General features: G+C 41.3%; 3 protein-coding genes and 2 long non-coding RNA genes across 6 annotated transcripts; 3 read left to right on the top strand and 2 right to left on the bottom strand.

Annotated features, from left to right (window-relative positions):
* The first annotated feature begins 19,389 nt into the window (after positions 1-19,389).
* Positions 19,390-20,379, top strand: MAS1 (MAS1 proto-oncogene, G protein-coupled receptor). Its single transcript, XM_053974442.1, has one exon. It carries the CDS (start codon positions 19,390-19,392, stop codon positions 20,377-20,379), a length of 990 nt encoding a protein of 329 aa, XP_053830417.1.
* Positions 20,380-29,827: 9,448 nt separating this feature from the next.
* LOC128805021 (uncharacterized) lies at positions 29,828-32,607 on the bottom strand. The gene is made up of 2 exons (XR_008436245.1): positions 32,108-32,607; positions 29,828-31,042 (listed from the first exon to the last, which is right to left on the bottom strand). It is a non-coding gene; the product is annotated as an uncharacterized LOC128805021 (long non-coding RNA).
* Positions 32,608-32,738: 131 nt separating this feature from the next.
* On the top strand, positions 32,739-87,999 carry IGF2R (insulin like growth factor 2 receptor). 2 transcript variants are annotated; one of them, XM_053972579.1, is made up of 48 exons: positions 32,739-32,844; positions 40,474-40,607; positions 46,000-46,124; positions 47,789-47,887; positions 48,288-48,426; positions 49,422-49,542; positions 50,650-50,767; positions 52,187-52,349; positions 52,501-52,681; positions 53,414-53,517; positions 53,900-54,064; positions 54,750-54,890; positions 55,251-55,403; positions 56,292-56,423; positions 56,814-56,961; positions 58,318-58,495; positions 59,065-59,180; positions 59,575-59,737; positions 61,256-61,435; positions 62,465-62,566; positions 63,415-63,516; positions 64,190-64,364; positions 65,649-65,816; positions 66,374-66,517; positions 67,774-67,952; positions 68,304-68,391; positions 69,790-69,996; positions 70,370-70,500; positions 71,178-71,275; positions 72,078-72,214; positions 72,793-72,983; positions 73,542-73,668; positions 74,040-74,162; positions 75,150-75,412; positions 76,131-76,343; positions 77,261-77,410; positions 78,430-78,591; positions 79,075-79,276; positions 79,674-79,820; positions 79,954-80,188; positions 80,491-80,627; positions 81,151-81,265; positions 82,638-82,784; positions 83,215-83,399; positions 83,811-83,997; positions 85,038-85,202; positions 85,813-85,882; positions 86,313-87,999. In XM_053972579.1, exons 1-48 carry the CDS (start codon positions 32,741-32,743, stop codon positions 86,706-86,708), a joined length of 7,410 nt encoding a protein of 2,469 aa, XP_053828554.1. In that variant the 5' UTR covers positions 32,739-32,740; the 3' UTR covers positions 86,709-87,999. The 2 variants fall into 2 exon arrangements, with proteins under 2 accessions (XP_053828554.1, XP_053828555.1); XM_053972580.1 differs by having other exon boundaries at positions 48,288-48,417.
* LOC128804638 (uncharacterized) lies at positions 85,105-94,590 on the bottom strand. Its single transcript, XR_008436128.1, has 3 exons — positions 94,513-94,590; positions 90,928-91,043; positions 85,105-85,184 (listed from the first exon to the last, which is right to left on the bottom strand). It is a non-coding gene; the product is annotated as an uncharacterized LOC128804638 (long non-coding RNA).
* Positions 90,348-100,861, top strand: LOC128804637 (solute carrier family 22 member 2-like). Its single transcript, XM_053972581.1, has 11 exons — positions 90,348-90,836; positions 93,015-93,118; positions 94,102-94,256; positions 96,344-96,512; positions 97,552-97,666; positions 97,771-97,877; positions 97,994-98,208; positions 98,481-98,589; positions 98,967-99,079; positions 100,128-100,227; positions 100,721-100,861. The coding sequence occupies exons 1-11, from the start codon at positions 90,426-90,428 to the stop codon at positions 100,785-100,787; spliced, it is 1,665 nt and encodes a 554-aa protein (XP_053828556.1). The 5' UTR covers positions 90,348-90,425; the 3' UTR covers positions 100,788-100,861.
* The last annotated feature ends 1,649 nt before the right edge of the window (positions 100,862-102,510 follow it).

Genomic DNA, 102,510 nt, shown 5'->3' on the forward strand with positions numbered 1-102,510 from the left:
GAGATAACATCTCTACTCCAATGAGAAGGCATAGAAAATCTAAATATTCCTTTGTTCTTGCTGCTGCTCATGACTTCAGTGGTAATAGGCCAGATTCCCGCTGGCACTGGAGGACAGGAAAGTAGGATTTACCTCTCTGAAAAGATACATTTTCCATATAGAAGAAATTTTTTTATAGTTCTATGTTTTCAAATGGCATGAACCAACAGTTCTTCACAGTATGTTTTCATTCGAGAGACATCATAGCAGAAAACCTTGGAATAGTGAGGTTGCAGATGTCTTGCTGGATGAATGAAGTGCAACAGCCTGGTGCCAAGTGCCAGCAGTGCTCAGCCCCTTGGTGGGAGGTTCCTTCATAAGCCAGAATGGTTTTGGCTGTACTGCAGCACCACAGCTGGGCCAGAGCATTGTGTGCTCATGAAGAGACTGACAGTTTCCATATGCCTTCGAGATGGGAAAACCCTACTGTGCAACTGCTCTGTTAACATATTTTTGTGGTGTTCTTTTATATGTAGCAGCAAATCTGACATTTATTTTCTGGTTTTTATCTCCCTTTTTCCCGTGGCTTTTCCCAACAGCCCCCTCCACTGGTTGCTGTAGTCCCAGCATTGGAGAATCCCCCCAAGGAAGGCTGAGTTAAAGGGCAGTGCATGAAATGTGTATTTCTTCCAACAACCCTTATGCTTGAGGAGGAGGGAGTGATTGTACCCAGTCTGACACAAGGGACCCTTGGAAGGGGAATGTTGCCTCAGCCCAGTGCCATCTGAAAGGCTTCTCTGAAAAGGCCATACAGACCAGCGGTTCTAGGAGAGCCCAGACCTCTGATCCCTTTGTCTGCTGGAGGTGTGGCATGGCTGATACCTGTGCTGGCTGTCCTGCAGAGCTGTCACCACACATCCGCAGGAGCACCGGTGGAGAGTGACCCACACGAGTGTCAGTGCTGTGTTACAAGAGCTGTGGCTGAGCAGTGGGGAGGGAAGCAGGACCTGTGCCCCCAGAGACAGGTGGAGCTCGTGGCACAGAAGATGGCCAAGGATTGCTTTGGTGCATGGACTGGAAGAAGAATGTATGTAGGCAGAAGCCGTGAAAAGATTTTTTCCAGAGGCCCCTGAGGAGCTGTGAGTTTGTTGCAAGGCAGGAGGCCTTGGAGAAGAGTTGTAGTAGTTAGGATGCATGGAAGATGAGGGAGAATTTATGCCCAGTGTCTCACCTCATGCTTTCTCTTGCTGCAGAAACTACCTTGTTCAAGCTTGTGGTTTTAACTAGTTTTAACAAAACCAGTGCTTAAGTGTTATGGGAGTGCCTTTGGGCTTCCCTTCTGGGAAGGATCGTGGCACAGTCGCATCTCTGAGGGGTACCTGGGCTGGGGTTGCTCCCTTTTTATTACAGACACAGTATGCAGGAGCACTCTCACCTGACATTCAGACCTCTGCCCTGCACCTTGGGCAGGTGAATGAGACTCATCCTCAGAGAAAGTGGATTCAAATGCCATCAGCATCCTAACAAGCAGATGAGTAGTTGAATCCTCTTGGACTTTCTCCCCAGCCAAATGAGCATATAAACAGACAGGTGTTTCACCAAAGTTAAGATGAAGATGGGACTCCTGCACCCCTTTCTCCCCATGCAAGACAGCTAAAGACCCCCTCCAGACACAGGAGTGATTGGCACTCATCCTCCTGTTTGTGGAGATGGCTGTGTTAATCCATTGACCTTCCATGGCCAAGCTTTAAAAGAAAATGGCAACAGCAAGTGTGTTGGCAAAGAGCCTCATGTCAGTGATGTAAGTTAGGCTGGCTTTTAAAATATCTGTGGGATGGAAATCTGTGAAAGGTAATAGCCACTACGCAGGGGAGACACATGGTGCCCTGGCAGAAACAGATCCAGTTAAAAAGGAAAATAAAAAAAGAGTGCTATTTAAAACTTAAAGACAGCTTATTGAACATCACCCAGGTGCACAAAAATTAAGGAAATCCTAAAGTACTTCTAAGTTTGGACCTGGTCCACCCACAAACACTCCTGGAGTTTACCTGGCTTTATAACTAGTGGAAGAGTAATCTGCAATCCTCATTTTGAATTTTGACGTAATACAAACTATTTTACTGGCCCCATAAAACTTGGCACTACTATTTGCACAAATCTGTAACATGTTCTGACATTGCTTGAAAAGATGCTGCTAGAAATTCCTGCTTTGCCTCCAGCTTTTGGTTTACAAAGGTACAGCTGTCTTAATTTCTCACCATTTAACGAGATGCTTGCTTACAAGTGCAGCCAGCCTAACCAAAACAGGCAGTCATTCGCTCACTCTGGAACTCATCTGTCCTGTGCATGAAACATGTATGACTGACTTTGCCATTCCTACATAAACGTGAGGATTTGCAAACCCACAGGCTCCCACAGCTGCCTGCAGTGCTCAAAATTTGCCCCCTCCCCTGGGATGCAGGACAGAAGCAGCTTGATGTAATTGTTCCACAGGGCCACTGGGTCATGGGAAGCAGTGCCACAGGAGACATGCTGGGCTCCTGGGCCTCCCTTCGGGTCCCACAGCCTCCAGAAGCTGGGTAGTCCCCAGGGGATGGACTGGGTCTGGCTGCTCAGTGAGGGGTGTCTGGGGGCTCTCTGCAGCCAGAGGCACCCCTGTAAGGGGGGATGCTCTTGCTCCATGGCTTGCATTGATAAATGTCCTAAATGTACCATAACACAAGAGTACTGCACGGTGATGGGGGAACAGAACTGCAACCAGAGCTCTTCCCAATTCCACAGGCACCTGTCACTATCTTTAGACTCCCAAGTACTTGTACAGTCTGGCTGGCACCTCTGATTCTACATCTGCTCCCTATTGAACTTACCCTCCTTAATTGCATGCCTCCAGTGGTGTAACTGCTGAAGGAAACACCCAGAGGAACAAATAGTGCCTGTCAGTGGCTGCTGGCTCATGGTGGGTTCAAATCGAGCAGGAGGCAGGGCTATGGCTTCACAAAGCACTGCCCCATCCCCTTGCTGCAGGCAGTTCCCGAGGAAGATGTGCTTGCCTGTCAGCTATTTCTATGAGTATTTGTACTAGAGCAGTGGCCATGAGCTCCTGGCACACATACCAGGATCAGCAGCCTCACTGCTGCTAGGGCAAGAGGACTCTGACCCTGAGACTGCTCAGTTGGTCAGAGTATGGTACTGATAACACAGAGGCTGTGGGCTCAGTCCCTGTATGGGATATTTGTTTGAGAGTGGAACTCAATAATCCTTGTGGGTCCCTTCCAACTCAGAATATTCTGTGAATCTGTCAGCCCTGGTCCCCCCCTTCTTCCAGTTTTTGGCTCCCACCATATCCCTGGAGCAGCAAGCACAGGAGAGAGATGGGCTTTGCTCTTTAGCAAGGAAGAAGGACTGGGAGAAAAAGTCGGATTTGAAGAGAATGGGCAGGAATAGGTGACTAGGTGCTGGAGGTGATGTGAAAGGCTTTGCTAATGATGATCTTCAGGGGGAGAACAGTCTTTGGACAGGAGATTTTGGCACTTCAGCTGCGTATGAGTTTCTCCTGCTGAAGGTTACCACTTCTCTCAGGGTTTTTCCAAGAAATCCCAAATTCATTGACAAATGGAGTTTTCAACCCCAAAAACTGGGACTATTTTTGAAAACAAGAAAAAGTAAAGTTTACATTTTTCCCCCCTCAAAAACATCTTTCCTTTGCCAATGGCAAAATGCTTGGCTTTGTCACATTGCAAATCTGACAGCACCACCTGCCACTGGTATCACCTCTATTGTAAAATGCAGGCGAATCCAGTGGGAAGAAATGATGACGTCCAACATCAGTTCAGAAGGCTGAATGATTTCTTTATTATAACTATGCTAAAATACATTAATATACAATATAAAGGAAGATACTAAAACTACATACCTACTTTCTCTAACTACCATATCTAACTACCAACAACTTGTGACCCTGTTCTCGAGAGTCCAGACACTGGTGGATCCGATTGGCCATCAGGCTCAAACAATTCTCACCAGAATCCAGTCAAGCAATCACCCCAGGTAAACAATTCTCCAAACACATTCCACATAGGAAAAACAAGGAGCAGAAATAGAAATTATTTTCTCTTTCTTTCTCTCTGTGCACCTTTATGAAAAATCCTGAGAGAGAGAGAAATGTGCTGCCACACACCTCCCCCTCAAATCCACTTGTGCTGAAGACTGTGACTCTTCTTGGGTAATACCATGTGCAATTTTCTGTCTTTGTAGTCTTCAAAAATCTGAAAAACTCATCCACCTGCAGAGTGCATCCCTTCAAGAGGGTGTAACTAAACCTCTGGGTTTCCAACCCATCCTGGCTCTGTTTCTGTTCTCACTTTGCTCCCCATGTCCCATGCATTAAGGCTTTCTGCAGGGCTCTCTAAATGGCTTCTCCACTTCTCATCTTCTTTCATGCCCTGACACAGAAGGAGGCCAGGGGTTTTGCACAGCTGGTGGTAATGCTGAATGAAGCAGAAATGTACACGTGCCTGAGTGGCAGCAATGCAGCAAGCCTCTGTTTCACAGTGGTTGTGAGTCTGACAGCACAGCAAAGATTAGAAATGTCATGGCACTGACCACTTCGGGGAGGTCAAGCCTCATTTGGAGGCCACTTTTAAACAACAATGAACAAGATCAAACTGGAGAGAACTATGAGTGGGTTAAAAATGAGGTAATTAATGACTAAAGATACTGATTGCATTGTTGCTCCCAGAGCCTTTAGCAAACAGTTTGAGAGACCTTCATTTCCTGAAATCCTCCATCCCACTGAAACCAAAGTATTGAAAGATGCTTCTCCTCTTTTGATAAAGACCCAGGATATATAACCATGTTGGCAAATACCTGAATTATTATTAGTACTTAATGTGGAAACCAATCTGATAAAATCTTAACTACCATCAAAGAAAAAAATCAACATCTGGATAAAGTCTTGTTTATGTAACTGAACAATTTGTAAATTTTAGAGAACACAAAGTCATTGATCAGTAATCTGTGTCTCTCTGTGTTTAAATGGTAATTAATGCACTGTGTTAATAAATAAATATATAAAATAATGTAAAGATAACTCACGATAACATTCAATCTTTTGCCTTTTGCTATCTAGAGCAGTTTGCTCATATTTATATAGACTTGGAAAAGTACAAAGTACCAAGCACCTTTTACCCTATTTATGGTAATAGCAGCTGATAATGTTCAAAATTTGGTGGGAATAGGTGCTATATTTTCCACGAGTCATGAACTTTGTTGTAATTTGCCTCCAAAGACCCAGCTGGGGTGCAGCACTGATCTCTCCAGCTCCAGTGGGTTGATTTCAATCTGTTCTCTATAACCATCAGAAAAGGGGAGAGCTTGGTTCTGTCCTGGTATTGTTCTTCCTGAGGCTGTGTCTCAAGGCAAGGAGACTTGGCCTCAATGCCTCTGTTGTGAGGAAGGGCTGAGTACTCAGCTCTGTCACTGTGACCTTCTCCATTGTGTCCTGGGTTATCTCCTGTCAACAAAGGCGAACACCTTATCAGTCTGCTTTTAGAGACCTAGCAGTGAATGTGCAAGGGCATTTTTAGAGAATATAAGTAAGAATAAAACGCTACCATTGCTCTTTAAAATGAGACTATAAAAAAATGAAGTTTGGGATGAAATCTTTATTTTGGTGCATTTGATTGCTGAGTTTTGAATGAAATGGCAGAAACCCTTTAGGCTGTTAAAATACTTATTTATGTACTCTGTTTATTAAAAAAGATACAGAAAAAAATGACAACTAGGTGGCATTGACTTAAAACAATAACCCAACTAGTATTATAATTCAAATTATTTCTCTTCTCTCATAAGCAAAGTGGCTCAGAGGCCTTTGCTAAGACTCTCTTGCATCATGCTTACAGCGCCCACACCTCCCATCCCATGTCCTCCTTGCTGGGGCTGAATGTGAGCCTTGTGGTGGCCTCATGTGTTTTTTGTTTCCTGTGAAGGAGGAACTGTGAGCATAAGGGTGTATTCTTGCTATTACAGTTGCTTGAGGCTGCTCTGGTCTCCAGGGACTCGCAGGAGACAGCCATATTCTCTCTCACACAACTCTTGCTTGCAAGACCTGTAAAGTGAAGCAAATGGGGTGCTGAAGGCTCCACTGGTCATACAGGAATGGAAAGTCTCAGACATACTCATGAACTAGATTAAAGCCAAATAAGCAGACTTTATTAGTACTACTCCTGCACAAAAAGCGCTTGAATCCAGAATTCCCAAGGGCAGAAGAGATGCAAAGCAGAATATGCTGACTTTTTTTTTTTTTGCACTACACCGAAGTAAGATCATTAATGTGCTCAAGAAGGAATGCAGGACTAGAAGGGAGCTCTTTGCAAAGCTAAATTTCTTGTTATTGCAATTAAGAAAAAACAAAAAAATTCCCATCTTTAGGCTGATAATATTCTTTCCTGAAAGTATTCAGGATTTTCAGCCTCTTCTTATTCCAGGCTGTCCAGAAGCCATAATCCTCTGCCACCAGATCAGTTTCCAGCCCAGTTTCACTGTCATGCTAGAGGTGATACACTCTTGTCAGCCAGGCCAAGTCACTCTGACACTTCTAGATAATGTCCAACAGAAGTAATCATATAATTTCCTAACTGGAGGAAAAGAACGTGCTTCACAGGCAGTTTTCCTTACTTTTTTGGAGCAAAAACTGTAAGTCAACATTCAAACAAGTGTCAGGCTGGGTCCTGCTCTCAGTCAAGCCAAGGGATGAGCTTTGCTGGACGTTTCAGTGGGAGCTGCTGTGGTAATTAAAATGTTTAAGATATGTGTTAGACATAATTATTTTTATCTCGAAAAACGCCAGCATGCTACTTTTTGCAGATAATGGGTACTTGTGCATGTGAAGAATTGCAGACATTCAGTGGCAGCCACTGTTCTCATGGTGAGGGGACTCCCAGCTAGTTCAGCTCGTGGCTTCTTTGACAAGTGTGTTAGTGGTGTTCCAGGTCTGTAGATGAGCCATGAGGGAGGAAAGTGAAAGATAAAGCTGAGGGGGGGTCACCACACGCACTTGGACAAGCTCTGCGGCTGATATTGTAACTGGAGGGACAGCATAATGCCTCCCATAAGGTAACATTTCTTCAATGCTCAGTGTATTTAGAGAGTTAAGGTGACAGAGAAAGTTTTCTTTTCTGCCTAAATTAGAAAGAGAAGAAACTTCTGAGATTCCATGTTTTGTGTGTATGTCTGCGTCCTGGAAGGCCTCTACCAAATAAAGACTCTACATAAACAATTGGGCAAAAATAAATTTTCTCCCTGAGGTAGAAGGAGCACATTGTAAAAAGGGGTGAAGGCAGCCCCCTGGAGCCAGCAAGTGAGTTTGAAAGGAGCATGTAGACAGAGAACTTTAATTGCTGGTGGTATGACAGGAGAAGGGTCTGAAGCAGGTTATATTATGCTGAGTAGAAATGCAGAAAGGATGTGGCAGGGAAATACTGAAGATGCCTGCACTCTCCACACTCTCCATATTGGTTTTACTCATGCTGTCATGGCTCTGTCTGCACTGAAGTTAAGGAAAAATCCCATGTCTCTTTGCCTTGGAGTTTTTTTTTTCTTTTGCATCGTTCTTCTTTCCATTTTACCAGTCTCTCAAGTCTTGTCTGGCACTTTATGTGTTCAAAACAAGAAAGTGAGCATCTCAAGGGAGAGCTGCTGAAGTGATGAGAGAAAGGACAGACCAGGAAACAAAAAACCAAAAACCAACAAAAAGCCATAAAGAAGGAAGAGGGAAATAGAAATACCAAAGCTGTGGACATTGGAGTAATATGTGGACAAAGGAGGCAGAAGAGTCATTTCAGTACTGCTTATTTTGTTCCTTCTGCTTAGTCCAGTTCAACACAGGGCTCAAAGTTTGCAGCCAGTGCAATGGCAGAAATATTATTTTATGGTCTGTTTTCAAATCAGCTGTCAAACAGTTGATTCAGAAGCCCAGGCCTTTGCCTAGCCCCAGGAGGACATCTCTGGCTTCTACAGCCATCAGATTGTGCAGCTATCCAAGAGGAGAAAAGACCAGGGCAGATGCCCAAAAAAGAATTGCTTCCCCTTCTTTCCCCAGAAGTGTTTCCAAATCCTCATCTGAGCTTGGCTTTGATACATGGGAAGGAAATGACCCTAGAAGAGAGGGGCCACCTGTGCCTCTTCCAGAGAATTCTGACTCTTAAGCAATACTTTCTATGGAAAAAAGGCTTTGAAGTGCACAAACATATAATTTGCCTCGTGGTGCTACAACAGCCATGTCTGAGAGCAATACCAGGGGGTGATGTGCCTGTGATATAATGGTGTATTTGAGATGTGTGAGGAACAAGTGAGAATATGAGTATTGCCAGTTACAGATTGTGCCAGTTACTGCAGTGGGGAAGTGCTCTTGGCTGTGAATAGGGCAGAGACTGTATCTCCTCTTGCATTAACATAAAGCCTGTTCTTGGAAGCCAGAAGGGATAATTAGGCTTAATCAATCACGTTTCCCATCAGGGAAGTCTGTTTCACCACTGACACAAGGAGATGAATGCTTGAAAAGCCTGGCCTTGTTTAGCCTAGCACAATGTTCCTTCAGGAATCACACACCTACAGTTTAATGATCATCCCAAGAAAGATTTACATTTGCAATTATGGAACAAGCAGCACCACCTCTCAGCTGTTTCTTCCCAGCTGATGAAAATGTGAAGACTGAAAGAATTTAAGCCTTGTTTGAATAAAGTGCCTGAACACAAACTAGAATTTTGGTGGATCTAAGACATGTTCTCATGCCATCCTGACTTGAGCTTGCCCTTCAGAAGACTTTGTGGTTTATATACTATACAAAGCCTTTGTATTCAGAGCCTGCACCCTGATCCCATCCTCTAGATAGCCACTTGCTTAAGTAGCTGAGAGGACGCAAGAAAACCTTGTAAAACTAGTTAGCTGGGATCAGGCAGCATCTGGGTCTCATTCCCTGGTTTTGGGCTCACATATTCTGTAGTGTATTTTAACTCTGCCAAAACAGAATTAGTAGATAGCTGAGACTATTACAGGTGATAGGAACAAAAAAATGCCCCATGTTTACAGATTCTGGCCAGCAGCTACTCATATGGCCTCCTCTGTCCCAGCAGAGTCATCAAACCAACAGCCATGGTGCAAGAGACACGGACTCCAGTGACTCATCTGCCACGGGAGGGATGAGCCCCACTGCCGTGCCATCCTGATGTGGTGCTGCGTGAGGCTTCAGGAGTCTGTCACTGGAGTTACCTTCCAGCTCTGAATGCTGGCACTCCATCTCTGTGCAGTGTCAAAAGACAGCTCTGATTTTGGTCTTCAGCCATCACAACGTCTCCAAAACTTTCCAGTGAAAAAAAGAGATAGAGATTATCAGGCTGTTTTACAAATCTCTTATCTACTTTTTTCCTCTGACTCTTACGGCTTCTACACAACCAACTGAATTCTAGTCTTTTGCTGATTCTTCCTTCTCCCATCTCTGTCCCTCAAAAAAAAATACCCCAGTGCCAGAAACCAAGCCTTTCTTCACCTGGGAGAGTACTAAGTTTAATTTTGGCAAGATATGTGTATGACTATTATGCATATTATGTGCTACACAGTCATCTGGGTGATTGGTACACTTGGCCTGATGAGGAAGAGCTGTATAGCTCTGTGACTGACACCTATCTCCTTCCATTGACCATAGTTGGAGGAGGACTAGGAAATAGCTTTGCTGAGAATATGTCTCAGATTACAGTCTGATCTCTTTGTACCACAGTAGAACAATCCACATAACAATATAGTTGCAGAAAACTTATTAAGTGTATTTAAGTGTGCCATGAGTCATGCTTGTAAACTCTGCTCATCCACCTCCCTGAAAATGTGTATTCGTCAGTGGGAATGTGGGTGCATGTAAACCACAATAAGACATTAAAAGATTAAGCCAGGATCAGAGAGAGGGAAAAAAAACAGATATTGAGAAACAGGATAGATGATACAGAGCCACCAGCCTTCAGTTTTTTGCATGTAGGTGCCTTGTGAGCAGTGAAAGTGCAGTGAAAGGGCTACATCCCGTGGGACTCTGTTGGCCTGGGGGCTGTTGGTAACTTGAACATTTCTACACTGCACAGCTGCCTCAGGCCCACTCCATCCCACCGTGGGTGCACAAGCAGACACAACTGCTCACCTGGGACATGCTCTGGAGACCTACCTGCATCTGCCTCCACTGCGATCAGCAACACTTATTGCATGGCCAAGAGCCACACAGAGATGCTGGTGTGCTGCTCACAGGGCAAGGAAAATCACGGGTCCTTGTCATCAAAAGATAAAGGCAAAGTATGACCAGGAATAAAAAATGTAGTCCTGGGAGATGTGTTCAGTGGGAAATAGAGGCAGCAGTAGTCCCTGGAACACCCAAATTCAAGGAAAATGTTTTCTATTAAATAAAGACTGAAACTTCAATTGACTCTGAATATGTTGTAATTGTTGGAAGTCCCTGTTAAGGAGAGGGAGAAAGCAGTGGTGTCTTTAACCCCTCCATCTCAGAGGAAAAAGGAAACTTATGTTTTGATGCAGGAAGAAGTGGAATGCCTAAAAAATATAGTTTTTTAGAACATAGAACATTTCAGGTTCTTTATCTCCAGCTGCAATTCAGTTTGTTGTTGTCCACACAGCTTATTTAGTGTTATCTCAACTCTGCAGGGCAAATACTTTGTTACCAAATCAAACTATGAATAAAAGAGGACAAGTCAATGCTGTTTCTGAAAGCAAACTGATGACATGGCCAATATAGGTGTTTATGCTGGAACTTTGGCAAGATGTACCACTACATCACTGTAGGAGACAGAAATCCTGAACTTGAAGTCCTCAAGAGCAGCCTTTTTTCATTTGCAGGGCCTGAATTATTACCTGGTTTAATGACATGATTTCCATGTGATGACTACCACAGCTTATCATCTTGTCCCATTTCTGTTGAAGGTATAAAGGAGAAAGTTGAAAAAGGTAGAAAAAATATAAATAAAAAGCCAAGACCTCTTGTTTTTTTCTGTAATATAATCAAACAAATTCCTTATTGTTTTTGTGAGGTTGAAGCAGTAGGTAAATTCTTTGTATTTTTAGTATTTATATTACTATATTAGATAAGTGTCTCACAGATTTGAAGTTTGCCTCCCAGTGCCCCCATGCTACTCCCATTTTGCAGAAGAGGAATTTTGATGATGTTGAAGCAGTCTGAAACAGAGTAATCCCATGCCTCATGATTTCTACCCTCAGAGTCATTGTCCTGTACTCTTGCTACACTTTAACAATTTTATTTTTCAGAAAATATAATGGCCTTTTTTATATTTTAGGACTCTAAATCCACTCCGTATATATATGTACACTTGATAGAAGAGACAGTTCAGTGTTTTCATTCAGTGACCTTCTGACTTCATGCAGTAAACCCACTGCATGAGCTTGTTTTGCACTTGTGTTCAAGATGCATCACCTTGAAAAATAAAAATTATCTCTGAGTCTATGTTTTGTCTTTGGAAAGAGACAAGTATTAGAAGCAATTTAGAATTAATAGAATAATTTTACTCAAAAGAAAATGTTTAGCTATTTGAGTCTTCATTTAAAAATTCAGCATTTGGGAAAAATCCTAAAGCAGGAGGAAATATTTTCCTTCTGCAATGATATTTTGATGCACTGTGCTCTGGTTCTCTATTAGTCATGCTCCCAGCTGGAGACCAAAAGAAAAGAGGATTGTAATACAAAGTCATATTCCATGGTGCACTGTGGGAGGTTCTGTTCAAAAAGGAGAAATGAGACATGAGAAAACTGGGCTACAGTTTCCCTGCAGAACCATGCACCCATCACAACACTGAAATTTTGATTTTTAAAGTATTGAATGATTTCACGGACCTTTAGACCACTTTTACAGTTCTGATGGAAATTCCCAGCAACACATAGTAATACACACCTCATTCAGGCATGTCATTATAAAGCTCTTGTTGTTTACTGCTTATTATCTAACTACAGTCATACACAGTAGTTCCATTTTCAGCATGTCATTAGATGACTTGCAAAGATGTTGCCCTGAGGAGTCACAGACCTATCCTGGCTGATTCCAAAGAGTGTCCAGAAAGGGCTGTTAACAATTTCTGTGTAATCTACATAATATTTTTTTTTTTTTAACTCTTGGTGCCTCCATACACCAGTTATCATCCTTTTAAACAATTTTCCAGTACAAGGAATGCTCAGCAGTATAGCTATTTCTCTTGTGCGGAGGACAGGGAGATAGGTGAGCCACCAGACTTCAGGTGAAAAATCCTGAGTGTTCAGAGAACAGACCAAAAGGGACACAGGTTTCACAGTACCATGCATCATGCATCTTACTTAGCCATTTATTCCTGCAGTACAGAGGGCAAATAAAGAATAATGGCTAATTTCTGTGATAGGTTGGAAATGCATGCAACTGACAAATATGTGATACAGATTAAAAGTAAACAGGGCTAAAAGACAAAAGACATATTAGTAGAATCAAGAGTAAAGATTATTTCAGGATAATCTTTCTTACTAGGGCAGGCACCTGACAGATGTAACTTAGTCTGACAAGAAACACTGTTTCAAGAAGAATTTGGACACATGTTGCTGGGAACATCCAGAAACAACACAGGTTGAAAGAGGGAGCATCATGGTATCAGACCCTTCTTTCATTAACTTTATCAGTAATACAAAATGTCTTACTCTATATGCACTACTGGCTAATTGGCATTCAGAGCTTTCCTTCCAGCATTTTATCATGGGAAGCTCTGACTCATCTCTATCATACCTCAGTCACATTTTCTAAAGTGTAACTTCTGCTTGGCACGACTAAAGCTAAAGTGGTTTAAACTGCCTATACTAATCATATATGCCAGGTTATTACTGCCATTCTTACCCTATTGTCTCCCCAGTGGTTTCCTGCATTGTTTTACATATACAAATTGAAAATGTAGAGAGAAAACAGTGTTTCCTGTATTGTTACACTGCATAGCAGTGGTGGCCCTAATGCTTGGCTGCTGTTGGGGCTGCCAGCAGACAGGTGCATTGTATCTTCTCTTTTGATGTGTGATGACCCTGGGTTTGGTGCAAGTATTTGTGCCATCAGTGACTAGACCAAGAGGGAAATAAGACTGAGAATAATTTTAGCAAGGGTAGATTTCCACTGGGGACAGACTCCACTGTCTTCAAGGTAAGAACAACCACCTGCTATTCATGTTATGGCTGAAGGTCGGTCTGCAGACTGTTGGGGAGCCTCTGAAACCCAAGGACATAGGGGATAAAGATGAGCATTAGGAAACCTTGTTATTTTGTATTAAGTTTTCCCCAGCTCACAGCAACACTAAGAGCTCCTCACTTGCTGATGATATTCTCAGTGATTTGGGAAACTCCCTGCAATTTACTCTGGCTGCTTTCTCACCAGCTGTGACATGACACAGAGGTATGAGCTCAGATCCAGAACACCACGTGTGCTGCCATGCAGGTGGGTAAACACAGACATCTGCTATTGTGTGAATAGGTCTGTACAGCTTCTATAACCAAATTGGCCGATTTAATTTCTGGTTGTGGGGAGTGGAGCCAGCTGTGTCCCCCCACACTTCAGCAGACACGCCGGTGAGCAGCAGACGCCCTGACCCGAGGCTGCTGCTGGCATCACCCCTGGGTGCTGAGCCCTGGCTTGCCACTCAGAGCCGTGCAGGTCAGAAAAAAGAAGGTGCAGCTCAAGTCAGGAGCAGGAACATCTCCAAATTGTCCCTTGCTCATGAGACAGTCAGCCCATAAAGTTAACATGTAAACAAGTCCTCTAACCTTCCACCAGCCTGGGCAACACCACCAGAGTAATGCGCCAGACACCTCACTTTGTTTCCAGAGATCTGCACACCAGCCTGGGGCTCACCTGGCCCTACCTTTTTTTCTGCTTTTAATTACCCTTTTCCCATCAGCATTTTCTGAGCAGAATCTAAAATTCACAAATCATTCAAAAATATCTCTGACAAAGAATAGAAAAGTAATCTGAAAACAGCCTTGCCAAACTATTTCAGGAACCTGTATGGTCCCAACACCAACTATAAACCACATCGTCTCTCACTATGTGCTTTATTCTTTCTTCAGGTAAGGTTCTTCCCTGTTTCCCACAGTACACATGGCTTTCAGGCCCTAAATCCACTTTCATAAGCATAATGTGGTGGGTCTTAACCACCCACAAAATAATAGGATTAATTCACCTCTACCAACTTTAGCTGTCAAAATTTCTCAGTAGGATTACAGGATTAAGCAGGAATCCTTGATTTAGAGCCTGCTATCCCATACTGTTCTCACGAAAACACAATCCTATGATTGCCACTAATAGGATTTTACAATTGGCCTTACAGCAACTGAGCAGCCACCAAGGAGTCTTCAGCCTTACACCAATTCTGGACTTAGTTGTCTTTGTCTTATGTTTTCTAGAATTTTAACTCCTACCATAACCTTACTTTTAGCTATTAACAGATCACCCATGTTGGCTTCAAAACTTGCTGGTAACATATATTTTCACCTTGTTTTGCAGAAAGCAGCACTAAAGCCAGCTTTCACACCTGTTGCCTATAAAACACAATCCATCAATTACCACCCTCTAAGGAACTGGTATATGCTAGGATCATGGCTGGTACGAGTAGGATAAAAGATGTCCAGCAAGTTCTGTGGTGAATTTTAGGTTAGGGCAACCTTAATTCTTAAGTTTACCCCACACCTAACTCCTACTTTAATGACACTCTCACATCACCTACTGAGGAGTATCCATAAGTCATCATGATTCTTCCAGTCTCTGTGAGACTTAAGGGGTCTTAAAATTCTTAGGATCCATGCATTTTGTAGAGTCACAGAATGGTTTGTGTGGGAACCGACCTTAAAGATCATCCAGTTCCAATCTCCCTGCCAGGGGGAGGGACACCTTCCAGTAGATCAGGTTGCTCAGAGCCCCAGCCAACCTGGTCTGGAACACTTCCAGGCATGGGACATCCACAGCTTCTCTGGGAAACCCATTCCAGTGCCTCACCACCCTCACAGTAAGGAATGTTTTCCTAATATCTGATCTAAACCCACTGTCTTTCAGTTCAAAGCCATTTCCCTTTGTCCTATCATTACATGCCCTTGTAGAGTGCTCCTCTCCAGCTTGCTTCTCAGTGTGTCCCATAGTCCTCTGTTTGCACCCTAAAGCCTCCTGTTTAGTTTTTGGCCCTCTTACAACCCCTCTTTTTCAGTGTGCCCCCTCTGTTAGTGGTTTGCACCCAGATCTTCAGTCCACAGTCTGAAACATAAGCCTAACTCCTAACCTTTGTTAGAGCTGAATAATTAAGGAATTAATTTCAGCTGGAAAGTGGTAATCGTTGAATGACCATCAGGAAAAACTGCATTTCCTGAAAGTGCTACCAAAGCTCACCCCTGAGGGATTTGGTTATGGCTCACAATAAAGTGGGAGACCTGACTCCTGGGTACACAGAGGCTTTTTTATACACTGGCACCAGTACCAACCACATAAACCCCTCTAATCTGGTTTATAAATCCTAGGTTGTTGGGCTGTGTTTAATGAATGAATTGGAAGTTCTTTACAAGTTGTCTTCTGCTTCCAGGAATTGGAGAGGGGAGAACATGAAATTATTCAAAGACTCTAAGAAAAATGATAAAAGGTAACACTACTAGCTTCCTGCATACAGGATACTTGCAAATGTTAGTCAATTCAGTTTACATGTACTGCAAAGCTGCTGTGTCCCACCAAGTTAGCGTCAGAGAGAAAGATTTTAGGATAAATTATCATTCATGTGGCATCTTGCTGTACATTCAGTTTAGATCAAAATTAAAAGAGTTTCCACATTGCCCATCATGTCTTTACTGTCAGTACTAATTTCTAGTCCCAAGATGAGTTCAAGTTCTACATTGTGCTATTGTAGCCCCCTTATTCACATCTGAATACTTAAACTGATTCAGAAATAGCTGCTCCAACTCTTGGCAGCATCTGATATAAAGACTGCTATTCAGTAAGACTTCCTCTTACTCCCAAAATCACCAAGGATAAGGTGTGTTTGTGACCCATTCCCCTCAAGACCAGGTTTCACTCCGGTGCCCTGGCCGTGTAGATGGTGACTGATGGTGCTACAAGGATCAGTCATGCACGAGGTGCTGTGTGCCTCAGGGAGGTCTCACAAACCGACTGCCTCTCGGAGACTGGGAAGGCAGGGCATTTCCAACTTTGGATTGCAGTGGGCTGCAAACACATGTACCTGGTCAATCTTGACATGTTAACATATTCCTGTAATGACTCCCTCATTACTTGTATGCGTATTTCCTTTTTGGGGAAAGGAGCAGGTTTTTTTCCTTTTTCAGAGGTAGCTTGAAATTTTTGGTCCCATAGGTGTTGAATGTAAGGTAGATTACAATTTAAGCCAACAAAACCCAGTTAGAAGTTGTTTTATTTCACTCTGTTCCTTTCCTAACGTTTTTCTGACCCTCCCTTTGGGGTCATTTATTTCTCACATTCGTTAGTTGCTCTTCCTGTTTGGGGATTTGGTAGTTTTAGTGAAACATTTAAAGGAGAAGACCAAGCAAACTCTCTCCTTATTTGGCTAAGAATGTTTGTTCTGCTAATATCTGGATATAAAAACAACCTAATACTTGGGGCAAAATCAGGGAGCATCCTCAGGAGACTTTCCAAGCTCCTAGTTTTGTTCAAACTTTTCAGGGGAGACTGTTTAAATCTCTTGAAAGGTTTTTTGTGTTTGGCTGTGTTTTTTTTGGTTTTTTTTTTTTTTTTTTTTTTATTTTTATTTTTGTTTTGTTTTGTTTTGTTTTGGTTTGGTTTGGTTTGGTTTGGTTTGGTTTATTTTGTAGAATAATCTCAAGATATAGATTTTACCTAGAGGAATGGATGTATGAAATTAACACAATGATGAGCTATTTCTTTGCTCTGTGATCTTTTCTTTCCTTTTCTTTCCACACCTATCTTTTTTCTATTTCTTTCTCTTTCATTCTCTCTTTGTCCTTCTCACTTTCTTGTTTTCTCATACCAAAAAATATGAACCAAATTTGCACACTGACTTTTATTTTTTTAGATAGCATGTGGTGGCACAGTTCTAAACTGAGATTTTTTTTTCTTTGGACTTAATATCCCCAAATAGATTTTCTACTCCCTTCATGTTTGTTTGTTTTAACTAGGTCTCTTGGTATTGTAGCAGCTCAGGACAACTTTCCATATACTGCCCTTCAGTTCCCACAAGAGTTAAATCCCAGGCTTTCAGCTAGATGAGTTGCCAGCTACTGAGTGATGCCATTTGAAGCTCAGCCTCAGATGATGAGCCTGGGACCTTTTATTTGGCATGCCTCAGACTTTTGGAGCAATGGGAGGACTGCACACTTCTTTTTGAGTCATGGTCAGAGTCACTATTTGCTCCCCCTCTTACCGAAGGCAAATGGTTGGAGAAGGTAAACTTCAGCTTCTTCAAGAACGTTCTTCAACAGCCTCAGGGAAATCTGAACAAACCATGGATGTATCTGGAAGAAGAGGATTCTTTCCATCCTCATCTCTGAATGCTGCCATGAGGGAATGACCTTAGTAAGTCGAGAATTTTTTCCTCTTTGTTTTACTCTCCAGAGAGAAAACTCCTTTCCTATAGTGATACAAATCAAGAACTTGCTTGACTATTTTCATACTCTGTCGCTTTTTCATACTTGAGTCTTTTAATTCTCTTTTTCCTTTCCTATTTGTTTTAACTCTTGAAGAAGATAGCTTCTCCTCTCCTTTTTTTCTGTGAACCTTTCCTGTACTTCCAGCAGCACCTTCCTGCACTTCCCGCTTGAGCACCTTTCCTCTGCCGTTTTTGCAGAGCAGTGCTTTTGGGAGGCTTGCCACGCATTCTGGTCACTGCATTTACTTGTTGCATTCACTCTCCCCTGCCACATCTCCAGCTATGTTGTTTGTTGCCTTCAACTGTCTCAGGTGGTGGCATGGTCAGCATACAGGTGGGATCATCATTAATGTTTTTGCACAGGTTTAAATGCCAGCAAGGCCTGAAGCTTCCCAGGCTGTTTACAGAATGTTCATTCTTAGACTGTGATATCCTGTCTTAAAGAGCTGTTTTGAAACCAGGAAAAGTAAGGCTCATGAGAGAAAAAAATATGACTGGGGTCAATGGCTCTCTTTAAATAATCATTGAAGAAGTTGCCCCAGTAAAATTTCTTTACCTTGCATTTGATGCTCTTAACTACAGTTACTTAACAGTACAGGTAAATTTCATGTTAATGAACAAGGTAACTTATATGGATGAACCATGTCAGCTAGGTAAGCTTATTGTCAACAGTTAGTCCCTGTTAACATCAATAAATCCAAAAGTGTCCTGAATGTGACTGTGTATCATCACAGGGCAGCTGGGAAGTTAACAGGGAATGGGGTGTGAAATATTTGTATGAAAATCAGCAGAAGCCAATGCTACCAACTCTCTGTTTTGAGATAAAAGGAGACTTACAAAAGGAGACGTTACCCCATAACTCAGCAAAACAACAGTTAAAACCATTATAACAATGGCAGGGGATCTGAACAGATTGTGGTGATGATGATGATGATGAACACAATGTGATGAACAACATCTCCTCGTGATGGGTTAGATTTATTATGCTTGCAAGATATCTGCAGTCATGTTAAGTGTTTAGAGTGTGTGAACATGTTTAAATTATGTTATGCTGTGATAAATGGCACTTAAAGCAGGTAAGAAATTGCTCTCTCAAAACAGTGCCATTTTGCCTTCCCTCCACCTCTGTACTTGGAGGAAATACAATGCTGAATAACTACAAATTATTTTTACTTAATTAAATCCCTTTCTGGAAAACTGATGTTGGTATCAATGTTTTTTTTTTAAACCAAAAAAACCTATGAGCAAAGTTCACTTGAAATACATAAGTTTAACTTAAAATTAATGCCATTAACTTCAAGAGGAACTGAAGAGACCTCTCTGGGAACAATCTAGTGCTCTAACAAGAGCTACCAATGCCTTTTGTCACGACTATATAATGAAACTGTGCAATGTGATGGGGACATTGCTTGTCCAAGAGCTCTTTAAGAGAATCTCTTTAGCTGTGGTTTAGCACTAACAGGCTGAGCCCCTCGGAGAAGGCGGGTCAGGATTTCTGCTAGCATGATGGGCTTAGTGATCTTTAACATTGCCAAGAGCAGTTCTAACTGGGTTTTAGGTAGCATCAGTATATCAAATTTGGTTCCTTTTTCCAAGGCCTTCATATAAGAGCAGAAATTGAGGGTCCACAAAACAGAAGGAAAAGGGGGAGGGGAGGAGCACACAATGCTCACAGTATATTTTTATACATATTTACAGAAGGAAGAGCTGTGCTATCCAAACTTGAGCTTTCCCCATGGATGAGTCAAACATAACGTTTCATCCCAGCGAAGGCACAGAGAACATCTCAATGCACAGAAACATTTCTACACAGGAAAGGGTCTGGGAGATATTGACCCCACTTTGGGTAATTATGATCATCTCCTTCCTGGGTTTTTGTGAAAATGGAATTGTCCTCTGGTGCCTCTGCTTCCAGATCAAAAGAAACCCATTCACTGCGTACATCACACACTTGTCCATTGCTGATATCTCCTTACTGCTTTGTACGTTTATTCTGTCAATTGAGTACATTGCTGGCTTTGGATTTGCATATGGTTTTTACTATTATGTAACCACCACACTATCTATTGTCTTCCTTCTTGGCTATAATACTGGTCTCTATCTCCTGACAGCCATCAGTATTGAGAGGTGTCTGTCTATTGTTTACCCCATCTGGTACCGATGCCACCGGTCACAGCACCAATCGGCAGTTGTGTGTGCGATTCTGTGGACTCTGTCTTTTTTCATGACAGTAGCCGAATATTTAGCATGCAAAGATGATTCAACCAAGGAACAATTTGACGACGGCAACCATTGCCAAGCACTGCTCATCTTCACATGGATCCTGACTTTCATGATCTTCATTCCTCTAATGATTCTGTCCAGCCTGATCTTGGTTATCAGGATTCACCGTAACTCCCTGAGACCTCATTCGTCAAAGCTCTACATCATCATTGTGGTCACAGTCATTGTCTTCCTCATCTTTGCCATGCCTATGAGGCTGTTGTATCTTCTGAATTACCACCACTGGTCATCTTTGCTCAGCCAGCAGAACCACGTCACCATTGTTCTCTCCACCGTTAACAGTAGCATCAACCCCCTGGTTTACTTCTTTGTAGGAAGCAGCAAGAAGAACAGGTTCAAGGAGAGCCTCAAAGTGGTTCTTAGCAGAGCTCTCACTGATGGCTTGCGGCCAAGAAGCCAGGAAGTTGGCATGAGTTTGGATATAGCTGAAACAATTTTCTAAAGCTTAGGAGGGAAACTCTAGGGGCAAATAATTGGATGTGGAACGTTTAATAAACCACTGCAAAACTAAAAGTATTTTTCATAGAATGTAAAAAGCGGAGGTGAAATGGTATTGTTATCTTTGGTGGTTGAGCAGTGGAAAAACATGGACTAGAATAAAGATAACTTTTATTTGGTTTTTTTTTTTTTTTAATTTGTATTTTCTTAATTATTCAAACACATGCTACATCCTGATGTGACTATACCAATCAAAGAAACCACAGTGAAAAACAGATATGCCAACAGAGAATATAAAAAAAGGACACAGAAATATGTTATAAATAGTGTGACATTTATAAAAGCACCGAGCACCCATAAATGCTATTGAAGTCATCAGGGCCTGTGTGCGTTCACATTTTTAAAAGTCAAACCCACTAAACGCAGGATTCACATTACATACTGGGATTTAATTTCAACTGTTTCCAGCTCGCTTAAGTGCGCAAAAGAGCTGCTCCCTGGGGGAAACAGAGGAAGAAATCCACGTGTGACAGTAAGTCCCCATACATAGCCAAGCACATACGGTGTAACTTCAATCTAAGCAAGACATTTAAGTATATGTTAAATGGCCTAATTAATCTGTTGTTAAACTTCAGAATTTGTTTTCAAAGTATGTGTTGCATAATTTCCACTGACACCGAGATGTCTCTGAGTCCTTGGATAATTCGGTACTTGACACATAGGAGTATCTGGCAACACAGTGATGTTGCCAACTCACAGAGGGCTTTTGCCTTAATTATGAAGGGTGGGGCGGGCTTATCCCCAAAAATGTCAGCATTCCTGTATGTTTAGATATTCAAGGAGTCTATGAGAAAGTCAGTCCCAATATTTGCTGTCCCAGCCACATATGTAGTATTTATCTCTTTGGAGAATGTATATTCTCTGTGTGGCTTCTCTGTTTTATAACAACCAGCTTTGGAAAAACAGAAAAAAGAAAGGTGCCTCACACAATGAATGACTGGAGCCACACACCAGCCACACTGTTCCAGCTGCCTGCCTCCATCTGTTGTACGCCAGGGTACTGGGGCTGGTATTTTGTGGAGTTTAATTCCCAGGGTCACTTGCCCAACTATAGCCAAGCTGCAGAGTGCAGAGGACAACAGGAAAGAAATGATGGGGCCAGATGAGCTTTACCACACAGAACATGGGAGATCTTGTGAGACAGAGCACTGTGGCACTTTCAAAGAGACACACATTTGCTTCTGGCCCCCATGGAGCTCCAAATTCAGCAGGAACTGAGACCTCCCCTCACAAGCAAAAGCAGCATCTTCAGCTTCCCGCCAAGTTTCCATTGGCACACTTAATAGCTAACTGGGGAAAGAAAAATACAACCCACCCCTCCTTTGTTGAAAGATTGCCAGTCCTGGAACAAGGAAGATTGTAGGTTTAGACAGAGGATTGGATGGGAATTCATGTAGAAAAAAGATCTCAGAAAGGTAAATGTTCTTTCTACACCTTCCTCCTTACATTAAAGCATTGCATTGTGCCATTGTAGAAGACTTGGGAGAAGGAAGAGGTTACTCCTACATCTTCCTGAGTCCCTCACTCTATCAAAACCTTTATCTGTGACAGCCCCTCCCCCTGTCCCAGTTTCTGTCTTTGAAACTCCAGTCCCAGGCTTGTCACCTCTACTGGTTCAGGCAGTAGATGAGTGGCATCTGCTTCTCTCTTAGGGCAGAGATCTACTGTGCTGCTGGAATGACACATCAGCTGACCTGCACCCCATTGTCGATGGGGAGTGCAGGAGAGGGTGTCTGTGGACACCTTGTGAGGGAGGGCCGGGGGAAAAGTCAGTGTGATATCCACGTACAAGTGTCGTGTGTGTGCACGCAGCTGCTGAGGGCTGGGGGACTGTCGGGAAATTTGTCAACACTGATGAATGCCATAAACTTAACTACTAGGGAAGATCTAGCCCTGACTTAAAAACCCCCAGACTTTCCTTTAAAGCTGTTCCTTACCCTTACCTCAAAACCCTTTACAATAATCACACAGAGAACCAGAGAGAGGGGCAGCATTGCAGGAAGCATCTTCAACACGTGCTTCTGCTATAACCACACATGTAACCCACTTCTCTGAGTGATTCAGGTGAGGCAAGGCATATGATTTACAGTGCTTAAACATATCCAGATTATTACAACAGGCTTGGGTTAAGGATCACTATGCAGGCAGCCAGGGCAGTAGATCTGAAGAGGCAATAATATGCAGCAGGGCAATCAGAATGCTTGTGAGCTGAATAGGTGCTCTAGGACTTTTTGCTTCTTACTGCTTTTCACCTGGCCATGCCTCCAAATGTTTCAGATTTTGGACAACAATCCATAGATCAGTTCACAGAGCAACAAAAATTAACACTCAGCATGAGATGAACATCCAGGACAAAGAAGAATTAACATCTAACAGTTGAAAAATTATTAATATTTTCCAGTGGATAGATAAAAATAACTTAGGGATGTTCTTTCTTCCTTATCATAGCACCTGGTGACTGTTCTCTGTGCAGACAGGCTGCAGTACAAGGGGAACTAATAAGCACATGATTCCATGATTAAAAAAAAACCAAACAAACCCCAAGACAGGGAAAATGTGACAATGTTGCACAACAAGGATGTGATTCTCCACCAGCTTGCATTTTTAAAAATTATTTGCAACTGTGGGAGAGACTGGAATACCACTGTGCAGATCAGATGGTTTAGGCACTCTTTAGTGGCCCAGATCAGGAAAGGTTGTCTTGTGGGCCAGGTACTAGCTATGGAGTTTTAGAGATGAGAGTTCTATTTTCATGCAATATTGGCATCTAATTTTTCTGTACCACTCTTTCCTACCGATAAAATGAGTTGTATTATTTTGCCTCCAGTGTTGTGCTTTCACATTTGTACTACAGGCACTTCAGAACAGCAACTATCTCTTGGTTATCTCTTGTAATGTCTGGGGCAATAAGGATGTAATTTTGCTGTGCTGCGAAGCAACGAATTATTCAGGAAAGTAATGTCCAGCATAGATCTTGCTTTGTTAAACCTCTCTTTACCAGGCTTCTGATCAACTTGATACTAATGAATATTGTGGGATGTAAAAGTGTGACTAGAAATACAAGGAGAGAAGTCACTTCCGTAGACACAGAAGAGTTATTGCTCTTGTAGCTACTCACTGGGTGAAGAGGATGATATGGGGCAGGCTGCTGTTTCAGGCCCAAAATGATGTGATGAGTTTATGCAGCAACTTTCCTCTATAACTCACAGACTTTGTGAACAGTCCTTGTGGCAACAAGGATAGAGAGGTGAGGAACATGATATTGCCCAGTTTACTTCTAGCCTGGAGCATACCCTGGGAAATCCTCTAAGGGAAGCTGAAATGCTTCTCAGTTGTACTGGTTGCTGCAAACAACAAACCCCCCTTTCCCAGCATGAGAACAATCCACAAGTCCACAGCATTCCCTGGTAAAATTCCTCAGGTCACTTTGTGGAGTGAGAGTAAGAGGGACAGTTCCTTTGCAGGGTCCTCCAAAAATCCTAGATAGATTGTCTGGCTCTGCATGCACCTCAGAGAGACTCCTTCTCAAGTCCTCCCGCTGTGCCAGTCTCAGGGAGAGCATGATCCACACACTGGGTTTTATGAACAGACTTTGCAGTGATGGCACTGGCCAGCAGAAGATACTTTCAGATGGCACCAAGTCAAGGGAAAGCAGAAAGTCAGAGTGAGCTGGTGTGTAGCTCACACCATACAATGCTGCCTGCCATTTGTGTACCTTCTCTTCCCAACTTCTCTTCCCAACTCCATGCAGAAATAATTCATTAAAATCCACTGCACAGGGTTTCTGGCAATCCATCCAACTGGAAAGCCAGTTTGCTTTCTATTTGGTTGCCCAGGCACTTGTGTGATGTCCACATGGAATTACTTTCTTTTCCAGTTGACTCATACAAGCCTAAAAGATGAAGCATCAGGATCCACATTCAAACAAAAGTATTATCGGCGCAAAACTTTGAATTCAAAGAAGAGGTACTGAGATAGCCTGCATGATTCTAATACTTCTTCCTTGCATATAACATTCCATTTTTAATTATATGATTGCAACCTATTTTTTTCTCCAAACTGGACTCTTGCCTCATTAAATACACAAGACTAGACCTGCTGCTGGTTTAGTTAAGTATTTCTAGAGTCCTTGCTTCAGTTTCAGAAATATGAAGGGTAGGAAAGGGGAGGGAGTGGCTGTGGCTGTATCCATCTGGCCCCAAATCCTGTCTCCAGCAGTGTTCACAAGCAGATGCCTACAGAGGAGAAGGAACAGAGCAAACACGTATCATGCTTCTTTCTCATCCTCTCCAAGCCTTCAACAGTTATCAGCTCAGAAACACTGTGGTCTAGAAATCTTTACACTTGGTAACTTTCAGTGGATTTCTCTTCAACAAAAACATCTGACCTCCATGGAAGCCGTACAAATTTTCTATGTCTTCAACACCTCCACAGAAGTATTTCATGGTTATTCTGAAGGATTGTCTTCAGGAATAGGAGAATGAAATTCTTACCTTGGATTCCATCATTCTAAGACCACTAAGCAAGATGCAATACAAAGCAACTAGTTTTTTTTTTCTTTTAGAGCACACTTTTTTTTTCCCCTCTGGATACAAAGCATCTCTGGAATTGGAGTAACTTTTAATTATTTATTTCTCCTGTTAAGAATTTGCTTTATAAAAAATACGGCTCTTGAAAATTGGACATTGTAACAAATAGATAGCAATTTTAATGATACAAGTTAACAGATATTTGAGGTAAAGAATAAATTAAAATATTTATAGAATCAGTATTTTTAGGTATAGTCTACAAAGAGATGTGAAACTTAACAGTTATGTACAGGAGATGGAGTGAACACCTTGGTACCACTGTTCTATCTTAGAACAAAAACCCCATTTGCTTAAATGCATTAGAGGAGGGTTTGGTCTATCTGGATTCATTTTTTAACTCAAAGAGTGACATCTGTGTTTCAGATATAATTTTTTTATATTATTTATAGGAAAAAAGTTCTCTTTGTTACAAGTCAAGTATTTCCAATGAACACATATGCTAAGCTCAATGACTATACTCAATTAGATGCTACAGCAAAATGTAATTATTTTGTGAAAATAAATATATACAACCAATAATTTTTGTTTGACTAATTTTGATTTTTTTTTTCTTTCCCTGGGCTTGGCCTGGAATGGACCTGCCCTTAGCCAGGGGACAGGCTGAGCCTGTCAGACCAGTGTCTGAACAGTAAACAACATCTCTATTGCTAGCCTCGGCCTGGCTGAGGTCCTCTGTAAATATAGCTCTGCTCAATAATTATATTCTTCATATTATCACCTCTCTTCTGGTTCATTTATCTGTTAGCATATATAGCATTTCAGTACGACACTGACCTCTGTTTCTTAGCAGGATTCAGTGTGGAGAAACTTTTCTCTGTACTTTTCTGTGTCTGGATTTGATGTCACCTCCTAAAGCATCATCCAGCCACTGCATGTGCCAGCCTGTGGGTTCTCCCTTGTTTAGTCCCTGTGGCAGGAGACTTCAAGCCTACAGCACAGCTATTTTAACTCCCTGGGCAGACACAATGAGATACATGCCATGCATCTCTCAGCTTGCTATTCATCCTGAGTTTCCTGCTGTGTACTCCACTTATACTTCCCTCCAGTTTCAGCATTCACATAAGGCTTGTAAAATTCTGCAGATATTTGATCCCTCCTACCCTGTCTATTCAGAGTCACTGCAGCCATCACGCTCTTCTCTTGGCCGTACTCATGACATCATGTCCCTCCTGTAGCACTGGGATAACAAAACACACTGTCCAAAGGACTCAACAAGCTTTTAGCATCACTGCTCATCATCAAACAGTCTCAGTCTCCTCATTATTGCTTTGTGTGGAGCAGCAAGAAAGAAAAGACACAGAAAATCCCTCCAACTAGTTTTATTGAAGGCTTCAAAGACAAGTCATTCTTAGCTCATGAGAAAGCTCCAACACCTGTTTCAGAGAGCAGGCTCTGAGACTGGAGCACACATTAGAACACTGAGAAGGAAAAGTTAAGGCAAATAATAATCAGAGAAAACTATTTTCTCTCTTGTGTGGGACAAACCTTCTATCCTATTTTGGATGAGAACACACATGGCATTTCCTAATATTACTTTATTTCAGCTCCTAAGGCAATAGCTGACTGATAATATCAGTATTTATTGCTAGAAATTTTTCCACTACAATGTTTATTCAATTCAGTAAGGGTGACCTGAAAGATTTTCTTCCCCACTGCAACATCTATCATATCTTTAAATGTCATGTCAGTACACGAAAAAATGCCAGAAAATTCTTTAAGACAGTTGTCATTCCATGTCTATCTGATGCATACTTCTTAGCACATTCACTATCATATTTGTACACTTTCTGTTCATTTTACTCTGGCTCTGACTGAAAAAAAGAAAAGGAAAATCTGGATTACTGCACTTCAGATGGTAATATCACAGATTCAAAACTGTGCAGTATGGAGATCTCCTTCTTGTCTTGTGATCCACATGTGCAACCGGTTTTTATGATCTACTGTGAATCTCTAATTGAACCATTTATTCAATACTGTAATGGTTTACCTGGGCCTTCATGTGTATACTGACACTTATTTTTCTCTACCCTATCTCCTTCAGCAATTTGTGAATATAAAACATCTAGGGCAACATGGTATCTATTAAAAAAAAAGGATTGTTACTTTTCTTCTAAGTAAGTTAATATGTACACTTCTTTCTTCTACTTTGGATATCTTAAAATGCTTTACAGACAAATGTAATGGAAATAAAATGCATGCCTAGAAGAAGTTTAATACTGGCCTAAACCTATTTATGAATGTGGCTATAAAAGCAGATACATATGCATGGACAGAATATATAAATGAATCATCAGAATATATCAACAAATTCTAGCAAGGGAATCTAGAAGAATCACCTGAATAAAGTATACCACATATTTTAGTCCTCCACAAATATCACATTATGCAAGAAATTTCTTGTTCAGTTCTTTTCCCCTGAGGCGACTAGGAAGAAAGAAAATGTAGGTTGAGCCTTGATGCTTTAAACAAAACCAGTTTGGTAATTTCTCTGTTGTGTGTGAAGTTTGTAAATTTTTAAGTGTGATGTTGAAAATAGCATTTTGATTTTGGTGCCATTTGTCTACATAGGAAAAAAGAATTTCTTTTTCTTTGTAATTTCCCATTACAAAGAACCAGGAAAAATACAGCAAACCAGAAATTTATCAGCTACCTTGTAACAATCAAGAAGGAACAGATGACAACATGTTTCCTTACATAATACTACTGAATTAGGTGAAATAACTACTGAACTAGAAAAAGAAAAGTTGCCTATTGTCTTACAATAAAAATACAACATGACGAAGTAGTAAGACTTCCAGATGATTCATTTTTTCACTTCAGCTCCGCACGAGATATCTGCAGGTTTTTGCCATGGTAAAAAAGTGGTCTTTACATATCCTGTACCAGCTTGCACTTCTTCCAGCCAAGGATCCACAGCTGTTTCCAGCTTTAGGCATCGCTCTAGGTTAGTGCTGTGGTTCAGACCCAGCTGGCAACCAAGACCCATGAGCCACTTACTCTCTCTTTCAGGTGAGAACTGGAAGGGTAAAAGTGAGAAAACTTGTAGGCTGAGATAAAGACAATTTAATAGGGAAAGAAGAAGCCATGCCACAAGTAAAGTGAACACGGCATTCATTCACTGCTGCCCATAGGCAGAGAGGTGTTCAGTCATCCCCAGGAAGGTTGGACTGCATCATGTGCAACAGTGAGTTGGGAAGACAAACACTGTCACCTCAAACATCCCCCCCTTCCTCCTTCTTCCCCCAGCTCTACCTGCGAGCATGATGCTGTGTGGTGTGGGATATCCCTGTGGTCAGTTGGGGTTGGTTGTCCCAGCTGTGTCCCCTCCCAACAGCCGGTGTACCCCAGCCCTCTTGGTGGTGGTGTCGGAGGGGGGAGGGATGAGAGAGGCAGAAAAGACCTTGATGCTGGTTATTGCTGCTCAGCAATAACCAAAACATCTCTATATTATCAACACTAAGCTTCTAAGCCACAGCACAAAACAGCGCCCTTTTCAGTGCAAACACCGAATACAGCACGTAAGGACTTTCCCAACAAGACAAAGATTTCACATAAAGTCAAAGTGTTCAGACAAAGCTGACATTCTTTTACAGTATCATTGAACAGTACCATCTAGATTAGGAAATGTCATTAATTATCTCCCTAACTGCATTGGGAAGCCTAAACCTAAGTCTGCAAAACAAGGTCATCAGGGACTGTTTTCCTCAATTGTTATAAAGCAGGATAACTCATCACAACAAATCAGAAGGTAGCTCTTATCAAGAGCTTGCCTTTAAAAATGCTAAGGAGAGTAGATGTAGAACAGAAAGAAGTAGAAAGCATTAGAAACAAGCAGCAAAAAGAATAAGGAACATTCAGAAGTAATGGCAATGGGAGTCATATTAGGAAGACTGAAGTGCAGAATAGCAAGCAAGAGAACAGGAAAGAAAAGGAAACTAACCTGTGAGTGGCACATCTGTGCTTTCTGAAAAACTGCACAGCTCCACAAAAGAGCCTTATGAAGTTTCCATGAAGTATAAAAGTAATTACTTCAACATAAGCTTACAGACAGATAGAAAGAAACTGTCCAGACCTCACAGGATAAGGAATTTCCCACAATCAAAAGTAAAAACAGCTCTGGATGCAGAAAAAATTTTTGTTCCAATTACTGAAAAAAAAAATAGAGATCAGATGTGAGTGTTAAAGGGAACTGAGAGAGTAGCAGTAAAAGTGAGCTGCCTCTCAGCCAGCCTGACCTGCACACCTGATGGTGGCCACATGAAGCAAGAGTGTGAGCCAGAAGAACAAAAATTGATGCGATATTTGACACCTAGCAAGATGAAAAGAAGAATCCTGGAGGAGACCTGTGTACCATCAGTTATTCATGACACTGTGCCTACTGAAAACCACCCATAACATGGAAATTGCAGCACAGCTTTCAGGTGTACTGGGATTTACTCCACATAACTAGCAGCCATTGTGCTGAACTTCTCCTGAGGGAAAGGAAAAGGTAAGATTAAGACAATGACATAATTTCAGAATATTTTAACACTCTGCCATGGTACATGGTTAGCTGAGATGCCAGTATGATTAAGCATGGGAGGTAAATACTTTATAAATCATACTCAGAATGGCATATTCTTATGGGCTATTTGCAAAACATAGTTTAGGCTATAAAAATGACTAACATAGCTCCTGACAATTTCTATTGCATGTAGCTAGCTTTAAGCATGGCAGAAAGTCCATGAATCTTGATGGAACTGCTGCATCCACCAGATTATGAAGGCTAAGGAAAATATGTAGTAAATGGAAACAGTCACATGATTGGAACTTGTAAACTTTTACTTCATTTTATTTTAAAGGCATTTGCACTTACATTGTGTATTTCAGTATTTCTGCAGCACCCTTGCTGTGTTGCAACATTGGTTTATTGTTAGGTTTATGCTTATGTATTAGCACAGCAGATGAAAGAAGAATTTCTGGTTTGTTCCTTTTCCTTTCTAACTGGTATTTTTCTTCCAGGTATTTCAATTTCTTTCCTTCTTGCTAGAAAGCTGTTCACATACTTTCCTCTGTATGCAAAGAAACTGCTCTGAAGTCTTGTGCAAATATAAAGGCCTAAGCATTCACAGCAGTACCAAAAGTGAAGAATGCCACTCTAAACGTCTTCATTCTTTTGTCAGTAAACAACTTTGAGTTAGCTCTTACCAGATAACTGGAATTAACTGTTTCTGCACTGCCAGGCCCTGACACTGCAATAATTATTGTATTCCTAATGTTACCAAGGTGAGCTGTCACATTGTCTTCAGTGGAGTCACTCAGGGACTTAAATCTACACAAAGAAAATTTCAGGGATAAAGCTCTATTTGCAGAAACCTGGGTAGCTAATAAGGTCAGCAGCTACAGAATGTCTGCCTGCTCTGCTGTCTGCAGTGAATTTCCTGGCTGATTCATTTTTAATTGAAGTTGGTAAGCAGAGATTGGATTTCCACCAAGTCTTTTCTACCTGCACTGCTCTGTGTCAAGCAAGTGATGCCAGTCCTGCTAGCAAAGCAGCGAAGTTTAAGAAACATAACCACAGAAATAACAGATCAAGTATTCTTTTTGTCGACTGCTTTTGTTTTTTTGAGCCTTTGATTTGGTGTTATCAAGCTTCTCTTTAAACTATACAGGCTGGAGTCTTAAAGGCAGACAACAGAGATTCTTGGGTAATCAGATTTGGAACTTTCAGGAATCCACTGAAGGTTAAAACAAAAGACAAAGAATTGACAATAATCCATTATATTGTAGTAGAAAACTGTAGAGGACAATAGCATCTCCTGAGTCCCTTTTATGAATTCTTTTTCTGCAGTTCCTCTGCCCCTTCTGGAGCTGGTGGTGCTGTTTGTGCAGATATGCAGCGAGCCTAGTAAGTCAGGTGACAGGTTCATCTGCAAATGTGCATGAAACAACCAGAATAGTATGCCAGCTTTCAGCCAGAGCAGCATCTTCAGCCAGCTGACTGCCCTGCTGCAGAGCTAACACTACCAGAAAGGTGGGCTGTATCTGAGAGAAAAGAGAGGAAAAGGAGATCAGGGCAGCCTGGAATCACGCTGAACTGCCTGAGAGGCAGATCTGCAGTGCTGTCTCATTCTCATGGATGCTAGGGAATGGGGCAAGAAAAACTATTTCAGTTTTAGGCCTTTTTCTGGGTTTTTTTGCGCAAATGGCTTTTGGAAAGTATTCATAATTAGAGAACGGGATTTCTTCACATAAGACAACTGTCTGTTTAATGAGTGTAACTTTTAATTTTCTTTCTCTCTCCCACCCTTATGCCTCTTACCACTCTCAAAGGCGCTTTTCATCTTAACTGCACTTTCATAAAAATTTACTGCTAATTAATTCCCTTTTCAATCTTTATGCTGCAGTAAAAATTTGCTAAATCTTGGAAATAATTATGTAAGCTCCAGGCTAGATCACTTTTTTCTGTAGGCCAGGAGGTAGGCAGTGGAGGTAGGACAGTGTGTGTTTCACTTCCTGCTGTCAAGGCTGCTGCCTTGTGCAAGCCTCCCCTCCTGCCCTCTGTTTGAATTGAGCGTAATTTCTACACCACACCAGCCTCCCTGCTGCAGTAATGATTTTTGCAGCCAGACAACTAAGCACTGTCATTGCCTCCTCAGCCTTCATCCCTAATGGGTTTCATTTCCTGATCTCTCACAAGATTTCACTGTACATTTTGAATAACTTATTTAAAACCCCACTTAATGTTTTCCAAACAGCATTTCTTTGATTCAACCACCAAGCCACAGAATCAGAGAATGGTTCAAGTCAGAAGGGACCGCAGTGGGTCATCTGGTCCAACCTCCCCGCTCAGGTAGGGTCGTCCCAGAGCCCGTGGCACAGGATTGTGTCCACATCATTCCAGTGACGGAATCTCCAGTGAGGGAGACCCCACACTCTCCCTGGGCACCCTGCTGCAGTGCGTGGTTACCCGCACAGAAAAGTTCTTCCTCGTGTTCAGATGGAACTTCCTGTGCATCAGCTCCTGCCCGTTGCCTCTTGGCCTATTGCTGGGCACCACCAAGGAGAGCCCGGAGGCATCCTCTTGGCGCTCCCCCTTAAGACACTTATAGACATTGACGAGGTCTCTTCTCCAGGCCCAGCTCCCTCAACCTGTCCTTGTTAAGACTTGCTCCCGTCCCTTAATTGTTGCCCTCCGTAGGACACGCTCCGGGACATTCCAACCCAGGGGCAGTGCGCCCCACGGGCCGAGCCCCCGCGCACCTCAGCCGGCCGGACAGCAGCCACGGGCGCAGCGCCGGGGACAGGGGTGCCGGTGTGGCGGTGTCCCTGTGTCCCTGTGTCCCGGTGTGGCGGTGTCCCTGTGTCCCGGTGTGGAGGTGTCCCTGTGTCCCTGTGTCCCGGTGTGGCAGTGTCCCTGTGTCCCGGTGTCCCGGTGTAGCGGTGTCCCTGTGTCCCGGTGTGGCGGTGTCCCTGTATCCCTGTGTCCCTGTGTGGCGGTGTCCCTGTGTCCCGGTGTGGCAGTGTCCCTGTGTCCCGGTGTAGCGGTGTCCCTGTGTCCCGGTGTGGCGGTGTCCCTGTGTCCCTGTGTCCCGGTGTCACCGCACGGGCCGCGGGGCGCGCATCACGTGAGCGCTGTGCCCGCGCATGGCGGCGGTCACGTGACCGGGGCGGGGGCGCGCGGCGGTCACATGACGCGGCGGCGGCGCCGCCTGACGTCCCGGGGCAGCCCGGCCCATGGCGCCCATGGCCTCGCTGCTGCTCGGCGCCCTCCTGGCGCTGCTCCCGCCCGCCGGGGCGGCCGCCGCGGCGCTCCCCGACTCCTACCAGGACCTGTGCAGGTGGGCGGCCGCTGGGACGCGATGGGGCGGCCGGAGAAGGCGGTGCGGGGAGTGGGGGGTGTATCTCGGTGCTCGTGCCGCTCCCGCTCCCCGCGGGAGCGCGGCACCGGGACTCGGCAGCGCGGGCCCGGTCGCCCGGGCTATGGGTCGCTCGTCCCGGGAAGGGTCAGGCCGGGGAGCTCCGGGGGAAGCGACGGCCGTGTTCCCGGGCGCGTGGCCGAGGCTGGTCCATGGCGAAGGCGCAGCAGGGCTGGGAGCCTGGAGGGGCGGCTGAGGGGCCGGTGCCCTGCGAGAGCTCTCTGCGTGGATCTCCGCAGATACAGGAAATCTGCGGGTGAGAGGATGAGTGGGCTTGCGCTATGCAAGGCGCCTGTGGTCGGTTTAGTCTGAAAAACACAAAGTGTTGTTGCTTTGGAAGGGATGTCACTTGAGAGCTGGCCTCTTACTAAGGATATCACCATGTGCCATTCGGTTACTTACGGGTGAATTAAGAAAGTTTTGGGAAACTTAGCACGTGGAGATGTCACCATTATTCATGTCTTGACGTTTTTTTGCTCCCATTTCAGCCGTGAATTTAATATAGCACCAATACCTTGCCAGTCTTAATTTCTTAATTATTTAGATGGAATATGCAGGATACATACAAGGACACATTATTTCAATCAGTGTCACTGCGAAGGCACCGGTGTAGCAGGTGGATGTAGCACTAACGGCAGAGGTTGGATCACTGGAGGCAATGGGCTGTCCACCTTGCAGACTCTGGGATATGATACTATTAAATGATGAAAAAAGGGGGGGGAAAGGTTGGCTTGCAAGAATAATCCATGAGGGTGGCAAAAAGTGGTTTTGTCAGATGACCACCCTGATTGCAGAATTGAGACAGAAATGAGAAACTATCGTGTAGCTTTTGGAAGGAATTTAGCTACTCTGATGAGTGATTTTTGTTGGTGGTGGGTTTTTTGTTTTGGTTTGGTTTTTTTTCTTTTTTTCTTGGCTTTGTTGTGTGTCTGTGACTAGAGGAATATTTGAGAGTGTTATGGAGAGACGTGCAGTCTCATTTTGGATGCAAATTACTTAAGCTGGTTTCATTTTGTTACTGGCAAGTGGAAATAATTTCCATGTAGATAGCACAATCAGCAGGTTTCCTTTTAAGATGGACTGCTTCAAAAACATGTATTTGCTGTTGTGCCATGGTGGGGAAAAAACTGCTTTGAAGGATTTATATCCAGTAATCCTTGAAGGGTAAAAGAAAAAATAAGAACTTGTGCTCTAGTAGGTGGGAAGTCCCCATGGCGTTCAGTGGTGAAGTGTCTTCTTTTTTGGTACAGTTGCGAAAAAACTTTACCAAGTGAGGAATGATGCAGGCAATGCAAACACACTACTGGTGGATTTCTCAGCCAAAAGTTGCAATGTTGTTGTGCAGGACAAGTCCCTGACCTACCTATTTTTTTTTTTTTGGCTTAAAACAAGGTTTTTATTTGTTTTACAGCCATTAAGAAAACAGTGTCCTGGGTTTTGTGTGCTGTAATAGGGCTGGTGAAACTGCAGCAGCTGTTGCGTCTGGTGTGTGAATGTCAGAAGATGGGCAAAGAAGGAAATTGCTGGGGATTAGAAGAGGCACTGGCTCTCCTTTAAGTAAGAGTAGGAAAGCTGTTTTGCAGGGAGGAGGAAAGGTGTCAAAACTGTTTTGCACAAGAACTGTGGCATGAGGCTACTTAAACTTGAGTTGGAGGTTTTCATTGTTTGGTTTGTGTAGCCTTACTGCTGCTATGCTTGGATGGTCTCGGGAAAGAAGAAAAGCTTTCATTCTCTGAAACTTTGTCTAATGGCATGGTTTCAGTCACTGATTTGGTTATGCTTTCTCCTTTGTTCTTGTGTGCTCCGACAGCTGACTGTGGCTGTCATGTGACTTGCAGTTGGAATTCTTTTTTTATCTTCTATGTAGAGGTTTCTCCAGGATTGCTGCAGTATGAGTACCTGGAAAAGAGTACAGGGAACTGGGTGGATACAGGAAGTTACTGGCTGGTTTGGTCTCTTCCAGATTTTCTTCTTCCCCTTATATCTTTCATGTTACGATGCAGGAAAAATTCTGGAATTAGAGTTAATTTTGTGACATGTTATTTAAGTCCATCTACTTCAAAAGAAATCTTGACAGTTTGAGTTCACCTTCTACATAACACTGCAAAAGTTGGAGTGTAATTTTCCTTTCTTTCTAAAAAAAAATCCAGAATATGTTTTGAGTGTGATGGTAGAACAACAAATACAAACTGCCTCCTCTGTGGGCTGTTTTGCCTGAAAATCTATACTGGATGAGAGGTGATTTAATGACTAGTGATGTTTTTGCCCCCTTGCAAGGATAGGACCTGGTGCATAACTTCAATGATTTTTAGACTTATGGATGTAAGTGAATCTCAAACTTCTGTACAACACAGGATTGCTATTACACAGACTTCCAATTATAGGGTTGTAAGTAAATTCTATTTTATGTTAAATGTGTAGTTTTTAATAACACAACTCCTACAGCTGACTGTACCTAAACTTCTATTCATTCAAAAGACTGAATTTTCAGCCTTTGTTGTGAAACCACAACTGTGCTCATCTGTGCTGCTTGAAACCCCAAGCTTGGCCTTGGTGAAGAAGCACATGCTGAGTACAGAGAGATGACCTTTGGGTGCATTCATTCAGCTCTATTAAGTGCTTTGACATATTTAAGTGGGAGATGTCATAAATAAGATATTACTGGACTTAAATACTGATGTGATTGGTTGTGTTATGTGTCTGGAAGCTGTCATTGTAATGTCTGAATGTGATTACTCAGCACATGAGCCACCTCCTATAGTCTTAGGTACTTAAACTTCAGATTTCTAGCCCTTTTCTTAAGCATTCTGTGAAATGGTGTAATAGATGTGGTTTAGAGTGCAGCATGAAAGATCAAATGTCTCCTGGATGCAAAAAGCAGAAGAGCTTGTTGTGTAGCTGAAAGGCTGTCATGCATGATGCACGCGCAGGAAAACTTGCCTGAAGATACACAGTGTGCGTGGTAGCTGGAAAAGGGGATGGGTGAGCTAGAGCAGAATTCTGCATGGGTATGGATGCATTAAAAAGCTCTTGAGGCGTAGTGATGTCTGTACTTTGTGCCATTCAAGCTCTCATTTTCTGTAAGGAGAGCTTGCTTTGACGTAGAGATTTCTTTACTGTACACATTTGTGTGAAAAGAGTAGTTGCATCTAATAGTGATTTCTATGGCAAATGAGCTGCAAGCTTCAAATTAACTGTGGCTATTCTGGAAATTGTTCCTGATCTTGCCTGCCTGAGACTGTGCTTGTTGAAACTGCTGGTAAAGAGCTTTGGATACTCGTTTAATCTCTGCAGTGTTGTGATAGCTGAGAAGCATCTGGGCACAAAATCGTGCGGATGCATAATCACATGTGGATGTGCTTTCCAGCTCTGTGGTCGTAGGTTGCCTTGTCTCTCTGCCAGGTCATCTGTGTAACACCCCCTCAGTAAAATGAGCTATTTCAGTGTGTTCCCCTGAGAGGACACACATGATTCTTTGCGACTGTGCTTTATAGCTGTTTGGAGCAGGGTGCACTGTTCTTCCCAGCAGTCATCCCTTGGGTAGCAGTTTGAGAACCAAAACCCTTGAACTATTGTTGGAGATTGGTGGCAGTAGTCTCTCTGGTGCTCTGCTGATTTGAAGTGGTTCCCTAGTGCACAGGCCTCAAAGTGGCTCTGGCGCTGGGATGCACCTTGCTGTGACAGGAGTTAGCCTTAGCCTTCTGCACCTTGCTTAACTTCAGTGCCTCAGCTTCTCATCACAAAGTAAACTAGGCTTGCTTTTCCCTTTCTCATGTTATTTTTTTCATATTGCTTCTTTGATGTGTTAAAAAAAGCAGAGTTCTGATTTGATGTTGCAGCTTGCTGAGAACTAGATTAATTTTTTTTTTTTTTCATGTAATTGTTTCAATGTCTCAAGAACAATGCTAGGTAGCTGAAAAGGCTGACCTTCAGGCAGGGTTATCCCAAAAAACTCATTTCGACTTTGCTTGCACAACTGCTTTAGACAGTGGTCTGAGCTGGCCCTGCCTCCTTCTGTGCCTCCTACTGCTGGTGCATGGCCAGAAACCACTGTGAGCCAGACGGGGAACTGGCCAGGCTCAGTACCCCCTCCACGCACATGCACATGCACCTGTTGTTTTTGCTGAGTTAATTTTGAGAGAGTACAGTCCCTGGGCCCAGCTTGTGTCAGGTGCTTGGGCCAGCAACACTGGCGGGAGACAGGAGAGCCTGCCCTGGGGGGATTAACGTGGGTGTATGTTTCATCCCTTAATTGTGGGCTAGTTCGCAGTTGGGTTTATTAGAAAACAAGCGTCATGTTGTGGTTTCAGCAAAAAGAACTGTTTGACAGTTTTATTCAGGGCAGACAGCATGTTTGAGCCCTGACCTTGAACTGCTCCAGAAATGGCTGTTTGAATGTTTTAATCTGTCAGATGGCATCTGTACTGAACCCCCTGGATCTGAGGATGCATCACACCCCACCCCACAATCATCACTGTTGCTTTTTAAAGGTGCTGATATAACAGCTCCCTAAACTAGCTCAACTGCATTGAAGCAGGATACCTTAAGCCCTTCAAACAAGATAACTTCGTCTGGCCCTGGCAAAGGAATGATTGCATCAGGCATCACCACTGGTGGAGGTGAATGCTGAGGAGGCTGGAGGAAGCCAGTCCATGTGACTCACATGGTCAGGATGGGCAGTGTGGTTGCCAACAGATTGTTTCCATTATGGATTGCAGTACAGAGGTCAGCTTGTATCTTACTGGATAGTAGAGCACATGCAACTTGAAACTATTCCCAGGTACTGATTTAATGCCTGGAGTCTTACTTGTGTGAGAAATAATTCTTGCTTTTACTGTGGAAGTACTTTGCATCTCTCTGAGAACAGCTGCTTAGGCTACATCTGGGCTGCTGTTGCTTGCATTGAATAAATCCCACCTTGCTCCTCCCACACATTAGAAAAAAATAGAAGTCTCTGTAACATCCATGAAAGTAATACTACTCTGAAACTGCACTAGATTTTCACTTCTATGTGCCCCTGAAGTTGTGGTTTGGAACATGATTGAACATTGGAATTCATATTTCTTTTGTGCAGACTGTTTTGAAGGAATCCTCAACCTTCCCTGTCATGGGGCCTGTTACAGGGCAGAGGGAAGGTCTGGTTTCAGTGGCTGCTTTGCTTCTGTTCTGTAAGCTGCACATCTTGTTTCTGTTTTGCTTCTGGCCTGTGGGTGAACTGACTTGAAGATGTCGATTTCCTATATTTCATAACATGGAACTGGGAAAGCAAAACCTTAATCTCTGTGTGATAATTCTGTTGTGTGAAGGACTTAAATTCTTGTTCCATTCACAAATAGATTTTAACTTGCAAGGTCTCTATAAAAACCAACAACACACTGAAGAGCGCCCCCGTTTGATCAAAAATGTTGTGCCTTAGTATTGTTACCTTTTTGTCATCTTCCAAAACCAGTCAAAGAAAAGAGTATTGGAGCCCTTCAGAAGTTTTCAGCAGAAATGCTAACTTTCTGGGGCTTCATTGTGAAGAAATTTGGTTTGGACTGAAATGCATTTTCTCCTGGATGTAAAACCAGCTTTGGTTTTAATCTCTTGCTGTTTTCAGAGCCTTTGAAGATAGTCAGGTTCTTCTAACTTCTTTTTTTGTGTGTTGAGAAGCTTTATTCTGTTGCTGAACTTCGGTTATTCTGCACCATAGCTGAATTCTCATCATCTTCCTGCATCGATATTGCCTTTATCCACTTCAGAAATGCAACAGACTAGCTGAGAGAACGAATCAATATGATTGTAAAAGGTCAGGTCTGCCTGCTTATGAGGAAAGAATAATGGCAAGTGTTTGTCTAGGATTGAGACACAGTCCTTGAATATATACTTTTATTGATGTTTTGGGTATGACTCAATACCTGGCAAGTTATTTTTGACCCTTATATTAGGATATAAAGCCTCGAATATAATATTATGCTAATGTATAAAGATTTTCTTTGTTTTTTTAGTTCACAGAGAATGCTCTTGTATTTGTCCCTAACTTGTTCCAGCCATCAGCAGACTGAATTGAACACGGCTGTTGTAGTACAGGGAATCCAAGAGCCCCATAGTCAGTAATTAAAATGGAAAAGTGTGTGCTATCTACTGCTTTCTCTTGGTTAGTTATGGGATGCACTGGGTTTGAGAGGAATTCTCAGAGGATTTAAAATTTAAAATAAAGTAACTGAACTGTTGTTGCCCCTTTCTCATCCAAGGACTGGAATTCAGAGCTGAACAGGAATGGTTTCTCCTCCTGGGGGGACCTGGTGTACGATAATGCTGAGTGGTGCAACACATATGACCTAGAGATTAAGGCAAACAAACCTGATGGGTGAAGCTTCTTATCAACTGAGATTTGTACATTAAGACAAATGCATCTGTGGGTCAGATAAGTGCACTAAATAACAGGAATGCCTAATAAGTCACTGTGGTGTCCTCAGTTTTCTGATGTGTTGATGAGTGTGCATTAATCCTACTGAAGCTTCCACTTGGAATAGAAAGGCAGCTGGGGAATCTGTTATGTTGGAAAAAACAAGTGTCCAGGAGATGCAGGATGCTGCCAGTGCCAGAAGAGGGATAGCTGAGCCAAGGTGACAGCAAATCTTTATTGAGTTGTGCTTTTTTAACAGAGAGTGACCAAAGAGCCCTGATAGTAAGCCAGGCTGTCTAAAGAGCTCCTGGCTCTAAACTAGATGACCTGGGCCTGCCTCAAAACTGAGCAGTGCTGTGTCATGCAACTGACCACATTTCACTGCAGTCATACTGCCTGCTGTGAGGGGAAGGAATCCTTGCTCTGCTTCTGAACTGTGCTGCATTTGGTTTTTTCCTGCTGTTACTCAGATTTATTCCCAGTTGTATTTAACCTGAGCTTTCTGCTCCTTTCCCAGTTTTTAGATAGCTGTTTTTCTGATAGGCCTGTAGCTAGGTAGTGTGATCTTTCACTGAGTGTCTTGAGGATAGCTCTGCTTGTTTTCCAGCTGTTGACATACATCTAATGCCTAAAGGTGCAGCTGTGCCCTCCTAAGCACTGTTAGCATCTTTTGGTCTGAATACTGTAAGACTCTCAGCCCTAATTTTGACCCTGAAGCTGGGGGACTCTACTGCTCTATTCCACTTAGACGTAGCACTTCTACCATTGTTGTTGGGCAGAACACTAAGGTGCAGTAGTGTCCAGCCTGCCAAAGTCACCTGAGAAATTTATCAGGCTGTCAAGGCTAACATATCAGAGGTGATGATCCTTAGTCAGGGTGGCCTTCACAGAGATTTGAAGGGATGGGATGGGGAAAGAATGGGTAATTGGGTGTTCAAGACAAGGAGAAATGGACTTGATGTTACATTCCACAAGTGGTTTAATCTGTTCTGCTCTTAGTCTCAACAAAATAGCAATTATTTCTGGCATTTACAGATATAGAACACGAATAGGAATTTAAGTTAGTGGTGCTCTTAGCCTTTAACTTGGTTATTTCAGGGACTGAAATAGGACACAATTCAGACAACTTGAATACCAACTGACAGGCATTTTTGTCTTTTCAGTTACACTTGGGAAGCAATTGATGCAGACAAAGAAGTGCTTTATAAAATAAATTTCTGTTCTGGTGTTGAAGAGTGTGGAAGGACAAGTGCAGTCTGTGCATATGACATCAAGAAGAATACCCATCTGTCTGTAGGTAAGTAAACAAGTGTCTTGTAGGTAGTTCAGAGGCATGTTAATGGATGTTCTTACAACTATTGCAAAGTTTGATGTGTTAGGAAAGATTTCCCTCCATTGCCCTCTCCCCTCCCCCCCCCCCCCGAACTGTGTAAAACTTCGTTTTGTTGCTGATTTACTAGGGAGATTTGGTAAAACATAATCTGATTGTAGATAATGACTTTATGGGACAGTGAAATGTATCTTATGCTCTAGTTAACTGTAGTCTAGTGTGAAAGTATGCAAGGCTACCTCCGGTACAGTAAGTGCATCTACCTGTGGCAGGTATGGACTGTGCACAACTTTGTAAATACTGAACACAGGATAGAGATTGAGTTACAGCTCTAAACTATACTCAGCCTAGCCTGATGTAATGTCAGGTCTTTGTTCAGAGGCAGGTTATGCTTTGTAATGCAGTCTTGAGAGTATTGCCAAGTGTCTGGGGTGTCATCTCCAAGTTGTTCCACACAGAAAGGAAGCTAATTACATGCAGTTCTCTGGTTGTGGTTACACTTGTGAAATCTGGTGTCAGCTTCAGTAGTTCACAGATGTCCTTGGTATTCTGAGGAGAGGCGGACTTATGTGTGCTGATCTAAATATGAAACCGGCATATTCCTATACATGTACACGTGATTTCATCAGTCAGAAGCACCTTGTGCTCTGAACAGTGTTTTTTCATGAGTTCATGTGATTTATTTTCATGGATGTTTGTAATTTTCAAGGTTGCTTTTGTGTTTTGGCTGAGACAATAATACCTGAGTACTGTTCAAGAGGCTTTCTCATGGTTTACTGTAACTTCTAAAAGAATAAAATAATAGCATTCTGAGGAGCAGTATATCTTCAGACTACTTCGTAGTATCTGCAGATCTGAAGTCTGATTTAACATGCTTGCCAATCTTGCCAGCCGTTGGCAGACAGCTCTTAAAAGAAGCTATGATTCTTCATTGAATTGCTTGAGTTTGAACTGCCAGAATGTGGTGAGGAGGAAAGTGTTTCTCATCTGTATGCCAATGCACCAGCAGCTAGTCAGCTTCCATTCTCCCCTCACCTCTCTATTAACGGTAGAGATACTTTGGTTTCAGTCTATGGTTGATGAGTGCTTTTCAAACAAACTGTTAATGTTGGGACCCAGGCTTACAGAATCACTGAGTGCATGAATAAAGGTATATTCTGGCTCCAGAGTTCTCTGGGAGGACTGGTTAGGTTGCTTTTGTATTCAAACTCCAACTGCATGTAGTGTAGCATATTCTCTGAGGGGTATGGCATGTTAGAGCACTTGATGCTGTTATTCTTGTTGTACATTTTAGGAATGAAACACATTTTTATTTCCTGCTGATGGGGGTCTCAGCTCATAAGCTGTTGAGGCTTCAGTTGCCTGTGGATTAGAAAAGAAAGTAGCATCTGAGCATCTCTTTTAACATGCTGCTTTGGGTGAGACTGGAATGTGGCAGGTGGAGTGAGACTGAGGAAGTCTGTTCTCCACAGGGAAGTGTGAGAACTAGAGGCTTGTGTAGGTTTTGTTCTATACTTCTTGTGGAGAGTGGAAGGGCGAACAGAGCTGGGTGATGACTGAGCAGTATCAAATATTCCTCCGTATGCAAACCTTGAGTTCATGAGTGCCTCTGTACTTCTGAATGGAAGAGCATTTAGCAACAGATATACTGTGGTCTTGCTGAGGCAGTTTGAAATGACTTTCAGAGGTTAAGCCATGAATCTTGTTCAAGTGGGATATGTTTTTAACTACCCTGCAATAAAGTGCAAAAACAAGGTGAGCAGTTAACATTGTCATTGAATTTTTTCTATTGGTCAAATTGTCCAAGTTTTGTTCTTGCTCCTGCCTCTAAATGCCTTGAAGCTTCATCACCATCACACTGAGTTTAGATCATGCTAATGGGTTATCAAACTTGTGTGTTAAAAAAACAAAAAAAACCCCAAAAAACAACAACAACAACAAAAAAAAACCCACCCCACTCCTAGTGAGAAAAGAGGAATCTCTCTGATCCAGGTCTAGGCAGGTGTAGACTCCTGGATACCTAAACCAGCTAAACCACATACTTGTCTTCAGGCAATCCAGATGACATGAGGTTACCTGTATGCCAAAGCTGTGGGCCGATGAAGGACATTTATTTGGGGGAAGAAGGGCAGTTTGTCAACTGATAAATTTTGCTAAGCAGTAAGCTTTCTTCAAATCTGGGCTTAATCGGTTCTCTTCTTCATTCTTTAAGAAAAAAAATTCAATGCAAACAATTTTTTTGTTTTTTAAATATTAGCTGTGCAGGGGATGACAGCTGTAGGACTGTTTGTTGCTCCCAGCTTTGAGGGGTGTTAAGGCCATATGCTCTATGGCAGTAATCAGCTTGTATCCCAGGCAAGCCTTGTGGCTAATCTTAACTGTGTGTCAGTGATGTACCAGGGTTTGCATGGAGACCCCAAAGGCCTCTCCTCTGCACTTTTATTGATTAATCCTAGAAGTTTTCAAGGGTAGGCAAATACTTAGTTCATGAACATCAGTGGGGACGGAAATGACATGGTAGTTATTTAACTTTTCAGCTTACCATGATACCTAGTGACTCATGTGCCATGTACTTGGACTGTTCCTAGAAAATGGAGATATGACTTTGTGTCTGTTAACCTGATGGTGGAATGTACACTTTGCCCAGCTGCTGTAGGATGAGTGGACATGAAATGAGAGCTGCCATCTAAATGCCACTTTCTTCTGGACAATTTACTAGAGATCTTCCATGATTGCCTTTTTCCTATTAAGTAGCTAAACAGATGGAGTCAATGAACAGAAGATGTTGTGGACAGTGCTTTTGGTACTGATTTAGCACAACTGTGTAATATGAAGTATTTGGTGCTAATTTTTGTGAACAGTACTAGCTGATTTGTAGCGTGTTGGTTTGTGGAAGCAACATATCTCTGAAGTCATGAAGAAACATGAGTGATGATTGTAGAGGGAGCTTGATGGTGCAGTGAAAGTGATTGCAGCTGTGGAAGGAAGCTGATCATGTGAGGGACTGATTTTCCTTGCCCTGTGAGAAAGGGTGTGATGAGACATGTGCCACTGAAGAGACTTACTAAAACTTTTAGCAAGTTCCCAAACTAATTTTAAGCATGCAAGGGGGAAGAGAGTATACTTGTTGGCCTGTAGTCAACAAGATATACTGGCTGAACTTGTTTTTTCTTGAATATTACTTTTACTGAGAAAACTGGAATCAGCTCAGAAGTGCCTTTAACACAATGTACTGTGTTTTTAGCACAGAGAGAAGCTAGTGCTTACAGAGCACAAAGTCCTCAGATGGTGCTGCCATAAGTTCCCTCCTAAATGGGGGCTTGTAGCTGTATACATTTATAACTGGAGAGGTTTTAAATCATGTGCATATTGTTACTATAATACATTTCTTGCCTAGAAAGTTGTGTTGGCTTCCTTCTGCTAATCTGTGGAAGAAAAGAGGACACCTTGACAGTATCTTCTAAGCAATCGTGTGATAAGTTACACTCTTGCTGTCAAAGCAGTATGGAGCTCTTAGGTTTAAGACAGCTGCATGGCACTTTGGCTAGCATCAGAGCTGGAAGCTGTAGAACCTGAAGATGGCCTTTTGATAACACAGGAAATAAAAAAGGCATAAACCACATGTATAATCTTCCTGCTCAGTTGTTTGACTTCTGTTCTCTAGGCTGTATTACATGGGTGCAGTGCCTTAAGTGAGGAGGTAACAGGTTGGGCAAAGTTCCTACAAGTGTATTTTTTATAAAAACATTTGGCCTAGGTGCAAAGCTTCTATCTGCAGTGCTTACAGATTTGACTTGCTTTCTCCCTAGTGTAGACATAAACTAAAATGGAAGAGGGGAAGCTGATCCACGCTCACATTTTACAGCATTTTCTGTAGTTCAAACCAAACTCATTGCAGAATTAAAATCTACTTCTCAAAACAAAACAAAAAAACCCAAAAAACAAACCCAAAACCAAACAAAAAAAACCACAAAAAAACCCCAAAAAACAAACAAAAAAAACCCCAAACTAGGCTGAAGTTAGCATAGAAGGTCTTAAAGCGGTTGGTGTTTAATATTAACCAAAATGGGCTTGAGCAGGAACATTTCAGTGACCTGAGCTGGTGCTCATCATGATTGAAATGTGCCCCACCTTTCCCCTTCACGTCAAGTTCTGCGGAGGAGAACAGTGTGCAGTGACAAAGCACTGCCCCTACTCCTCATGCAGCATGTGAGCTGTGCTAAAGGGGATGGAGGATGTGGGGGATTTGCACTGAGGCAGTGGATCTGTGCTGGGTTTGTCTGCAGAGAGTGCCAGGGCACAGGCACCAGTGTGTTCTTCATTAAGTAGATTAAAGATTAAGTGGAGCCAGCAATGTGCACCTGCAGCCTGGAATGCCAGCTGTATCGAAAGCAATGTGGCCAGCACGTCGAGGGAGGTGATTCTGCCCCTCCTTTCCCTCTGGTGAGACTGCACCTGGACTACTGCATTCAGTTTTGGGGTCCTCAGCACAGGAAGGACATGGACCTGTTGGAGCAGGTCCAGAGGAGGGTAACAAAAATGCTCACAGGGCTGGAGTACCTCTCCTATGAAGACAGAGTGAGAGAGTTGAGGTTGGTTAGCTTGGGGAAGAGAAGACTCCAGAGAAACCTTATTGCAGCATTCCAGTGCTTATAGGAGGCTTATAAGAAAAATGAGGTCTTAGTAGGGCCTGCAGTTACAGGACAAGAGGTAATAATTTTAAACCAAAGGAGGGTAGATTCAGACTAGATAGAAGGATTAAAATTCTTTATGATGATGGTGGTGAGGCAGTGGAACAAGTTGTCCAGAGAGGTTGCAGATGCCTCATCCTGAAAGTGTTCAAGGTCAGGCTGAACAGGGCTCTGAGCAGCTGATCAAGTTGAAGATGTCCCTGCTTATTGCAGAGGTCCTTTCTAAGCAAAAACCACTCTATGATAGACTCTCATTTTGTGCTGATGCTATTATTATAAATGGTATAAAGGCTGAGAAACTGATAAATAGAAACTTGTAGGAGGAAGGAGTGAATTGCGATTGAAACTAGTTGGTAACAGCTTTCCTTGTTCCTAAGGAGTTGACTGGATTGTAGTAGCACCTGCTGTTGTACTTTTATTTTAAAAAGTGTTTGCTAAAAACATTTAAGAAAGTACAAGAGTGATTAGGGAGTCAAATACTATCTTAACTTGGATCTGATCTTCCAAATCAGAAAATCCACAAAGATCTTCAGTTGTACTGTCTTCAAGTGAACTGGTATGTCTTGTGCTGCTCAGTGGTTGAAACTACATCCTGTCTGTTGAGCTTCTATGAAGGTGTTGTATTATAACACCCATTTTCCCCCCACTTTCTCATTTTTAAACCCTAGGTGATTTAGCCTTGCAAAAAGTTTCTGAAAGTCTTCTGGAGCTCAACACTACACGTAACTGCTTGCAGCAAGGCAGCGAACACCAAATTCAAAGCAATATTAACTTCCTCTGTGGGAAAACACTGGTAAGTCTAAATAATGTGCTGTTATCTTCAGTGGAAATGACACGTAGTTCTGACTTGCTTTTTAAAGAGACTTGCTGTACTTCTGGATGTACTGATTACTGAGCTTCACAGCTTAAAGAAGAGCCAGTTACATTTTACTGTTAAGTTAAAGCGATGATTTATTATGGCTTTCAAAATTCAGTCCTGGTAGAATATTGTTGCAGGTCTGCAGCTTAGCTCTGGTTATAGGCTCTTCTTTGTCTTTAATGTTTTTACATGGTTGGCACTGTAGTATTTTATTAGCTTAATATGGAGGAATGAGTCAACCGTGTGCAGGGTACCATAACAGCGAGAGCTGTTGTTTAATTGTTGGCTGTGCTTTAGCTATGAATCTGGCAGGACTGTTTAATAGAATAGTATTGAAGAAAACGACTGACCTCTGTCATGGGGCAGCCTAGTTGACAGCAGTAAGCCTTAGGCTTGGTCTGTGCATTGTTGAACTAACAGTGCTTATACAGCCAGCTGGGCTTCTGAAGAGCTAGTTGTTTGGGAGAATGTGTTTCAAGTGTTATTGGAGATCCCCGAAAAGTTTCTAGGGGCCTGTGTGCATGCAGTTCACTTCAAAGTGCTTTTGGAGTTACACCTTCCACACACTTAACAGATACAGGAACTCACTATGGACTGTGATCGGTTCACGTACTTGTGTATCCAGGAGAAGTATTTATTGGTGCTGCTCTTGGCACTGACAATGCTATTGCACACCCCTCTTGGAAATGCAGCCAATTCAAACAAAGTGCCAGTGCAGCAGAGACTTAAATGTTTCTTGTTCTGTTTCAGCAGATGACTCTTTAAACTAAATTAAAAATTATTGCTCAACTTCAACTGTAACACCAGATCATGCTGATCTTCAGGCTTCTTCTGGTTAGCTCAGTTCTAATACCTGTTCATCTCGTGACATAGTAAAAAGATTTTGTAACAGTGTCTGGAACAACTTGTTTTGTCCCCTTTTATGGCAGGGTTAAATGAGAGAGGAAATCAGTTTAAGTGTGCTAAACTGCTTCTAGCTGAGGTGGTAGAGGGCAAAGTGAAAAATTGTGTTTTCACTGAGAGACATTCAGTTGAACATCCAGTCCTGAACCATGGTAGAACCCCCATCTTGAAATATATACAAATGTGTATAACATGAGCCTAAAAAAATAGGCAGTTCAGGTCATAAATATTCTTTCTGTGTAGCAGAAGAGGCTGCTAATCAGTTGTTTCTGTAGGATAAAAGGGAACTGATAAACCATGCATTGCTTCACTGTGTTAACCTATTTATATGCATTTCTATTGGTGTCGTCCTTTCTAGTAAGCACATATCACTGGTGCTTCTGTCATTATCAGTTGGCATAGTGAGCACTTCTAAAAGATGGAATACAGTTACTGCATATTAGGACTGGATATGTTGATTATTGGTGCATATGCAGACTATGGATTTGGCATCCTGCATCTTCCTGAGTTGCCCAACAAAGCTGTTATATAACAATCTTGCTGTTAACAAGTGCCATTAAGAAACTGTATGTCCTTGTTCTTTGATGTGCTGTATCCTGTTTTTCTTAATCTCTTGAATAAATTTCATAATGTTTCCAGATGTAAAATAAAATCAGTCTGTTTTTCAAAGCATTGTTTTTTCTTACTTAAAATAGGGTACCCCTGAATTTGTAACAGCAACAGAGTGTGTGCACTATTTTGAATGGAGGACCTTTGTGGCTTGCAAGAAAGACTTGTTTAAACCTGTGAAAGAGGTAATCTATGTACTATCCATGCAGAAGTTACTCTTCACGTACATGACAATTTACTCTAATTACCTGCCCCCCTCCCCAAATTAATCTGAACAACCTCCAGAAACCTATGTTTTTCACAGGTGTGTAAAGCATAAATGTTGGAAGTTGGTGGAGCTGAGAATTTTAAAGAACTCTTGAACCTTTTCTGTGCATTGGGTGGTTGTTTATAGTAAAACTCTTCCAAAAGCTGGACAAATGAGTCTAACTTTGGATGCCTCGTTTTAATCAGCATGTCCAGCTTTGAGCTTCCAGAAGTAAAAAAAGTTTACCACATACTAACTGGGCTTCATATATGCCTGTTCATCACTTCCCCCTACTTGTGTAGTATGGTTTGCACGTAATTTTTTTGTTGTTGTTCTAGGTCCCTTGCTATGTGTTTGATGAAGATCTCAAGAAACATGACTTGAATCCTCTCATCCAAGTTTCAGGACACTACTTGGTGGATGATTCTGATGATGACTCCTTGTTCATAAATGTCTGCAGGGATATAGGTTTGAATGGTTGTTTATGTCATTTGTCAGTGTGTAAATTTCTTGTAATGTGGTTCTTCTCTATTAAAGTTGTCCGATGTCCAAAGATCAGTATTTCAAGACTTAGATGATTATTTCGAACTCCCTACTCTCCAAGTATTGAGGTGTTCAGAGATATGCCCCTTCTGGATGTGCAAGTACTGTTAATACAGTTTAAGCCACTTTTTCTAAGTGGGAGAGGGCAGCTTGTCTTGTATCTGTGTTTGCTGCCAAGTAGGACCAATATTGTTCACAGGGCTTCATGTGCTCCAAGTTTATTCCTTTGGACTCCAGGTTGTCGCCCAGTTCCTGATGAATGTCCTGAGGTGTATCTAAGCACTGTTTAGATGCTTGCCTAAGTACTGGTGCATAGCTAGCACTTCCCTGTCAGTTGAGAGCTATTTGTATAAGGAATTAAACCAGAAAAAAACCACATATTTGAAACTTGCTGAAAAGGTTAGTTTAGCTGTATACTCCCACTGCGATTTTTACTTAGCAGTTAAATATGTGTTTTGTGCCCCTGTTAAGGGTTTAATGCTTCTAGTTTTAGTGAGAGGTCTATTCTTTTAAACATCTCACCAGTATGAAACTTTTTGCTGACAGCTTTGAATTAGATGGCTAATAAGAAACAAAGAAGGGGATAAAACCTTCCATGTAAGTAAGAGTTACCCCTGACTTGGTTGTGGGGGAAAGAAAGAAATACTTGTCACACTTTTGGAAGTTTTCAAAGCCCTGTGTATCCAGCAGCAGTACTAGCAACTAGGTGCAGATATTTTGTCAGGAAGGATGAATTTGCTGTCCCCAACCAGGGCAGCATGAATTACCACAAGCACTGCAGGTTTTGTCTTGTCAGTTTTACATTCTAATGTAGCCTGTTTTTTAGAACTATTTTTAGAAGAACCCACAGATGAAATGGCAAGATACTTCAGGTAGAGCAGGGCTTAGAAGCTGAGTCCTATAACTGCTTTTCTATGTGCTATAACCAGGAAGTTCAAGTGGAGAGACCATAAGGTGCCCTGCTGGCAGTGCTGCTTGCTTGGTACATGATGGTCTGGCATATGATGTTGGCCGTCCAAAGGAGCAGCTGAAGATTCAAGACAAAGACAGGTATGCAATTTTTGTGGTAATACTTCTGTGAGCACTTCAGTCATCTGGCCTGGAAACAACACTCTTGGTAACAGATCAGTCTCCTAAAACTTCACATTAATACCTCTTCAGTGTTGAAGCATTAGCATAAAACTATTCAAAAATACTGTCAGAGCAGTCTGTAAGGCCATAGCAGATCCTTCGTTTCTCCTTCGTTGTGAGAGACTCCTTTTTACAGAACTGCAGAACTCTTAGAAGCTAGGGGTGGTTAGTGCTCTCAACCCACAAGCAGAAAGGTAAGATTTGGTCCTGTCTGCCTGCTGTCTGAGGGCCCACAGGCTAAATGCATTTAGCTCACTCTACTCTCCAGGAGTACTTTAAAAATTGGGAATAGGACCAGATGTTGCCTTTCTGTGGTGTGGCTAATCTGAAGCCAGAATGTCACTACTCTGGGAGCTGATGTCTTCTGCCTGTTAAACTGCATAGGATAATAATGTATAGCTGGGAAGTTGTGGTGATTGTCCTGTTCTCTCATCCAAGTCATCTTGCTATTTGTCTCTCCCTGTCAGATAATTACTGTGTTTTATTCTCCTTCTCCTGCTTCACCTGATCTAACCCAGTTGCCTTGCTCCTGTCAATTTGCTGATGAGTTAATTTTGCTGTTAATTCTGGGGGCAGAATGGTAAGAGTTTATATGTAGAGAGGTGATAAAATACAGGAATGTGGCAAAACCCGAGTGGGTACTGCTTTCAGAAGTTGCAAGAACATTTGCCACATCTGCTCTCCAGCAGTAGTTTTGAGAACAAAACTGCGATTATCCTGTGTTCCTGTGATTATCAGCTAAATTGTTGCTACAATACAAGTCACAAGGCATTCAGCATAGTCTTACGTAGGGTACCAGAAGATACTGTATTAAGTAATTTTGCTGGGACTATTTTAGTTTTTATTTTAAATTAACTCTTAAGATTAAAGGAATGAGGATCTCCATAGAAGTTGCTTTCAGGAGCAGGGCTACATTGGTATATTCTGTTGGAGTGTCTAGCAAAGATTGAGCATTTCAAGAATATCCTTCTTCTGTAGAGTGTGGTGTCTTAACTGTCTTTTTGGTTTGTTGTTTTCTATTTCTAGGCTTGTATTGAGTTATGAGAGACAATACAAGCATGATGAAGAAAGGCCAGGCTTCTGCCTAGGCCACAATCCAGCAGTGACAATCACTTTTGTTTGCCCATCAAAGAGGGGAGAAGAGGTAACTTCAGTGTTTTAGCTTGTGTTAACTGGTTGGTCTTTAACTTTTGTGTTTTAGTATTTATTTTTATTCAGACCTGAAGAGAGCGTAAGTATTCCTGGCTTGTAGCTTGTGAAGAGGGTGAAATTCTAGATGTACTCTTTTACTGTCTTCTAGAACTTAAGAAGTTATAAGAACCTGAATAAAATTTCCCCAGGAGTATGTTGTCTCTTCTATTGGTGAATTTGGTTGTCCCTTTACAGGTTCAAGGCTTTTCTCTAAGCATAGGATGGATGTAGTGTAGAGTTAATCCTGGGCACATTGGCACAGGGCTTTACTTGCTAATGAGTGCTCTTCCTCATCAGTCAGGCTGGTCATGCTTATTGTTGTTGCTTTTTACTTGGTTTTTTCATTAATCTGTTCTTCCTCAGGGTAGATCTGTAGTGTTCAGCAACAACTCAGTTTATGCAGGTCACTGTTTTAGCCTAACTTGAATGCAATATCACGGTCACTTCAATGTAATGCTGGGTAATTTCAGCAACCTACACTCCTTGAATTGGGCAATTGCTATTGCTCTGTCATTTCATATAGTGATGCTTTTCGTTGCAGGTTAGTGAAGAGGGAACTCTTGTCTGGCTAATTTTTGGTTTAATGCCTAGTCTCTCATCTGACCTAGATAAGTACTGCACTTCACTCTCATTGCTGCAGAAATAAACCCAGCTCTTGTCTACTGTCACTTTGTGCTACCTATGCACTCTTGTAGGATGAGTAATATTACTGATGGTATTTGTGCCTGTAACTTATATCTATGTATCTGCAAATTGTTCCAGTGGATGGCAGAAATACAGATTTATGAAACAATTTGAATTTTTGGTGTTTCACTTTAATGTGAGGAAAACCAAGACTATTGCTTTTCCCAGACATGCAAAAATATGACAGAAAACTCATCTGACAGAAGTGTTGGCTAAAGAGTTCTCAAATATCTATATTTTGATTGGGATCGAGGGAATCAAAGTTGCTAAAACACCAGTGTCTAAAAGTCTGCTTTGCCTTCAGAGAGCATTTTACCTCTATTTCCTGCATTGAAGACTTCTCTGAGGCAAACACAATCCAAGCTTAGGCCATTTGGGCTCACATCTTTGCTTTCTGACACGTTAAGGAAAAGTGCTTTTAAAAGCGGTATTACTTCTGCTGTCCTTCTGCTAATGTCTGATGCTTTACTTCTGCTTAGACTTGTAATAGTTTGCCACATCATTTATAAGACCTATTTTATTTCTTCCCAACACCTATTTCTGAGAGGTCAGAAACAATGTTTGCAAATCTTAAGTAATTTAGAGGTGAAGTAGTTACTGATCTTAGAGGAATGTGATACTGTTGCTTTAAAGATTATATTTCAAGTAATTCTACTTATAATTTAATTTCTCTTCACTTCTGTTTTAGAGTGCAGGTCCCAAACTTACAGCAAAAACAAACTGCCGGTATGAAATTGAGTGGGTTACTGAGTATGCCTGTCACAGGGATTACCTGGAGAGTAAGAACTGTCATCTGACTAATGAGCAACATGATATCTCCATTGATTTAAGTCCACTTAATCAATTTTCAGGTAAGCTCAGTATTTTTCTTTTGATTTTGTGGTTTTTACTAGCCAGTTTTGCTTTTCCTTATTTAGGGACAGAAAAAAAAAAGGTCCTGTATTGATATTTGGAGTTTCATGTCTGTCCTGATGTGTGTTAAAACTTTTTTTTTTTATTCAGAATATGTCACACCGTATTCAGCCAAAGATGACAAAGAGGAGTATTACTATTACTTAAATGTATGTGGGAAAACCACTGCAGGTAACTGCAAGGACAGTACAGGATACATTTCATCTTGCCAAGTAAAACTTTCAAATAACCAGCAAAAAGTGGCAGGAAGATTTGCGAACCAAACCCTAAGGTGTGTAAATGCTCTTTATCTCTCCTAACTGGTTTGATTGGGCTTTGTTTCCTGCTTTGATGCTTACTTACTTATCATGTAAATCAACAATTCATACAAAATGCAAGCATTTTTGGTCACTTTTTTTTGTTAGAAAAACTGTAACAGTATAGCAGGATAGCATTAGCAAACAGAGGAGCCAGTGAGGTTGGCAGAGGCCATTGTCTAGACAGGAAGACTTCCACTGACTTTGTTGTCCCAATTGCAGACTGTGCTGCATTGCCCGTTGTCCTCCTCTTTATATGCTTTACATGTAAAGCAGTATCAGAAGAAGCTGATTCCCAAGCGGCATATAGGGACAATAGTTTGCATGAGACTGTAAAGTAGAGATTAGTTCATGTGGATATGATCTTCCACTTTGTCTGTGACAGGTTTGTTGCAGTTATCTTCCAGGAAGTATGACTTCCTCTTACAGAAACACAATATACTAGTGGGAATAGATATCCCACCATACCTAGGGGAGCTTTAGAGCATTCTTTAATTTCTATAGAAATTAATGGAAAGTGATCAGAAAAATCAGTGGATGCAAGCCTTTGTTGCTGTAGAAATGTCATTTTTGATGTTGAACTAGCATTTGTTTTCCCTTGGAGTGAGACAATTAATAAATGAACAAGAATGTGACTTCTGTTAGGTGAAGAACACTGTGTGATTGTCTGACCCCACGTTTCTATCTAAAACTGACTTCTTACTCAGGTACTCTGATGGGGATCTCACTTTAATTTATCCGAATGGGGATGCATGTAGTTCCGGCTTTCAGAGAATGACTGTCATAAACTTCGAGTGCAATGAAACAGCAGGTGAGTTTAACAAGCTGTGACAGCTCTGCTCAGGGTTTTACTCCCATGCTTGCTAGTAGACCTTATGCTCAAATGAATGCTTGCTTTGAGCCACAACTAATACAAGAAATAAATATTGTTACATTAAGCAGTAATTTCGATGGCTGGCAGGATGTGCTATGTAGTAGTGCTGCTAGTCTAAATTTACACTGATGATTGAGAAGATGGAAGTATAAAAGAGCCTTTTATTCTTAGCCAATGGTAAAAAAACAGGAACACAAGTCCTCTGCAGTGAAGGGACTTCTTGTCTTCCTTGCTCATTGCTAGTCCTCAAGTCTCCTTGCCTTTTTCCCCCTTCCCCCACTAGAAACCTCATATCTGTTCATCTGTTTTTCATGTTAAGGTAATGATGGCAGAGGAACTCCAGTATTCACCGGTGAAGTTGACTGCACCTATTTTTTTACTTGGGATACAAAATACGCATGTGTTAAAGAGAAAAAAGATCTCCTTTGCAGAGTTACTGATAAGAGAAAACACTATGACTTGTCACCTCTTATCCGCAGTTCAGGTATGGCAATAAAAACTAGCTTTCAGTTACTTCTACAGTCCTGAGTTTACATGCCATCTCCAGTGCAATTCTTTAGCTTAACATTAGTCAGCTTTTGTTGTTCTTAGTGAATTTCTGGGATGCTGGTGTTTTCTTCCCTCATTCCACACAGACTGAGCGCCTTAGTAGCCATGTCCATGACTGCCTTAGATGCTTCCATCATAAGTGGTTTTAAGTCACAGAATTACAGTTTGGGTTGGAAGGGACCATTAAAGATCATTTAGCCTGACTCCTCTGTTGTGGGCAGGCACACCTTCCACTAGACCAGTTTGCTCAAAGCCCATCCAGCCTGGCCTTGAACACTTCTAAGGAGGGAGCATCCACCATCTCTCTGGGCAACCTGCGCCAGTCAGGATCCACCATGGCTCAGCAGCTTCCACCCAGTGGCTTGTGCAAAGGGGATACCTTTGGGTGCATCTAAAAATGGCAGGATTTGGCAGCTATGGCTTCAGGGGACAGATGCAGGTGATAATCTCACCTGGTGGGGGAATGGAGCTGAAATCAGGGCTTCTGTGTGCTGGGGGATGCTCTGAAGGAGAGGTCATCACACAAATATGGGGTACCCTATAATAAAAGGCATTTTGGCATGGAGGTGCTGAAACAATTTAGCCAGATGACTTGTCCTTAATGACCCTCTATATTTCAGAGTCAGCCCAGAACTGGGAAGCTGTGGACAGTAGCTTTTCAGAGGTAGGAAGGAAACATTACTACATCAATGTCTGCCATAAGGTGTTGAAGAGAGGAGGAGCTTTCAGCTGTTCAGATGGTGCTGCTATTTGCTCTGTAGGTGAGTCAGGCGTTTTTGTTGGTGGTGTTTCTGGAGGTTTTTTGATTCACTGTATTTTATTAGCCTCTGAAAGCTTGGCACTTCCTGTGCAAATGGGGTTGGTTGTCCTGAATGCCTTCATTTATTCAAGGAAACAGAAGTTAGGAGCATGTTTCTTTTGTGGTTTTAGAGATGCTTGAAGAAAGAATGCACAGCTTTTTCTAACTAAAGAACCATAGCTTTGCAGCATGGTTTGGCAAGGTAAAATCAAACTCCTAATGATGTTTTCTCATTAACTGGACAAATGGAAAGTCTTAGTATCTAACAGAAGCTTCACTTCTTTTCAGAGAAACAAAAGTTCTGTATTTACTGTTTTTACAGATAAGCAAAACAACAGTAAGAATCTTGGAACATTTGTATCTTCTCCAAAGAAGGTTGGAGAAAATATTCAACTTATCTATTCAAATGGAGACAGCTGTCCTTCTAAAGAAAAAGAAAAAATCCAAACGGTCATCACTCTAATATGCAGACCAGGTGAGAAGATCCACACCCTGTTCATTGATCCAGTTAAAAACTGAAGGTCATCTAATAAGTCCAGACATAATTGCTAAATGTTAGCATGTACTTTTGTCTTCTATCTCTTTCTATGCAAAAGCTTGAAGCATCAGGGTTTGTTTACTAGGATGATGGCAATGTAATTGCAGGTATTTAGTTCTGTTTACCTTTTATGCAAGTACTCTTTAAAAACTCTTGAAATAAGATTCTTCCAAACATGATTAAAGTATGCTTAAGTGTTTAAAACTTCACTAATATCTGGAAGCAATGTGAAGCACTTTCTTTCTCTATATTGTCTTGATGGGAAGGAGTAGTTCTGAACTAAGATCAAATACTTTAGCCTTCTTTCCCCGTAAATATGGTTTGTATCTAAACTGCTGGCAGTTTATGAAAGGCAGAAGCATTTGCGGAAGTTGATATTGTTCATGTTGATTATAATAGCCTGCTAGTTAACTATCTCCCAGGAAAATAGAAAACCTGTGTTCCTCTACCTCAGCCTGAGGAACTTGAAACTTCCAAGTATGCTGGCTGTTAAGATCAGATTATTCACTATTTGCTAATACAGCTATTGCTTTGTAGTAAAACATTAGTTTTGTATATCAGAGTAGACATTTTTTCAAATATTATGGTAGCTCTCAGGAGCAGATTGAGCCCTGCACCTTTACTTCTGGGGTAAACTTTTGTTTTGGGGAGGAGGATACAAAGACTTTGTGAAAAATATTTTTGGTTCCATTTTCCAAGAAGAGGTACTTTAACAGTTACCTTGGTCTACTTTTGTGGAGAAATTAGTTTCTCAGGTGGGGAGTCCTAGTTCCTGTTGGCAGCTTGGCTGTCTGTATGCATAACACATTGCTCTTGTGATACCAGGTGATCTAGAAAGTGCTCCGATCTTGATGGCAGAGCGTGAGTGTTCATATACATTTGAGTGGTATACTGCTGCTGCGTGTGTCCTGTCTAAAACTGAAGGAGATGACTGTCAGGTGTCAGATCCTCAGGCAGGTACGTGTTTCTGTTCAGCAAATCAAAAGGTCATTAAGGATAGAACTTATGTCACAACAAGTCCTTATGATACCCAAGAGGAAAGTGAGTTCAACCTAATGCTAAACACCCACAGTTTTAAGTACATACATGTGGAAGATCAGAACAGCATGAGCTTAGTACTCCCGTAGTGAATGTAGGAAAATAGATGTAATGTGTATTTTACTGAATTAGAGCTCTATGTATAAGAAACCATGCTTTTACTTTGTCCACTTTGTTTCTGGAACAGTAATTACATAGAAGGAGACTTATTCAGGGGGAGGTGAACTAGCTATGTGACTGACTGAATCAAAACTTGTGAGAGATATCAGGACAAAATTGAACTAATACTGTTTATTCCTTCCTGATTAGGCTTCTCTTTTGATTTATCACCTCTGGCCAAGGCAAAAAGTTTCTATACAGTTACTACTAAGGAGTACTTGTTTTACATAAGCATCTGTGGCAGTCTGCCTGATGACCGGTGTCACACAAAATCGGCAGCGTGCCAAGTAACGCAAAGGTGAGTAACTAATTCTGTTGTCTGTAAGGGAAGATCTCTTGTTGCATGATGTGTTGTCTGTGTGCAACAATTGAACAATTTGCATGTAAAGTAATTACTGGGCTACCTGTAATAGATTCCGGTAATTAGCATATAATTTGCAGTAATTACACTGCCAGCTGTTTCAAGCCAAATGCACATATGTGTAATCTTGCTTACAGATAATTTCTGAGATGGAATGTGCCCATTGCTCTCCCTTTTGTTATCCATAGGGACTGTAAACTCTAGATTAACTGCTGCAGCTTTATTAAGGCAACCTGTAATCCACAGATTGAGAGTCAGCTCTATTCCAAGAGCTGGCCTAAAGATCTTGGGATGAGCAGGCCTGCCTTAGGTGAAGCCCAGAGCTTGGATGTTGTACCATATGGCCTCAGGTTGTGCCAGTGGAGGTTTAGATTAGATAGTAGGAAAAGTGTCTTCCTGGAAAGGGTTGTCAGGCATTGAAGTAGGCTACCCAAGGAAGTGGTGGAATTGCCATCCTTGGAGGTGTTCAAAAATTGTGTGGATATGGGCTTGAGGACATGGTTCAGTGGTAAAGATTTGGTGGTGGTGCTAAGTTAATGGTTGGACTTGATCTGGGAGGTCTTTTCCAACCTTAACAATTTTATAATCTCCCTTACTAAATGGGCTGTTGCAGGCGTGGTCCCAGTATGTACTGCTACTCTGTCAGCATCGCTGCTTTTGTCTACTACAAACTATGTCTGAGGTAGTATCTGTGCATTTCAGGTTCCAGGTCAGCCTGCTGCCAGAGATGGGGTAGAGTGCAGCTGTACTTGGCTCTGAGGTACTCTCCAGCCAAGGACAGTTCAGTGCAGACCCTAGAAATGTTCTTCAGAGGAAGATGATCAAGCTATATCTGATAGAGTCAATGCTAAGTCAGTGAAGAAGCACTCCTATACCAAAGATACCTAGCCGAGAGCTGTTGTACAGTGCTAGGTCTTTGTTGCCCATATGTAATCGGATGAGACCAGTTTGACCCCAAGATGAGGGTCTCTGCAGTTTGACTTCTGCTTTGGAGAATGAGAACTTGATGGTATTGTCACCCTTTTAGAGAAGGGAGTATTAAAGTTTTTTAGATATCTAAGCAATATGTATCTTCCTTTCCTTTTCAAAGGAGGACATCTGTTCATGTTTTAAGTTTCCTTTTGGCAGCATTCTTTTTATCCCAGCTCACTGAGGTCTAATCAATTTTATTTAATTATTATGTCTAATTATGGTGACTTGTATAAACTTACGTGGTTTCTATTTGTAAGACTTCTCTTAGGGACAATTAATTTTGCATTCTGTTCACTGTCAAAACTCACTTTTTCTTTCTAGTAATGATAAGTCTTGGAGTCTTGGACTGGCCAGTTCCAAACTTTCGTATTATGATGGCTTGATTCAGTTGACCTACAAAAATGGTGCAGCATACAACGATGAGAATAAAACACAGCGCTCTACCCTTATAACTTTCCTCTGTGATCATGATGCTGGAATAGGTCAGCCTGAGTATCAGGTAAGAAGTTCTATATGAAGAAAGGCAGGATCTCCATCCTAAAATACTGACAATAGCTAGTAGGTCAGTACAAGCAGAGTGTTGTGTGTAGAAATAACCAGTATCTACAAAGCAGGCTAAAAGAAATAGTTACTTCTCTTGGTATATTTGATTCTTGTTGCAGCCCTAAAGTTTTACTTGACCAGTGAACAGTAAGCTGTATACCTGGATCCAGATTCTTACCTCACTCTCCTCTAGTCCCTGGGCCATGTAATTATTAGTGCTTTTGATCATCTTGTATTTCTAGCTGGAAAAAAAAAAAACAAACTGGCTGAGAAGTAACAGATGGTAGGACTGTTTACACAGCAGACAGTGGTTTAACAGAACCTGAGCAGGTTTTTTTGGCAAGAGCATTTTTGGTGACACAGGGAATGGCAAGATCTATAACAGGACAGACCAACACAAATCAGTCTGAGAAGATATATACCAAAACCAAGGGGAGATACCAAGCTTGACATATAGAGCAGTAGCTGTGAGTCACAAAGTTCTCTGTGTGGAAAGCCTCTCTTACCTATTCTGCTCATTTATAGAAAGAAGATAACTATACCTACAACTTCAGGTGGTACACTGAACATGCTTGTCCAGAAATTCCACTGGAATGTGTTGTGACAGATCGCAACACCATGGACCAGTATGACTTGTCAAGGTAGGAGACTGACACGTGCACTGTAACTTAGCTATTCTAGTTTGGTATTCTGGCTGATAGTTGTGGTTGAAGTTGGTTTCCTGTGTAGACAGCACCAGAAGCCTCACCTGTTGTGACAGTCTTGACTGTAAGTATGTTGAAATCCCTCTAGTATGTTGGCTTGCCTCCAAGGATGTAAATTGACTTTTTGGGATGGTTTTGCTTATAAAAACATATTAACTTGTCAGCTGTGCTGTGTTCCAGGAGTATTCTTTTTAATTGTAGCACTTAAAAATGAAGGGGAAAAGTTAGTCAGGAGTGACTTAGGGTTTGCTCTGTTTCTTGAGACTGAGAAAGCTAGAGAGAGTCTATGAAGCATGTGTGTTCTTAGAGCAAACTTTCTCTTTCTGATCAGATTAGCAAAATCTGAGAAGAGAGGTGAAAACTGGTATGCCATGGATAATTCAAGACCAAATGAGCGCAAGAAGTACTACGTAAATGTCTGTCGACCCCTGATTGCTGTCCCAGGATGTGACCGGCGAGCGTCTGTCTGTCAGATGGAATATAAGCATCTTTCTGTGAGTACCCTTTCCATCCCAGCTCAGAGCTGGTTTGCCACACGAGTGAGACTGAAACAGACATGAATGAGATTAAGACAGCCATGGGAATTCTGACTCCTTGTGCAAAGGGATATTCTCTGTATGATAATGGTTGCATAACCATAGCAGAATGATAGAGCTCCTGTCCACCTCTTCAAAGATCAAAGCTTTAATTTTTACAAGTGTGCCAGTGTCATGTTTGGCACTCATGATTTTTTGCCCTGTCTTTCAGAGGCAGACAAACTGCATCTCTTCTGTATGAATTGCTGGAGTCTCAGAGACTGCTAGGAATACATGTTTCTTTAGGAACAGGCTGTCCTCCTGGATATTTTGTTGTGCTTCTAACTTGTTTTAGATGGAACTGCGGAAAAATTTGGCTTAAAGACTTTGTTGCACCCTTACCCTCCCTGAGCTTGCTTTGGATCTGAAGAGTAGATTAGGCAGATGTTATGAAGCAAATAAAAACAAAAAAGGCTGATGGTTGTTATGGGCTTCTACTTCTGTGTTGCCCTGAAGTATAACAATTCATTATGGAGGTGATAGCAGCTGACAGGCTGAATTGACCCATTGCCCACTGCCTGATTTCATTGCTGCTCAGAGCTGTAGGGAAAGCTGAACTAGAGGCTCACCAAGCCATCCTAATTGCTTCTATCAAACCGAAGGAGCACCTTCCCCCCTTACTGCTAAAGGGGATGTGTTAGTGACTGAAGCCAGTCATTGCCACTGGGGCACTTGAGAGGTAATTATTACTCATTCCCTGTGCTTGCTTGTTCCCAGTCCTTGTTGTGCAAGCCTGCTTGCTTTACCTGTAGAGACACTTTAGGGCTTCATTACTTCACTGCTTGAGATAGTGGAGTAAAAAGTGAGCAAATTGGGTCAATCTAAAGAGTTGTTAAAAAATTTTAAAAGGGCGGAAGTCTGTGAACAGCTCTTTGGGAGGTATATTCTTCAGTTTGTTGCTGCTATTGACTTAAAGTAGTTTCTTAAAACTAGGAAACACCAGTTATGTTGAACTGACAATAACTTCAGACTTTGGTAGTAGCACCTACTGTCTTTCTAGTGCTCAGTTTCTGTCAGTGATTTTTAGCCTTAGCTAAGCATGGCAGATCCCTAAAGTCAATGCTGAGAACACTTGGAGGCTTCCACATGGTGTTTTAAAGAGCTCTACAATAAATTCTACCAACTGCAGAAGACATAGGCCTCCCTAAATTGCTAAGCTATGTAGCCCGGGAGATGCAGATGGGTGTTCTAAGGTACTACAAGCACCTTATTGTACTAAAAATAAAAACAACAAAAATGAAACCATACGTGGTTGTGGAGGTTGTCTGTTAAATATGTGAAACTTGAATACAGAATGGGAGAGAAATGTAGAGGTATCTCTATACCTTTGTTATCTTCAAAGATCTCAACCTGTGTACAAGAGTACTGTAGTAGGTATCTTCTTTTTGGTTGTATCGATTTTTTAAAAGTTATTGACATGCTTTTCTTTATTTCTAGGCTTCTTATTCTGAAGTCACCTCTATTAGCAATCTTGGTGTTGCCAGCAAAGAACTAGTAATTGAAAGACCTGGACATGTTTCTCTAACCTATGGAAATGGCTCCATGTGCATCAATGCTGATGGAAAGGCTACTACTTATACCACCACCATCCACTTTGTGTGTTCCAGGGGTACTCTTGTAAGGACAAATTATCTTCCAGTTGTTATTTCATCTTAGCAGGTTTCTCATCCTATAACATGAAGCCACATGAAGATGTGTAGTGTATAGCAGATTTGTGACAAGGGAGACTTCTTGAGGGTTTAAAATTGAGAGGTAAAACCAAAACTGATTTAGATGCTAGAGAACCACGTGTCTGAGTATTTTATCATAAACAAGAACTAGATAAAAACTAACAGCCTTGATGAACAATAATATTTTGGACTAGTTTAATTAGCATGAAAAATACACAAGTACTTAAAACTGCAAGCATTGTGGACACTCTTAAGTGGAAAAATATTGTAACGTGTATCCTCAGGCTTAGGTTCTGAATTCTCCATAGATTGTTGGTGCTAGAATTCTTAAATCTATAGAGCTTTTGGGGCTACAACTCCACATACTGAAGTTTAGATTGAGGGGATTATTAGACTTAAGCTTGTGTAGACTTGTTCTTCCTGGTTTTGTGAATCTGCAGGTCTTACTCTCCCCTTACCCACATGATCTTTTGCTCAAGAGGTGTGGTGAAAAATTTGTGATGTGGAGCAGTTACGAACTGCTTTGCTTTTGTCTGAAAACACTGACGTGAAGTGTACATAATTAATATTTCTGCTACCTTGTTACATCACCTAACAGGTTTCTGTTACTTTACTTTAGCCTTTTTTTTCTTTTTAATTATGGGCTATGTATTATACCCAAAAACTTCTCAAAGCTTAGACTGGGACAAGATCTATTCATACATGTCTAGATTAAATATTGACTTTAATCTGAGTATTTGCATGTCAGATTCAGTTCTTGGCTAATGCTGGGTCACATGGTAAATGTTTAACTAGACCAAGTTTTCAGTGATGACCTTCAAAATAAATCGGGGAGAGGGAAGTGGGTGGGAATTGTGTGCCTTTGTAGTGAAGTCTTTTAGAAAAACCTGACAGTTTCTTGTAAGGGGGAATCTCAAACATGACAAAGTCTTAGCTATTACACTTATTCTGGTCTTCCTCTGCAATCTGTTTCCAGAGTAGCAGCCCACGGTTTATAGCTATTCTGGATTGTGTGGCCACTTTCTTATGGGAGACTGAGGCTGCTTGCCCAATCAAGGAAACAAAAGATGATTCTCAGGTGAGAAAGGAGAATGTAAATCGTATTTGTAGTCTCAAGGTACAATGTTTTTTTTTTTTTTCTAGCATTCTTGATTGCTCTGTTTAAATGGCTCTTGAAGAAAACTAGCTAAAGTGAAGTCTTAAGTTGGTCATGATGTAGTCTTGTGATATCTTACTGCTTTATTTTTGAAGTGTTTCTGAAATGTCTAACTTCTGACCAAAATATTCAGGTGCTTTTTCTTGAGAACAGTTTACTTCCTCTCGAATGCTTCATTTAATGTTTCATTCCCTTGCTTTGTTGCTAGTAAAACTGAATTTATATGTATGGATATGTATTGTCCTTGTTTTCTGCAGATCATCAGATGAGACTTTTCTTTTTTCACACTAAACCCTCATATTAGCTCAGTTGCTTGGAGCATGGTGCTAATAACACCAAGGTTGAGGGTTTGATCCCCATATGAGCCATACATTAAACAGTTGGACTCAATGATCCTTGTGGGTCCCTTCCAATGCAAATTATTCTGTGAAATCTGCTCAGTTGCTTCTGCTTTACAGGTCTCAACATAAACACATTAGTGTGAAGACAGCCCTCAGTTAAAATTTCCTTGCTCTTAGCTAATATGATAGACGCCATCTGTTCAATTCCACTTTAATATGTTGGTGTGCATGATGTTAGTGGACAAAAAGAATTGAACAAATGTACAAAAGAATTGAATGAAGTTACTGCCAGAGCTGTTTTCTGGTGTTCTGGTTGCAGGGTAGGAATATGTCTAAATCCCTGCTTTGGTTCTTGAAACAAGTTAGAGGTAAAATATAAATAGAAGAAAAGCAGAAGGAGAAAATAATTTTGTTGTAATTTTTTTCCAGTCCTGCTCTGTGCGAGATCCAAACACTGGCTTTCTGTTCAACCTGCAGCCATTAGCTTCTGAGGAAGGGTATACGGTTACTGGCAATGGGAAAACGTTCTCGGTAAGGATTTTGACTGTACAACATGTTGATTATGAATGCTGTTGTTGCATTTTTTTTTCTTGTATAGTGATCTAGTGCAGCTTTCACTCAGTTCTGTTAGGAAGTATGAGTTAGCAGGAAAGCACTGTGGTTGAATGAAGGAATGAAAGATAACTTCATTCATCTTAGATGGTCTTGAAAGCATTAAACTTTTGATTCTTGGAGAACATAAAGTAGCCACACTTTTGAGGCTGCCTTTTTGAGGTGATTTTCCCCTTATGGACTCTGTTGTGTACTACTAATTTATCTGCCAATTCTGAAGAAATTGACAGGGAAACCATAGAAAGGGATTTAGTCTGTCCATATCAGTGTTTTTAATGTAATCTGCCTGTGTCACTAATCCTAGGCTGTCACAGATAGTACCATACTGGTATCTTTTGGCCAAGAATAAACTTGCTGAACCACATCCTTTACTTCTAGTGGGGAGAATTTGTGGACCCTGTAATCTGAAGGTTGAGGATACTCTTACTGTATTATAGTTGAATTCTAGTCTGTCATTTCTGCAGTGCAAGACAAGTGTGTTGTTTGAAATAGTTCTTTACAAGGGTTTTACTGATGTATAAATGGCTATGTGGACCTTGTTTTTCTGATGCAGTTAATACTATGTACATCTACATATTTTCAAAACTTCTAGCTAAACATTTGTGGACACTTGCCATATTGTGGTAAAATCAATGGCAAAACAGCTGCTGGGTGTGAAAGAGAAAATCTGACACTTCTGAGGCCACTGGAATTGGACAAAACCCTTTATCTATCCAGTGAAGGGTTTCTAACTCTTACTTACAGAGGTCCTCTTCGTGTGGAATCAGGTGAGTTCAGGAAATACACAGTGTATTGTAAAAACTTAGTGTGAGTGGTCTTCATTCTTTCTTTTGTTCATGCACTGAAGTCTATGTGGCTTGGTATTAATTACTTGAACAAGCTGGCTCATATGGAAATTTTAGGAAGAAATGAAGTTACACAGAATGGTAATGGCTCAGTAATACATGTGCATTTCAAAACTCTAGGAAAGTAACTCAATACACTATAGGGTTTTCTCCTTAGCAGATGAAAAATACTGGTCCTTGCATGGAGAAATGGATAGTCGAATTAGGAAAACAAAATTAACTCAGGTTCTTTTTCTTAGTGAAATAACAGCTTTTAGCTCCAGTTTCATGGATAATGCTTTCTAAAGTTGTTTCATATCTGAAAGGTTAGCTTTCAGTAAGCTTATACTCTTCTGTATGGAATTTTTTGAATTAGTGCTCTAATGTTTCATGTGCACCTACTTCATGAATTTAAGTCTCTTTTGCAGGTAAAATGAATGAAAAATGTGTATCTATTTTTTGATATTAGATGCTCTCCAATTATACTGAAACTGAGCTTTGTAGAAAGGAGTATGACATCTTAACAACAAAAGCCCTTGGGAAAACTGGGTTTTGGATTCAGGAACCTCAAATGCTTCGGCATGCTTAATTGCTGGGGTGCTATCTCTTCTCTCTCAGTTGTGACATTTTCGTACATAATATGTAACAGTGATTAAACTCTTATGTATTTTACTTTGAGAGGTTCTACAATTTTTATAACACTATGAAACATTTTGCTGACAAATACTACTCCCTGACATAATTCTGTCACTTCTTGAGGATTAAACAGAACTTGACATATAATGCTTTGATAAGCTCAATATTATTTGTTCTGCAGTCATTACACTGAACATTTTACAAACAGAACCCCCAAACCCAAAACTTTGTGTGATGCAATTTAAAAGCTGCTGTTACCACTGGTGATATTTTAAAAGGTTTCTGTTTCTTCATATATGTCAAAGAACATAGGGAGCAGAGGTCAATGAAGATAATTATGTTCTTGAAATGTGTCAAGGTGTTTTGGTCTCTTCTTAGTAGAGGCAATAGTGACTGCTAGGCAATTTTTCATAGCTCTCTGAAGAAGGCTTGCATATTTACAGCTAAAAACCCATAATCAGTAAGGTAGTGTTATACTTGAAGTAGCTATTAATAAGAAACTCTTAGAAAATTTTGAAGTGAAGTATTAGCTGAAACTTAAATTCAAATGTTCCAAACAGAACCATTAGTAGATAAATGTTTGTTTTATAGGAACATCAGACATGTTCAGAGTGACTTTCATTTGTAATGATTCATATCCTGGAGAGCTTAAGTTTGTGCGTGAGGAGATAAACAGCGTGCTGGACGTCCATGATACTTTTTTTGAGTTTCACACAGCTCTTGCTTGTGCTCCTGCTCCTGTAGATTGTCAGGTTACAGGTAAGTACCTGGAATTTAGATGGGCTCTGTCCCATGTTGGAAGGATTAACTGGACAGCAAACTTCTACTCAGTGGAGGGTTTTAAGAATACCTATAGTGAAGACATAAGACTTAAAGCCTTTGTAGGAGTTGTAGGGTGGGAGAAGAGTTAAGTTGTTTGAAGCAGGCTTACCTTAGAAAAACAGGGGAAGAAGCTAATTTAGAACATTATGGTATACACAAGAAAGCTGATAATTACTTTGAAAAAATGTAATCATTACTGTGACTGATGCTGCTTCAGCCCAGCTCTGAAGGAAATTAGTTAATTTAGTATTGACACCTGTAAAAGTGCACCTGTGAATTGTGGAGAAGTTACATTTGGGAAGTAACTGTCAAGGGAACTATGTTCTGCATTTGGCATGGTGAGGTTTTTGTGGCAACAATACATTCTCTTAATGTATATCTAATGTGATTCTGAAAATTATTTTGAATTGTGTATTCGTCAATGAAACCGGTATCATTCAAATCCAATTCTACTGCAAGTATTGAGTTCTCTCAGCTTACTGCATTTCTTCCAGATGCTGCTGGCAATGAGTATGACTTAAGTGACTTGAGCAAAGAGGGTGAGCCATGGGTTGCTATAGACACTTCAAAGGAAGCAAAAAAGCGAACGTTTTTCCTGAATGTCTGCAAGCCCTTGCCCTACGTGACTGGATGTCCTGGTAAGCCAAGTGGCAAGCGCTTAACTTGTGTTTTGTGATGCAAGACCTTATAGTCAGGATGATGTCCCTGGGTATTTTAGTAAGATTTATTGACTCCTGTCTGTTTAATCACAGAAATATCACAGACCTGTGTGACATATATCAGGAGTTTTAATAAACAGACTTTTGCAGATCAAGAGCAGTCTTAATGCTTATCAGGACTCTTTCATTGAGTTGTATATTAATGCATTTGGGAAAATTGTATTGAGGGCAGTATTTGCCAGGATCTGTGAGTTTATTTTTTTTTTTAAAGATAGGATATAAAGTTTAACCCCAGCTAGCAATCAGCCCCATTCAGCTACTTGCTCACTTCCCTACCAGCAGGATTGGGGTGAAAATCAGAAGGGTGAAGGTGAGAACTTATGGTTTCAGGTAAAGACAATTTAATGGGCAAAGCATAAGCTGGGCATACAAGCAAAGCAAAACAAGGCATTAATTCTCTGCTTCCCATGGGCAGGCAGGTGTTCAGCCATCTCCAGGAGGGCAGGGCTGCATCACATGTAACAGTGACTTGGGTATACAAACACCATCATTCCATATGTCCCTCCTTCCTCCTTCTTCTCCCCACTTTATGTACTGAGCATGATGTCATATGGTCTGGAATATCCTTTTGGTCAGTTTGGGTCACCTGCCCCCTGCTCTGTCTCCTCCCAGCCTCCTGTGCACCCCCAACTTCCCTTGCCATGTGATAATAGGAGAAGCAGAAAAGGCCTTGGCTCTGTGTAAGCCCTGCTCAGCAATAGCAAAAAATCTCTGTATTATCAACCCTGTGTTCAGCACCAATCCAAAACATGTCCCCATACTCACCACTGTGAAGAAAATTAACTCTACCCAGCTCAAACTAGTACAGAAAGTCAAATGTTGCTGAAGCCTTCTGACTGAATGAAGCCAGAATGAGCAGCTAATGCCATGTCTTACTCCATTTCTAGCCAGTTTAATGTATTTAACTGTACTGTAGTCTTCTACAAGTCTGTGGAATCAGATAAATTAGTGCAGTTAGAAAGATTTGAGTATGCAGGAGTAACTTGTTATATTCCTCAAAGGCTTTAAGTACATAATGTTTCTAACTGTGTTGATGAATATGTGTGTGTTGTGTTCTGCTTCAGGAGTTTGAGACAGTTTACTTCAAAGCTCTCTTAAAGCTACCCTGTTATGTTATTTTACAATCAATTTAACTCTAGTTGTCAAAGAACTAAAACCCAGTTCTCTTCCTGTAGGTGGTGCCATAGGATCTTGTGTGAAATACACTGATAAAAGCAAGAACCTTGGAGTCATTCAGATAAACCCCCAGGCTGCTACTGATGGGTCGTTAAGCATTATCTACTTGAATGGTGACACATGCAAAGATAATCAGCGTTATTCTACACGTATAATCTTCCAGTGTGATCAAACAACGGTAATTTTCTATTCTACTTGCTATTAATGAGGATTTTAGTGCTTGTACCAAAACAGACTGTGTTTGCTTCTCTTAAAATGGAGAGACTGGTTCTACAAAGTAAAATACTTTTTTCTTGTCTCTTCTTGAAAAAGCTGTCTGTTTTACTGAACCTGTAGAACACAATTGTGAACTATCATAGAATCCTGTGAGCCACCAAAAGAAGCTCTTTGCTGAACATGAATATTGAAATTTGATAGTGGAGACTTTAAACTGTGCAACTGCAGTAAAAAAAAAAAAGCGCCGTGTGTATGTTTTGAGACTTGCAGTGTAATTATTAGTAAGCCTCCTTCATATGGCTCTTTTCTGTAGGGATCACCAGTGTTGGAGCAAGAGAATGACTGTGAGTTTGTCTTTGTTTGGAGGACTTTGGCAGCATGTCCTGTTCACAAAGCAGAAGGTAAGTAGTTATTTGAGATTTAAAGTATCAGTCAAACTGTACAAGTTATAAATACTTGAATGAAACTATGTTGGTTTCTTGCCCTGCGAATCTTTATGTAAAAAGTATTGTGGAGGAATGTCTATTCTGAGCTTTAAGCTAACAACAAACCCTATTTAATGTTAAAAGTACAAGTTAGGATGACAGACAAATGTACTTGCCTATCTAGGGAAAGAGGCTGTACTACAATACTTTATCAAAACAGCATTATTACTCTCTTGTTAAATCACAGACAGACTTGCTAGTAAATATTAAAGCATTAGGTATCATGAAAACGGAGTTGATTCGCCTGGCAAGTAATTCCCTGTCCCTCACTAAAGACTGGAAGAAAGACTAAACTTGACCCTAGTTAGACAATGGGGGAGAGGCTAGTGGGGGAGTCTCAGTTTGTATTTGACTCCAGGATGTGCAACAAGAAATCACAAGTTCTTGTTCTGGTACTTGATTGTCTCCTAGATGGAAGATTGAGTGTGTAGGCATCTTCTCTGCCTTTGTAGGTTTTGTTTTGCAGCTTGTAGATAATTCTTTATAAAATATCTGGACCTCCTATAAAGGATCTATCACAATGGTCCTAGACATTATTGAAACTGCTGATGATCTGACATGGCATGAGGAATATTCACAAACTGCTCCTCTGTAGCACATAGTCACTGTGCAGGACACTGGTGACTAAATTGTGGTTTTGAAGGAGTAAAACTGATATCTTTAGCTGGGCACCAACATGTATGATTGAGAAGAGCATAATGTTCAAGTGATACAATCTGATGATTTTTTAAAAAGCTTCAGAATATTGAGCAAAGGGTCACTTTAAAACTGAGGACTTGATCAACAGCAAAGTCACTGACATATATCAGCTAATGAGACTCATGAAACTAGAATTTTCCTAAACCTACTTTTATATGCATCTCTGTAGATTTGTAAGCTGGAGTAAGTATTTCCTATGACTGATTATTTTCTTAACTCAGCAAACTTCAGAGGTGTTAAAAGAAGATACAAGACAGACATCTAGGACACCTTTTGCTTTGATCTTGTGACCTTGTTGTTCTTTCCAGATAATTAAGCAAGTTCTGGACTTAGTATCTCTGATTTTGTACTTAACCTTCAGCACAGCTGAAGGAAGAACTTGAGACCACTCTGAGGCAGTTTTTGAACTACAGTGTGACTTTTTTATCTTGCTTTAGTGTCAGTTATAAAAGAAATGTGCCATTTATAGTAAGATGGTTCTTCAGTGTCACTGCCTTAAAGAAACTACTCAGTTTTGTGGCCTTATTTGTCCAGTAAGCCGTAATTGTCCCCAGTGTATTTGGCAAGGCTAATAGATCTTAAGTTGTATTTTAAATTGTTAATTTCTCTTTAAAGGAAAAGATTGCCAGGTGACAGATCCAAGGTATGGTCACATTTTTAACCTGAAACCACTTTCCAAAAAAGACATCAAAGTGAGTACAGATGAGTATGACTACTACTTCAGAGTTTGTGGAGAAATAACAGAACCTTGCAGTATAGAGGGTCACAGTGTTGCATCGTGTCAAGTAAAGAAGATGGACCACACTTTCAAAAAAGTAGCAGGTACTGTACTTACCTAAACAAATTTATGGAACGGGAAGATTAACCAGGGTGTAATAGGAGAAGGGTTCTTGCTAATCTAGTACGTCTAATGAGATAAAACACCTCACTGCTTTTGCTCAATGTGCAGATAAAATGTCAAACCTGTAGTTACCTTGACACTCAATTATGAATGAGCTCAGCCTTACTGTGCTGGAGTAGTAGTCCCTCAATAACTGGATTGCAAGTTTTAGAGGAAGGTTGAGGTCTGTCTATCTGTTCTTTAATTGTGCATTTTATTGCTGTTTATTAATACCTCTGAAATTGTGCATTTCAGAGGTATTACTGCAGCTGTGTTTATTGTAGCTGTTGACTTTTTTCAACTCTTTACTTCTAGGCTTACGTACAGACAAACTGACTTTCAGAAATGGTCTAATAATGATTAATTACACCAGTGGAGAAAAATGTCATAAAATATATGAACGATCAACTGCTATATTATTCTATTGTGACAAGACTACATCTGAGGTTAGTTTCAAAACATGCTTCCTGTACATACTGTCTTCCAGAGTTGCCCTCTTTTTTAAAGTATGGAAGGTTAGGGTGAAGAACATGTACATGCCTAATCATTTACTGATTAGACAAGCGATTCAAAGGTCCTGTGAGGGGACAAAAAAATGAAGAATGTTTTGAATCTCCTGTTTATGGAAGGTACCTTTATCATTGCCCAGGAAGATCAGTGCATCTTGTTCCTTTAAGGGACGTCTGTCATTACCAAAGCTTTTGGAGAAGTTGGGAAGGGATATTCTTCCATAAATAACAGCTGTTTCTTTGTAAGAAATAAAACGTAGAAGGTTGAATGTGCAGGAAAACAGGCATTACATGGCCAGACTAAAATAAGCTGGTTACTTGCTTTTAGTATCTGTCTGACTTGTGCTTCCCTTGCTATTCTTAAACAATGGTGTCTAGAATTACTTTTCTTATTTCATTGGGGAGGCAGCAATTCCTAATGGCTGCCCTTTTATCAGAAGTGTGCATGTGGATAAACTCAGGTTTGGGAGAAGCCATGCTTAGCTGGTCAGAGGCATAGTGTGGCTCTAAGATAATGTGTGTTCTTGGATCTTCCTGAAGCATGACTGAGACATTTCATTGTTTCAATGTGTCTCAATGAGAAAGCAAATTAATTTTGTATTGTGTTCTTTCAGCCTGTATTTTTGAAGGAAACTCCAGACTGCACCTACATGTTTGAATGGCATACTCAGTATGCTTGCCCACCTGTTAAATCTACTGAGTGCTCCTACAAGTAAGTTGTTTCCACAAAATTAAAATGGAGCTGTATGTAGAGAGAGACAAATACAGCCTTCTTGCAATGCAGTGCAACACTGCCCCTTTAACTATTGTCTTTTGACTAGCTAATGTAGCATTCAGTGCCAATGCATAATATTTAAAATAACTTTTGCAATTTGTGCTTCTGAAAACTAATTTAATTGGGAAAAAAAACAACTTTGAGATTCTATTGGGAAATAATAAAAGGGAACTGTTGGGTATGTATTTATTGATGGTTGAATGCTGAGTATGCTAGGTTGTTATTTAACAACAGCTAATTTAAATAAGGTTACAACTGTCTGTTTGGAACTTCAAGTTCCAAACCAAGCAGTGCTTCAGGAAAAATGTCGTTTATATCTGTCACAACCAAGTATTAGCTCATTAAGATTGGATGTGGGGTCAAATGTGGCTAATATTTGGCCCAGAATTTAGACTTCTGGCCTCATTATAGGTCTCTACCCTGAGGTAAAACAGTGGACTGTAACTGTGTGTATGCTTGCCATGCACTGAAAGCCAACATGCTTTTGAATTAAAAGCTGAAATTACTCTTGCGTTGGCTGAGAGCTGTGTGCATGTGGGCAGTTTCTGTGGGGATAGCTGGTGCAGTGATATTATCCCTCTGCTGATTTGAAGTTTCTGGGGGAGCACTGTGTCTGATGCAGACTTCTGTTCCAGAGTAATACTCTGCTTAGAGTTATCAGGTTAAAATTACTTAGTGACTTAAGAATTGCAACTTTAAAGTGCTTAATTATTTTACATGCTTTTAATCTTTTGTACAGGGATGACGAAGGAAATTTCTATGACTTTTCGTCCCTGACGCGACACAGAGAGAACTGGGAGGCCATTGCTATATCTGCTACTACCCAGAAATACTATATTAATGTCTGCAGGCCCTTAGTACCATATAGTGCTACACGTAAGTGCAAAATGCAAATATATTCTTCCTATAGCTAGGGAAGGCAAGTGGTAGGACAGTACTGTTGGTGAAATAAATCACAAAGCAAAGTATGCAGAGACAGTCATGTGATTTTAGCACCAGAGGGAAAGGTAGATGGTGAGCCTGATTTCCATCTGCTTAGTGGGTGAGATTCACTAGCAGCTCTTCTTTTGATAACTTTGGCACTCTAGCTCTTCAGTCCTTATCCAAAGTCTACTATAGCTCTTAAAGATTAAAATAATCAGTTCCGGATTTCCCTATGGCATCTTCTGACTGACTTGATGTTTTGTGCAGTGCAAGGCCAGACTGTAGCCTTCCACTCTGTAGTAGTCTACTTCCCCTGTGGTAGCTGCCACTACTTTCTGCATGATCTTCAGTGAAGTGAAACAGTTGCTGCTACTTGTAATTTTTGGGGAAAATGCATCCCAATGAGTATGGTTTGGACAATGCCTTGGAGATAGATCAGCCATGAGATACCTGAAAGTAGAGTTTCGTTCCCGGAAAGTACACCTTACTAACATTTGGAGTAATAATGCAATTTTTGTTTATCTGTATAGGTTCCTGCCCTTCTGATGCTGCTGCCTCCCTCATTGAGGGTACAAAATGTACCAGTCTTGGGGAAGTGGCTGATGGTCCTCGTTGGGAAAATGTCACTTTTATCCTGAAATATGTTAATGGAGATCAGTGTCCAGATAAAATTCGGAAGAAAACAACAATATTGCGCCTCAAGTGTGATGAAAACAGAATTGTAAGTGGGTTCCTTCTGCTGGGATTTTATGTGTTCATGCAAGCAGAAGGACTTATAAGTACTTGAATTTTAGATGCTGAGCAATTTTTAAGAGATTGTTTTGTAAACTCTATTAGCACAAATTTTGTCATCTGTAATAGCTTCAGATAGTCTGCTTACATGTTGAAGATGAATGTAGTGCAGGTTGGGAAGTGTTTCGAGTAGTAAATAATGCTACTGGCTCTTAACTCTTGCACATCTGTATGCCTTGCCATTAAGTACTCTTCCATTTGAGGTTTGAATTGCCTTTTGGATTTTCTATTGACCTAGGCTACCTTTAGCTCTCCTCTTAGTAATTTTATTTCTCCTCATAATGGTTCTGTATTGTTGTATATTTGAAATAATCACAGTTAAATACTGTGTCCTTGGATTAATTTACTGGACCATCATGATCTGTCAGGTTTTAGAACTGGTGTTTGAACTGAGCTCAGCTACAGGCTGCAGAGATAAACCTGTTGGCATGGCATCTTACACTATCACTCTATAGAGATGTTGCTCTCTCCACTGTTTTGTGTTTAGGAATCAAAGCCAACACTTATAACTGCCATTGAAGATTGTGAATATACCTTCCTATGGTTCACTGCTGCTGCATGTCCTCTTAAAAGCAATGTGCAAAACGACTGTCGGGTAACCAATCCTGCAACAGGTAAAGAGGAGGCCTCAGGCCTTTGTATGTGGAGGAGGCTGCTGGAAGCAGCACTACTGTGTTTGTGTTCTTGAGGGACTTCGTTAGTAAAGGGCAGTATGGTACATCCTCTGGATAATGACTAACAAGCTTACTGATGGTAGAAATCTCTTGTATTGCAATGTCACTTGGAACATAAATAGTTAATAGTTCAGAACTAGTTTTTCCTCTGTTAATGTGAATAAGTAACTGTTTCCCTTTCTAATATAGCAGGCAAATAGGGTCTGGTTAACCTTCCTACTAAATTAAATTACTGAAAGCTTATAATACAAAGAAGTATCTTGATTTTGAATCAGAAGAAGAGATTAAATTGTTCCCTGATCTCTCTGTAGGCCATCTCTTTGATTTGACATCATTAAAGCGAGAGTCTGGCTATACCCTCAGTGATTCACACAACAGAATAATTGAGTTGAATGTCTGTGCTGAAGTTAAAAGTTCATGTGCTAATGGAGCTGGTAAGCAACTTATCCTCTCTGGTACTGTAATCATTGACTATAGGGTAACCAAAAGAAATGCTTATGCTCAAGTTTACTGTAAAATGTGATGTTTTACTGCAAATGCAGAAGGAGTGAAGGGAGCAGCTGGTGGCTGTACTGACTAGGAAAAGAACCTAAAGCTGTTTTAGGAAATGAGGCCATATATTTTACCCAACACCATTCACATGATTTCACTTCAAGTCTCAGTCCCTTTAATTCCTAATGAATGGACATGAGGGCAGGAATGTAGTTTGCTTCTACTGCATGTCTTTAATGCTGTGAAAATGGAGACACTACAGTCTTCCAGCTGGAGTGAACTTTATAGGGATGCATTGCTGCAATACATCTGTACTGGGCTTTGTGTCTGCACTTCAAACACCTTTGCCAATCCTCTTTCTAGCTTTCTGTTCTGGGTACTTCTGAAACATCAGTAGAAGTTAACTTTCTGCTTCCTTAATTGGTTTTATGACTGCTTTATTGCAGGTTGAATTACTAGCTCTTCTGTCAAATTGAATATGAAATAATACTTAAGCATCTTAGATGCTAAAATAGGAATATTTCTTGTCATGAAATTTTTTTCCTGGAGTTAGAAGAAAATATTGGATTTATTTGGTTTTTAAGAGACATCTTAATAAAATTATATATAATCTGACATTTTGTGTTAATTGCTTGGTTTTCAGAGAAGTGATAACAAAACACTGCTCTGTAGCTGCTTAAGCATGTATAGGTGCAGTACATTCAGCTGGTTGATGAAGTAATAAAGGCAATATTTGGTCTTTGTATCAGTGCAGTTCAGCTCAGTTTAATGGCAACTCAGGATGGTGTGGCAAAGCAGTTCTTTCTTAGGAAAATTAAAGTGATGCTAAAATCTTAAGGTTCCTGATGTTTATGTTGTATGGTGCAATTTTTGAGGGCAGTTGCGCCAGACTTGATCTGTTTTCTTAATTTTTCTTTTTTCCACTTTAGCTGTCTGTATCACAGGTGGCCAAAAACCAGTTAATGCTGGAAAACAGAGTAAAACTTTAAGTTATGAAGATCAGGTGTTAAAGCTTGTCTATGAAGATGGAGATCCTTGCCCTGCAGACCCTGCACTGAAGCATAAAAGCTATTTTAGCTTTGTATGCAAGTCTGATGCTGGAGATGAGAGCCGGCCTGTTTTTGTTTCTTTTGACGAGCAGACGTGCACTAGTTACTTCTCTTGGCATACTTCTTTGGCTTGTGAAGAAGAGGTAAGAATTACTTTTGCAGAAAACGCTCATGGGACTTAAAATTTCTGAGGGGGGTTAGATATTATAGCAGGATATTTTAAATTCCTTGAGGGAAAGATTTCTTCTGATCCCTTTTTTCACAGTGACCCAAGCTATTTCAGTGTGATATCATCTAGGTAGCAACAATGATTATTTGTCCTGAAATTTAATGGTAATTTTGTTAGTTGCTTCTTTTCCAATATCTAAAGAAAAATAGATTTCTCAAATTCCTCATAGACTCTTAGTAGGTTTATGCACATTAAGAGTGTGTGAAATTGGTTCTGAGGAGAGGTAGTACTCACGCCATCAACTTGAAATACTCTAACTTTACATTGTTGTAATGTTGTTATAACCAGGCTTATTTGTTGGAGGTGCTGGAGATGAGGAGAGGAAGGCATGGGGCCTGATCTGAAGTCATAGTGACTATGTATTCTGGAGTATGTGTGGTAGAGCCTTGTCTGGGTGTTGTTCTCATAGGGACACCATTCCATAAGAATGCTTAAATGATGAAGGCTTTTCATATGCTGCTTGTAGGTGCTTAGTATCTATAGACAAACAAAAATTATAACAAATGCTGCTTTACTTACATTTGAAACTTTTAAATGTAGCCATGCTTCTGGCCCCAAGAAGGATAAGATGTTTGTCAATTAATCAAAGCAAGTAATAAAAGAAGAAGAGCAATAAATGTGCCTTCTTGTAGGTGAAGTGCTCCGTAATGAATGGCAGTTCCATTATTGACCTGTCTCCTCTGATCCATCGCACTGGGTATTATGAGGCATTTGTGGATGAAGATACTACAGATGTTTCTCCAGATTTCTACATCAACATTTGTGAGCCTCTCAATCCTATCAAAGATGTCAATTGCCCACCTGGAGCAGCTGTTTGCATGGTTCCTGTTAATGCATCACCAATAGTAAGTATTTTGCCAAGAATTACTGAAATGTGCATTTCCTTAATAGTTTAATATAGTATCCCTGCGTAGAGACCTGATTTGAACCAGAGGCTTGACAGTGGATTAAAGAAATGGAATGCAGAATCAAAATCTCCTCTGCAAAGTTCCCATTTATTGCTTTTCCCTATGAAGAAGTATTTTCCTATACTGAACCCCAGTGGTCTTTTTTGGATGTCAGAAGATTAAATACAGTGACAAATCTAAAAATTGCTACAGAGATTTTTTTTTTTTTTTCATGTAGTGGAAAAGAATTTGTGTGCCAAATATGGATACTGGGAAGCAGAATGTCGTAGCCATTCTGTGGCTTAATTAATCTTGTGATAGCCTGTTACAGTTGGAAGCAGTCTGGATGCTAGTATGCTTCAAAATGCACTTAGGTCTTTCATGTAAGAACTTGACAACTACATAAATAGCAAGCCTGTTACAGAGGATTGACTAACTTGTCTGTGTCATTACCTTGAGAGAGCTCAGCTTTTTCTTTTCAGGACTTGTTTGCAAGCCCTAGAAGATAGACATAAAAAGCTGTGATTATTTTCCATAGTCATCTAGGGATCTTATTCCATTCTTAATGCTATTTTTAAGTGATGTGTTGGTAAATTGGCACATTGATGTAAAGAAGATTCTACCTCTAAGAGGCAGAAACTCCTTGGCTTTTGTCAAGCTCAGTGAAAAACTGTTTTGAGTCACTCAACTTGTGTTTTATTAGTATTGAAAGGTAATGGCTGTTCTTTGACTACAGAATGCAAGTTTTCGAAAGTGCAGTAGTTGTGCTTCTATGTAAATCAAATAGATGAATCTGAATTGATCTGAATCTCTGGGCTGATCTGGAATCTAGGTGTGTCCTGTAATTCTATTAATACATATTTTTGCTTGTGTAGGATATTGGTCGTGTTACTGAACCTCCCCAGTTCAATAAGGCAGTAAATGAAGTTTACATCACTTACAACAGCACTACTCCTTGTCAGATAAACAACGGATTGAACTATACTTCTGTTATTGTATTTCACTGCAGCCAAGGAACTAGTCTGGTAAGACATCTATTAAACTTAATGTTGATATTGGAGTGTAATGGAAAGTGGGTAGTAACCAGTGTTAGCTTTGCTTAAAACTGAGTCAAGAATTTGTTTCTGTAATGTATGAACAGACTCTCTTCAAGAAGTATCATTTGTTTTCTTGACTGGCCAAAATTTTACTGAGTGCGTGAACTTTAAGTTTGAGAGTAACAGGTTCTGATGATTTCAAGCGTCAGATTCCACAGAAGTAATGTAGTGATAATTCATTGCTGTCATTAAACTTAATGCTGTATTGCACCTTGTTTAGATCCTAAAGTTTGTACTTGTACCTCCAGCTAACACAAGAACCAGTTTAACTGTACAGGTATTACTGTGAAGTGTTCCCCCTATGCTGTAACCTTTTCTATAATCACACAAAACTTTTAAAATTTGCATTTAGTTACTTATGTTTTTATTTTGTGTCTACACCAGAACACTAAATTGAGTTTGTGTGGTGATGTGAAACTAACACTTCCTGATTTTTTTTTAATGCTTCAAAAAACTGTAGAGAAGCACTTAGATATGTTTGTCAAACTAGAGCATACTGAAGATCATGAAACCATTTTCCATCAACATAGGGCATGAGTTGAAACTTGAGGCAGCTCTGAATATTATGCATACTAATACTTTAGTTTAAAACATGATAAGGTAAACAGTATTCTCTCTAAACCGTAACTCAGTGAAATTTCTTAATGCTCTCTGCCATCAAGAAGCACTTCTCTCATTCTTCTGCTGCTTGCAACTGAGCTAAACATCAAAATCTCAACCGTAATTAAGAAGAAAGCTTATGTATCTTGATTGTTTTCTGGAGCTAGGTAGAATACACTTCCCTTGAAAGCTTTTTTGGTACTGGTTATAATATGATGTTTGTCCTACAATCAATGAACTCTAGGCACGGTAGTAACTGAGATTAACTGCTGGGGAAGGGAGAAAGTGCAGAAACAGCAACAAACTCCAAAAATTAAATATTGTCTTCCTGTGTTCTTTGGTAACAGGGTAAGCCAAAGATGATAAGGAAAGTTGACTGCACATTTGTGTTTGAGTGGGAAACTCCACTTGTGTGTCCTGATAAAGTGAAAACTTTGGGCTGCTCTGTGATTGATGAACAACTACACTATACATTTAACCTGACCAGCCTTTCTGGAAGATCATTCGAGGTAATGCCTTCTTGTGGTGTGTCACTTATTTTTTTTTTTTTTTTATTTATAATTGCCTATTGCTATCAACATTTTGAAACTGCAGGAAGGGTTTCTATTAAGCATTCTGTGCAAGAAAAGGCTGAAATGTGCTGTGGTCAGTATTGATACTTATTTGGCTTCTGACAGAGGGAATAATATTAGAGAGTATAACATTTTAATGTTTTTGAGAGTGAAGTTAATGGACACAGTGATGGGTAAAGGAATGAGAAATGTTCACCTTTGACAGAATCTTCAGCAGGTCTGCTGAACATATTTTATCTATGGTCCTGTGTGCTTTATCTGCAGTTTTGTCATATTAAGGAAGGCCAGACTTGCAAAATTAGTTATCTTTTCCTCCTTCACTATGCAAGTGCTGCCTGAGACTTGGTTTTATGAAACACTTGTGTGATTTTGTAAGTATTGACTCTAGACTTACTGTGATGCTTCTGATTGTCTACACAGGTATTTTCTGGATCTAACAATTACCACATTGGTGTGTGCAGTGTAGGCTTGCCCCAGGGAAAATGCAGAGATGGGGCAGTGTGTCTGACATCTAAAAGTGGTGTGTCATCTTTTGGAAACATAAAGGAAATGAGAATGGACTATAGCCACCAGGATGAAACAGTCATCTTGCAATATACAGGAGGTGATTGGTGCCCTCCAGGTGAGATCAAAGCAGGCCCATTCTTTATGTTCAAAACTTGTCAGGATATTTTTCCCTTAAAATAGGAGGTTTTGTTGTGACAGGAGGAAGCAACATAGATTTCACATGCAGCAATAGAAACACACAGTTTTGCTAAATCACAAGCGTCATACTAATCTGCAACATCAACATGTATCTCCCTGGAAGAGACAGTGCAACTTTTCTGTAGGGATAATTGTAGCTAATTGTATGCTACATCTGGTTTTCTAATTGGGTTTAAATTCAATGTTTCAGTATTTCTGTTCTCTGCCACTGACCTTTCTTTAGTATTGAAATACAGGCTTTGAATAAGGTTCTGAATATGGATATGCCTCTATTCTACTGTGTGTAGTTCTGAGATTATACCTTTCCTTCTCAGTAACTGAAAAGGGAGAGCTCTGTGTGTTCCCCTTCAAATACCAAGGGAAGACCTATGAGGAATGTATTACAGAAGGGAAGAATAGGCCATGGTGTGCTACAACTGAAAACTACCAGGGAGATGAAAAATGGGGATTCTGTAGTAGCAGTAAGTACTTCCTATACTTTATGTACAAGGGTGTTCGCTAACACAGAGATTTATCTGCACTAAAAATCCATACATGCCTGCAAGCCTCCTGTAAAATATGCTTTTTCTTTTTTTCCAACCTTTCCGCTTATAGCAACTGCAAGAAAGGAATCTACGATTATCTTTACATGTGATGAAAATGCTGGTGTTGGGAGCCCATACCTTCTCAGCGAGACTCTTGGTTGTGCTGTGACATTTGAATGGAAGACTCAAGCTGTTTGTCCTCCCAAGAAAATGGAGTGCAAGTTTGTCCAAAAACACAGAACATATGACTTGAGAATGCTGTCTTCCCTGACAGGATCATGGATCTTTTTCCACAATGGGAACTCGTGAGTAATGAGCAACTCACAGGGAGGAGCTTGCTTAGCAGTACAGTTCTAATGTGGCATAGCATTTCTGTCTAGTCCCTGCTCAGTGTCTTAAAACTGTCAGTGCTTAACACTTCATATAACCATGATAGTTAGAAGTAATCTGCCAAACCTTAGTACATGTTTTAGTATGTCAGCTAATTTGAGATTTAGTTTCTTGCAACCTGTGTAGCTCCCCATGAAGATTCTAAAGTTTGTGTATCACTGCTTCAGTTTAGCCTAGATGAATTTTAAATAAGTTTTGTCTACCACATTCTGTATAGGTACTATGTGAACCTCTGTCAGAGAGTACACGAGGGACCCACAGGCTGCCCTGAAAGAGCCAGTATTTGCAGGAAAAGCTACAATGGAGATGTTCAAGTTCTTGGACTTGTTCATACACAGAAGCTGAACGTGACAGGTAGAGTTACTTTTTGTTCCTGTGGAGAGCTAGAGATTAAAGGTTTAAATCTTACAGCCTGGCTGTAGTAGTTTTTAAATTATGCTGAAGCCTTTATTTTGAAATATTTTTATCAGTGAATCTTCTGTTTAAAAATGGAAACAGAATGTGACGTTTAAGGTATGAGAAAACATTGAAGCAAATAAACAGTGTTGTCATTAAAGCTTTAAGAAATGAATTATCTATCTGAATATCAAGAAACCCTTTTATTACAGTCAGGATACCCAAACACTGGCACAGGTTGTCTAAGGAGGTTGTGGAATTTCCTGCCTTGGAGGTATTCAAAGGTTGTCTGGACATATTCCTGTCTGGACAGCTGGCCCCAAGTGACCCCACTTGAGCAGGGGGTTTGGACCAGATAACCTCCAGGAGTCCCTTCCAACCTCAGCCAATCTGTGATTCTATAGTTGTGAGAGGGCAAAGGAGCAAAGGAAATTTCTGACAGCTGCTTACAAAAACCTTTTGTCACCTTTTTTTTTCCTAGGTGATACACTGTATATTAGTTATTCCAGTGGGCAAGAATGTAGGAAAAATAAGAAAGTAACAACAATTATAGAACTGAAATGTGCAAAAACAGTTGGCATGCCCATGCTGCAGAGGTGAGTAATAAATTTACATACCACTGATCTTCACGGCTGATTCTTTTGTACCTTTCTAGTAAACTCTTAAATCTCAGGACAGGAACTCTCTGCTCTGTTGGACAGTACCTAAAATATCCATGGTCTGTACTTGCAAGGCATAGGGTCTTCTGGAGTTTGTGCAATTGTTCATTTTCATAAACATCATATTTTGTATTTATCCTAAAATTTCTGGGAAAAATATCTAAGCATTCTGCTTCTGAATTAGAGCTGACAATGGCGCGGATGCTGTTGTTTTCAGTGTTGGTAGCCAATGTCGTTGTACAACCATTCTGTATATTAAAGAATGTAATCTGTATATTAAAGAATATTTTTTGCAGGTAAGTGATTGAGCTAATAAAGCATGGTTTATTTCTGCCTCAATACTGTGTATTTAACCAGAAGCTCTCTAAAATAAGGTATATATGCATGATCACAAATACTAAGAAAGCTTGAGGACTTTTTGTTTTGTCTTGATATTATTAACACTATATTACTTGCAGAATTGGAAATCTGAACAAAATGCTCTGTGTGAGTCAAAGAACTAGGCAGCAAAGTCTGACTAGCAGTCATAGTTTAGGAATGCTATTCTCTAATTCAGTGCTCCCACTGAAACTACACACTGCTTGTTCCCCCCTTTCCCCTTCCAAGGACTGGAGAGGGGACATGGAGGCACAAAAGGCACAGATCAGGTTGAGATAACAACAATTTACTGGAAACAAATGAGATAAGAAAAGAAACAGTATCAGCAACAATACCAATGACAGAGGGTACAAGAAGGAGCTGAATGATTTGAACAAGACAATGATACATGACTGGGGTTCCTCTGCCATGCTATGCTGGCCCAGGAGGGACCCCTTCTCCCTAGAAAAGATGTCCTTCCCCCTGTCCCTAGCAATGATGTGAGCTGGTATAGAATAACCTCTGGCTCCTGGCCATGGTCCTTTCTGGCGACTGCAAAAATACTACCCTGTTGTGGCCAGAAGCAGGATATTAGCTTATACCTCTTGTCCTGCTTAAATAAAAGGCAGGTTTAACATGCTGCAGAAAAGCAGCCTGATGTGTTTACTAGCTAAAATATATCAATAAAACCCTCTGATACACCATGGGAATCCTGGAATTTTCAGTAGAAAATTCAGGTGCAGCCAAGTCCTCTAAAATAATGAAACTGCAGAAAAATCCAATATAATCCATTTTTTTTTGAGTGCTGCTTAACTATTTTAGCTTACTCTAGGTGTGATACTTAGGCAGGACATTGTCACATGTGGGTTAACAGTTGTCTTTTCCATTTCTCAAGATGGTAAAAACTTGTTACTCTTTCCTGGAATCATCAGCTCTATCTTTTATTTGGTAGGTTTGATGAAGAAAACTGTGCTTACTACATCACGTGGGACACACGTGCAGCTTGTGCTGTGAAGCAGCAGGAGGTAGAGGTGGTGAATGGAACAGTCATTAATCCTGCAACTGGGAAAAACTTTTCTTTAGGGGATGTTTATTCCAAGTGAGTAAAAAAAAACCCAAACAAACCCCAAAACAACAGAATGGTAGAACTAGTTACCTTTCTGGAGAAGATAGCTAACCTGTGCCATTTATCATAGCTGCAGAGCATACCAGGTGGATCTCACAGTCGGTGTGTATGAACCACTGAATCACTTTTTTGTCTTCATACTATCTTAAACCTTTGAAGGTATTTACATGTTCACTCACACATTGAGGGCAGTATAGCTGGAAAAATCTGCTTTCTGCTAAATATAATCCTTACTTCTACTTCAAGGAGCAAGCCACAGTCCTGCATCTTTTCTGGTTACTGAATCACTCAGCATGCTCTGGAATCAACCAGTGATGGCATCTCTACCATTGTTGCCAGTCTTGGGAATAGCCCCAACCTGTGAATTTAGACTTAAGAATAGATTTTTCCTCTGTTTCCTCAGGTTGTACACAGCTTCTGGTGATGTACGGGCAAATGGTGATCAATACGTGTATCAAATACACCTTTCTGGTATAACAAACTCAAGTTCCCCAGAATGCTTTGGAGCAAACATCTGCCAGGTGAAAACCAATGAACGGCGTGTTCGGAGAGTTGGTTCTGCCAGAAATGCCAAATATTATGTTGATGGTAAGTGTGCGCTCACCAGACAGAATTGCTTTGACACTCTGTGAATTGCTTCATCAGAAAATGGTTCTTGGTTGACAGCATCTATGCTAATCCATTTCTGTAGAGCTATCCAAAGTCTGTCTAGCATAATTTAGGTTTCTTCTTTTTTTTTTTTTTTTTTTTTTTTCTGTGGAAGCTCAGTTGCAAATATGGCTTTAATAGGAGTTAGGACTTGACCCTTGAAGACTGAAAGGCTTGAAGTTGGAAGACTTCGTAAAAACAGTGCAAGGAGAAGACTTTCATCTCCTGTTTTCACCTGTGCTCATATGGCATAAGCAATGATTTCCTTTAGCTAGCTACTTTTTTTTTTCCAGGGTCTAGTGCTTACACACTGTTCCCAAGGAAGTAAACTATTTTTTCTTCTCATTGTAGATGATGATTTGGATGTCATATTTTCATCTGACTCCAGATGTGGTAAAGATAAATCAAAGTTTGTGTCTTCAACCATTTTCTTCCACTGCAATCCAGAAGTAAAGGAAGGCATCCCTGAATTCCTTCACGAGACAGCAGATTGCCAGTATTTATTTACCTGGTACACATCTGCTGTGTGTCCATTAATGTGAGTAGATAACTGTTTGCTGAAAGCAGCTTTTGTCAGCACTTCTCAGCGAAAGCCTTTTTTGTATTTATTTGTCACAGTGATTGGGAAAAGGGGAAAAGCTACAAAAGCAGTAGGCTTACAGATAAATTGATGGTCATGTATACAGTGTTTGGCACATGACTACTAAATTAAAGCTTGCCAAACTGATCTGGACTTAAAGCTGGAGAGGCACAGTGGGATTGATAGAATTGTTTTCACTAAGTAAAAGCTACTGTAGCTGACAGAACATGCTGTTTCATGTTACTGAGAGGAGCAAACAGTTCGTGGGTGAGGTGGTCCCCCTTGCCTTACTGTCTGGAAAACTTTGAAGCTATGACAAAGACTGGCCTTCCCCTCTATCTCCCCACTTCTTTAGCCTGGAAGGGAAAATCATTACAGGTCTTCAAGGGACAATGAAGTATTTCTGCAATTAAATATCAGCTAATCTACTGATTAGTGAGGGGACAGTATTAGTATTAAAAGGGGAGTGTCTGTATCTAGGTGCTTACAATGTTCTTGACAGGTAGGCAGCCTCACTGTGAAAAATGGAGTGTTTATTTCTGGGAGTGTTTACTTTCTGGCTGCTAGCTTGAAAGCACAGGCAAACTCTTGATTCTGATTTAAACCTATTGTGGGAGTTTGGGGTGTGTAGTGCCATAGTCAGATGAGAGGTAAATAATTCCCGTAGCTGTTGAGGCTTACTCATGTGCATGGTTCTAAAACAGCAGCTTTGTGTGGATCACTGCTGCTGTATAAACTCTGGAGTGCTTAATTGTGCTCTGCGGTCTTGACATGAAACATGTAGTTCCATGCACTATTTGATAGCATACTGGGATGGAGGCACAGTACATACATTTGTGTTTTTCAGGTTGTTTTTTACTTAGATGAAATCCCCTAAACATGCAGCTGTTAGGTTGGAATGACAGGATGGTGTGGCATGTCTTCTTTTAATCTGCTGTTTCTAATCCAGTTTAACAAAATTTATTAATAGAGCTTATCTTTTCAATTTACATTGCTAGATCAAGTAATGATCCAGGAAACAATCAGCACCAGACAGATGAGGAGACCCAAATACATAAAGGTCTCTCAAGGAGAAGCCAGGCTGTTGGTGCTGTGCTTAGTGTCCTCCTGGTTGTTCTCACTGTGTGTCTCATAATCTTGCTGTTCTACAAAAAAGAGAGGAGGTAAGAAATTAAGAGGCTTTAGAAGTTTCTTTGTCAGGACTTTGTTTTCTGCCAGAAATGAAAGGGAAATACTAAACTTTAGAGCTTTGGGTTCTGTTTTGCAGTTGGCAGCATCAGCTGTCAAACTGCTGGTTCCTTCATATTCTCCATTACTGTCTGAAGGTCCATGTAAAGAGGGCTGGGCTGTACAACTGAGTTGGTCTAGCATCTCTTGTGGGCAGCTGCTAATTAAGAAACATAAAACAGTATGACAATATTGTTAGTATTTGATATCCCTCCACTTTCGTGGAGTCAGACTGGATCCATACAACAGTGTCAGGGAAAAAGTGCAAGTCCTGCTGTTACTCTGCTTTCCAGATGACTTTTGGGGTGTTTTTCTCTTAGATATGAAGGCCAGAGTGGTTTCAGAACAGTCAGCCTGAAGCTGTAGCAAGGGAGAAGATGTACATCATCCTGGACTGGATTTTGATAGAGTGGTTCAGAGTCAGTGTGATAGTTTGTAGCTCATTTATTGACATGCTTTATGTTGATGGTAAAATTTCAGTGGAGAAAAGTGAGTGCTAATAAGTGGATATAGTGTTCCTAATGTAATATTCTTTCCTTTATTTAGGGAAATTGTTATAAACAAGATAACAAACTGCTGTAGAAGATCATCTGGTGTTTCCTACAAATACACAAAGGTAATACAGTGACAAAATCAAATTTGTTTCTTGTCAAGTTTTCTTAATATGAAGCTTTTATTAATAAATAAATAACTCCCTTAATTCCTAATTCCTTTAGTGCATGGAAACCATATGGTGTGGCATCAGGAAAGCCACATAGCTGATAGCTGATATATATATATATATATATATAGATAGTGAAATGGGAAAGGAAGATGGAGTTGAGGAAATGAAGAGCAGTCCATAAATCACCAAATAACATGTAAATGTACAAGAAGAGAACAAAGTCTGTTTCAGCACAGTGAAAAGTAATGCTCTTGCAGTGTTTACTCTCTCACGGCTACCTTAAACCAAGGTTGTGCATGCTGTGGGGTCTGACGACTGGAGAGATCAGTGTGTGTGTCAGTCTAGAGTGGCAGATGCAGTCTCCTCTTTTCTTTTCTTACAGATAAACAGTGAAGAAGACGCTAATGAGAATGAGACAGAGTGGCTTATGGAGGAAGTTGCAGCACCAAATCCAAGAACAGCAAAAGGAGGGCAGGAGAATGGTCACATTGCTACCAAGTCTGTTACATCTAAAGCCCTTACCTCTCTCCATGTGGATGACTTGGACAGTGAGGATGAAGTGTTAACCATTCCAGATGTAAAGATTCAAACAGGAAGAGGACTGAGCAAGCACCCACAGAAGAAGCCACACAGTTTTGGCAGTGATAACAAATCTTATTTACTGAACGGAGGAAAGGAAACTAAAGCAATAGCAAAGCCAGGCCAGCATCAGGCACAGAACTCTACAAATACAGCATCATTTCATGATGATAGTGATGAGGACTTGTTGAATATTTAATAACCCTTCTTGTGCCTAATCAAATATATATAGAGAGATTATATATAGCAGGACAACATTTCCAACCAAATACGAGGACTTCAGCCTGAAAGATTTTTCTGAATTTTGCCTTTAACAAGAAACCATTGAAAAGGGAAGAAGAGAAAGATTTCTTGGTTGTTTACAATGATCTGTTCAGTAATGACTGGATTTTTGACATCCAGTTGGCTGAGTTAGTTGACTCTCTCTAGCCAGGACACTTTTTTTTTTTTTTTAAGTCTCAGCATAGATGTTAAATGCTTGCTTAAAAAAGAGAAACCTTTGAAAGGAAAAGATTAAGGCTCAATGAAGCCCCTGGCTTCTGAGACTCAAGTTATCTGACTACTGTCATTTTAACTCCTTGTATTTATTGATCCTCACTACTCAGGTTTGCATAATAGTAACATGTTCTTCCTGCCGGCAGGGTATTCTTCTATGGGCTCACCCATTGTGAGACAAGGAAAAGTATAACTTTTGTGTGTTGGGATGATTTGATGTAAATTTTGGAACTGGTCTAATTTATCCTGTAAATTTGAATATCCATTCTAATTTAAACAGATCATTGGTTCAAAGGTGTGGACTGAAAGGTACAATTCTGTATAGATTTAGCCTGAAATGGTTGCTGTTCTTCGCATGTTTTTTTTTTTTTTTTTTTTTTGGTACTGGTCATATGACTGACTTCATCAGTATTTGCCTAAACAGCTGACAAGCACCCAAAGATATTCTTTTTTTTACCTTGATTATGGCTGGACTAGGCCAACTGCACAGACAACCAGACTTTTTAAGGACATAGAGGCAGAATTCCTATAATACAGTCTGCACTACCCAATTTGTCATTACCAAGAAAAACCCAAGGACTAGAGGAGCCCTAGTCTGCATAATGCCTCTCTCTGGTATTAATTTCAAGAAAATAAATTCGGGCCAATATTTTCTGATAACCTAATTTCTAGTCCATATGCTATGATCCTGGTCATTGATTTGAAACGTTGCTGGTAATAAATGCAAGTCAGTTTTTCTGTAGCAGTCTTACTCCTCTCCAGGTGTTTCCTAAATAAAATTATGGACAATGTTAGGGTTTCAAAGCATTGTACAAGAACATGCATTGGTCAGAATTTTTTGAAACTTTTTTGTTGTTCCTTTTGGCTGGCTTATTCAGTTTCAACAATGGTTTCTTTTTATAAAAACTCCATTTTGAATCAAAATAGTGTAATATGAAGTATTCAGCAATTTCAATAAAAGATATGAAGTGGGTATTCCAAATCCCACATCTCAAGTCTGGAATCTTTCTTACACTATTCTGTATGCTGCTCACTAGCCTGGTGAGACCCTTTCTTGCTGTGATGGTTAATACCTCAATCATGTCACTCAAAATAAGAACCAGTGTTTGATGACAAAGATCAGAGTATTCCACCAGAATACACTGGTGGTGTATTCTTTGTTTAATCAGTCTTGGGTGTTCTTCCTCTGATATTGTTACCTGTCGAGCTGTAAGTCAGTTTGGCTTAAACTGCATATTTTCAAACTTAAATCAACATTTTTCATATTTGTAATTAGAAGAGCTTGGAGAAGTGAGAGGCTTGATGGTGTATTTTTAATACTATTTATTATCATTGCAACAGTTCTCTGAAAGCATGTCGGAGGCTTCTGCTTCCCTTGCCCATGTCATCAGGGCTGGCGTTTTGGAGTTGTTTGATCCATGAACCAACTGCATGAAATTAATTCTCCTGAATCTGACAGCAGTGAGTGACTTCAGTGCCTGGTCTTGGAATTATTGCCCACTTTTTACCCAGGCATTTGTAGGCAGCCTGGCTGAATCTTACCTTATGCTGGATGCATAAACAGTTTCACCAGACTATTTTTCCCAGAAGAATACTCTGCTTAACTGTATGGAGGGAAGGGTTATGAGAATAGCAGGACCCAGATGAGTCTGTACAAATGGCTGGGCCAGGAGCTGAAGCTTTGCCCATCAGCAGCATGACTCCTTGGGAAGTGTCCCTAAGAAACCCACCTGCCTGGCAGAGTCCCACACAGTTCCCTCTAGGCTGGCTGCAGAGAGAATGGTGGAAAATGGGGAAAACTGGCTCAGTCTGGATCAAACTTCTGTAGTTCAAGGGAAACTTTTGCACTCCAATACCAACTGTTTAAATAAAACTGTTGGAAAAGAAGGGGGTTATGTAAAGGGGTGTGTTTTTAAGATGCAGCCTGATGCCTTAGCTTCACCCACTTCCCAGGCAGGCTTTGACTTCAGTTCCCTTGGCTCCAGCTGACTGTACACATCCTCCTGCTGAGGAAGGTGGCAGGGGCTGGCTCTGAGCGTGGTGACTGCTGTGCACGTTTGTGTCCCTGTTCCCCTCCCCAGCTCCACGTGGAACTCCTGCAGGTGGGGAGGCAAAGGTCTGGTGTGGGGTGGTGCTGTGCTTGGCTGAGGGTGGCACAGCTCTGAGTGGCCAGGAGAGGAGTCCTTATTAACTTGGTGTGGATGTTCCTGACAGAGAAGAGAATGAAGCAGGAGAGGAGAAAGCACATCTGTGTGATGTAGGGAATGATCTTGAAGTGTTGGTTTGCAAAGCAGCTTTCACAGCTGCTCAGGCCACTCGTGGTCTGTAGTTGATGAGCAGTGAGACCAAGTTCTATTTCAATGTCTATGCCAGAATGGCCTTCTAAGGTGGTTTATTTTTTTTTTTTTTTTTTGGAGTGTATTGTGTCTTTAATTTTTTTCCTTGTTGCCTAAGCTATTCCAACTACTTTCCAGACAAATTTTCACCTTTTTTTTTTTGTGTCTTTTAAATGTTACCTCCACTTGGGCTTTTCTTTCTGATGGAAGGCTGCTGTTGTCAGCAAAAGATATGGGAATAGCTGGTATCTGTCCATAGGCAGGACAATGTACCATAGGATACTACTACATTTATTTGAGGTGCCTGCAATGAAGTCTACCTAAAGTCCTAGAGGTCTTCTGTGGTAAAAAAAAAATAGCTGTTTTGGCCATAGGTACTGTATAGTATGGCTTTCCACAGCTATTCCCAGTGCATAATTCTGTAATGAATGCTTTTTCTCTTTTGGATCACTGCAAAAATATGCTCAGGTGAATCCCTGATACAGGTGGGAAGAGATTTTCCTTGGGAATGGAAGAATGTGGAGGGTGAGAGGTGTGACACATGTGATAGAAGTTTTCAGGAAAGCTGTTCCTTTACTGCTATATGGCTCAATGTGTAGACACTTTCTTCAGAGTGTACCCACCTATTTTTTCCAGATCCTGGTTAAGAAGCTTTGCTCACATGTGCTGCCCAGCCATTCTTCACTAAACCCATGTGTTGCTTGTATGTTGGTAGAAACATTTTATATGTTTGCTGCTTAAAAATGCCTATTATTTGAGGAGCTGACTTGCCTAACTAAAAAAATAACCCCCAAACCCCCAACAAAAACTGAAGGGCTGTGACCCATAGGGGCTTTTCCAGAGAACAGGCATGTATAAGTGCTCTGATTAGGGGTTAAAGGCAAATTCTCCCTGGGTGAATTAAGGTCTGATTTCAAATGAAACCTAAAAAATAGAGCTTGCAACATGTAGTTTAATAATTTATAGAGTTAGTCTTGACTTTTGGTCAAATATCTTTGTTACCTAAGTAGCTTTGCTGCCAACTAAATATATCAGTGCTACAGAGAAGACCTAGTTGAGCTTTCTGAGGTGGTTTTGATGCCAAAATGCCAACCTTAGATGACATTTTAGAGCATATTGGAGAATTTGACAGGTTCCAGAAGCAAATCTTTTTTGTCCTATGTTTGTTATCTGCTTCCTTCACCCCAGTGTACGTGGGGGTCGTCTTCTTTGGGTACACCCCTGAGCATCGCTGCTCCAGCCCTGGGGTGGCTGAGCTGAGCCAGCGCTGTGGCTGGAGCCTGGAGGAGCAGCTGAATCACACAGTTCCCGAGTGGGATGGCCACGGGGGCAGCTTCAGCAGCCGCTGCAGGAGGTACGAGGTGGACTGGAACACAACAGGCATCAGCTGCACTGACCCCCTCGGCAGCCTGGTGGGCAGCGGGAGCACCGTCCCCCTCGGTCCCTGCCGGGACGGCTGGGTCTACGACTTCCCAGGGAGCTCTATCGTGACAGAGGTAAAAACAGCTCCCTTTGTCCTGTCCCCTCTGTTACAGACAAGGTGAGGGTTGGTGGAGCCTTGACTATGTTCAAATATCCCCTGCTTACCTGGAGAAGGTAAACTTCTCTTACTGTGAACTTGCGCTTGGGGGTTTACAAGTTATCTTCCCTCTGTCCTTGCTGTGAAGGGTTGCCTTGGCTGCTCAGGAGGCTTATATCTCCAGCTGGGGAGCAAAGCATATTTCAGCAAATAAATCCCCAAGTAGATAAAGTCCAGTTCTGAATGAAATTCCTGTCACATGAGAGGTCCAATTGGTGAAGGTGTGTAGGCGTGTAAACAGTGCAGCTAGCAGTGCTGCAAACAAAATGGGCCAATGCAATGGCCTTGATTTCTTCCCCCCACCCCCTTCTTTTTTTTTCTTTCTTTTTTTTTTAAGAATAAAGTCTTTTAAATGTGGTTTTAAATAAAAATTAATTGCAGTCAGCGTGAGGAAAGGTATTGCCTCCCACAATTAAACAGTTCAAGTTAGGAATAAACTGTAGAAACTGTGTTCTCAGAAGGAGTCTGAATAAACTGAAAGTGGTACTTAAGCTACTTGCTGTACTTGAGCAGTTTAGGTGCTTCAACTTTAAGAATAAACCAGTAACTGGGATGACAAGCTTGATCTCATCACAGAAAGTTCTACCAAATGTTTAGAGGCGGTCAGGATTCTTTCCCCCATATGGCTAACACAGGAGCAGTTAAAATCTGTGCTCTAGCAACTTCAGCATTCATAGTTTTCTAAGAGATTGGTCCTAGGTATAAGGGGGTGCACTCTAAGTGTACTTCTTTCAGCAAGTTATGGGCTGTGAGATATGAAAGTGAGGAAGTGAGGCACCTCAAGTGTAGGGTGAGCCAGGCCTTCTATGCAGCAGCAGCTCAGCAGGCACATCTCACTGGAAAAGGTATGCTTTCTAACTTTGGGATCCAGCAGATCCCATGGTCCAGATGCCCCCACCATCATCTCCTGAGATTGTGGGAAGCTGAGCACTTGCACTCTGTGTGGGCTCATGCAGTTGTGCTCTCACATCAGCTGTCTCCCCTTTCCTGCTGAAGGGGGTGCAAGGCCAGGCCCATGGGCTGCTTCCTTCCTAGAATAACCAGATATGTCACATAACCCTGGATTTTGTCAATGAGTTCCTGGTTGAGACTGTTTCTGTGAAACTTCTCAGGCTCTGATATGTTGTCCCCTGCTCTGATAGCCTAGAAAAGGAAAGGATAGTGCAGTGTAAATTGTGTTATTTCAAAGGAGAAGTTTGCATATGGAAGAACGTTCTCATGGGAAGTCCCATAGAGCATCAGAAGAAATATTTGGTTTTGTGTTAATTATGGATGCATAGATTCAATTAAACCCAGCTACCAGGAGAAAGGGAAGGGATTCTCAGTCATATTAGGAGAGGTTTTTGCAATAACATTTTCTTCAGTAGCTCTTAAGTATTTCTACAAGTAAGACAGGACAAGACTAGATGGCAAATATATGTGGGTATCCATGTGGTATAAAGCTTGGTCCTGGATAGAAAATATCTGCTCTCCAGACACATACAACATATGTTTAGCATAGTTGAGCTAAAGACCAGAGCAGAGAGAAAATGCTGTGGCCTCAGGGCAGATGCAGATACTTCCACCCTCCTTCTGAAAGGCAGTGCTCCATGGGACCTGGAACAAGGCAGGCTCCTGAAGGCATCTAAGGTGCTTCTAATAAGGGCATCACACTTAGTCCTCAATGGTCTGTGGGGACTACTCTGCCATGCCAGGGTATGAGGTAACAAGAACTGCCTAGAAATGTTCACCATCAGTCACAAAAAAAAAAAAAAAAAGCTGTTTGAAAAACTCAGGGTGATCATCAGATCCATGCTGATTTGATCAATGAGGGCCAACAGAGGTTCGGATGCCAGTTTTGATAGATAATAACTCACTTATGCTTTCCAGAAAAGAGAGATGAGACATGAGTGGGAGATGCCAGTAAACTGCTCAAGGGCTTTTCCCAGTCTTTAATGTTGGACAATTAGTTAAGTTAGCAGGATTTCTGTGTGCTGGCAAAACAGGCATTGACCCAGAAACAAGTTTAAATCTTTAACTGAAGTGAAGGAGAGTTGTGGATGTGAGCCAGCTCCTCATTTCACTCTTTTGTCTCTGACTGTGGTTGCTCCTTTAGTTTGACCTGGTGTGTGAGGACTCCTGGAAGTTGGATCTCTTTCAGTCTTCTGTGAATGCTGGTTTTTTTATTGGCTCCTTAAACATTGGCTACATTGCAGACAGGTATGTGTGGGCTGACAGCAAAACCCTCTGACCTCCCTTATCAGTGTTCAGCAGCCAAACTTAGATAAAGGTTGTGCAACTGATGTCATCTCCGCTCTTCTGAAAATAAGGTCATCCCCCTGGACCTTCAGTTGCAGCATGAGCCAATATCCTGCCTTTTAGGTTGTGCCTGGTGGTTAGCACAGATCTGCTCAGCAAGCCCTGCAGAGCCCATGAGGACTATTTTAGAATTGTACACACCAAACTTCCTACTGTGCCATACCAGAGCCCTCGGGCGTTAACCAAAGCCAGGAAACGTGTGGTTTGGATCTCCCACTTAATCTGTCACACTCTGTGTGGCTGCAGCTTGGAAACATTTTGCTTCTTTTGGAGAAGCTTAGAAACAGTTGTCACAGTTTGCCAGATGTGTACAGCAGCAGTCACTGAGAAAAAAAACAGATAATCCCTCTAGCTCCGTGTTCAGAGCCAGCAGAGTCAGACTCCCTGGCTCAGGCATCTGGGCTTAAAGAGAAACAAATGCCAGTACTTCCCCTCTTGCTCCCCTTCTGCCTAGGACTGTTAGTACAGCAGGCTCTGAGTTGCTCCAGCTGAGAAATGCAGCTCACTCACAAGCAGAGCCATACATTACTAGTGTTTTGAAGGTTAAGATTGTGGTGAATAAAACCCTTATAAATCTGGTGCATGTGGAACTATCAGAATAATAATATTAATCCATGCTTATTTTTCAGTCCCAAACTAATATATGTAAACATGGGACTATTTTTTTTTCCTGAAAGTTTTTGTGGAATTGCTGAGCAACTGGCACAGTAGCTTTTCATGGCATAGAAAAGCAGATCAGTGAGTAATAGGCAAAGAAAAAAAGCATGTCTCTATATTGCATAGCAAAATTGGATTTTTCCCCCTGAAGATGCACAAAGCTCTTACTAGTTTAAAATGCTTCCATGACTAGTGGTTTGCTTCATGCCTATCATTTTCCAATCCAGGTTTGGCCGTAAATTTTGCCTTTTAACAACAATTGTTGCAAATATTGTGTGTGGAATCCTTCTGGTCTTCGTGCCCAGCTATGTGTGGATAGTCATCATCCGCTTGTTGCAAGGGCTGGTCAGCAAGGGCTGCTGGACTGCAGGCTACATCCTGGGTGAGTACAGGACCTTCTCCCAGGAGCAAGACTAGCAGCAGAAGATGAAGGAACAAAACTCAACTCCAAAAAATTTAAAAAATAAGCCATTTTAAAAATGCCTGTCATGGTGTTTTATTAAGGAGCTTTCTCCCTCTTTGACTTCCCAGGATGTTTTCAAGGACTGTCATTTGACAGTAGCCTTCAAAGCTCAAGCAAGTGGTGGTGGGTTAGGGCTCTTACCTCGAGATAGGCTTTACCCGATGGTACAGCTCACCTTTGCAGATCTATCTGGGCCCCGTGGCTCTTCCTTCCATCAGGCTCTGGCTAGGGAAGGTGACCAGGCAGACACAGCCCCTCTGGCCTGGGTGCATTCAGGATGGTGGCAGAGGATCCCATTAAAGAAGCAGGCAGAGGGGTGGGGAAAACTTGAGACATTTTTATGACACAAAAAGCATTAAAGGGCAAACAGAGGCTTCAGAACATAAAAATAACAGAAGAACAGCACGTACTTGCTGATAAAAAGACGAGGTGTTTGTGTACCTGTGTGTATGCACTGGGCTGAGCAGAGGCCAAGCCATGGAGGAGCCAGCCTGTGTGGGTGCCTCTTCCAGTGCCCTGCACCAGCTGTGTCTGCTGGTGAGGCACAGCTGGGTGGCCAGGCTGGGTCTGGGACCACCTCAGGACCTCTTTCTGGTTCAGGGTAGAGCTGCCTGTGATTTCTCTGATTTTTCTGGAGTGGAGTTCAGTCTTTTGTCCAAAATACCCAACTGCAAGCAATCACTGAAGCAGCAGATTAACTATTTTAAAAGCTGACCTATAGAACATTAACTGGGTTATGGTGGCAGGTGGCTCTACCAAATACCTCTGAGAGACATGCAGTTTATTGTGACAGTGGTGAAAATGTAAAAGTCAGTGCCCTAAACTTCCATGAAATCTTTCAGTGTGGGCATCTTGCTAATTCAGTTTTCCAGATGTTTGATATAAATAAAAGCACCTATCCCACGGTCCAGACTGTCTTCTGCTAAGACATGATTATTCCTTTCTGTGCATTTCTGGATTTAAATATTTTCCTGGCACAAATGAAATCTCCATCCCCTCTTCTGGGGAACTTTAAGCTGTTTTAGAGGGTGAAGTCCTTTTCAGGACAATGATTTGCCTCATCTTGATGTTTTCTCTCTGTTACATCTTGTTACTCCTGGAGTATCTTGAAACTCTCTTATGCAAAAAGATCCCGAACCAGCCCCAAAGCTCCCTTAAATTTGTATCTTCTCCCTGGGGTGGCCAATATTGAATGCCCAGGGGAGCATACAAGGACAGAAAAACCTTGTTAACCTGCTCTGCTGAGGCACTTGTCTACCCTTCAGCTGCTTCTGGCTCAGTGCTGCTGAGCCTGCAGAGATGTCTTTGTGCCTTGTTCAGCTGAGTAGCATTAGCTAATCTGTGGTTCCAAAACTCAGCAGCTCATTTGGCCGCTAATTAGTTCCTTACTGTTCTTTTTCTAATGAGTTTGCTTTCTTGAAGTCACACAACTGGATGCAAAATATTGTGTGTGCTTGCGCCTGCCTGCTGGAATAGTTACTTTTAACTGTGTATCAATCAAGACTTAATGTGTGTGTCTGTGCTGTGGAGTCGCAAAGTGCAGACAAATAGTGATCCCACCCTGGCCTGGGAGCTCTGTGCCATCCTGTGATACAGGTTTTCCTTATGTACTTGGAGTGAGGTGCAGGCTGAAAGCCTGTATTTTGGAAACAAAATATTCAGCTTTGTTGTTGGGTTGGAGACATTATGTATGTTAGCTTTAGATTTCACAACAAAATTCATCTGTGCACGTTGACAAATGTTTGATCTACTCTGTGATTTCTGCAGCAGAGGACACTCCTGGATGTCTTAGGCCAGTGCACAGCCAGCAGCAGTGTTTTCTTCTCTGCTGGGGTTCAGGTGCCAGAAAAGCCAAGCAGGGGGTTTTGTCTGGAGGCATTATGCTGGGAAGCCCAAGGTTTCCCCAAGGAGTTACCATAGCATCGGTCCTCCAGCAGCCCCCCTAGCTGGTCTGTGCTGCACGGGGCAGCCAGGGTGCTCACGTGTCCCCGTGTGCCCGTCCGCAGTGACAGAAGTGGTCGGCCCGCAGTACCGGAGGATGGTGGCGATCCTCTACCAGGCGGCTTTCTCCGTCGGGCTCCTGGTCTTCGATGGCATCGCGTACGCCCTCCCTCACTGGCGGTGGCTGCAGCTCACTGTCACCCTGCCCACTTGCTTCCTCCTGCTCTACTACTGGTAAGTGCCCTTTTGTTGTACCTCTGCCTGCCACCCAAAAAACCTGGCTTCTCCTGCTTCCCAAGGCTTGATACTGAGAGAGACTGGGCGCTCCTTTCTGGCGCGCACACCTCTTGGTGCAAAGAGGAAGTTCCCTGCAAAAAGGAGAGGGGAATAGGACTCCTCAGCAATTGAGATCTTGTTGAATCTTAGCCTGTGCACCTCACCTGACCTTGTGTTTAAAAAACAGACCACTTGGAAAAACACTGAGGGAAAATTGGATTAGTATAATTTACTATTTTCTTTAAGCAATTAATAAATTGCTTAAAGACAATAGGTGCCTTGGCATAATTTAATTGGTTTTACACTGAAAATATTTGTACAGATTACAATATTGACAGATTGTCTAATGCTAACATAACTGTAACAGGCTGCTAGCATGTTCTTTTAAGGCAGAAAAGTTGCAGGTTTTGTGGTCCAACCGAAAAAAAAAGCACTTGGGTACTCCTTCATTTTAGTTTCTCTCCTCTCTTTTTAATTAATATTTTTTGGTTGGAGTGCTTCGGATTTGAGAAATTGTCTGGACGGGTCAAGAGGTTAGGAATAGTAGAAAGAAATTTGTTGCCTTCCTTCTTCCATATTTTTGAATTGGTAAGCCGGTTCTAACTTAATTAATACGTCTTAACCTGTATTGGCAGAAGTGAAAAATGGCTCCCTGAGAGGAGCTGGTTTGTAGTGAATGGGCTGGACAAGATGAGAGCACTACTCTCACTCAAAGCTCCTCCCTGATTTATCTTCACTAAACTCCTCTTTGACTAAAGCCACTACCTCAACTGTTCCTTTTCCAATCTCAGCCATGGATACACTACTTTTCCTGACTGAGGGAGTGGGAAGTAGCACATGAAACCCACCCAACCAAAACAAAACAAAACAAAAAAAACAAAACAACAACAACAAAAAAAATCAATCTTCCTCTATTTAATCCCTCCAAAGTCTCCACTCATGGGAGAATAGGTGGGCTTTATGTTTTGTTGTATAATGGCATTCACTCGCATTTTAGGTGCCTCCCAGAGTCTCCCAGGTGGCTGATATCTCAAGGAAAAAATGACAAAGCTATGAAAATTGTCAGCAATATGGCTAAAAAAAATCAGAAAAAGATGCCTTCCCATTTTAAGGTGAGATCAGGGTTTGCTTGTGCATGTAAGTAAGCATCATGACAGTACCTTGCACCAGTTCCTCACAGAGAAATTTAACGTGCTGTGTACTGGCTCTTCCATAGGATATTAAATTTGAAGAGGAAGATTGTGGGAAGCAGAATCCCTCACTGATGGACCTTTTCAGGACACCACAGATAAGAAAAAACACACTCATTTTGATGTACAACTGGTAAGAATATAATGCTAGAGAGCTGGTTTTGGAGCTTTGGATTTGAAAACTCCAACAGGACATGGATGTCTGTTCTCTTACTATCTAACAAATCCAGGATGCTCTTCTCTGCCCAGGTTCACGAGCTCCGTCCTCTACCAGGGGCTCATCATGCACATGGGAATGGCTGCCGAGAACATGTATCTGGATTTCCTCTATTCTGCACTTGTTGAGTTCCCAGCGGCCTTCATCATCATCATCACTATTGACCGTGTTGGGCGGCGCTACCCCTGGGCCGTGTCAAACCTGGTGGCTGGGGCCGCCTGCCTTGCCACAGCCCTCGTCCCAGAGGGTAAGTCACCTGAATGAAGCCCCATGGGGACTTCCCATGGGATTCCTCTGGGACCTCCATGCTGCTTTGTGAGGATCCCTTTGCCACTGCTTATGCGGCCCTCTCTGTTCCTGTTCCCTCACTCACACGAGTGAAACAAAAAAAACAAACATCCCTCAAAAACATCAACTGACATGGGATCAGAGGTTCCACAGAATAACACTGTTGTATTAATTGGCACCTGCTAAATCACTGGGATGCTTTTAAATGTCTTGAATGTATTTTCTCTGCAGACATACATTGGTTAAAAGTGATTACTGCTTGCATTGGGAGAATGGGAATTACAATGGCTTTTGAAATGGTTTGCTTTGTAAACACAGAACTGTATCCAACTTATATCAGGTAAGTGCATCCTCTCCCCACTTGGCATTTGGCCTGGAAACAAATAATTGAGGCTGATGTGTACGTTACGTTTTATGCTAAATGAAGTTATCCTCAAATGTGTCAAAATTACACAGGTACTATTGAACATAAAGTAGGTGAAGCACAATTAAAATGCCTAAAAAAAGTGGCTTAATAAAGAAAAGAAATGTACTTTTAGACAAGAGGAAACTCACATGACTGAAATAAAGGGAAAATTTGGGATAACCAGGGAGGGTGAGGGATCTGAAGTTGCACACAGTGCCTGGATCTGTCCTGTGTGAGGGTGAGAGTTGTGATCCATCCCCTTCCAACTGCAGTACTCTGACACTAACATGATCCCTTTGCTGCCAAACCAGGAATCTCGGGGTAATGGTTTGCTCCTCTTTATGTGATATTGGTGGAGTCATCGCCCCATTCGTTGTCTACAGACTGGTGGAGATCTGGCACGATCTGCCACTGATTGTCTTCAGTAAGTGCCACCTTACCTCCTTGCTGGTCCCTTCCAGGGTGCAGCGGGGGACCCAAGTTCCAAAGGGAGGGAAAAGCCACCAACACAGCTGCTTTAAGTTTAGCAGAAGCCCCCTGCTCTCTACAAGGCCTTAGCCTTCAGTTTATGACAAGCTAGAACTTGTTTATGCACTCATATTTCCCTTGCCCCTATGATTTCTCCATGCATTTTAAAGGAAGTTTGAGTTGAATACAGGTTTGGCAGATGGCAAAGAACTCATAAAAAAGTTGATGAGCTTAATATTTGATGGATTTAAAGATGATTTACTGCTCTTCTGTGAGTTATATTGTCTCTGTCCAGCTGTCAAACCCTAGAATTTCATGTAATTGCCTATTTAATGGAGTACAAGTATGCCTGTTATGCTTCAAATTTTCTGACACTTTGTTAACCGGCTCCTCTCCACTTATTTGGAAAGTGGCTGGTAAAGAAATGCAAGATAAGTTTTGCAGACTAGTGACCTGAACTCTCAGGTCAGGGCCTGAAACACTTATGAATCTTTAGGTCAGCACATTATTTATAGAAAAATACCTTGAATGGCAATATGCAGATTTTAACAGACAGGACATCTAGAAGGGCGCTTAGTAGATTTAAAATACATACCAAACACTTACAAACTGGATAAAAGAAATTATCAGAGGAGAATTTGATTGTGTTGCTTCGAAGATAATTGTGTGTACATTTTCTAATCTTATGTGAATAGCATAAAATGGAATGTGTTTCCTGGCATGCTCTAGCACTAAAAAGAGTTCTTTCCTCTATGAAGGAAGGATCTGTCCAGTTTGAGGTGTCCTAGTTCATGCATAACTCACAAGAGGACTTGGCTTGGTGCTGTCTCCAGAGGGCAGCCACATCCTCCATTTTTGCACCAGCATGACAGTTTTGCACATGAGACTTGAGGTGCACATCTTGTATAAAGAAGAAAATAAAATGCCATTGACAAGTCTGTTCAGTCTGGCAGTAGCAAGTGGCTGATAAATGCTTACAAGCTCTTTGTTCCTCTGTTTTGAAGCTGTGCTTGGTTTGATTGCGGGTGGATTGGTGCTGCTTCTGCCTGAAACTAAAGGAAGAGTTTTGCCTGAGACTGTGGAGGATGTTGAAAACTTTCACAGGTGAGTCATGAGGATGAACATGTGGCAGTTTTCACTTGAAATTGGGCAAAATCCCTGTCCAGAGGGAATCCCAGGGGTTATTTGGCTGCCTTGTTTGTTTCCAGGAAGTTGTTGGGTAGTTTCCAGACTCTCTGGACAGATTCTGGACTCTTTTTACCCCATGTCTACCTAGGCACCTTGAGAACAAGTAGCCTAGGCCTTTACTGGCCTTGAATAGCTGCACTAGGCTCTCAAAAGTGCTGCAACACCATAATAAATGGTATTTATGTTTAAAAAAATGCCTTAACAATTGAAGAGGAAGAGGGCAGTGTTGGTAGCAGCTTCACATGTGGGGCGTGAAGCACCAGTATCTGCTGAGGAACCAGAGCAAACCTAAGGGAATATATATAGTCATTTTATTGGGGCCAAGGCAGAGCAGGGGAAAAACTTGAAGTTAGCTGCTCCCTGATCAACTTTATCCCTGGTTGATGTTCATGTCTTATTACTCTTGCAGGCAAAGTGCTCCGAAGGCCAAGAAAATCTATCTCCAAGTCCAAGGATCAGAAGTAGCATGTGGCTGAAGAAGGTGTAACTCTTGCTGGGTAGTCTGCTTTAGGGCAGTAGCACAGAAATACCACTTAGAATAAATACCCTCTCAAAAGCCTTGCCTCTCTTATTTCAATTTCTGTGCACATCCTTTATTTACAGTGTTTAGGGTTTTCTGATGGGATTGTCCCTATTGCTGCATAGCTGCTTCCCCCTCTGTACACTAAGAGAAACATGTTTTAGGGCTGGGAAATTTTTGTACCATCTGTGTGGACTTCAACGTGGACTTCAAGAGGTCTTAACTTGAATATGGTAGGATCCATACCAACAAAACTTTGTAAGTCTCCATAAAGTTTAACTTTGTTGGCTTCTCTTAAGAAGAGGCAGCATAATATGATATTTATCTCCATTGTAGAATCAAGATAACTATAAACCTGGTTCAACTGTGTGACAACTTGCACAGAGTTTTTAAAAAATTGATTTTATTTTCTCCTGGCTACTCACAAGGATTTTATTTTACTGGCTACTCACAAGGATGTATACTCACAAGGATGGGCATGTGGCAACTCTAGAGCATGAAAAAACATGCATAGGAGAAACACTCATAATCCTTTATGAGGTAATAGCATTATACATGTGCCCTGCAGGGGCATTCCTTTGGAGTGAGCTGGGATCAGGCTTGGGAACTTGCAGGACCCTGACCAAGGGTCCCGTCTATCAAGGAGAATCAGGAACAGCATTGGGTTCTCCAGGAAATATCCAGCACCTTCAGAAATTTCCTAGTCCATCCTGTTGAGTGACTGTAACAGACTTGTGGTTGCAGGGCAAAACAGGGACAATGGTCCTGTGTCTCCCCTTCCCTGTTTGTGTTGCTGGTCCCTATCTGCTGGAAAACACTGTTTTTCCATAGGGATACTGTGAGCAGGGTACAAGATACCTCTGCCCATTGATAATCAGCTGCAGGGAGAGAATTCCCAGTTGAGCAAGGCACCGCTGGACTCTAGCAGGCAGGGTAAAATTCCCCCAGGATTGCATCCCAGTGACCTTGCATCTGCTTTCAACTGGCCTGAACCTCAGTTAATGTTCAGTGTTGCTGTGAGGGCCTCCAAGGCAGGGAAGTGTGTTGTGCAGCGAGGCAAGGCCATGGCAAGGCTGCCCTGAGAAGAGTAGGGACAGATCAGGAATGGCATGACTTTGGCCAGGGCAGTTGCAAAACTAGTATTTGCTTCAGGATCAGAGAGGAATAAGCTTGTCCTGAGAAGGCAAGAGGAACAGTGGAGGTGTAATTATGTGTCTAGAAGAGCTGATGTCCTGCTCTGTTTGCAGACATGTCTCTGCTCTGCACTAACCAAATCTGTCAGAACTTCTGACTTACAGTTCTTTGATATAAAACCTGTTGAAAGCTCTGCAGGTAGAAAATGGAGGTGGTAGCAACAAGTTAAGCAAAACAAAGACTGAGATGAATAAATAAATAACTACAAAAGCTGAGTCCCAAGACCCTTACCCATCACACTGGTATTTATTCCCATAAGCACTGCTACTGCCACAGGAGGAGCTACAGAGGTGGAAGGCTCTGGAACACCTTTACTTTAAAGTCATCTGTAGACTGTGATAGTGGCATCTGCTTCTGGTAGCAGCTTAATAAACACAAGGGCAAATGTCCTTCATTCATTTCTTTGCTGGTGACATTTGCCCATTCATGGATTGCTTCCTGGAGCTGGGAAGTCAGAGGGATGTAAAAGCTGGTCCAGCTGCACA

This window comes from Vidua macroura, chromosome 3 (assembly GCF_024509145.1).
Source record: "Vidua macroura isolate BioBank_ID:100142 chromosome 3, ASM2450914v1, whole genome shotgun sequence".
Taxonomy (NCBI): Eukaryota; Metazoa; Chordata; class Aves; order Passeriformes; family Viduidae; genus Vidua; species Vidua macroura.

Excerpts from the sequence above, each read along its gene's own strand:
- LOC128804637 (XM_053972581.1), top strand. The coding sequence starts at position 90,426 with ATGCCAACCTTAGATGACATTTTAGAGCATATTGGAGAATTTGACAGG. Across the intron at positions 93,119-94,101 it reads ATTGGCTACATTGCAGACAG|GTTTGGCCGTAAATTTTGCC; the intron begins GTATGTGTGGGC and ends TTTCCAATCCAG. Across the intron at positions 97,878-97,993 it reads CTCATTTTGATGTACAACTG|GTTCACGAGCTCCGTCCTCT; the intron begins GTAAGAATATAA and ends TTCTCTGCCCAG.
- MAS1 (XM_053974442.1), top strand. The coding sequence starts at position 19,390 with ATGGATGAGTCAAACATAACGTTTCATCCCAGCGAAGGCACAGAGAAC.
- IGF2R (XM_053972579.1), top strand. The coding sequence starts at position 32,741 with ATGGCGCCCATGGCCTCGCTGCTGCTCGGCGCCCTCCTGGCGCTGCTC. Across the intron at positions 56,424-56,813 it reads GGTGTCAGATCCTCAGGCAG|GCTTCTCTTTTGATTTATCA; the intron begins GTACGTGTTTCT and ends CTTCCTGATTAG. Across the intron at positions 85,203-85,812 it reads TTCTACAAAAAAGAGAGGAG|GGAAATTGTTATAAACAAGA; the intron begins GTAAGAAATTAA and ends TCCTTTATTTAG.